The 108,587-nt window shown below is 40.4% G+C and overlaps 3 protein-coding genes across 4 annotated transcripts; 2 read left to right on the top strand and 1 right to left on the bottom strand.

The window, feature by feature from the left end:
• Positions 1 to 13,871: 13,871 nt before the first annotated feature.
• LOC149300276 (plastin-1-like) lies at positions 13,872 to 40,657 on the top strand. Its single transcript, XM_089485347.1, has 15 exons — positions 13,872 to 13,941; positions 18,105 to 18,268; positions 19,360 to 19,489; positions 19,635 to 19,767; positions 21,776 to 21,857; positions 23,622 to 23,787; positions 23,947 to 24,089; positions 24,645 to 24,737; positions 24,866 to 25,061; positions 28,317 to 28,395; positions 28,708 to 28,822; positions 36,194 to 36,327; positions 38,178 to 38,301; positions 39,585 to 39,709; positions 40,522 to 40,657. The coding sequence occupies exons 1-15, from the start codon at positions 13,872 to 13,874 to the stop codon at positions 40,655 to 40,657; spliced, it is 1,890 nt and encodes a 629-aa protein (XP_089341473.1).
• Positions 40,658 to 46,482: 5,825 nt separating this feature from the next.
• Positions 46,483 to 69,778, top strand: LOC149300275 (short transient receptor potential channel 1-like). Of its 2 annotated transcripts, none has more exons than XM_089485237.1 (13): positions 46,483 to 46,609; positions 50,220 to 50,377; positions 50,890 to 50,991; positions 51,197 to 51,399; positions 51,771 to 51,902; positions 52,248 to 52,443; positions 54,979 to 55,315; positions 59,861 to 60,000; positions 60,592 to 60,735; positions 64,607 to 64,782; positions 66,641 to 66,842; positions 67,821 to 68,015; positions 69,551 to 69,778. In XM_089485237.1, the coding sequence occupies exons 1-13, from the start codon at positions 46,483 to 46,485 to the stop codon at positions 69,776 to 69,778; spliced, it is 2,340 nt and encodes a 779-aa protein (XP_089341363.1). The 2 variants fall into 2 exon arrangements, with proteins under 2 accessions (XP_089341363.1, XP_089341361.1); XM_089485235.1 differs by having other exon boundaries at positions 51,197 to 51,417.
• Positions 69,779 to 75,370: 5,592 nt separating this feature from the next.
• On the bottom strand, positions 75,371 to 97,241 carry LOC149300274 (procollagen C-endopeptidase enhancer 2-like). The gene is made up of 9 exons (XM_089485272.1): positions 97,165 to 97,241; positions 92,757 to 92,865; positions 86,571 to 86,826; positions 85,876 to 86,000; positions 84,711 to 84,847; positions 83,145 to 83,299; positions 78,487 to 78,570; positions 76,614 to 76,781; positions 75,371 to 75,501 (listed from the first exon to the last, which is right to left on the bottom strand). The coding sequence occupies exons 1-9, from the start codon at positions 97,239 to 97,241 to the stop codon at positions 75,371 to 75,373; spliced, it is 1,242 nt and encodes a 413-aa protein (XP_089341398.1).
• Positions 97,242 to 108,587: the final 11,346 nt, after the last annotated feature.

The following is a 108,587-nucleotide window of genomic DNA, read 5'->3' as shown; positions in this document are numbered from 1 at the left end:
TGCCTACGATTGGGTGGCAGAGATGCCTCTCGGGTGGCAGGTAGCCTTCGGAGTGCAGATGCACAACAGTCTTGGGACCTGCAAATGTGACAGATATCAACATAACACTGGACTCCATGCAGAATCTGGAACACTGGGAGGTATGCTTACTAAACTTCCATAAAGACATAACGGAAAGTTCTAATAGACTAATGTATATGATTGTCAGCATCATCTGTGTTACACGTACCCTGTAATATGGGTGTATCATTCTATGAGCCGTATAACATGCTGGTTAGAACAGCGTCACACAACCAGTAGAAGAGGAAGTAGTTCTTGGCACCAAATGGCTATAAATGCTCACGAGAGCTTGCCTTCGAATCTGATTATTGGTGAAGTTGGTAAAACAGGTGCAAATACTCCGAGATTAGGAATTACAGCCAGTGTTAACGCTGGCATAGAAAATGTTTTGGTATATAGAAGAATAATTTATATAGACTAGATGCTGTGCTCTGCCACTCAGGAGACCCCTATACCCAAACATTAAGGAATTATTGGGGTTATGTATAAAAATGAATTCTGCATCAAACTTCAAAGCAGTCACTATGGAAACCAGAGGACCATTCTTGCTAATTACATCACAAATAGCATTTCATCCTCTGATTGTCCTTCATACATAAACCCACATGTTCCTTTTCATTTGCAGTGTTGGTACAATGTTACACCGAGTTATTTCTTGTACTTGGGGGGGGGGTGATCCTTAGCGCTAGTATTTTTGAATGGTCAGCTTGAATACCTATACTTGTGCTTTGACATTTCTTATTTACTGTATATGTCATATTTTGCTGACTGCTTTCCACTGGACATGACTGGCCGTTCATCCGTAGCTAGCATCCACATTTTTTAAGTAATATTCAATGAGGTTCGGTGCGTTCATGCTGTGGAGATGTGATTATTTTCTTCTTGGCTGCTAAACCCAACAGGTAATAGTATACGGCCAGTGCATACTAACAGCTTCCAGAGTTTCTGATCTCAAGGGAATCTTGCAGACAATTTCAGTGAAGCAGATTGTATCCCTGTCCCCAGAGAAGGCAGCCAGGGAAGGCAGTGGGGGCTCAAGACAGGTAACCTGTGCCCAGTATTACTAACGGAGAATGTATATTAAACTAAAAATAAAACACCTAGGGTAGATGCGGCAGCTGCCCTCCTTCTCCATCATGGTCCGATGATTTTTGCCTCAATAAAATCAATGAGATTGTTTCCTGCGCAAGCACACAGGGGTCACTTACACGAGCCAGCACTGGAGCTGACTGGCGGTAAATACATGGCATGCAAGAGATGGCGAACCCATCTGCTTCATGAAAAGTAGTTGGAGGGGGGGCAGATTTATATGGGATTAAAGTGCATATAATGGCTGGAGTGTCCCTTTAAATCTACCCAGCACAAACTATTAAGCCTGGCCTAAGCACTTTGGCAATTGGTAGCAAAAAAAAAAGGTTTGATCATCCTTATTTGTCACCATTGATACTATGCTACAAGGCCAGATTAAGGCGCTTTGGGCGCTAAATCAATTATACCGGAAAAGCCTCTTCTCTGGATTTCCTGCCTTTAGCAAACCGGTCTCTGCTTTCTGTCTCTTGCGCTCTTTTTTCCTTCTATTCTATCGTTTCTTTTGCGCTCTCTCTTTTTTCCACCTCACTCCACTGACATCTTTTCCTTACTTTTTTTCAACATTCTTTCCCTTTTTTTTTCTTGTATCTTGCTTGTCTTGACTTTCTTGACTTGACTTTCACGTTTTTCATCCTCTTTCTAAATGCTATTCTGCACCCCCACACACACACATATATCTCATACATGCATCATGCATGCACACACACTCATATCTCATACACGCACACACATATCTCATACATGCACGCATGCACACACACTCATATCTCATACACGCACACACATATCTCATACATGCACGCATGCACACACACTCATATCTCATGGCACTTTATGGCAAAGAACTCTCTGAGGATCTGAAAAAAGTATTGTTTCTCTACATAAAGATGGCCTAGGCTATAAGAAGATTTCCAAGACCCTGAAACTGATCTGCAGCATGGTGGGCAAGACCATACAGCGGTTTCACAGGACAGGTTCCACTCAGAACAGGCCTCGCCATGGTCGACCAAAGAATTTGAATGCACATGCTCAGCGGCATATCCAGAGGTTGTCTTTGAGAAATAGACGTATGAGTGCTGCCAGCATTGCTGCAGAGGTTGAAGGGGTGGGAGTCAGCCTGTCGGTGCTCAGACCATAAGCCGCATACAGCATCAAATTGGTCCCAGAAGAAAGCGTCTTCTAAAGATGATGCACAAGAAAGCCCGCAGTTTGCTGAAGAGAAGCAGACTAAGGACATGGATTACTGGAACCATGTCCTGTGGTCTGATGAGACCAAGATAAACTTATTTGGTTCAGATGGTGTCAAGCGTGTGTGGCGGCAACCAGGTGAGGAGTACAAAGACAAGTGTGTCTTGCCTACAGTCAAGCATGGTGGTGGGAGTGTCATGGTCTGGGCCTGCATGAGCGCTGCCGGCACTGGGAAGCTACGGTTCATTGAGGGAACCACGAATGCCAACATGTACTGTGACATACTGAACCAGCTCCATAATGTCGTCATGGAGGAGTGGAAGAGAACTCCAGCGGCAACCTGTGAAGCTCTGGTGAACTCCATGCCCAAGAGGGTTAAGGCAGTGCTGGAAAATAATGGTGGCCACACAAAATATTGACACTTTGGGCCCAATTTGGACATTTTCCACTTAGGGGTGTACTCACTTTTGTTGCCAAGGTTTAGACATTAATGGCTGTGTGTTGAGTTATGTTGAGGGGACAGTAAATTGACACTGTTATACAGGCTGTACACTCACTACTTTACCTTGTAGCAGAGTGACATTTCTTCAGTGTTGTCACATGAAAAGATATAATAAAATATTTACAAAAATGTGAGATGTGTACTCACTTTTGTGAGATACTGTATATATATATATATATATATATATATATATATACAGTACTTACTGCATCCTCCACTTTTCTCCTGTATGTTGCTTGTGGCCCGCAGCAATCAGATCGGGTCTGTCAACGTCCATCAATCATCCTCCTTCAATGACGCTGCCTGCTGACAAATGATGTCCTTTCCCAGGGACGAGTGTGAGTGAGGGAGGACCTGATCGGATGCCCACTTCATGGGACAGGTGAGGGGTATGGACCTGTCAGAACCCGGGGCCCTGGAACAATTGATGTGGGGCCCCTCAGTATGCCGGGCCCTGGAGCAATTGCTCTGTGTGCTCCGCCATTAATCCAGCCCCATATTGCTACCACTTGCAGTGCAGTCAAAGTGCTTTGGCAATACAAATGTAGGTTGCTGTCGTAAAATGTGGCTCTACCTCTTTTTCTATGTTTTGCCCTCAATTAAGCACTCTACCACCAATAATCAAGAAAGGGATTCTCAAGGCATTTCTTTCCGTGACAAATACCCCACTCCTATTTACCACATTTTATTAGCAGCATGTAACACACTCCTTTGCCACCAACGCATTTTGGGTGGATCAGCGCTGAATATTAAATTCAACATTAGACACATCATTTCTTGGTCAATGCCTAAACCCATTCCAGAAAATACTAATTCCTTATTTTTGCCAGGGCTACGTAATTGTCATGTGACCTAAAGGCAGGTGCTCATAGGTTGCTGCCATAGAAACACAAAAATGTCCTCAACATTTTGTGCTGTTTTATGTGATTAAACCTTTAGAAAAAAGAATACAAGGTCAGATATGCTCAGACATATTTGCTAAACATACTAGCAAGTAACAATGAATGATTTATGGAAGAGGCACAGCACCTTTAGTCATAGAGTCATAGGCAGTACCTAGAAACGAATACACTTACTGCTTAATTACACACAAAGCTTCACTGGCCTGCACTGAGGTGAAGAGAACCCGCAAAAGAGAAGGTATTAGGTATTATTATTATTTATCATTTTATATAGCGCCAGCATGTGTATTTGGATTCATTTTGCTGCTCATTTAGCTAATTGACCCTAATTGTTCAATTACTTTGATCTCAATTTGATGCCCTGTGCTTACCTTTGTTATGTAACCTTTGTTTTGCAAGCAGTTATGTACGCTAAACTTGTGCGCACGGTTGAGCAGTTTGTGCTTGTTACTTGACTTTTCTCCTCCCTCTCTCTCTCTCTCCTCCCTCTCTCTCTCTCTCTCTCTCTCTCTCTCTCTCCATGTCACTGTGGGAATGGTCATGGACATGGGATGCAGCTATGCTAAGGGTGAGGGCAGACATGGATTAGGACAGATCTCATGATGTTAATGAAGGCGAACGCATGGGGTAGGACACATGTGATTTTAAGGGTGGGAGCAGGGTGACAGCTATTTTGGTGGTCACAATGACAGATACTAAATGTCTGTCATTGTCTCCATGCTCTCTGTGAACATACAAGATGCATGAAGGAAATTGTTCCCAGAGCCGCTAATTGTCCCCTCTACTGTAAAGTTGTTTAGTACTTTGTAGATTGCTGTTCCCTGGACTTGAGGTTGGACTTTATTCCATTCCATACAACTGAGACTGTACTGTAGTTAAGAACTGTAACAACCTTTTGCTTATCTGATTGAGGTTATTCAGAAATAACTTTTCCTTAACATTAACCAAACTAGTAATACCGTGGGAGGCTTCGTTGTAGATTTGGGGCAATCGTGAAAACTATGTAGTATACACAAAAAGAAAGGCTGGAATGCAGCACTCAGCAGTAAAATGGTGCACGAGCCAGGGTACCACCAAGTCCCTCAATAAATCCAAAATAAAGAAGCAAAGGCTCAGCACTCAAATGATAAGGTGAGTTTATTTCACACAGGCAACGTTTCGACGCCTAAGGCTTGAGAAAGACCTGTGCGTCGAACCGTTGCCTGTGTGAAATAAACTCACCTTATCATTTGAGTGCTGAGCCTTTGCTTCTTTATTTTGAAAACTATGTAGTGGCATCAAGATAAAAGGTCGCTCTCATATTTTTTTATTTAAAGTTTCCGTAAATATTTCAAAGGAAATGTGCTTCTTTAACGAATGTTCTAGACGTAGAAAAGGTTATATATATATAAAAAGTGATTGTGGTTTATTTATAGTGTCAGCAGATTCCATAGCACTATTACAGGAGAGAATACATAAAAAATAACATGAAAATAGACAATATGCAACATTAACAGTACTATGAAGATATTGTGGTACAGGAGGAGAAGAGGGCCTTTTCCATCTTACAACCTATTATGACAACTGATCATAGATGTTTGTCTAAGCACATATAGTCGCCCGTTCGTTCCTCTAATTTTAGACTGTAGCCACGGAGTCCTGCAGATATCCTTCCCCACTTACACCTATATATGTGACCAGATGTATCCTGTAAATAGATAACTTGGTTATATCATCTTGTGAGCTGGGCCCTCTTTAGCTAATGTGTCGGTTTGTCTGTCTTCTAGTTCTGTCGGTATGGACTGTAAGAAGCGCTGCCTTAATTGTTGGCGCTATATAAAGAAATATCATATACAATAATACTCAGAATTCTCTATTCTGTGTTCAATAATTGTGTCGGCAAATGCATTAGTTGGAGTGAATATGGGCGACATTCTTCACATACACCGCACCCTTTTTTATGGCTGTGAATATACTTTGTTCCTTATGTCATATGGTGAACATTAATGGACATATGAACTAAGGCTGTATATTTACAGGTTAGGCGGCAATGCTATGTATTTTATTCAGCTGAAGTTTGCAACCCAAACCAATTACGTCTGTCTATTTATTTCCCCAGTACACTTTATTTATAATCTTATATTATACTCATAGGCAACAGAAGGACAATGGTTTGTCAGGAAAGGTAAATATTTCTTCTTTGTCAAAGACATGATTTAAAAAAAAAATAAAAGCAGTAATTACATATATAATATTATACAAATATTGACACCCTTGGTACATATGAGCAGAGAAGGCTGTGAAAAATTGTCTTAAAGTGGGCTGTGGTTGGATCTTCCAACAGGACAATGATCCAAAGCATACATAAAAATCAGCACAAAAAAAATGGTTTAATGACCATAAAATCTAGGTCCTACCATGGCCATCCCAATCTCCTGAATTGAACCCCATAGAAAACCTGTGGGGTGAACTGAAGAGGAGCGTTCACCAGCGTCGACCTTGAAATTGGAAGGCTCTAGAGAGATTCTGTATGGAGGGATGGTGCCGATAATTGTGGCACACATATATTTAACTTTTTGTGTATTGCTTGAAGAAAAGATCAAAAGTAATAAAGACATTTTTTTTGCTTGTTTTTACCAAGGGTGCCAATATTTGCAGAGGGCTCCGTATGTCTGCAGTGCTAGAGATGTCACGTAGGCTTGTGTGGCGCAGGGGGTCACCTAAGCCCCCAAGACCCAAGTGAATCTTTAGAAGCTGGTACTAATGACTTTGGCTGCTGCTGATCGCTGCAGTTCTTTATTATCAATCATGTAAAAGGTTATATTATCGCTTTTTGTGCAAAATTAGCACTTTGTATTCATGTACAATAACATGTTCTAAGACGCAGCAACATACATGTAGTGGGGGAATCAGAGGCGGGCTGGCCCGAGGGGATCCCTGGCTGTACAAAATTGTTCACAAAGGTCTGGTCCAAGCCTGGACTGGCTATTTGTGAACAATTTTGGACCATCATATGTTGCTATTATATTTTTGTTCTATTTTTAAGTTCAGCTTTATGTCAACCACAATACAGCAATAGCTCTTCATGCAAAATTTCCTTCATTCCCCACAATATCTGAAGGACTAAATTCCTCTATAACGCCTCTATAACAAAGTAGGAATGATGGCAGCGCCAGAGAAAATATCCAAGGTCCTTTTTTCTAAATGAGTGCTTCAGTAAAAATAAAGAAATCATGATTAATGTATAGCATGGGGATATACTGGATTCAATATTTAATGGACTTTATTCACTAAAGGGAAAGTTAGTAGGAGAGTTTTAACTCCTTCACTTTACTATTCAGTATGAAAGTCCATCCCCAGCAATGGCGATATAATTCAATGATTCAGGAGACCGAAGATATTACATTGACGGGCCAATGCTGGCAGATTTCTCCAGCAAAAAGGGCTGAACTGGCCCTGTATTATGCATAATTTAAAGGGCGAGTTTGAAGGCGACTCACTGATTTTACTATACCTAATAAAGGGCCAGTAAAGCACTTTCTGCAGCTCACTAGAGTTGGGCCTTTTTAATGTATATTAAAGCGAAGGAGGTGAAACCACAACTCTGCTAGCAGCTCTCCCTTTAGTGAATAGACTAGTTAGTTAGCCCCACGTGGATCCAGTCCCACATATACCTGCTGTAGTGTAGGATGTGGCGGAAGTGCTGAAAAGGCTGAATCGGCACATATCTCACATATGACTCCTAGCGGTCTGTCACACATGCCCAATGCTTTGTCTACAGTATATGCTTTAAATCCCAAGTGTTCTGCGACTCAAGTCACACGGCAGAGATAAGATTACGTTGGTTTCGCTGCATATGGAAACTGATTAATGGACTTCTTATGTTTACGGAAAATATTTTCTTGTGCCTTCACGTTTGCAGCAAGAGTTTACATTGTAGGTGTGATATTGAGCCTCGTATTATCTCATTGTACATTATCTCATCATGCCCACCATATCACTGAAATGTATTGTGCTATGTTATGTATGTTATAGTATGTTATGTGTAGGGCACATGGTAGTTACAGTGACTTAAAGTTGTGATCTCAGGCCATCTGAAGTATTCCTCCTCCTAACCTTCGATCACCATTTAGCCCCTTTAACCGGGGACCATGATGATTATACGAGTCCCGTAAGCACCTCAGGAAATCAGGCTGTTCTCTCCTAAATACTTTTTCTCTCCTGAGCTCACTCTTACTCGCCCACAATGTATTATTATAAACCGGCGACTACTCATACAGAAGGTAAATGTTACAAAATGAAAAAAGAGAAAAATACATTTTTTTCATTAAATATTTGACACAATAAAATGTTATTTTCGTTGTACAAATTACATTGAATTGCAAAATTGGTTTGGGATGAATCTTGTGCATGAATCACGGGGTGGTCATTGAGTGAATTCTGAATGTGGCAGAATATGACAGATTGTGCTGCATGTACTATGTTGAATTTCAATGATATTCAAGTTTTCTGTAAGATATTTTGAAGTGGGTTTCATAAATCTGCACCTGGCCGGACCTGGTCCTTTTTTCCCTTACATGTCCGCTCCTAGATAACACAACGTTGTCGGATTTGAAGCAACTCTCCAGATGCCACCCACTAAGTGCCGAGAATGAGCGGTAGGACAAAGTCCTCGTGTAGCATAATTTACGTGCTTCTCTTGGCTGCACCTTTATGTGCCTGTCTGCAGGCAGGGGGGGAGATGTTCATTTGTCTGCCTAATGCATGATTTCCATACACCGCTGCTTTTTTCACCATACTGCCACCGCTTTATACTCAGGTAGGCTAACAGATTCAGCCAGTTACTTCTTTACTCTCCTGTGTGGTGGCCAAACACGGTCTAGAAGTTTTAAAAGGTATGAATGAATGGATGGGATGAATGAACCCTGTATGGCATTCACGGATAGAGATCGCAGAAGCCTGTTTTTCCATTGATTTCGGGTACCTTAGGATCACTTAGCAATTCAGTTATTTTTGGTGTTATAAGTGTGAAAAATGGTATTATTTGCATGGCTCAGAATGTAATCTTTGTATGCGCACAGATGACATACAAGCTCTTAAAATACAATGTGCATAGATTCTAACAATTTACCACTTCTTTGTTCAGTATGTAACACTCTTATATACTTGCTTTCACACACACACACACACACACACACACATATACACACACACCTTGAGTTTAACATTTCATTTTTAATGTTGCATTATGATAGTTGAGCGATGTATTCCCACTTCTCTGCTGGCTTTAATGAACTTAAATCTTTGCTTTTCTGCTTGTAATGCTCATTCTCTTTTGGAAACATTGTCAGGGCGGTCTTTAATAATAATAATAATAATGGGGTCCTGGGTAAGGTGTTGTCCCCTCCTGCCATTTTTGTGTCATCATCGTTGAGTGTGCACTTGGACAGGTCTAGGCCAGCGGCTCCATAGCCCTCTATTGTGCTGAAGGCTGTAGAGATGTTCCAAGGAGGGATAGCTAACGTTTGCCTCTAAGGCAAGTCTGGGCGTGGAGCAGATGCCCCTTTTTGCCCTTTAATAGCGCTATGCTAACGTTAAAATGTTTTATTTTCTGGGAAATGCATAATTTATCACACGCATGATTCTAAACAAATGCTACTAGGCATTGATTGAGTGTTATCAGGCGGGGGTCATTTAATACAAATAAAATACAAACATTTGTCAGGCTTGGTGTTTGTTGGTTTTTTGTTTTGTTCTCTTTTTTTGGGATATGTTGTTAAAAACGTCAAATGAAGAATTTAAATATAAAGGGCTGGGATATTCTCAGGCAATCATAGGAATCATTGGCTCCAGTGTCCCATATTAAAGCTCCTTAGACTTGCCCATCAGAACGTTCACCAACGGATGGAGCTGTCTGGTGGCAAGTATATAACGTGGCAGGAGATGTGCTCACCCGGACACAGATTCTGGATGCCAGATAGCCAGGGGGGCAGGAAAGGGCCAAGTGTACATTGTGGGGTTCGCATAATCTCTCCTGTGCATTTTGAAGGGATGCTACGTAAAGATGTAAAGGGACCACATAAGTGCATAAGATGGCTGTAGTGTCCCTTTATGGAAAGTCTAGTAAAGTGCCCGAGCTAGAGTTTGAGTCTAAGAGGTTAAAAAAGATGGACATTTAAAGACAAACGGAGAGATGCTATCAGTCTGCTATCACTTGCTATCACCAGCATAAAAACATTCATGAGAATCTTAGAGTTGTTCTGTGCAAAGTCTAATCTAACAATGATAGACAAGAATGACTTTTGCCAAAGGCGGCTTTAATCATTGCCGAAGAGAGCCGGATGTGTGTAGCGTGCAATACAAAGTGTTATCGTCTTCTCTTGCAGCTAATGGAGATGCTTTGGAGAATTTTGTAACAAATTGTACTTGATTAAATCGTTGTTTATGGGAATGGTATTAAGATTGTTTCGAATGAGTTAATAAGTTGTAAAACTGTTAAATCCAACAGAATAGGCAGAAGAATACATTTAATTTACACTCTGGGAACCCTTTTATTATTGTGGCATAATTTATACATAGAATATTTAAAATAGAAACAAATTACTGCCGGTGTTAATCATTAATTGTTTAGCTAGCTCTTCTTATTGGATTATATAGCATCTGGACATCAGACCTGTTATCAACAAATTGCTGAGACGCCACATTTTGCATTTTCTGCCTTGTTGTCTCTGTGTTGCATTGTATCCAAGATATTATCTTCGAGAGCAACTCTTCCTGTTTTCCACTTAGAACAAAGTAACATTTTATTATTTCAAAATGTACAGGAACAATCGAGTGCTCAGCGTTGTATTTTTTTTTATGCATATTAGAATCTATTTTGCCAAAAAAATTGGAGCATGCACCCTTTGGTTACTGAGTTAGAAGATGGGACTTACATTATTAGTCCCCTTTCATGGCTCCCTGTACTGAAATCAGGAGACGTTAGCATTTAAACTTCTTGGGCATGCATAGTAGCACTGCCATTGAAACCGAACCCAAGCACTTGTGTTTAGATAGTAGACATGGGCCAAAAACATTTTGGATGTATTTTTCGGTTAGTTTTTGGCCCATTCCTTTTCGGGCAACGATTTTCTTTCCCTGCCTAACCGGTTTGACTGAAAATTTGGGGGAATTTTTAATTCAGGTATGAAATTTGTTGCCTGGTGCCCACATTCACTCTCATTCATTCTCTCACACTCTCACTCACTCTCTCACACTCTCATTTTCGTTCACTCTCTCTCTCACACTCTCTAAATGTTTACTTACCTTCTCTGACGACTGCTTACGCTTCTTCTCCTGCATCTTCTTCTTCAATCTTCAATCCTTAATCTTCTTTCTTCATCCGCATCTCCGTGGACATAGCCTGACAACTTCCGCCAAACTGGCGGTACTGGGGTGAATTCCTCTGTAATCCTCTGATCAAGGGAGAGGACGTCACCGCAGGCATCGTCATTTTGCCCTCACAAGAACTGAGGGCAAGGTGGTGGTGCTTGTAGTGATGTCCTCTGCCCCAATTGTATGATCAGGATCCTCTTCTCGGTTTGAACGATCACTGCAGCACCGCCATATAGATAAAAATAGGGCTGGAGAACTCCTTTAACCTACAATAATGCCTCATTTTAACCAGGGGAACTATTGACACAGTAGCTTGCTAGACAAGTTGGGGTTCTGGTGAATGGGAATAGGCAAAAAGCACAGTGCTTGATATAGAATCACTTTGCTATAGAATGGCAGTGCTTCAATATAATATAATAAAGTAAAATATCCCTTTATATACCCATAATGTTTTGCCCTGCTTGCAGGATATTTTATGGCTGTATATTTTATGTCAAAACTGTTAAATCTGACTTTCCTCTCATTTCAATGGTAACTATAGATCAAAATAAATTGTTGGCCATAATAAACTTAATCTATTAAGTACCATGAATAAAACAATGGAGCATAATTGAGCGTTGAGGGCATTATGAACTTTAACACTCTGTGAATAATAAAAGATCAGTAGCATGTGGGCCTCCTGGACTAGAGCAGGGAGTCAGCACATCTTAAGAGTTCAACATAAATAAAAGTCAGTATCAGCTGCGTTTGCATGCAAAAGTAAAATTCAACGGCCGCCAGTCAGTAGGATTTCCTAAATGAACACGAGTAGACTATATCCATATATTAAAAGATAACTAAATACAACATTTGAATAGAATTTGCAGACAAGCAATATATGCTTGTAGTATATGGCATCGTAGGAAAAGCACTGAGCACTGTATGACAAATAACAGAGATCAATGCATGACATAGTAACCTGGATGGCTCACATCCAGAGTAATTAGTACTCCTTTATTAACTTTGTGAAACAAAAAAACATTTATTTACTTAGTATGTGTTTTATTTAAACACAATATAGGTGAGATAATAAAGGTTTTATCAAAAAGATAAGTGAAGGTCTTTAAACAAATCCGATTGCCTCTTGGAGTCAAGAAGGAATTTTTTTCCCTTGATTGCACAATTTGAAGTAGCGTGATTAGGAGGTTTTTTGCCTTCTTTTGGATCAAGGATAGGAAGGTTAGGTAGAAGGGTTGAACTTGATGGACTTAGGTCTTTTTTCAACCTTCTGAACTATGTAACTATGTAACGTGATCTTTAAATGTACACATATTTATATATTTTAGCTAACACGCAGATTGTGAAGTTAAAGGGACAGTTTACTGTTCTGACAGTCCTTCTAAAGAAGAATGCGTATTAAAGCCATAGGGTAATAGTACGTCCTCCGCTTCTTTCAATGAGAATTTGTCTTGATCGGGTGGGGATAGCTGCTGCCGTCTGCCATGAAGTCCTGTAACAGCGTCCCCCCTTAAAACACATGAGAATTCATCCGCTATGTTAAACAATTCTTTCCTCTGCTCCATCAAAAATACTTTCCGCCTTCATTCTGCAGAGAATTCCCAATGCCCCCATCCGATCGCAGCAGACAATCTAAGCCTTTTTTCCTTCCTGTGTTTATTAAGCTATTAAACTATTTGTTTTTTACTCCCCTGAGAAGATACATTACACTGTGACTCCCTGTAGTCCTTGTCGACGGTAATGGGAAAACCAATTTCTTACCCATGGTACCCAGCTGTAGTATTAGAAACAGTATCACAAGGCTAGTCACAAGGGGTTTCATTCATTTTTCATATTTAATGATAGGTTACGTCATGCACTTTTAAGCCATCTTAGAAGGTATAATTATCATTCTTCAAAGCAATAAAGGGAAATTATGATCAGCGAAATCAGAGAGTTGCCTTTTGAGTTCAATGTTTTGCACACTGCTAATAACAACCAGATTCCTTGGTCGCTATCCTTGTTATTTGTCACACCTTAAACGCGTCCGTCTTTTCTTATTGCATTCACACAAATACAGCTAGAAACCTGCTGCTTGCGACATGGGGATGAGTATCCCTGTGTGCCTAGAAAATCCATCAGAGCGGCATAAAACCTACTATAGAATGAGTGACTATAGAAGGGGATTCCGCAAGTAATGCAGCGTATATACGATAGTTTCATATAGTCGGATGTTGGGACCCCCTCAGTTTTCCAACTGACTTCTTTAGAAGCTCGTTATCTGGAGACCTTCATTAGTCAAAAGGCCATCTTAAGTGGCGTAACCAGTATCGAGTAAGATAATGAGAGTTTAGTGTTATCTAGCAGTTAGATGAGAACGTTATACATTTAAAGGGAACCCCCTGCCACCAATGCAGCCCATGCTGCGATGCCCAATCGTTATACCGCCAGTCAGTTCAAAGGAAGTACTTTACTGATTGGCTGCTTCAAGTAGCCAATCAGTGAGTTGAAAACAGAACCATTGAGGGACATTGCACTGCAAGTCTGGAGCTGCAGCTTCGCTTAAAGGAAGTCATTGATTCTATTTTTAAACAGTACATACTTACAGAGGGTGTGTTTTCCAAGGCTGTTCTTTGACTGCTTAGTCATTGTTTCAAAAGAGGGCAGAGTGGTATACTATACTAGTATTACGTGTACATGCGTGTAGCCATGTATCTGGAGTTTTCTTTTAATGCCCAGTATTATCCATATTTAGGGCCGCAGTATAACCCCATGAAATCCCTACCTACGAGCTCTTGGAAATGGCTAACAATATAATCATCGTATCGAAAGATGAACTAGCAGACCTGAAGGAGGCTTTCGACAAAGTCGGTAAGTGTTTTATTGTTATTATTTTGTAAAATAACGTATTAATAAGGAAGATGTATGCCGCTATAAGAATAATTTGCTGCAAATAAGATTTGGGTAGCAGTTCAGCAAGTCATCACTTCCGGTCACCGGATCTTATATCAGTGTCTTAAAACATATTATGTTTGGTAGATAAAAGGTATTAAAATACATAAAAATGTATCTATTTATTCTGCAAATGTTCCAATTAACACAGTTTCAGAGGGTTGTCCTTGTGGGCCCAATGCCTATTTAAAACAATAAATAATAATGAGTAATACACTAAATCTGCCCAACCTGCCGTACATGGTTGTATCAGATATCTAAGAAACCAATAAGTCACACAATAATAAAAATGCTGTGTGTATTTGCGTGGTGATTAAATGGATTCCTGGATCCTAAATGTTCAATAAACACGTAGTCATAATTTAACCATCTTCCCCTTTATCTACCGCATTCTTTTCGTGTTAACCAAATAAGCACTGTCTGCAAAGTTTCACAAGTGGTATTATCACTATAGTACGCAGTGAAATGATGCTGATGATTGGACCCAGAATGCTATGGTGGTAGGACCAATTTTCACGCATTGTACCTGAACTATTTTGGGCACCGTGGCATGGATTAGTCTTCCAGCAGAAGCGGTAAAAGTTAATACAGTGGATGAGTTTACGCAAGCATGGGATAGGCAGAAGGCTAAGATAGATATAGAATAATGCCAGGGACTAAGGAAAGTATTCAGAGGTTGGGCAGACTGGATTTATATCTGCTGTCTATGTTTCTATGTTATTTATTAACCGTACAGAAAATGATTACGATGGCGTATCATACGTGATACATTCTTCTTAACATAGTGAGAAGTGCAGCTCTTTGCTGTGGTTGTGAATGTAATACGGGAAACAGATTGTGTGTTGGTGTTGATCTGTGGCATGCTAAAAGACTCTTGTTTGGCACCATATGCCGTCTCATCGATAACAATCATGCCCTCACTTGGTATATTTCCTATTACACTTCACCCGCTGCCTGTCTCTGGGTGCTGTTGGGGGAAGCAATCGGGCAATTACCGGAAGCCTTTACTGTTCACCTTGCAGTTCCACATATAGCCCCCACAATGTCTATACTAACAAGGGCTTTACATTGCATTTGCATCTTGACTGCATCCTTTCTGTGCTTCCTTTCAGTGCTGTCCACTTTGGCAAATGCGTTGTGTTACGGGACAGGATTGCACCCATTCAGCATGGTTGCATTGTTATTTTTAGACAAAACATTTCAGACATTGTGTTATGGAGCCCCTACCTGGGGTTTGCCCCATGGGCTGAATCGTAACAGTCTTGCCCCAGAGCTATTCCTTTGCCAAGTAGTAAAAGTGGAGTATTCATCTGGCACAAAGGGTGGTCTGCTGACTCCACCTCATATAACCCGGCTAGATCTCTGCTTCCTACCACACATCCCCTCTACTGCCCTAGTAGCCCTTCTCTATATGACATAGCCATCATGTTAATCCCTGAATCCTCTTTATTACTGAGCCCACATCATCACAATACACACAGTTTGTTCAGCCGATGAGATGTCTCCCGTAGACCCTATCAATGTACGCCGTTGATCAGATTCGCCAATATCCGAGGAGAGTCTACCAGTTGGCTGCATGATGGCGATGCTTTGGTTCCTCCCAACTGCTGACATTACATCAATGTTACGGATCACCTCCTAGTAGGACTGTTCCCAAGTCAAGGCAAAGGTCATCTCCATGGTCGACATGAACAACACATAATAAACATTAATTCTGAAACACACACCCATTGCACTTTATTCCGAGCGGGATGAACTTCCGCTGAGAGTTAAGGACAGCGATCCGAATTAGACGAAGTCAATGACCAGCTGTCATTAAGATAAGCCTTTGTCATTGTGAGGATTGTAGAAACATCAGCCGGTGAGATAGCCCAGTTGGTAAATTCCCAGTTTAATGAATGCACATTACAGTACAGCAGGCTCTAATAAAACATCTTAAGACACAAACAAGTGGTTGCAATTGTGCAGATAAACACTTTTTTTAGTCTGACCTCTTCTAGACTATGGAGTGTTGGGTATGGGTACCAAGAAATTATTAAAAAAGAATGTATGTAAATGTGTTTGTCTGGCGAATCCCTACTTCATCGTGCATTTAAACCAGATGAGCCAGGTTCTTATCTCTTATCGGATTAAATGTGTTTATTGTGGAAAATATTAACAGTCAGGTTTGTTCACTACATGGTTCGGTTGCGGTAAGGGTGCTGATTGACTTTCCAATGCATAATGAAGGGCCGGTCCATGAGTTCCGACTGCAAATAGTTAATTTGCTGAAATGACGGTTAAGAAATATAAGCAATTTAACTCTTCATTATACAGGGCTAACCTGTTCATTCTCAGACAAGAATCTCCATAGGGTTAGATTGTTAGGGGGTTAAAATGTTACTCATCTGCAAGTTCACTGTTAAGTTAACCTGTCCCCAAATCATTACAACAATTGACATTGTTTAACACAATTGATAGAACACATCAAGATCTTACACTGACCAGGATGAAACCACTGAATATTCGACAACGGCAGAGAAAAGAATTGTGACGCTGGAGGCAGGGAAGTTTATAACGCGTTACCGTGTTGACACGCAAAGTAGATAACATATGAAAAGGGTATTTGTTAAAGGTGGAATACACGTTTCATGCCGTTACTATGGTTCTGCTGCTGTATTGCTGGTAATGTCGTTGATGTTGAGTTTTTGCTTGATGTTGTATGTTAATAAATTGGAAAATTTTTATATCATTTAACGTTAAAAAGCAAAAGCAAGGAAAGGGAAGCCGGTAAGGTGTGTATAACACCGAGATATTGCTAATAAGTCACAATGCCAGTCGCAGGACTCTTTAATAATGCAGCGGACGTGTCGTAGCCGGTATTGTTAGGGATCTGCAGAGTTTTGTGAGGGTTTGTGGTGGTTCCGTCTGGCTGCACATAATCTAGCCTTTATTCATTCATATTTTATAGACACTTACTTTGCTGCAATGATTCAAAAGAAAACTAATTTAATTTTCTAGGAATAAAACTACTTAATCCATTTGTTTTAATTGAAGAATTGATGTAAACGGTGTTGTATTTTGGTTAGGCGCTGCTCCCCGCCACTCACCTCCATGGCTGATGTCCTCTATGCTTACAGCAGGGATAGGACGTTATATCCAGGCACGCTGCGTATATAAGACTCGAGATGCAGAGCTCTCTATGGGGCCTGTGATGGCTGGGCACAGTGCTCAATGGGGTATATGGAGCTGTTACAAGAGAGATCTCCCCAACTCGCCAATGGAACTGTGGTGCACCTGGGAGCCAGATTTCCCAATAGAGTCATCTTCCCTGGTTATGTGGTTAAGGGGCTGCCACCTCGTTGGGACTTCTGCAAAACCTACGCTAGTATATGCCGCTGGGTGTAAATTATAGGTTGGAGATTAAAGAAGATCCATCACTTTCCCTAATCTTGGATTTTATAGTTCTGTACGCAAAATAACTCAAATCTAATGGTCTTTACAAACAAGAGGAGCAAAGATATTACTCCACGGACTGAACACTGCTGATCCATCCATGACTAACCATACCTGGAAACTGTCAGGGTTTGACCCTCAGTGTTTTTGCTCCAATCTCAGGGTGACGGGGCAAAATCTCAGGGCTGACTCATTCATACTCTACATTGATCTAAAAAGAGATCTAAGACTTATAATTAGTGTTTTTGGTACCAGTATGTTATGTTTGATAGCCATGCTTGAATGCAGGTGACTCAATTTAATGTATCTTTAAATAAGTCAAGGTTTCCATGAGAAAACTTGGTGTTACAGCAGTTAGGTTAAGTAAGACGGTGAGTCACTACATAGAATCTTCATAAAGGGTTAATATTCAAAGAATCTTATTTAGAACGTTCCCAGGTATGCCAATGACACTTTGTCAGGGCTAAGAGGCAGCATTTGGAAGGGTAGCTGTGTCCCCTTTTGCTGTAGATCTCAGCTTTATTGCTTGGAATTTATAAAATAAGTATCTCCAAAACAATTACACCGACTAGCCCAAAAAACACAAACCTATAGGTAAAATATAGCTGGCCTGTGTTATAAACACAAATAATATTTTCCTCCTGCAGACCTTGACAATAGCGGATATGTGAATGATTATGAGCTCCAGGAGTTGTTTAAGGAAGCCAACCTCCCGCAGCCTGGATACCGTGTTCGAGAAATAATTGAGAAAATATTCTCAGCTGCCGACCGCAACAAGGATGGAAAGATAGACTTTGGAGAATTTGTGTCGGTGAGTTGTGAAGGAGTGGGGTAAATGTATACTCATCTATTATTGCCCTTAGAATAGTATGGTGGCCTCATGAATGGCTGGCAATGATGGTCTTCTCTGGACAATGCTTCCTTTTAAATGCATATCACAGTTTTCAGGTACATCTCCACACCCATTAGCATCTCAGTGGTTCTGATGGGCACTTTGAGGACTCACCTTAGCACTGACATTCAGTTCCTGGAAGACGTCGAAGCATACCAAATAGTTTTGGGCTATGCCATTGAAACAACTCAATTGTCCGTGGCAATATGAGCTCCATAAGGAGGATGGAGTATAGTCGCAGAGATGTTTTAAAACTGCTGGATTGTGTTATGCGCCGTTCCCTAATGAAAATGGGGTGCTGGCGCGAGATTAATTCCAGGCGCTGGTTGGATAACATTCCAAAATAGATCACTTTAATGCACAGCAATTTAAATACCTACAGCTTAACATTGATAAGGATTGTAATCTAACCTTTAATGGTTTATGAGCTGCCAGTAGTGGCAAATATTTAACATACATTGAGTAGTCATTCTTTTGTCTAGCTATTAGAGACTCTATAATCCAAAACTTTATGACCTGAGCTATACTTTACTGTATATACTGTACTGCTATACTGTATAAACAGCATGTAGTCGTATGTATCATGTGCTGTGTTGTTTTATGGATCACAGAAAAGTCACTGTCCTCCTTATTCAATTCCAATGCCAAACAACAATGATTTTCAACATTTTCATCACCTGATCATAACAACTGAAACGCTGATAAATGTGCCAATATAAATAAATGTGTGTAAAATCAGGGGGTTCCTTTGAATGGGAAAAGTGTATATTGTAGGTCTGCGTTTAAATAATCATTGTACGAAATATAGTTACATACTAAAAACATAAGACTTCTTGGAACGTTTGTATATCTACTCAGTATTCTTTCACTCATATAAAATGATTGTATATTAAGGCATTATTAACCCTTTTGGATTTTGGGGGGATCGGATTTGTACGTGTGCAGTAAAGGTGTAGACATTCGTCCAGTGTTCAGCTTCTAAAGTCTGTATCATTGTTCTCCAACGACAGCTGGTTCAAGAGCTGAAAAGCAAAGATGTGAGCAGAACATTCCGAAGATCAATCAACAGGAGGCTAGGCATAACAGCAATAGGTGGGACATCTCCCATTTCCAGCCAAGGCACACAGCATTCTTATTCAGGTAAGAGATACTACTCATCTCGGCATAGCTCCATTCGTGAAAAGGTAGTCTAGTCTTTATCCAGCTATGGAAGGTTTGCCCTTTCATGTCTTACAGTAGTCGCTGATCTCTCATAAATTAACCATATAGTTGTTGTCTATTTCAGACGAAGAGAGGGTTGCTTTTGTGAACTGGATAAATGGCGCATTAAAAGATGACCCGGACTGTAAACATCTCCTGCCCATGAACCCATCCAATAACAGTCTCTTCGCATCGCTCGGGGATGGCATTTTGCTTTGGTAAACTCATACAGATTATATGTTACATGTTTGATGTAAATAATACTTCTCCTTTCTTATTACTCATACCAACCAAATCCCAAAATTCCATCATAACAGAGAGCAGAACCACCCAAAAGAGCTGAGACATGAAGATGAGACCAGAGCCTCACAGTCTAAAAGGCCTAAATGTATTGATTTGTCCCAGGGGGGCCAGATATCTTTTCCTGTTAGAAAAAACTTTCAGAGCGATTGATTTGAGTTCTTTCCAGGATGGAATTTGTTTTCCAGAATCTTGCCAAACAAATCTTAGCTGCTAATAAAATGTTAATGGATAAAACACTTTTGGCTTGATTCTGGAAGGGCAAGTCTAAATAAAAAAGAAATCTGACGAGGGAATTAAGAAATGAAGATGAAAAATACCTTGGAACTCTTAGGAGATCTTATTTTAAAGTGGGTTTAGCGGATCACAGGACCAGCACACATGGAGTTGTTAGGACAGAATCTGCTGTATTAACTGAGGTCAAAACGGCGACACTTGCGGCAACGTCACTGCAGCGCTGCCATTTTGGTGGAAGTTGCTGGGTTATGTCCCCAGAGATGGGAATGTTTTGCCAACAACTTTAAGTTGAGGAAATGTAATCTCACTACAAGCTCATGGGCTTGGTAAATAAATCGCACAGTATCCATACAGACCTCCCTTCCTTGTTAATATTATAGTCTTTATAAAGTGTGAACATATTCCATGGCGCTATTACTAGACATTCACTTAATGCATATACATACACAGCGGTACATGATAATGTAGCACAAGCAAGTAGATGATAGCTGCTGACATGCTTTCTGTATTGTCTGATAGATCATAGATGTAGACGTATGTTATACATTGGCATCTGCAGTATGTTTCCCACTCTGTTGTATCCTTGAGTGTCTTTTAGCCACTATATGAGACCAAAGCTGAAATCAAAAGGGTCACAATTGCAGACAGAGACTTTGTTCATTATTTTGCCCTTTAGGGGAACAATAACAGCCCACTATCTTAGCATGTGTCTTGCTTGGCCATTTGCTCGTTGTGCTCTGATACGGCACAGAATATGGATGTGGTCCCTCTTATTGATCCCTATCCATGGCTGTGTTTCTCCATGGGGGAGAACTGTGGCTTCAGCCAGGAGCAGGAAAAACTTAAAAGAATCTGTGCTACACACTGAAAATTGTTTGATGTGCAGGAACTATCTATGTATTGTATGTTTGATAATATTATTTTCATGACACAGAGAAGGTATCCGCCATTCCTCGTACTAGAACCGATGTGAAAAGGAAATCCCGCAATCCATAGCCAACGGACATCAGCCCCCCCTTAATAAAAAGAGATATGGGACGTGTAGGATGCACATGATTTACGCCAGATAACGTCAATGCCTCTGAACAATGACATTTATACACAGCGTGTATCACACCGCATAGACACGTGCAAATATTTCTCAGACACGCAATGGTTTTCTGGCTTTGGTCTATACTTTTTACAACTGGAGTCATCAATGCAAACTTGTCCCAGCTATAAATACCATGGAATCTAGATACTGGAATATGAAAGTTATCGGCAGGCTTAATCATTTACAGGTCGTCTAAAAGTTAGAAACTTAACTCCTTTTAGCAAACGCCCCTGTGGTTCTCAGAAATGAAATTATTAAAAAATAGATATATTCATGTCACTTTTTTAACGTCCCTGACACCCTCACTATACATATTAAAGTGTTAAAGTGGTGTGAGCTGATGCAGTCGCCAAAAATCACTATTATTGAAATTAATGGGAACTTTTTTCTGCACATACGGATAGTAGGGGTCTTTAGCGTATCCGGGAACTCTCCGGGTTTCCCCCACCGACGTCAACGGGTGACTAGCATTATTTTACCATATACAGTATAACTTGAAATAGGGTGACTCTCACACTTGCTGGACAGTAATCCATTATGATCTAATACAATTTATCATATATACAATGTTCACTGCCTTTCTTCTTTTAATACAGCAAAATGATCAACTTGTCCCAACCAGACACTATTGATGAAAGGGCCATTAATAAAACCAAGCTGACGCCATTCACCATCTCAGTAAGTAGGTTGTATGGAATAAATAGTAAGGATAGGAAAGAATCACGCTGCTTGTATTTACCATCTTTGAGTGACACTGGAAAGAAAGATGTTCCCTGTAATACCAGATACTGATCCGGCTCCACCGATGGCATTCCTCCCAACTGTCCCATATTGTGCAGGACATTCCTGACTTTGCCACTGCATCCCTTTGTCCCACCATCATGCTTTTCAGCAATCCCGCTGTCCCAATTCCATTTTCCGATGTCTGAGACACTAGTGATGTCCGGATCATGAACGAATCGTTCATTTGATCCGGTTCTTTTTAGTGATCCGGATGAATCGGTTCAGTAGACCGACATAAGGCAGTTATGCTTAATGGGGTCTTTAGTGTTAATTTAGGGGCAGTTATGCTTAATGAGGTGTTTAGGGTTAATTTGGGGGCAGTTATGCTTAATGGGGTGTTTAGGGTTAATTTGGGGGAAGTTATGCTTAATGGGGTGTTAAGGGTTAATTTTAGGGGCAGTCATGGTTGATGGGGTGTTAAGGGTTAATTTTAGGGGCAGACATGGTTGATGGGGTGTTTAGGGTTAATTTAATGGTGAGGGTTAATTTCATTAATTTAATAAAGTTAGCTTAAGGTGCAGTTGCAGGTAAAGGGGAATGTAAATCCTGGGGGCAGTGATTATTAATGTATTATTTATAACAGTATGGTGATATTATCTGACTGATTAGAATCCCAATGAAGGCAGAGAGTCGTTCAAAGATCCGGATCTTACAATGATCCGGATCTTACAGTGATCCGGATCACTGTAAGATTCGGATCCCTGTAAGATCCGAATCTTTGAACGACTCTCTTCCTTCATTGACATCACTGGAGGCAGGGGGGAGGATTCATAATGAAAGGGGCGGGGCCAATCGTTAGTGTGCCTGCACGGAGTTACTGGAAAACAGTAACTCCTGTGAGTCACACTGAGTGATCCGAAGATTCGGATCATGAATCGGATCATTTCAATGAACGAATCGAAATGATCCGATTCACTTTAATGATCCGAACTTCCCATCACTATGAGACACCAGAGAATGCATACTGGGCATGCGCAGTAGCGCTGCCACTTTAAGTGACACTCCCATCCTCCACCTTCTAGTGTGCTGATCCGCTGGGGTAAAAGTTGGGCGGTATGCTATAATACTGTTATTAAAATCCCCCCCATTGCTACTTGCTATAAATCCAAAGACATGTCAGCTAAAGGAAGATTTTAGCTGGCCCTGGATAATGCATTGTTAAATGTGAGCTCTAGAAAGGCACCTCTCCTGCAGGAAAAACTTGTGGAACTTACCTGAATGTAAGGGGATCTGAGGCTGGAGCCCATACCAATCACTCTCAACACTTGCATCCTATAACCCTTTAAAATTTATCACACACCACTTACACTCCCCAAACACTCATGTCATATCCCTCAAGCACACGTAAGAACATCCCTCTCGTCTTGGTGTATCCATTTTACCCTAAACCCGCAGCCTCGTTAAATTAACCCAGGAGATCCTCTGCATCATAGCACTCTCTAGATTAAAAAACATAAAAAAACGGTCAACGTTCTAAATAAATGAATTAAAGTTTACTTGTATGAAGCAAACATATTATGGTGAAAACTCTTTATAAGAAAAAAAATCCATAATGAATCAAAATGCAGGTATAATAAATGAAATAGAGTATATGAATGAATAGAATCTACAGCATTCATGTTGTAATATTTGGCATGTATGACCTGTTTTTTTCTCCAGGAAAACATAAACCTAGCCCTGAATTCAGCCTCGGCCATTGGGTGTACGGTAGTCAATATCGGAGCTCAGGATTTACAAGAAGGAAAGCCGCATCTAGTGCTTGGGTTGCTGTGGCAGATTATCAAAGCTGGACTGTTTGCAGACATTGAAATATCCAAGAATGAAGGTGATGAGAAAATACTAATACTATAATAAAATGTACTATTATATACTTTTAATATAATAATAGACTAATAGATAATATAGATAATGTATAATAATGTTCATTAGCACATAAAATGATAAGCATGGAGCTAACAGTGTGATATTTTTTGTTATCTCTCAGCGCTTATTGCCCTACTTAAGGATGGGGAGACATTGGAAGCATTAATGAAACTTTCTCCTGAAGAACTCTTGCTTCGCTGGGTGAACTTCCATCTGACAAATGCAAAATGGCCAAACATACAAAACTTTAGTAGTGACATTAAGGTTTGTATAGGGGTTGAAGCAAATGGTGTTTACAGCGCTTTACACGCTATACAAACGATAGCAATGCTTAAAGAAGAAGTCCCGCGGGAAAAATCAAATCAAGAGCTGTGTATGGTAATGTCAGAGAGCATTGAAAAAACCATTGTTGTCATTCAAGTAATGTTTTGGGTGACCACTGACCACACTGAGCCGATTCTTTACTGCAATGCTAATGAAGTCTGCTCCTCCATAGACTTTCTTTCGTCACTCCGTCTGGCTGGGTGATTAAAATAGAGCCATTCTGTTTACGATGGGCAGCATGATAAGGAGTTATGGAGTTTGTCTAGTACTTAAGGCCCAGATAACAGAGCTAGAACACATACAGATGGCTAATATGCAGCCGTCTGAAAACATTGTATTATGCATGCAGACTTTTGGTCTGATAATATCAATTAAAAAATCCGTAGGAATTTCCCTATAAACATCAACATTTTTTACGGCAATTCTGTTTACAGCGAATACCAGGACATCGAGTTATTAGCATAAAGATTATTTTCATCATCCTTTTTTTAACAGGATTCCAGAGCTTACTACCAGTTGCTGAGACAAATTGCCCCAAAGGAAGGTGTCGGGGGTGTCGAGATTTTCATTGACTTTTCTGGATTTAACGTAAGATGACACAGTTTGATCCACTAATTTGTTTATTAGTTGGTACACGAAAAGCGTCTGAAAACAAGGCAGTGGTCCTTTGTAATGATCTTCACATAAATGTGTAATTGTCTTCACTTTTTTCGTAGGAAGCGAATGATTTGAAGAGGGCTCATTACATGCTCCAACAGGCTGACAAGCTGGGTTGCAAGCAATTTGTGACTCCAAATGATGTGGTTTCGGGCAACCCCAAACTGAACATGGCCTTCGTTGCAAATTTGTTTAACATGCACCCAGCTCTCAACAAAGCCAACGGGTGTGATTTTGATACAAATCTAATTGAAGGTAAGCCCTTCTAGAAGGCAACCATGGTAATAGTGCTTTAGAACAACCAGGGCATCTGCTTCACAGCTTTCCCATGATCACTTACATCTAAAGGGGTAGCTTCATGAGCACAACCTCACAAGTGTAATTGACAGGACAAGTAATTGTCCTTTTCATTTTATTTTATTAACTTGACGAATATGGTTAAAATTTTCACTGCAATTGTATGTTAAGGGACAGAAAAGAGTTTAGGAATACAGAGACTAAATGAGTTTAGGAAATAGACTAAGCTACCTAGAATTAATAAGCGCAGAATATGTTTTTTATAAAAAAAATATTTCCACCTCATACTTAATAGTTATCCACCTGGATACCCTGACCAGCCATTGCAGCTGAAAGGGGGCCTAAAAATGTTACCAGAACACAAAACACGTTTTGCTCAATGTGTGAAATATCTGTACAAGTTTGGGCCACATGGGCACCCTGAATATCTAAAACAAAGATCAAGTTAACCATTTGTCAGGAAAGAGGTGATGAGAGTTTCCTCTGCTATAGGAATTTAGGCGTTTTAAACACCCTCAACTTAATGTTAATCACCAAATGTCATTCCCTTTAACCGTTCCCCAAGGAAGCACCAAACATGACGTCTCTACATGTAAACCAACATGGCAGCCACACAGCTCATGCATGGCTTTGGTGACCCATTCTTCCATGTTACCATAACGACCAAAGAAGGACAACCAGAAATTAAAGCTTGAATGCAGGGTTGGGGAAAGGGGAGATGCTGCACTGTATTGTTCCCAGCTACACCTTGGTACAAAACTAATCCTCGGCAATGGGACCTTTTTACACCTGTCAAGATTTATGGATCCCATTAAGAGTTTAAAAAAAAAACAAATTGATTAAACATTTAACACTTATATTAATCCCACCTTCAACTAGTACATTTATACAGTGGATTCGTTCTGGTTTTAATGCAGGAGACTAATTCCATTTAAAGCCTGCACAATTTGTACGTACAATGTCATTCGTGATATACAATTTGTAAAAAATTTGACTTTTTCCTCTTTCCTATGTGAATGCCAGATTTAACCCCTGCGTATATAGGTACCGTACAGTATATGGTTACTGTGTGAATGTTTTTTCAGTTTGAGTGGGTCTGCTATTGGGTTTGATTTTGTGCTTTGTGCATGTAAGTTTAGTAGGGTGTCCTATTATTTTGTAAATAACATTATTTATATATATATATATATATATATATATATATATACACACACAAACATATGGGAGTTTTTTTGGTTTGTTTGCGTGTTTCCTTTCAGTATACATATATATATTTAGTAAATAATTCAATGCACAGGGGCAGCAACTTTGCATTTCTAGGAAGCAGATAGAAAGTTCCAGAAACATAGGCATCATTAATGTCACTTACATCATATTTATGTTACTTATTATTAATGAACATAAATCTAATTTCCAGCTTGTGATGATAGTTTCCAAGGTTCCTCAATAATTGTCTTCTATAAACCCCTGATATCAATCCTGATATTTTATTTAAAATTAGCTTTTCCGGATATAAATGGCCCAATTAATACCACTTCACTTACATCAGAAAAAACCAGGAGCCTAGATTTGCCAGATTGTTCAGGCCCGGAAATATTTGGACACTGACGCAAGTTTTTTATCTTGTCTGTTTACCAAAATAAATTCAAGTTACAGTTAAATAATGAATATGGACTTAAAGTGCAGTCTCTCAGCTTTAATTTTAGGGTATTCACAAATAAATTGGTTTAGGAATTACAGCTTTTTATATATGTAGCCCCCTCTTTTTTCAAGGGGCCAAAAATAATTGGACAGTTGACTCAAAAGCTGTTTCATGGAGAGATGTGGGCAATTCCTTCGCTATTTCTTCATTAATATAGCAGGTAAAAGGTCTGGAGTGGATAAGAAGTGTGGCATTCACATTTGGAAGCTGTTGCTGTGAACCCACAACATGCGGTCAAAGGAGCTCTCAATGCAAGTGAAACAGGCCATTCTTAGGCTGCAAAAGAAGAAAAACCATCAGAGAGATAGCAGGAACATTAGGAGCCATATCAACAGTTATAGAACCCACTGGTGAGCCCTGCAACACAAAAAGGCCTGGACGTCCACAGAAGACAACAATGGTGGATGATCATAGGATCCTTTCCATGGTAAGGAAAAGACCCCTTCACAACATCCAGCCAAGTGAAGAACCCTCTCCAGGAGGTAAGCATATCATTATCCAAGTCTACCAAAGACTTCACAAGCGCAAATAAAGAGGGTTCACCACAAGGTGCAAACCTTGAAACTAAGATCAACCTGTACCAGAATTATGGGAAGAAAAAAGCATGGAAGGCATGGAAGGGCTCATGATCCGAAGCATACCACATCATCTGTAAAATATGGTAGAGGCAGTGTGAGTCACTAGTGTTTATTGATGACAGAAGAAGCCGATCAAGCATGTATTTCACTTGCTGAAGACAAAACTTAAGGCAGAAAGACCCACAAACAAACAACTGAAGACAGCTGCAGTAAAGGCCTGGCAACGCATCACAAAGGAGGAAACCCAGTGTTTGGTGATGTTCATGCGTTCCAGACTTCAAGCAGTCATTGTATGCAAAGGATTCTCGACAAAGTATTAAAAATGAACATATTATTTATGGTTGTTTCATATGATATTTTTGTTCAACCCCTTGAATTAAAGCTGAAAGTCTAGACTTAGCATTTCAGGTGTTCCTTTTCAAATCCATTGTGGTGGCTTACCGAGCCAAAATATGAAAATTCTCTTAGTGTCCAAATATTACCGGGCCTAACTGTATTTATACATACTATACATAATTAGGAGAGCTTTTCACCTCGGCTTTGCATGTCTTCTTCTTGGAGATTATGTGCATGCTTACTTTAAGTGAAACAACATTGAAAATAAAGTGAAGAAAAGACATTACGCATCTGGGAAGCAGAAGATTCAATAGGGGGGCTCCATAAAATGCTCAACTGGCAATAAAACAGTTACAACATAGTTTCTCCTTAAAATAATGAGGTTTATGTATAAAGAGCAGTTCTGATGCTAAAACTGTGCAATCTCCATAGCAACCATTGGGATTTTCCTGCTCATTGCCATGGAGTAAGGCAGATTTGTCGAGAACCTTTTCTTGTATTTAATAATGTTCAAGTCATCACTGCAGAACCTTTTTTATTTAGGGCGTAAACATCGCACACTTTGTCTTTTCTAATGCGTTTCTTCCATTCACCCAGGAGAAACAAATGAGGAGAGAACGTTCCGAAACTGGATGAATTCTCTAGGAGTAAGCCCATACGTCAACCACATATATAGGTAAATCAGATAGATTGTGGATGCCCCTGTGCTATAAAAACCATAGGAGACTAGAAATGTGCTTTATGGTTAGCATCATGACAGCAATCTGAGTAATTCAGCTACAAATAATGAATACCTCTAATATCCTCAACTTGTGCCAAAAACGTATTTTAGCACAAATGTTTTAAACCAATCATGGTTGACGTTTTTTTCCCCCGCTTATAATAATCCCGTTCAATCAGTTATGTTCTAGTCCAGTTGGATGCTAATATATAAATGAATATATGTATTGTATACCCACACTCACTCTTTGCTATACCCCCTTCTCAGCGACATGACTGACGCGCTAGTGATCTTCCAGTTGTATGAAAGGATCAGACAGCCAGTGGACTGGGGCCGTGTCAACAAGCCTCCATTTTCAAACCTTGGCGGACACATGAAAAAGGTCTGTACTGAAAATACTTCGCTATCGTGCCTGTAGTTGGCAATAAAATTATCCAAATGGGCAGATTTGATCATACAGGACTTTGATTTTATTTGCAACACAAAAACTGCAACCCTTCACTGCCATATAGAATGCAGAACAAGTTGGCTACAATACGTGAAAGATGTCTCATGCGTTGCTTTGCACTCAGCATAATGACAATTGTAGTTCAGCAAATTTTGCCTGATACTTGATACTTTACTTGTCAGTCTAGATAAACTAGAGATATAGTAATGGTATTGAAAGAATACACACAGTAATGGGCATTTTACCAAATGGGAAGAATATCACGTTAAAAAGGAAAGAGTGAAGTTCTGGGTGCTTTTCATGTGAGACAGAAATAAACCGAATAGAAGGATCCAAATCACTGATCACTTCCTAAATACCCTTTTCAGGGAAATTCAACAACTAAGCACCGTCTTTTATTATTGTTTTCTGGAAATACCCCCCCTCCACCGTTATTTTAATACACATATTTGTCATCTTGTTACAAAATGTCCAAACAACCAAAAACAAAGCCGCACGGGTAACATGGTTATTTCTTGGCAGACAGTCCGCATAGTGCGATTGCTGCGGCTGGATTGGGATTTGGAGTAGTTCATCAAAATCAATAGAATCTCAATTAAAGTGTTTATCTCGAAAAAAAGAAATTTGCACTCGGGGTACTTTGGCTTTCGTGTGCAATAAGAATTAAACTGGAATTGTTGTCCAGAGACGAGTATTACATTATCCTCCAGCTACAAACAAGATTTCTTAATGCATTTCTCTGCAAGTGATGTCAGGGCGTAATAACTGGGCGACCACTGACCGTTTCAAGCACACATTTCACATTTTTTCCCAGAATATTTACAAAAGTAAGTAAATAGTGGATTCTAAACATTGAATTTCATAGCAGATGACCACTCGGCCCATCTGTTCTGCCCGCTTTTCCTGATGTAAGGACTCAGACCTTTAATCAGTCCCTGGTCTTGTCTCAGGATAACCATGCTTCTGCTGGGAGGCTGTTCCACTTATCTACCACCCTCAAAGTAAAGCTTTAGCTGTTGTTGAAATCCAAGTGCAATGATCTGTAGCAAAGCAAAGGCTGGCTGAGAGACATCTCCCGGCTACCCCTATTCCAGAGAGACTAATTATTCATGACAGACCCCAGAGAATTGCCTGACCATACTGCTATCAGAATCTATTAGTCAGGATGCCTCTTGGAACAGACAAAAATAGAATTTTCACTCACAACAACATATTGTTTTATCTTATTAGAACAAAACCAGCGAACTTCGGCACATGGGAGATTGACGCTGTGCTTGATATATTGTTGGGGAACAGAGTATTTTATCTTTTCTCTATACTGTACATTATAAATGAGATTTTTGCCTTTTTCACATAATCACATAAATATGTAAATAAGCAGAGAATGATATAATCAACTGTGAAATACAGAATGTGAGGGCAGATAAGCACTATTCTGCCCCGTTGTCCGTTAACAATTGTCAGGCCCGGCCGGGAGCACCTACCTCGCTGCGGGGGCCGCCGCCTCGGAGCGCGATCCCCACCGGCAGACCTCCTCGCGACGTGGCCGCACGGTCCCCGGACCGTGCGCCACGCAGAGTATCGGGTCCGGCGTCGCGGGAGACGTCGGGCAGGAGGTCTAATCCTGCCCGCGGACCTCCCGATCACGGCGCGGCACTGCCTCGTGGCAGGCCGCGCTCCCGGACTCCCGGTCTGCGGGCACGAAGTGCCGAGCACGAGCCGCGCACCCGGAGAGGAGGGGGGCGGGGCTTAACCCCGTTTATGCAACCTCCCTCTCCCACAGCCACCAGAGGGAGGGAGAGGAGATAGACCCAGCTCTGTCTCCCTACACTCAGGTGTAGCAAGGGGGAGGGAGACAGGCACTTTGGGAGGTAGGAGTACAGGTGATAGGGGGTGGGAGCCTAATTACCTGCCCCTATATAAACTCCCCAAACCTCTACACCAGTGCTTCTTTGTTAAGCTTCAAGTGCTTGCTTATCCCGACCTCTAGTACTCGTGTCCTTGGTATCCTGACCTTTTTGGCTTTCGTATTCCGTTTATGCTGTCTGCTGCCTGCCTTGACCTTTGGACCGTGACCTCGACTATTCTCCTGGATTTGCCCCTCTTTGTGCTACGCTCCTGGACTCTGTATAGTGGTGCCTGCGCCACGCTCCGCACCCCTCACCTGACAAAACAAAGAAGCCATTATGGAGCCTGCAGGCGCTGCTGATGCGCTCCACACCTTGACCCAACAGATGGCAGCTATGGCCCAAAACATGATGGACCTACAGGAGAATCAGCTCCTGCTCCGCCAACAGTTCCAAGTCGTCCAAGGGGCCATACCCCAACCACCCCCTGAAGGGGTTCTCCCTGGACCCGTGGGGGAACCATTAGCGGAAGGGGCAGGAGTCTTCCCTGAACCCCCTGTTCGGTTGCCTGCTGTCTTCGACGGAGACCGCACCAAGTATCAGGCGTTCGTGTCCTCGTGTGAACTGTTGTTTGCCTTAAAGCCTCGCACTTATGCTACGGACTATGTCAAGGTGCGTTCGGCTATCTCCCTCCTGTCCAATGGCCCCATGATCTGGGCCCATCACCTATTGCTCACGCAACACCCTGCATTGGAGACCTGGGTACTGTTCCGCCAGGCCATGGACGGTTTATATGCAGACCCCCACAGAAGGGGGACTGCTGAGAACCTCCTCCACAACCTCCGGCAAGGTCGCAAGCCGGTGGAGGACTACGTTTCGGAGTTCCGGAGCCTGGCCACAGAGACCCGGTGGAACGAACCTGCTCTGCTCCACCAGTTCCGCCTCGGGTTGGCGGAGTCCCTCAAGGATGAATTAGCCCGGGTGGATCCCCCGGCCACCCTGGATGCCCTGATTCACGCAGTCACCCTATTGGACCGCCGTCTCCGGGAACGTCGCATAGAGCGGGGTCCTCCTCCTCTCTCTCATCCAGGCTTCCCCAACCGTCCTCCAACTGCGACTCCAAGTCCTTCCTCCAATGATGCTGTGGAACCCATGCAAATCGGGGTGGCAAGAGGACCCCTGTCGACAGCCGAAAGAACCAAACGGAGGAACGAGAACCTCTGCATGTATTGCGGGAAACCGGGGCACTTGGTTCGTGTATGCCCCCTAGCACCGCCTCGAGGTAAGGCCACGTCTTTACGTACCTCTTTATGTCTCAACGGGGCTGCCTCTCACCTCTCCGTTCCTGTGTTATTGCAGTGGGGCGATAAGTCCGTACCCCTACGCGCCATCCTGGATTCCGGGGCCAGCGAAAGCTTTCTGGACACTGACCTAGCCCATCGCCTTCACACCCCCACACGTCTCAGGGACCCACCTCTCGAAGTCCGGCTGGTGGACGGGAGACCGATATCATCAGGGCCGGTGACCTCCGAGACTATCCCTCTCCGCCTTACCGTCGGAACGTCACATCACGAGACGTGGTCCTCAACCTTGTCCACACTCCCACGTACCCCCTCATCCTGGGTCTTCCCTGGCTCTGTAAACACGATCCAGCAATAAAGTGGTCGTCAGGAAAAGTCACGTTTTGTTCGACCTTTTGTGTGCAACATTGTATCGCGAGGGCTGCGCTCTCCCTTATCGAGCCTTCGTCGACTCCTTCAGCTGGGGCTTCTATGCTACCCGCCCCATACCGTGGTTTTGCCTCCGTTTTTGACCCTAAGGAAGCTGAACGTCTTCCTCCACACAGACCGTACGACTGTCCTATCGATCTCCTCCCGGGGGCTCCCATACCGTTCGGTCGTATCTTTCCCCTCTCGGAACCCGAACTCAAGATCCTCAAGGAGCACATCGAGGACAACCTGAGGAGAGGCTTCATCCGACCTTCCACTTCCCCGGCCGGCGCCGGGATCTTCTTCATAGGGAAAAAAGATGGAGGACTCCGACCTTGTGTCGATTACAGGGAATTGAACCACATCACCATCAAAAACAAGTATCCCCTGCCTCTGATTCCCGAACTCATGGACCGCCTACGGGAGGCGTAAGTGTACTCCAAGCTTGATCTACTGGGCGCCTATAACCTGGTTCGCATCCGGAAGGGGGACGAATGGAAGACAGCTTTTCGTACCAGATACGGACATTACGAGTACCGGGTCATGCCGTTTGGTCTCTGTAATTCACCAGCCACCTTTCAGCGGTTCCTCAACGACTTGTTCAGGGACGTGCTGGACTCATGTGTTGTGGTCTATTTGGACGACATCCTCGTCTACTCATCCTCACTAGCAGAACACCGAAAGCACATGGCACTGGTGCTGACTCGGCTCCACCAGAACCACCTCTATGCCAAGCTCTCCAAGTGCACCTTCGAAACCACCAGGGTGGAGTTCCTGGGGTTCATAATCACCCCGGGGAAGATAGAGATGGACCCCAGGAAGGTGATGGCGATCCAGCAATGGCCTGTCCCGAACTCGGTCAAGGCCGTCCAAAGATTCATCGGTTTCGCCAACTTCTACAGGCGGTTTATCAAGGGGTTCTCTCGCCTGGTCCTCCCCATCACCAGTCTCACCAAGAAACATACCAAGTTTCGGTGGACACTACCCGCGCAAAAGGCGTTTGACATGCTGAAACAGCAGTTCACCACAGCCCCCATCCTCGTGCTCCCAAATCCTCTGAAGACCTACTGGTTGGAAGTGGATGCCTCGGAGTCCGCTGTGGGGGCCGTTCTCTCACAGCGCCACGGAGCCCAAGACCTTCTCCATCCGGTCTCATATTTCTCCAAACGACTCTCCCCGGCTGAGAGCAACTACAACGTGGGGGACCGGGAACTCCTCGCCATCAAGATGGCCTTGGAGGAGTGGCGGCACCTGTTGGAGGGAGCACAATACCCCATCACCGTGTTCACCGACCATCGCAACTTGGAATATCTTCGTACAGCCAAGAGACTCTGCCCTCGGCAAGCCCGATGGGCGCTGTTTTTCACTCGCTTTCAACTCCATATCACCTACAGACCCGGGACAAAGAACATCAAGGCCGACGCCCTATCCAGACTGTACGACCCGGTGGAGGAACCAGTCTCGTCACAAGACGGGATCCTACAGTCAGCCCACTTCTTGGGCATACAGACGTCCCTCATGGATGACCTCCGTAGACACAGCCGAACCCTCCACTCCGAACCAGAGACAGTGTCTTGCAAGGCCTCTCAGGGCCTGTTCCTGAAAGACGGGTTGGTGTATGTACCCCTCCTCGCGAGACACGCAGTTCTTCGCGCAGTCCATGACCTTCCCTCCTCCGGTCATAGAGGACACCGTCAGACCCGAGACCTCGCCCGACGATACTTTTGGTGGCCGACTATGTCAAAAGACATCGAGCAGTACGTCCACTCATGTTCAGTGTGCGCCCGATCCAAGAAACCCACCACCAAAACAGCAGGCCTCCTGCAACCCCTCACCATCCCCGAGCGACCATGGACAGACATCACCGTGGATTTCATCGTGGACCTACCACCCTCACAAGGCCACAACACAGTCATGGTGGTGGTCGATCGTCTCACAAAGATGGCACATTTCATCCCCACCACTGCATTACCCACGGCGGCCAAGACGGCCGACCTGTTTTTGCAGGCCATATACAGACTACATGGGACTCCCCACACAGTATTGTCAGACCGGGGGACCCAGTTCACGTCCCGATTCTGGACAGCGTTCTGTAAGGGTTTGGGAGTCCATCGCTGTTTGTCCTCCGCATATCACCCCCGTACCAATGGCCAAACGGAACGGGTGAACCAAATACTGGAACAATACTTGCGCTGCTACGTCTCGCACCTTCAAGACGATTGGCTCGCCTTGCTACCATTGGCGGAGTTCTCATACAACAACCACCTACAACGGTCTATAGGGATGTCTCCCTTTCAAGCGGTTTACGGGTACAACCCGTCCTTCCTCTTCGACCTTCCATCCACCGAGGGGGTCCCTCCGGCCCGGGACCGTATCCAGCTACTACAACAAACCGTCCCAGTCCTCAGAGCTGCACTGCAGAAAGCCCAAGAACACCACAAGAAACAATTCGACAAACACCATCGGCCGCATGCCCCTCTTCAAGTGGGCGACAAGGTGTGGCTCTCCTCCAAATACATACCCACTCGGACACCCTCCAAGAAGTTGGGTCCCACCTATCTAGGACCCTTTCTCGTCACCGATTTGATCGGTCCGGCTGCCGTCAAGCTCAAGCTCCCTGACTCCTGGGGTATTCACCCAACGTTCCACGTCTCCTTGGTGAAGAGATGGGTCCCTCCTCTGGACGCTGGGGGAAGCAGCATTCCTCCTCCTCCGGTTCTGGTGGACGACGACCAAGAATACGAGGTGGAGAGCATCCTTGACTCCCGCATCCGCAGGGGTCGTTTTGAGTACCTGGTTCTGTGGAAGGGATACGGCCCGGAGGAACGGTCATGGGAAACCCTGGCCAACGTTCACGCCCCTGCTAAGATCCGATCCTTCCATCGCTCCCATCCTGGTCGTCCTGTTCCCCGTCGCGCCCGGGGGTCGCGTGTACGAGGGGGGGTATGTCAGGCCCGGCCGGGAGCACCTACCTCGCTGCGGGGGCCACCGCCTCGGAGCGCGATCCCCACCGGCAGACCTCCTCGCGACGTGGCCGCACGGTCCCCGGACCGTGCGCCACGCCAAGTATCGGGTCCGGCGTTGCGGGAGACGTCGGGCAGGAGGTCTAATCCTGCCCGCGGACCTCCCGATCACGGCGCGGCACTGCCTCGTGGCAGGCCGCGCTCCCGGACTCCCGGTCTGCGTGCACGAAGTGCCGAGCACGAGCCGCGCACCCGGAGAGGAGGGGGGCGGGGCTTAACCCCGTTTATGCAACCTCCCTCTCCCACAGCCACCAGAGGGAGGGAGAGGAGATAGACCCAGCTCTGTCTCCCTACACTCAGGTGTAGCAAGGGGGAGGGAGACAGGCACTTTGGGAGGTAGGAGTACAGGTGATAAGGGGTGGGAGCCTAATTACCTGCCCCTATATAAACTCCCCAAACCTCTACACCAGTGCTTCTTTGTTAAGCTTCAAGTGCTTGCTTATCCCGACCTCTAGTACTCGTGTCCTTGGTATCCTGACCTTTTTGGCTTTCGTATTCCGTTTATGCTGTCTGCTGCCTGCCTTGACCTTTGGACCGTGACCTCGACTATTCTCCTGGATTTGCCCCTCTTTGTGCTACGCTCCTGGACTCTGTATAGTGGTGCCTGCGCCACGCTCCGCACCCCTCACCTGACAACAATGTTGGAAAATCGGTGCATTGCTGATGGTTTCATTTTCTTTGGGTTTTTTATATGTTTTATCTTTTATTTGTGTATTCTTTTTGTAGATAGAGAACTGTAATTACGCTGTGGACATTGGAAGGAACAGAGCCAGGTTTTCTTTAGTGGGTATCTGTGGGCATGATCTGCATGAAGGTAACCGCACCCTGACACTGGCATTGTTGTGGCAGCTAATGAGAAGGTAAGCAAGCCCATAGTCATCCCACCGACCAAGTAGCCCGAATTCCATTTCCACTGGAAATAAGGCGATGACATTGAAAGAGAAACAAAAGCTATTATGGCTCACTGTATGCAACCACGACTAGTAGGTGCAAGTGCTCTGGGGATGACGTTATATTCCAGGCAACTTTAATTTATACAGAGGCAAAAGCCTTTAATGGTAGGACCAGAGCCGGCCTTAGGCGCTGTGGCGCCCTGTGCGGACTACTCCTCTGGCGCCCCCCCTCACTACCCCCCCCTTCTGCCCCTTCAAACTACCCCCCCTCTCTGCCCCTTCAAACTACCCCCCCCTCAAACTGATTTGAATGATGAAAGACGCCCTTTGAGAAAACGGTTTATTAAATCTGAGGGTGCTTTATGTTAAACTGTTTTGCATGGAATATAAGTCATATTGGCAGGAGTTAAAGCTAACACTTTTGTTTTATTATAGCCCTCTACTTCCTGCTCACACACCATATGTCTTAAGTATACAATCAGGGCCGGCCTTAGGGGTGTGCGGCCGACAGGGGGCACCATGGCAGCAGGGGCGCCTGTCCGGGACTTAAATTAAAACATCAGGGTTTTGGTTTGTTTTTTTTAAAACTTTATTTAACATCCTTCATGTTAAATAAAGTTTAAAAAAAACAACAAAACAATGCTTTAATTAAAGTCCTGGGCAGGGGCGCCAAGCGGTTGCTAGTGAAGATTTCAGCAACCACTCGGCGCCCCTCACTCTCCGTGACTCCGTCGCGGTGCCGGCATTTCATGTTGAGCGACGGAATATGACATGGTGCTCAATGTGAAATGCCGGCACTGCGGAAGAGCAGGAAGACGGACACCTCCCGCTCCCACCGCAGGACTCCAGCAACAAGGTGAGTAAAGATAATGAGAAGCAGGGAGAGGGAGTAGATAGTTAGAAGGGGCGGGGGGGATAGTGAGAAGGGGCAGAGGGGGGTGTAGTGAGAAGGGGCAGGGGGAGTAGCGGGAAGGGGGCGCCAGAAGAGTAGTCCGCACAGGGCGCCAGAACACTTAAGGCCGGCTCTGTATACAATTCATTGCTGCTGACTCCAGTATTGCTTTTTTGAATTTTAAGGCAAGACAGGAGGCTTCCTATTTTGCATATCTTCCTTTACTCTCACCGACAGCAGCAAAGAAAGAGTTAACATAACACTGGTAACCACCAATACAAAACATGGTACAGCACCATATAAACCCTAAAACATCCCTAATCTTCCTCTTTCTTTGCTGCTCACCGTAGCTGCAGGTCAGATCATTTGTTTATGATTCTTTCTGCTTGGTGCTTTGTATTTATTGTCTATTTATATACATACACACATATATTTATATAGATTTGCTTTTTATACATACGAAAGCCACCAGGAGGCGCTGTAGACTTGTAGACGGTTTTTAATCAGATATTTGGAAGTCAGGAGTGATTCTTCCCAAATTAACTCTATTTCAGTTAATCTGTGACACCTGTCATTCCAATATGAAGATGCCTGAATCCAGATACTGCTTGTCACCCTCAGTTCCAAAATAATATGCAAGTTTTAGGAACGTTACCCTAGAATTCCTAAGTGAATTTATAAATGTATGCATGTGGGGACGCCTAAACAAAATGTCCTGTTCTGAATCCTACATTTGCAAGGTCTTTAAAGCAATTTACGGATTCACAGCACGTGACATGCAAACAAGAAGACATGCTATGTAACTATAAAAAGGCACTGAAATATATATATACTGTGTATATGTATATATTATATATATGTGTATGTATATATAAAGTGTTGTTGTAATAAAGACGTAATTCAGTTCATTTTTGTTCTCCTTTAGATACACGTTATGTGTTTTATCCGACCTAGGAGAGGGTGCAAAAATTGATGACCGAACAATCTTAAAGTGGGTTAATGAAACACTTGCTAATGCAAAGAAGACCACCTTTATCACCAGTTTCAGGGTAATGAAAACTCTATTCCATGCAAATGAATACAGATGATGTTGCTTAATAGTGCAATGTTAAAAGTTATATCAGAAATATCAGAAATAATATTCCCATGCTTTCCAAAACGTATACTCTATGTAGCCAATAGGAAATGGAATCTCAGCTCTGCTTAATACCCATTGGCCACATAGCGTTGCAAATCATTTTGCTGAGAGGTATGTATCACTGCGCAGTGTCATGGAAGTGTAATGTAAAGCAGTGTGTAGGTATTTACTAAAGGCAGACAATTAGAAAGTTATTACAACACAAGCAGAGGTTTTATTTCACAAAACGTAAATCATTTTGTTGCGTAATACTTTTTTTGGTGGAAAACATCAAAAGTATTCCATCGCCTTGTTTGGGCTGGAATTGCTTACATTTGTCTGGAATTTAAGCACAAAATGTAAACAATTGTAATAAATACATAAATACATTTTAGTAATAGTAAACACGGTAGGTGCGTCAACAAGTAGATGCCGTACCACATGATAAATGGACAGTGCTTTTAGGTGAAGTTTAGGCCCTATACTTGAAGGTTAATTAGTTTTGCACCCTAGTGATATATTTTGCAGCTTTGTCGAATGGGAATGGGGAGGAAAGAGAAGGAATATTCACCAGAGAATGCCCAAATATTTTAAGTATGGGACCTTGTAAATCTAAATGTTTAAGGGGTATGCACAATGCAGCTGCAGGTACCCAGGTAACAAATGAGTGCTGCTCCTATCTGTTGTATTAAATGTGTATCAGGCCTAAGAAGTAGTAGCATCATATACACTACCATTCAAAAGTTTGGGGTCACTTAGAAATTTCCTTAATTTTGAAAGAAACACAAATTCTGTCTATTAAAATAACATGAAATGGATCACAAATACAGTGTAGACGTTGTTAATGTTGTAAATGATTTTGTATGGAATATCTTCACAGTCATATAGGGGCTCTGTATCACTCCCATCACTCTTGTGTTGCAATGGCACATTGTGTTGGCCAAACCAAGTTTAAGTTTAAAAGGCTAACTGATCAGTAGAAAACCATTTTGCAATTATGTTACAGCTAGAAATGTTCTTATTTTCCATGAAAACAGCTAAGTGACCCCAAACTTTTGAATGGTACCGTATGAAAAACCTATTGACACATCTGAAATTTACCTTCAGTAAATATTTCTTAGAACTTCCTACAAAAACTTTTATATATTATATAGTGCTTTCCATTTCCATCGGGCCGTGAGACGTATTAATGCGGTTGTGTTTGTGTCTCCTTAGGATCATTCCATTAGTACAAGTTTACCTGTGTTAGATTTAATTGATGCTATTGCACCGAAAGCACTTAATCCAGACATGGTGAAAAGGGAGAAGCTTTCTGATGAGGACAAGATGAACAATGCAAAGTGAGTTTTTGTCATTGTAAAAATATGTCTGTTTATGATATTTATATTATATTTATAGGTGCTGTTTCTCTGAATACAGCTCTTTAATTAAATATATTAAAAACATGGTTCCTAGTACTATTAATTGGGCATTCTCTCCCAAGAAATAAAAAAAAAAAATTATATATCTATATAATTAAAATAAAAATATATCATTTAATACAATAAGAAATCTCAACAAAATATCTACCAAATACATCTCATTTTATGCATCATATAAAAAAACAAAATTGACTGAAACATTCATAGAATGACATGATAACAGTTTTCACTATAATGTGATATTTGTGCCCCTTACTGGATTCTGGAATTAATTGCCAAATTTCCGAAATATCACAGATGCCGAAATATCACATTATAATGAAAACTGTTATCATGTCATTCTATGAATGTTTCAGTCAATTTTATTTTAGATGATGCATAAAATGATACGTATTTTGTATGTTGAGCTTTTTTATTATATAACATTATATCTTTTTATTTTTGACAATAAGTCTGGTTCCTGCGGTTTTATCTCGCAGAGGCGCTCATACCCATTTATTACTTTATTACTGATTGTGGTATGTGCCTTGAGCAAGTTCCAGGGTGTTATTAGCAGCGATAATAATCTTTTGGGAAGGTACATTATTAGGTGTTTAGCTTTGTACCCAAGCCTCCCTTTTCCTAAACATGAATGCCGTTCACTCTGTGCCAGTAATGAGGAATTTGGCAAATAATTATAACGCGATCACAATAACCTATGTTTACTTATGTTGTTTTGCACTCATTTAAAGGTATGCCATTTCCATTGCTCGGAAGATTGGAGCCCGGATATATGCCCTGCCTGAAGATCTGGTAGATGTTAAACCAAAGATGGTGATGACAGTATTTGCGTGCCTTATGGGAAAAGGATTGAACAAGTTCAAATAATGCAATTCCTCAATACCCGAATTGTTTTACTGCCACGTTTAGTATGCCGAATGCCTTAAGGGTGGGTGTTTTTCAGCCCCAGTGTTTAAGTACCATGGAAAGGACAGATTGTTTAGGATTTTCCTATACGAGCACAGTGAGTTACATGAGTAAACCTGTGCGTGAAGGGATTCTGGCCTGTTTGTGGTCTTGAAGTCTTGGGCTACGAAAAGCTGATAATAAATTGCTCTCTAGAGATAAAAATGATGTGAAATATATGTAATGAAAAATAAAAATGGATAGAATTTTTGTACATATCTGATAAAGAATATATATATATGTGATAAGTATCATTCTTCAATTATACCTTGTCAACAACACACTTCAGATGGGATGTTTTATACGATCATGTTTCTTAGCTGAATTCGTTTAGATTGCAAGCTTTTGAGACTACTCACATCCCTCATCCAGGCATGTTATACAGGCATAAGTAGATTTTGCTCTTGCAAATAGTCACAGCAAGATACAAAGATGGCGAACTCATATCATATTAGCCCAGTGATGTCAGGGGGAAATTTAAAGCTATGATTACTTTAGAGAATGAACTGCAAGCAGTCTTGAAAACAATCTAATGCAATGCAGCTATCCAATGAAGGTACCTTGACCAAATATCTGGGGTAGCAGAAGATCGATGGACTGCAGTAGCACTGAAGTGGTTATGTGTGTCATAATGTGGTCACAGAGAAAAGGGTCATACTAAAACATTTAAAGAGGGTTTTCTTGTTACTGTATGTTTGAAGGGCTTAACATTGTGTATTACTGTGCAATGTACTTAACAGTCTCTTAATATCAAAGAGAAATACTAGGTTTCCTTAATAATTTATGGTCAGCATTATCAAAGAACCAGATGTAGAGTCATATAAGAATTCAGTAGCCCAGAGAGTCTAGTGCATAGTGTAGTGACAGTGTAGTCTGTGTCTCTTACAAACGTATCATCCCTGCCACCATTATTATAACACGCTTGTTGAAAGCTTGGCAGACTAGCCAGTAAACAGTTAAAGGGTCTTTTTTAAGAAAGAGCCTGTTATTAGAACTGCTTTACACATTAACTGTTGCAGGTCTGGACCTTTTAGAACACTTTCAGTGGGGGAGCCGCTGAAGATCATGCATATGAATAGGTTTGTAAGGTGAAGCAGCCTTGAACGCATCAACATATTGAACAATATGGCAGATTTGACATTCGCGGCATAGGAAAGTACTCGGGTGAAGCACACAGGACTTTGTATACCTCAAACGCATGGTCCCTTTGACATACACATATGCATGGTTTATAGTAGCAACTACTTACATACTGTAGAAGTTATAATCGTATCAGACAGTGGTCTACAACATGTCATAAGTCAGATTTCCTACCCTAGTTTATATGTACATTTTCCTTATCACAATACATGCATGAGAAAAACATTGGCTAGAAATAGACATAATGAATTGTTACAGATAAAGAAATCCGTTATTTTAGGTGCTATTGTGTCTCCAACTAGTGCTGGACACACAGTGGGACATTTATTATGAACCCTTTGATCACGCTGTGTGTTGTATCTTGATTTAAGTGTATCATTTGGTCAAATTGTTTCTCCACATCCTGTATGCGATTATATAGAAATGGCACAGACAGCAACAAAAAAGTTTAAAGAAGGTGTATGCAGAGCATGGGTAAAATGGGAATGGGGGGATTACGGGTGACCAAGCCTTCTTCTCTCCTGTAGAGGCTCTTAAAGAGGTTTTTGCTGAACATAGCTGATTTTCCTTGTTTTTACATGATTTTATGGATTTTTCTTGCATTTTCATAAAATTTGTCATCTGAAATCTATTTTTTGAGGGAATTCCCACATATTGTGGAAAGTACTGTTTTTTATAGTAAGCAATATCATGTACTGCATACATTCTATTCTGATTAAAAGTTTTCTGGTAGTAAGTAAATCACGTGCAAAGAGACGTATTCAGCTGAACACATCTCCTGAATGGAAAAATTAGCAGGGTGTTGGGCAAAGGGGCAAATTAATGAAATTATGTATATGCAGTGGCCATTTTTAGACAACGTGACGATGACCTGAAATGGCGTGATTCACCTAGAAGTCCTTGCACCGCTAGTTGACTCATTTGGCTTTTTGTCAGATTAAAGCTTCGACATGTTGATGCACTTTTATAGAATTTTGGTTTTTAGCACAGCTTCGTTTGTCGTAGTGTACAATTCATTCTGATCAGTATAGACCCCTGTGTTGAGTTTGAGAAAAGGGTCTGTTAAAAACACTGTAAATTGACATCATAGTTTCCCTTCATCCTCATGGTGCCATCCCTTGCCAGAAGCAAAGTGATCATTTCCTATAGATTGAGATCCATTTTATGCTTGGATAGTTTCTAAATAAAACCACATGTGAGTCGCTGAGTAATACACCTATGTGATCATACCTGCTCAGTTTCATTTCTTTCCCCATATCTCCTGAATACACCCTTATAGACATTCCTGCCTAAACCAAATGTTTTGAAATTGCACAATGGGGGTTCGCTGGAGTGCACAAACATACGTGGGGGCTGGCAGCATCAATACACAAGGGGGGCAGCTGGGGCCATCACATAAATCAATACCAAAGGGAGGGGCAGGCTGGGGGCATAACTGCAGATAGGGCTGGTTGGTGGCGATACACAAGGGGGCAGGAACACAAAAGACATAGGCAGTGTGGAAAAAAAAATATTGTTAGCTTAGCACATCCGGATGCAGGTGTCGGTGTGGCAGAGCCTGTCCTGGTGTGTGTGTTTGGGTGTCGGTGTGGCAGAGCCTGTCCTGGTGTGTGTGTTTGGGTGTCGGTGTGGCAGAGCCTGTCCTGGTGTGTGTGTTTGGATGTCGGTATGGCAGAGCCTGTCCTGGTGTGTGTGTTTGGGTTTTGGTGTGGCAGAGCATGTCCTGGTGTGTGTTTTTGGGTGTCTGTGTGACAGAAAATTAAAACTAAGTGATAGGTGCGCACAGTGTATAAAATAAAATTAGGTTACTAAATTGTTCAGCTGCAAGTCAACCAAAGAAACAAAACCCCATGATTGTTCCAATAAACATAAAAACATACAATTAACACCAGGTGACTGCGCTTAATTAAATCAAATCAGTGAAAAAAATATTTTTAAATAAATGAATACTACCTAATAGGTGTGTTGAACGATGTGTGAGTCTCACATGAAAATTATAAAACAGAAACAAAAAATAGTGCAATATGTAATTATTCAGAAATAATTATTTAAAAGATCAGTGGACTCTTACATTTGATGGGGCATCCCCATCCCATATAATGCGCCTGTTCCGGAATCAAGGTGCTGCCTTTCATCCGGCCTTTATCTCATCAAAATCAAGAGATAATAATGAAGGTTGGTGATCTTGAACAAGATGTTGTGGTTCAGCTTCTTTGTAAATACAATCCGCAATGTGAGAGTAGGTAGAGAGTAAAAAGGTTCACTTGTTCCTTTCTCCGCGGTCTCAGGTTCAGATTCAAATTTGCGGCGTCCCGCGTCCTGCTGTAGTTGAATCTGTCCTGGACACGGGATCTGTATACGTATCTGAGGAAGCCTTATGGCGAAACGCGTAATATGCGCTGACGTTTACAACAGGAGGAGATTTTCTCTATTGTCCCGTGTGCAGGACAGATTCAACTACAGCAGGACGTGGGACACCACAAATTTGAATCACCCCATGTTATTCTGCAAAGGTTCATCAGGAAACGATGGAAACATTAGAAACCCTATTATATATAGTAGCATAGAATAACTTCTCGGAAGAATGTGTACTAAATGATAATCTTTTTTAGGCTATAAACAAGGATGTTAAATGGCAAAACATCACATGTGCACAGAGAGCCTTATGTTAACTGTATTATACTGCAAATGGGAAAAAACACAACTTGTATTTTTCTATTACACTCATTTGTTGACTAAAGGAAAAATTCACCTGTGTGCCTTTCTAATTATTACATATGATAAATAAACCTTAAGCAGAAACCCAGTGCATCTCCTTGTATTTTATGTATTATTTTTGCAGCTTCAGTAATTCAGAGCCTCTACAAATAGAGGGCATTTTCTCAAAGTGCTAAAAAATAAATAATTTTTTCTCCTTCAAATATTTTGCTGTGTTATGGGATCAGGTCTTACTTTTCTGCAGCAGTTTCGCAGGTATGCTGTATACCAGGTTGCTAGAGGTGTCAGTATATAGAAATCACATACATATCGTATAAGTCTTAATAAAAAAAGGTGAAGTAGACCTTAATATCTTTAAAGCACCTGGATTGGGAAAAAGAAAGTACAACCTATAGGTAGTTTTAACTAATGACTCTATAATACTGTAACGGCAACAGCTCTCCTTTAATGAACAGTGGGGGTGGGAAGAATGGAAAAATGGGGCTGAAAAAGGCTACTTCTAACATGTATTTTCTCAGAATCTGTCCTTAATATACCCCAATAAGCATGTTTTCTGGACACACCAGCGCACTGGATCAGCCCATCGGCTCAGCTGGAGGTAATCAATAATCAGACATCGTCCTTCTTCACGGCTACCGGCAACTGAATCAACCTCGTGTAATCAGTATGGAGTCATCAATAATTAGAGCTTCTCCGGCCATTAGCAGAGGATGGTGTTTGGTGTGTGCGCTAATCTCTGATTTACATTCGGCTTTTGTTAGATACTTTGGAGAAAAATGTGCAAATCTATTTCATTTATTTACATAGTGAATCTATTAATTTGTTTATTTTACAATTTTTTATTTATTTTTTAAGAATCTGCAGATTGCATAGTAATTTATAACATTTGATGCAGAATTTACAAATATTTGGGTTCTCTAGGCTCCAATTAGTAACTATATCTGTCTTTCATTAGATACCTGACACTTAGCACTGATGACTTCCTTTTTGTTATGTCAGCATTCACATTCATCATGTTCGAAGGACTATGTATCTGTATTTATGTGTGCTTGCAGACATCTGGCTCATTGTATAATGTTTAGATACACAGTATACAACCAGATGTATCTTGGAAGGATTGCAGGCAGATGTATGGTTCAGTAATACATTCTGCTGGTAGCTTGTAATCACACACACTCTCTCGCACACACACACACTCTCACACACACACAATCTCTCGCACATGCACATACACTCTCGCACACACACACTCTGTTGTACACGCACACTCTCGCACACACACACAACCGCTTGCACGCGCACACACACTCTCTCGCACACACACACACTCTTTCGCACACACACCCTTTCACACACACACACTTTCTCGCACACACACACTGGATTTATTGAGAGTGATGTAGCTAAAGAGTATTTTCTCTCTCTGCTTAATACTAGTGTGGTGTGCAGCATGTGTACAGAGCAACAAACTGAATAGGTTTGAAGGGGTTAAGCTTGTAACCAGTGACCTAATTAAGCTGGATGGAAGCAATAGGTATTGTCCTGTGACAGCTGATGAAAAGCAAACTCCTAAGGGAAGCAGAACACACTGAACATCATTAAGCATTCGGCAGAGAGGACCAATGAAAACAACAGCAAAAAAATACAAGAGCCAATGAAAACATAATGTGCACCGACTAATGGAAAAAAGCAACCAATTGGCTCCTGGGTTACATCTGAGCATCACAGACCCTTTTACAGCTGTAGATTGTCAGAAGGGAGCAGGAGAAATCATATGTATCTGGGAGAGAAGAACCAAAAGGAGCCGCAACGAGAAATACTCTCGCAGCCAGCAAACCCTAAAGGGAAACACAGAGGGTGACGGGGTGTCCGATGGGATTTCTCTCATCATGGCTGCTCTATATCAGAGCACAGACTCTTCCTCGCCAAATAAATTTTTGGCTCTCAAGGACGTCAGAGAAGTGAAAGAAGAGACCACCTTGGATGAAAAGCTGTTCTTGCTGGCCTGTGAAAAAGGTACGAAGGTGACAAAGCTGTGATATATTTCCATATATTAACCCTTTGAGCGCTACGGTCAATAAGTTCACCGGCCCTTTGGAATTTAAAGGGTTAAAGGAGCAGGTTCAGGCAAATGGCCTTGATCTGTCGCCGTCAGCGCGTGTCCACTTATGTACCGGCTATGAATCTGGGTGCAAGGCTCTCAGTAGAATGTTTGTCAGTGTGTTCTGAATTGCTCAGCTCAGCTCATCACAAGACATTTGAGAATATGTGATCAGCCGCACACGCTGAATACCTGAAATCTTCATGTATTTCCATGCGTACGGGTTTAAGGACCTAATTACCAGGTGTCAGCCTTCCTGATTTGGCACATGTGCCTCCCTCTTCGACAAGCTGGTCTAAAGGCAAGCATTAGGTTAGCGACCAGGTTGAGCCTAAACTATACCAAATAAAATACTGTATTGGCTCGAATATAGGCCGCACTTTTTCCCCCCACTTTAAGTCTTTAAAGTGGGGGTGCGGCCTATATTCGGAGTCTAGCGCCCGACGCCCGGGACATGGAGTCCCGGGCGCCGGGCAGGCAGCGGGGTTAGGATACAGATCCCCCGCAGCGGTGCAGGGGACCTGCATCCTACTCTCCGATACGCTCAGACAGCCTCCCCTGCCAGCACTTTCCACTGGGGGGTGCCAGCACGGGAGGTTGTCTAAGCGCATCGTGCGGACGGTCACCGGCTGAGGTTGTTTACCCGCATCGCCGCAGCCGGTGACCGTCCGCACGATGCGTTTTACCTCTGCCCCCAAGACTTACCAGAGCAGACTCCCGGGTGTCTTGCGGGGCTGGCGGGGGACATCTACGCAATACGCGTATACAACTTCCGGTGCCGGCACATCCGCTGAGCGCTGGCACCGAAAGTTGTATACGCGTATTGTGTAGATGTCCGCAGCCGGCCCCGCAAGACACCCGGGAGTCTGCTCTGGTAAGTCGGGGGGGGGGGCAGAGTGGCAGCATATCTCGGGTTGGGGAGGAGGAGGACAGTGGCAGCATATCTCTGGGGAGGGGGAGGAGGACAGTGGCAGCATATCTCGGGGGGGTTGGAGGAGGAGGACAGTGGCAGCATATCTCGGGGGGGGGAAGGACAGTGGCAGCATATCTCAGGGGGGGGGAGTGGCAGCATATCTCGGGAGGGGGAGACAGAGTGGCAGCATGTTTTTTTGGTGCTTTTTTAAAGAAAAAAACTTTTTCTTTAAAAAAGCACCAAACTTTTAGGGTCCGGCCTATATACGGGGGCGGCCTATATCCGAGCCAATACGGTATATAATAATTTCACACTAATTGGCTATCCCAGACACACGAAGCGGTTGTGAATTAATGCATTATATTTCACAATATACTATAAAGCGATGTTTTACATGTGTAGGCCCTCCAGCCGAGAGGTTTATTCACTGACTCCCCATTAGTAATGGGGATAGTCCTGTTCCCCACAACCACTGTACCTGGTGTAGCGAAAAAGGTAAACTGTCTTGGCACTACCATGTGGATGCTTGTGGAAGAGACACAATTCAGGCTTGTATTTTAAACTCTAGCTCCACTGTGTCTGTTTATTCACATACCGGGGACGTGGCTGGGGTTGACCACAAGACTGCTGATGTAAGGCTGACGGCTGATGGCTGGTTATGATAGGCTGCACATTACGTTTCTATGATCATGTAGCCTGGTCTAAAGCAGATTGTGTAAAGAGCGGGCAGCAGCCCACAGGTCATTTACCCAGTGTGCCACGTGGCCATTCGATGCTTGTTTACCACTTATCAGGAACAATAAAAGCGCCCATGCAGGCTTCCTATCGTGAGGGCCTGTATCCCCCATTATATGCGCAGATATGCCTTTGGGAAGAAATGTTTTCATTATTTATAAACATACAGTTACGTACCATCATACTTACAAATACTAACGTACACACGGACACAGTAACACACATACTAACATACTTACACACACACAGTAACATACTTACACACAAACTGACACACACAGTAACATAATTATATGCACACAGTAACACATGTACTAACACACTACATACTTTCACAGACACACGGTAACATACTAACATACTTACACATACACAATATCATACTTATACATACACTATGACACTTACACACAGTAACATATTTACACACACACATAGTAACAGATTTACACACAAACTGACGCACACAGTAACATACTTATATGCACACTAACACAGTAGCACACGTACTAACACACTACATACTTTCACAGACACACACTAACATACTTACACATACACAGCATCATACTTATACATACACCGTGACACTTACACACACAGTAACATTTACACACAAACTGACACATACAGTAACATACTTTCACCCATGCTAACATAGTTACTTAAAAACACTAACATGCTAACACACACACACAGTAATATACTCACACAGACACACAACATAGTTATACACACCTTTGGTTGTCCACTGGCCGGTGAAAGCTCTCCTGCTCCTTCATGGTCCTCACTTGCTGTCTAGGTCTGAGCTCTGGAAATTACATCATATCCCGTTACTCACACTCAGTGTGCGGGGACTGAGGGAGTGCGGCACGGCCTGGAGTGGGGCGAGGTTTGGCAGGACCACGTAACAGCTGAATGCAATGCTATGCATGTATACAAAGGTGTAATTTACAACAATGCATATTATCAATGCATTCAATGGCTGTGTGTGGTACTGGAGCTACATAGGTTGTGTATGTCTGCTGCTGCTGCTGGTTTAAATATCCCTGATGCACCACCGGTTATGGTTTAGTGAAGGAGTACGGTAGATGATGAAAATCTCAATGTTGAAAGACTCCCTACGGCTGAACTGGAAGTACATTTCTTTCTCGTAGGACAGTTCTCTGAGTCCTTCAATGTCTGACTTTACATTTTGTTCAATGAATATGCCAGTCCAGGCTCAAACTGGCCATCTGACATACCAGGTAAATGCCCAGTGGGCTGGCGACTGAGAAGGCCATACATTTTAGTGCAAAGTTTGAAAATTCTTGTATCCATAACAACCAATGAATTAGTCTGATCAGCAGATCACTCGAATTTTGCACCAGAAACAATGTATCCATAATGCCTATTGAGACTCTTCTGAGATTTACAGCCCTCTATGGACAGCATGAATAAGACGGCTGTGTGAAGTGGCCTATCCCTCTGGGGCAGCAGCAGCCCCTCTGCTTCATAATAGGGAGCCAAAAGCCCTCTCGGGCAATCATTTTCTCTGTAATGATGTTTTCCCTGTAAATGTTGGCAACATAGGCAACATTTAAAGGTCAGAGGCCTGTAAATATGAGGGAACAGGAGTGCTCACTCATTGCACTATGTATTTAGCAAGAGTTCTTCTGTGACTGATGTACCCTCGATATCAGGTCCAGAGTCAAACCCAAGTTACCTACCCAATAACAACATGACACCAAGAGTGGGGTTGAAAAGGCCACAGCCGATGTATTTAATACACATTTAATTGTTTTATATGTAATAACACAAGTAAAATTAAGTCTAAATGACTAATATGTGCAGAGTATCCTTGGAAATAATCACTGACATCCGGCCTCTTCCCAAAGGCGATTATTACATGGTCAAAAAACTTCTGGAAGAAAACAGCTGCACAGATGAACTGAACATTAACTCAGTGGACGTCTTGGGGAGAAATGCAATTACAATATCCATTGAAAACGAGAACTTGGACATACTGCAGCTTCTTCTGGACCACGGCTGTCAGGTATGTCCACTCAAGTGAGTGATACTTAGAGCCTCTTCCTATGTTAGCAATACTTTTTTGTTAATCTTGGAGGAAAGGAGGTGGAAATAGAAATGTTTCAATATTTAAAGGGATTTAACAAAGTACAGGGGAGAACATAGAAAGACCTTTCAGGAGGAGAATATTAGAACAAGAGGTCATAAAGTAGAGGGTTAGAGGTGTAAATTTAATTTAAGGAAGTTTAACTTTACCGATAGGGTGGTAGATAAATGGAACCGACTCCCATCGGAGGTAGTAGAGGCTTATACAGGGAGGGAAGTTAAACATGTATGGGATAGGCATAAAGCTAAATCTCAGACAAGGCCAGGAACTGATTAAGATCTGAGTCTTTACATCTGGAGAAATGGGGAGACTAGACGGGCCAAATAGTTCTTATCTGCCATCAAATTCTATGTTTCTAATACCTGAAGATGATTATTTGGCTACATTGGTATTTGCTAAATCACTAGTGGTTACCGTGATAATTTTTTAAGTCTACAGATGCGCTTCTGGTGGCAATTGACTCTGAAGTGGTGGGAGCCGTGGACATCTTGTTGAACCACCGACCAAAATGGACCACAAGGCCAACTATTGTAGTGAGTAGCTGTCACACTAAAGGGTTTTCCGTTTACTGCAATAAGGCTGCATTGACTAGGTATAGAAAGCATTGATCTTACTATGCACTTTACTCACCAAACATTGGTAGGGTTGTTTTAGCCTAATATTCGCTAATCCTTCCGTTTCTTTTACGTATATCACATACACTTATGGAACTCTTCTTTCAAAAAACACGTGTTTCAGAAACTCATGGAGCGTATACAGAACCCAGAGTACTCTACAACTATGGATGTGGCCCCGGTTATTCTAGCCGCTCATCGGAACAACTATGAAATTCTTACTATGCTCTTGAAGCAGGATGTGTCTCTCCCCAAGCCCCATGCTGTTGGCTGTGAGTGTACTCTATGTACAGCCAAGAACAAAAAGGACAGTTTAAGACACTCAAGGCAAGTATTTATATAACAGCAACAAGTTACCATGCAGGTAAATGTTTCTATGGTATATACAACTTGAATCACAGATGGATACAAAAAGGGCCACACCTGCACGCTCACAGTGACTGGAACCCAACTCACACTATTGTTTAAATCACAGTTTGTTTGCATTGTAGAAAGCTTTACAACAAAGGTGTACAACACAATTGCCAATTATTACACAGGTCATATGGCCTCCCCTGGAGCCTTTGTTTATTGTGTGTAGAGAGAAAGTATATAGGTTTGAGATCCACTGCTCTGTGGTACTTGTCAACCATTTATAATGATGCTGCCCCTTTATTCTCATGCCTAATGTAAAGATCCTTGACATCTTGCCTTTATAGATTTCGACTTGATATTTATCGATGTTTAGCCAGTCCAGCCCTGATCATGCTTACAGAAGAGGATCCAATTTTACGAGCTTTTGAACTGAGCGCAGATTTGAAGGAACTCAGTCTTGTAGAAGTAGAATTCCGGTGAGAAAACTGACCATGTAAAATAAATTACTAAAATCGACATTATTATTATTATTATTATTTAATATAACATTTTATACTGAAATACCTCCACTGGGAAATATTAAAATAATAATAAAACACAAATGATAGATGTATTTCGGGACTAGAAATAGTCAATTATCTCAGATATAAACATGTTTTGTATTCTTTGGTTTCTTTTTAATGAAATCTGACATCAAATTAGAAGTCACTCCCTAACTTTTTTGCTTAGGGCTACTGCTACCCAATATATTGTATTATTGTATATGGCCTGGTAACCAATAGTCTCAAAACATGTCTTTCATTAAACTATGTACTCTACAGGAACGATTATGAAGAACTTGCTCAGAAATGTAAGACCTTTGCCAAAGATTTACTGGCCCAGGCTAGGAACTCCCGGGAACTCGAAGTCATCTTAAACCATCAGTCCAGCGATGAACCTGTGGACAAGCGAGGGCTATTAGAGGAACGCATGAACCTCAGCCGTTTGAAGCTGGCAATAAAGTACAACCAAAAAGAGGTGGGGATACGGTGTTAATTATGTACAAAAATATAAATTTCTTCGTAATACTACTGCAAAATGAAAAATCAAACCCAATCTGATGATGTACTGATGACCATAACATTAAATCCTAATGAGTTAAGCATCTCATCCAACAGATTGGTGGTCAATACATATATTTGCAAAGCATCCAATAATACATTATTTAATTTAAAACAATTAGTGGTGCCTATGTAGCACTTTGAATGGTTTCAAGAATATTATGTCTATAGACTTAGACCATGTTTAAACCGTTAGACGTAATATAAGGATGTTTTACTTCACTGAGTGGATGGTAGATAAGTGGAGCAGGCTTCCTACATGGGATGGGCATTAAGGCTATCTTTAACAAAACACATAACATAAGATTTGGTGTGATTAAGGTAGACTCTGTTGGCAGCATGATTCTTATGTGCCGTCTAATTCTATGTTTCTATAAGTGTTGTCCCTATGAGTTCCCTGAACAGCCCTGTTTAAATAGGAGACAGAACGGCACGGTGAGTGTGCATGTTGGAGAGTTGCTTTGCTAATAGTATTTCAGGATTAAATCTGTTGGCTGGGTCTGTGCCATGTGCCGAACGTTGGCAGCCTTCCCCCCCTGTTGCATCAAAGCACAAAGAAGCCTGATAAAGGAATGGACATATGGCATCAGCCAAAGGTAGCCAAGGGGTGCAGATTAAAGATGCAAGAATTTGAGAACTTTGATGTTGCTTGAAAATCATAAAAGAAGAAGAAAACATTACTTGCATTGGAATTCAGTGCTGGTTGATGTATCCAAGTCAGAGGTTGCCTTGACATTTTCTGAGATGGTTCTTTAGATACAGCGATATGGAATAAAATAGTTTTTGTGCAGAATTCTTCTGTGAGACCAGAGCTCTAAAGTGCAGCTTCTCTGATAACATACACAAAACGCCTGCCAAAAACTGAGCATGGCACAGGGTCTGGGGCCTCTGGAAATGGATGACTTTAATTTCAAAGTATTAGACATTTTGAAATAAAATTGAAATAACACCCTTTCTGATCTGGATCCAGGTGCATGGCAGGGTTTAGTTTATTTGAGGCCCTAAGCAAAACGATTTACTGGGGCCCCATCTTTAAAGCAGTGAAAAGTAGCAGTGTATAACCAAATAAACACAAAGGTACCACAATTATATCCTAAATAAAATGTATTACAATAATTGGCTTGAGAACACCCCTGCTGTGCATGTGGACCCTCGGGTCTTATAGGCACCCCAAAGACCCAATAGAACATAGATTAAAATTGGCTCTACTATCCAGTTAATGACATTTGTAATTTTGTTTATGCTTTTTGATGTTTGTTAACACATTTTGAGCAAAGCTCCATAATATTTAGATTGTGTTAAAAAAGAATGCATGTATAGGGAGGGTGCCGAACTCAGGAGAACTTTTGGAGGGGGGCAGCATTTTGTATAATATCATTGCTTGAGAATAGAGGAATTGGTGTACACTTATGTATGTGCTGGGATTTGGTGGGACAGGTCAGGAAATGTTTTGGCCAATGGCCCGTCCAACTTAAGTCCCCACTGTTGGTACTTGAGGTGTTGCAACTGTTAAATAGTTACAAGTATTTTTTGACATTGGCATCTGCCATTGCATGCATACAGTATTTTTTTTTTTAAATGTCACCATACTTTAAATGTCTTTCTTGTTTATTTGCTTGGCTAACCAATAGTGGTAATGTGTGGAGAGAACTTTGGCTAACTTAAAGGAAATCATTTTGAAAAACAACTGGGATGAGGTAACAGGGTGGAGTCGTTTTAGTTAACAAAGCTTAAAATAATCGATTATTTTCCAAATGTAAGCTCTGTATTGGTTCCAGTAAAATGCTGGGTTCTGGACAGTACTCCCTATCTTCCAAAGGACACCCCCTCATCTGTCCCATAAACTGAACTCTATCCTGTGGTAGGCAAAGTGTTTCCATCTCTGGAACCCTTGAATGTGCGGTCAATAATTAAAAGCAGATGGCCGGCTTGGCCACTCATGGGAAAGGCTGGGTCATGGACAGTCCTTCCAACATTGGGTCATACCTCTCTAATCATATCCTTACTCAGAAGAGATTTTAATATGGAGTACATATTAACTATTTAGAAAAATAAATATTAAAAAACAAACTTTAGCTGGCTAGCTTGTTCTGCTTTCAAAATTGCTTGTGACAGGGGGCCACTTTTATAATGGATGCTAAAATTGAAAAGTGTGATACTATGCGCAGCTTGCACCGTGAGTTTGAACAACTTCAATAGAGCTTCAATTAAATTTGCTTTGACCTACACACACACATAAGAGAAAGCATGGATTGAGGCTCACCCTACGTTGAGCAGGCATAAAGAAGCACTTTTGTACAGAACATGGTTAATGAAAACTGTTTGTTAAACATCTGCCCAGGAGCTCCATGAGAACTTTGGCCAGTAAGAGCATTGTAACATAGAAATACAATGGTATACGTGTTGTGTGTTAACATGGGAAGTCATTGAATTTCACTCTTTGTGTTTTTAGTTTGTGTCACAGTCCAACTGCCAACAGTTCCTCAACACAGTCTGGTTTGGACAAATGGCAGGCTACAGAAGGAAGCACACTTGCAAGAAGATTTTGATTGTTCTCACTGTTGGCATATTTTGGCCTGTCCTCTCCATCTGCTACTTAGTCGCTCCGAAGTCACAAGTGGGACGTATCATTCACACCCCTTTCATGAAGTTTATAATACATGGAGCTTCCTACTTTACATTCCTTTTGCTTCTCAACCTGTATTCTTTGGTTTACAATGAAGACAAGAAGAACACAATGGGACCAGCGCTGGAGAGAATAGACTTCCTTCTCATTATGTGGCTGATAGGTAAGTTTTATAGTATTGCTCAAAGTGTTGGTCCCCATTGTAATGCCATGGTGTCTGATTATCTATTAATGTTTTTTTGTGTGTATTACTTTGTTTCTGTGGGGTAATAACTAATCCTAGAGTTGTAGGTGAATAGAGATGAGTTTATACTTCTAATAGTCCTAACAATGCATTACCATCATTTTAAACTATTCAATTCCCAGGGCATATATTATAGTAACATGAGCAAATGGTTCAACCACACAAACACATTTAGTGCATGTTACGTTGTATCGCTTCAATTTGCATGCTGTTTTCAATTAAAAAGCAGATTGCGGCCAACCTCTCAGCAGCCAATAAAGATCGAAGTAATTGAACAAGGTTTGATGAATCTAAGCTAGCCATGAAGAAGCTAGACTTTTTTTTAACAATGTGTTCATTGACTTTAGTCCTGACTCCATATTTATAGGCTTGATTTTTGATTGTCGGGGAAATCTGATGAAAGATCTTTAGATATAAGGTTTAGATGGTTAATTGAATCGGACTTCGGATGTGATTATGTTTGTTGCTGTTTAACCAGCAGAATACACATTGGTGATCCAAGCTATAAACAGCTGATAAAATCCTAAGAGAATCTGAAAACACTTATTGCAGATCAGGCATCAGAGAGACTTTAAGGAACAACGTGGCAGATGACTACTAGTGAGAAACCCATTGATTTTTGTTATCTGAAGATGTTGGGCCATACCACCCCTGCGCAATGCACATTAATAATTAATAATGAATTAATAATTTATCTTGCTTTGCTTTTCATTGCACCATGGTGGCCCACAAAGGAATAAAAATAAATGCAATGGAATAGTACCATGTTCTGGATTATGGAGCCTGGTCGTGTAAAATGTGTTTTTATATTATCAAACTCCCCTAAGAGTGGTTTTACTGTCTCAGGACACCTTTCCATGACTGCTGTGTCCTAAGGGATTTGGTTTGGTCAGCCACCTACATAGCAGACACCCGCCGCTGCCAAGCACTACCTCACTTTACGCCTTCATACTTACTCCTTCTCAATGATCTCAGCTGTTTGCTAAACTGTGGTTGGCGTAGGAGCTAAACCGGGCTGTTTACAAAAATCTGAGAAACTAGCATGAAAGAAAAGGATCCTTTTACTAAATGCTCCTCTGATCTCTTTATTGAATCTTCTGCTAAAAATGTCAGGTTTTAAGACATAATTAGACCATAACATGCTTTTTCTTCTTATGTAGGGCATTGGATGTTGTCTGTGTACTATATATAATTATAATATATATATATAATAAGTGAAACATTGGGGAGTAAAAAACTTAAAAGTGTCTGAACCCATCCCTAATGTCACTTTGAGTTATGTTGCATATCCAGGCCTAGGGTGGCGGGTTTGCCACGTAGCATGGAGCCAGTTGGCTTTTTGGGCTATCTGTCTCCCTGTAGCACCATTGCTAAATTTGTGATATTCAGATAATTTGTGAAATTTATCTGTGATAAATTTGTGATAAACAGATAATTTGTGAAATTCAGGTCTGCATATTTCATGCAGATGATCACAAGAGGATGAGAGCTTGCTTTCAGTAGCATTACATCACTCCTTACCGTCTAGATTACAAGCTTGTTTTAACAGAGTCCTCCCTACCTTTTGTTTCTGTAAGTCCAAATTGTTATAGTGTGCACTACTTATGTCTAGTTTACCCGTTGTACAATGCTCCGAAATATGATGGTGCTATATAAATCAATAAATAATAATAATAATCTTGCCCCTCAGTTGGCATGGGCGTAGGAACCCCTAAAAATCTGGGGGGACAGCATTTTCCCCCATCAGATCCCCACTTTCTCACACTATCTACCCCCTCTCCCCCCTCTCATACTTTCTTACTATCTACCCCCCTCCCTACCCTCCCTTCTCACACTATCTACCCTCTCCCTACCCCCCCTTCTCACTAGCTACCCTCTCCCTACCCTCCCTTCTCACTAGCTACCCTCTCCCTATCGCCCCAGTCTCACTAGCTACCCTCTCCCTATCGCCCCCTTCACACTAGCTACCCTCTCCCTACCCCCCCTTCTTACAAGTTACCCTCTCCCTACCCCCCCTTCTCACTGTCTACCCCAGGGGTGTCCAAGTTTTTTCTGCAGTGGGCCACTTCATTAGAATTGTATACGTGCGCGGGCCGCACTCATTTTTCACTGTGAGAAAATATGGCCTTTAATAAAATATGCAGATTAAAATAAAGTAAATGACACAAAACCTTTACTTTTCCTCTCACTGATTTCTGGGCCTAGAAAGTTTTGTGACTACAAATTCAGGACTCAGGATAATTAAAAATGAAATAGTTCTATTTATTCTAGGGATGCACCAAAATGAAAATTCTGGACCAAAACATTCACGGTTCACTTAGCCAAAACCGAAAATGACCCCCCCACCTTTAAAAATAATAATAAAAACTCAAATTTTTAATAAAAGTAGGTAACACACCACAATTGGACAAAACAAATTAGCAATATGACTTGGCATGATAGGAGTGTGATTGCTGTTAGCAATCACACTCCTATCATACCCAGGCAGCAAGTACATGCTGGTACAGGGTGGCTGTAAGTGATGTGCAGACCCCATACTGCTGGCAGCATCAATACACAAGGGGGGTAGCTAGCTAGGTTTCAGCATGTACTGGCTGACTTGGCATGATAGGAGTGTGATTGCTAACAGCAATCACAGTCCCATCATGCCTAGGTTCCAGCACTTACACATCCAACCAGTAAATGCTGTAACCTAGGCATGATGGGACTGTGATTGCTGTTAGCAATCACACTCCTATCATGCCAAGTCAGCCAGTACATACTGGTACACGGTGGCTGTAAGTGATGTGCAGACCCCATACTGCTGGCAGCATCAATACACAAGGGGGGCAGCTAGCTATGTTTTAGCATGTACTGGCTGACTTGGCATGATAGGAGTGTGATTGCTAACAGCAATCACAGTCCCATCATGCCTAGGTTACAGCAATCACAGTGCCATCATGCCTAGGTTCCAGCACTTACAGATTCATGCTATCACACACACTCATTCATTCATATACTCATTCATTCACAGATTCATTCCCTCAATCACGCATACTCATTGAAACACCCTCCCCACCCCCTTACCTCCACTGCAGCTCCTCGATGCCGCTCACGGGCTTCAGCAGAGGGCGCGGCCTCCCTCTGCGTTCTCTGGTATAGAGGATGTGATGTAATGTCACGTGAACTCTGCTGGGTTCCGGTTCCTCTGTGCAGTACAGAAGACCCTCCCACAGGTAAGTAGCAGGGCTTGAGGTACGGACCGCGTAAGATCGGTTGCCCTGGCTGCCGATCTTACGCAGGCCGCACCTCGAGGTCTCGCGGGCCGGATTTGCGGCGTTTCTATTGGGGGGGTTCCTACGGCCCTGGGGGGGATTTCTTAATTATCGGTCCCCCCCACATGAGTTACTGGGGGGGATCTGTCCCCCCCGCCCCTCCCGGTTCCTACGCCCATGTCAGTTGGGTATGTAGTAGAATCGAGCTATGGCACTGGACTGGAATATGACTATTTTGTCATTGCCAGAAAGAGAGTTGACACGATGTACACTCCAAAGCACTTATCTAGCTACATAAGGAATTGGCACATAGGTTTACTTGGATTCAAACCGAATGTGATATAAAATGTTATATGTGAACCTTGCATTAGATTAGATAAGATGGACCTTAAGCCTCTGCTGCCCACATATGGTCTTAATAACCTATATAGTGAAACGTAGTACAGGTCCCAGCCGCTGTAGCATCCTCTGCCCCCTTAAAATAGTATAAGCTGGCCTGCCTTCAATCAGTTCCGTGATTTATTCATAATTCTCTGAAACCCTGGTTTGGTTAAGTCCTGGGATTTTGGATTGCTTTATAGATTTGTGGCCTTGAGCAGTCATACTGTTTGTCTTATGCTTTTTTCTCAGTTAGGTTCCTACATGTAGGCTACTTTCATTTATACCAGGGCCTGAGAACAAAACCAAGGTACTCGCTTCGACCTGCCCGTTCTCCTTGTAACCGCTAGCTTTACTGATACAGCTGGTTTTATTTTGGCTTCATATAGAGCCTGAATTTTAGAGAATTACCTTATGTATATGTAGCTGAATCTTCTAAATAAAGAAGCTTTGTGATATTGTCCACTTTTAGTGAACATGCTGGATAGGTTCTGATTCTGATACACATACAAGAATAATAACTTAGCATCAATCAGTACATCATAACTAATTTAATGGGAATTATTTACTAAATAGTGAGCAGTGACCAAAATTATGCATTCTACAGAGAAAACAAAGCTCTCATTAAAGGAGATCCTCACTGGTGCTTATAAAATACAAGTTTAACAGCAGGGTGTAAAATGGAAAATGCTCAAAATATTGTATAACTTCTTTGGCATTGAAAAATGACTCCGGAATCTACATAAGACACCATAAGAAAGGGAATATTGAGTGTTTGATAGAGAACACTATCTCTGCTCTCTGATATGAAACAATGTACGTCTCTTTCCAGGAATGGTTTGGTCTGACGTCAAACGGCTTTGGTATGACGGATTGGAGGACTTTTTAGAGGAATCACGAAACCAGCTAAGTTTTGTAATGAATTCCTTGTACTTGGCAACCTTTGCTCTAAAGGTGGTGGCTCACAGCAAGGTGAATATTTTCCTATTTCTAAATGTTCATCAATGACCGTACTCATCAATGGACGTAATGTTTGTTATTTTAAAGTGCGGCCAGAAAGCATAATACTGAATTTTAAACATATTGCATCAGAGCGCTGCTCATTTCCAAAGCAACTGCTCTCCATTAATTATATATTCTAGAAATTATCTTTATTTATACACTGCCGTTCAAAAGTTTGGGGTCGCTTAGAAATGTATTTATTGTTTACATAAAAGCTAGTTTTGTCTATTAAAATAACATGACATGGATCAGAAATATAGTGTAGACATTGTTAATGTTGTAAATGACTATTGTAGCTGTAAACAAGTATTATTTGACCCAGTTAATGTCCTTGGATGAACATCTGTAAAATTGTATTAATAGAGTTTATAGCTGAAGTTGATCATTTTTATTGGGTCAACATAGACAAACCATGTAAAGTGTTATAACCTGGGACCTCGTGGGTCCATTTCTTAATCAAGAATAATTTCTATGAAACCAATCATTGATTGTATATGTTTAGTCTTTGATTGAGGGGTGGCTTGCTATGAAATTAGATTGATGTGTATCTTCTGTCACTAGTTCCACTCCATTGCAGAGAGGAAGGACTGGGATGCTTTCCATCCTACACTGGTGGCTGAAGGTCTTTTTGCTTTTGGAAATGTGCTTAGTTACCTCCGTCTCTTCTTCATGTACACAACCAGCTCTATCTTGGGTCCTCTCCAGGTAAATAACTGACCATCCCCACCCATAAAATGAGTTTATAATGAATGGAAATATTTTGTGTGAGAAAAAGGTAACATACAATACAAGAAATGCAGTCTCAGCCTCACAACAATAGGCAACTTGCCTCGCAATGTTTAAAGCTTAACCCAAAGCAAATATAGAATCAACTATCATTGGAACATCAGCATTCTTTGAAAAATAAGGGACTAGGCGTTGACAAGGCGTTGATGTTGGTCGAGAGGGCCTGGTCCACAATTAGTGTCCCAGTTCATCCCAAGGGTGTTCGATGGGGTTGAGGTCAGGGCTCTGTGCGGCTGGTCAAGTTCTTCCACACCAAACTCATCCAACCATGTCTTTATGGACCTTGCTTTGTACACTGGGGCACAGTCATGCTGGAGCAGGAGAGGAGAGCAGGAGAGGGCCTTCACTAAGCTGATGCCACACACTTGGAAACATACAAATGTTGCAGCATTAACATTACACTTCACTGAAACTATGGGATGCAAACCCTGAAAGACAGCCCCAGAACATTATCCCTTCTCCACCAAATTTTACAGTAGAGACTATGCGTTCCAGTAGGTAGCCATCACCTGGCATCCGCCAAAGCCAGATTCATCCATCAGACTTTCACTTCTAATATTATGCCTCCATTCATTGTATTCTTGCTACCTACGTTACTACACAACACATACACTAAATTACACAGATAGTGACAGCAATTCTTCACATATTATTATCATGAATCCGAAATATTGACAGATTAATGTCACATTTGGTATACATAAAAACTCCAATAAAGCTGGAACAAGGAGACCAGAGCACTAGCTTGTTAAATTAACCCCATATGCACAGCGCATGCCTTTTTATGTAATATGTGATTTTATACAGAACCTGTTTGTGTAAAATTGTTGGTGTTTCTTATGAATATGGTAAACAGCCCCTCCATTCACACACACAAACACTGCAGGCTATATGCTACCTGGTGTGGTTTTATACATTATAGTTCCTTTCTGTTCGTCAGCACATTTGGCACGGCTGTTTATGCATCTGTGGACACTGAAGTTCGTATTACAATGTACGTGCCCTTTCTTTTACGGGTTACACAATTTAGGAGGAAAAATGTGTTTATAACATTAACATATTCAGCAAACATTGATTTAGAATCTTATAAACAAGTAAAAACATAACAAATAGATCAATTAGATATTATCCAAAATAATAATAATATATTCTTACATCTGAAACTAGCAAATCAATATACAGTTGTGACAGTCAGTGAGTAAGTAAGTCCTAGGAGGACTATAGGCACAGTGCTGCCAGTCTAATTATGTCTCGGAGGTCCCTAATGCTTCTGGATTAGGGGATTTCTGTAATTAGTTTATAGCGTATTCATTACCATTCCTGATCTTTGTGCATTATGAAAAGTACCCAATTTTCTCTGGTGCTAAAGGATTTGTTTTGGACAGCACTGGCTGATGACTTTAAGTGCTCATTATGTATGCTGTGTATTTCATGGGGACTCTAAATCCCCATTCATATCGGGGGACCAATAAATCTGCTATAATGGAGACATTTTCTATCATTAACTCTTACTCCTTTACATTATGGGTGCACAAATGTTAATGTACGGCAAGGGAGAGGCTCAAGATAATATAGAACAAATATAGAAAATAATATGGGTATAGTCAATGACTATTAAAACTCTAGAGCTATTATAGGTTACCACACATTTAGAGAGACTTGGTTTTGTTGTCATTTTGAAGGAATCTTTTCTGCCCCCACAGTAATTATATTTTAGATTTTGGCTTGTTGGCCTAATATCCACAGAATTAGTATGATAAATATGAACTCCTTCAATCCCCTATGGACGTACCGGTACGTCCAAAAAACGCATCCCAAGAATCCCTATGGACGTACCGGTACGTCCAGCCCTTCTTGCAGCGTCAGGGACACATCCCTGTCACTGCACGGGAGATCAGGCTGTCGTTTGACAGCCTGGACTCCCCCCTGACAGCAGAAGCCGACATCGCCGACTTTCTGCTGTCTGATCTGATGTAACAGCTTGGAAAGCAGGAAAGCTGCCCTGCACTGGTGACGTAACCCGGAAGTTCATCGGAGGACAGGATATCCCCTTGCTTTTTAAAGAGAAATAATATTCAACACCAAGACATGGCTTCCAATGCCCACCCCAAGATCAGTTAAAAAGAAGTGGCACTAGGATAGAACGGTGAGGTACGCTCCAATAACTTGCAGAACTCAATCTTAAAGCCAAGTGAAAGAATTATTGCCCAAGTCTCATTTTTCAGTTTGCACAGGAACCTTTCAGGTGGAACTGTATCAAATGCTTCCCTAAAATTGAAATAAGTCATAACCACTGAAAACAATGTGATCACATTTTTTACCAACATCTTCACAGAATGCAATTAAACTACTCTGACACAATCAAACTGTGTTAAATCTTAACGATGATAATGCTGGCCAAACTATGTTACTGAATATTATTGATTAGATGAGCACTCGACTCATTTCTTCACCTTAGATGTCAAGTTCACAGGCCTAGTTTACCAGGCTGGGCCTCTCCTAAACTTTTATAAATTTCGTAAAATAAGGGAATAAATCTGAGATACATTATATATAGATTAGGAGGGTTCAAAAAAACAATGTTGCAAATAGTGTGGGATTGAAAACATGGTACTAGCGTTATATTCCACATTACTACTTTTGTTACTGGTAGAACTATTGTCCAGAATGCTGACAGCTCATTTCTAGACCAGGACTATCTAACCGATTTCAGGCAGGCAGCATAAGATGAATAAGAACAGATTTAATATGAGTTCTAGTAAGGTTCTCTGCCTTTTACAGATTGGAAACATAGTTTTTACCCTCCTTATCTATATAGAATATATCATAGATATATTCCCTTTTTTTTAAGAGATGACTAAAAGTTAAGTATCCAGGGGGAAGCAATGACCTTTAGTTTAGCTTTTAATTATTTTTTTTCTTCAGAATGCCATGACCTCAACATTTGAGGTGCACAAAATGGCTTTGTTGGGGGTTTGGTAGATGTGGGCAGTGTATGGTAAGCAGAGTTGTGACTGGTTAGGGCCATATACTTAACTTACCATCCGGCAACACATTGAAGCAGAAAGCCAAGATTTCATTGTAGTCTGTGCTACAAAAGCACAGATCTCAATTTCATAGCTCTTTGGGCTGGTTGGGGGAAATCCCATTATCTTCCAAACCAGTCCATGATCCTTACATCCTGCAGACACAGGACATTGGGGCAACTTGGGGCAGTGCCTTAAAATCGTGACTGTTCCATTTAAATTGGGATGGTTGAAAAGTCTGGAACTCTTTAGTTATTTAGATTTTTTTCCAGGTGTCTATTGAGATAAAATACAAGAATCATGTTGTCACAGTAATTCCAGCTGCAGTCAATGGTTTTTAGGGTGTCAACGTTAGCTTTTTTCTTTCAGGGTACATACACATTTGCTAACCTGCACGTGTAAAGTACTGCCCTTCATTTTTTGGCATGTAATTGCGTCTGTGAGTTTGTAAGTCATGTATACTACATGTGTCCTATATGTCTGCTGTGGTTATGTTATCCATTCTTTGGTTCCATTCAACCCCCCCCCATTACAATGGGCTTCAGATTTCTTTATTTTTTTTATTTGTTTGTCTTTCTTAAAGGTCTCTTGGAACACCATTTTCATATTAAATACTAATTAGAGTCCATTTTGCATGGGCTCCAGTGCAACTCAAATTGAGACCTCTGTTGGTGACTGTACAGTAGGAAGATTGTGTGTAATGGAATAAAACCTGTTCAGAGAGGCATCAGCCATTGCTCAACAGTATGTATGTGTTCTTGCAGATATCAATGGGCCAAATGTTGCAAGACTTTGGGAAGTTCCTGGGTATGTTTCTCCTTGTGCTCTTCTCGTTCACCATTGGCCTGACCCAGCTGTATGACAAACGTTATCCCACTAGCGAACAGAAAGACTGCGTGGGGATTTTCTGTGAGCAGCAAAGCAATGACACCTTCCACTCGTAAGTTCAATACTAATGCTTTATTTTCCATACAACACTGGCGATTTAACGCTAGAGTGATCTAACGGACATAGTATTATAGGATATGTAGTTTAATGCCACAAGTGACTTATATAATGCAATTTTTTTTGTAGCACACATATATATTTAAATGATTGAAAAATATTTTATATTTTTGCATGTATAAAATCAACTTGTGATGTCAAATACACAGCCTTTTGTGAACAATTTTGGACCGGCATTCGCCAGCCTTCCCCTAACAGCCAAAAATCGGGATGCATGGTCTCAGCAAGGGTTGCCTGATCCACTTCTAGTGACGGGCCCAGTCGCAATTATGACCCAGGGCCGGACTGGGACTGAAAAGCAGCCCTGGAAACATTTGGAGACCAGCCCCATATAGTTTATCTCACGGTCGAGCTCTTGTACCCACACGCACCCCTTGCACACACTATTTCCTGTACAAATAACTATAAAACATTCTTTTTATCACATTATTTGTATTAAAATACCAGAAAGCAAAATTGTTAAAAGGCCCTAATAAATTAAATACATTACACATAATGGAATCAAAACATTTGCTACTGCAAACATTTTTAGATGAAAAAGTGAAAAAGCTGCCCCAGGCTTGCCACTCTGCCCCCTTTTAACCCCCTATATGCCCCTCTGCGTCCAGAAATGCCTTATACCCCTCATATGCCACTCTGCCATATAGGGGGTTAAAAGGCATATCACAGGACAGAGTGGCATATAGGGGCTATAAGGCATTTCTGGAGGCAGAGTGGCATATAGGAGGGTATAAGGCATATCAGGGAGGCAGAGTGGCATATAGGGGGCATAAGGCTTTTACATAAAAAATATTATACAGTTTGTTCAAAAAATAAATCAGTTTACTGACCTTCTACTTCTTCTACTCTGGGGCTTTTTCATCTTGACCTCCGTCCTCTGGTAGCTGCACACTGTTCTCTCTGCTGACAGGATGTCAGTGACCCGACATCCTGTGCTCCAGCAGTCTGAGTGCGAGGGGGCGGAGCTTTCACCCCTCACGCTCCTCCCATCACTATGCGGCCGCTGCGTGCTGATCCTGCCGGCCGGCGCTACTTTCTTTTTTTTATATTTAATATGCCGAATCGGCTTGCCATATTAAGTAAAAAAAATATATATTAAAGTAGCTCCAGCCGGCGGCATCAGCACGCATCGGCCGTTTAGATTAAATTTCCAATAATCTGATGGCCGCATAGCAATTGGAGCAGCGTGAGGGGTGAAAGGTCCGTGCGAGGGGGCGGAGCTTTCACCCCTCACGCTGCTTCCATCACTAGGCGGTCATCGCACACGGCCGCTGAGTGCTGATGCCACCGGCCGGCGCTGCTTTAATACTTTAATAAAAAAAGAATTGAAGTAGTGCCAGCCGGCTGCAGTGGCTGTTTAGATAAGATTTCGGGCGGCCACCCAGCCTACGGATCTGCTGGCCCACCGGAAAATTTCCCGGTATCCCGGTGGGCCAGTCCGGCCCTGTTATGACCCCTGTGACCATGGTAGTTACGCCACTCCTGCCACCCTCTCAGTAAAGTAAAACTTTCTTACACATACCTCTGACCTCCTGGTGTTAGACTATGGCCTTTTGTTAACATGACTTGTTTTAACATACAAGTTATTGTATGAACCATCAAACCTGTAATATTTTTACAAATTATTAAGTTTCTTTCAAAAGTACAGGCCTATAGAGACCCGATGCTCTTTGGTACAACATAGGCTGGAGTGTTACAAACGTTCCTTGGGTAACACATACAGTAGGTTATGGTCCCTTGTGCTGTAGATCACTGAATGAAGCATGTGATCCGTCTCTTCTCTCTTGTTACAGTTTCACTGGGACATGTTATGCTCTGTTCTGGTACATCTTTTCTCTGGCGCATGTCGCCCTCTATGTGACCAGATTTACTTACAGTGAGGAGCTTCAGTCGTTTGTGGGAGCAGTTATTGTTGGCACATACAACGTTGTGGTTGTGATCGTCCTCACCAAGCTTCTAGTGGCCATGTTGCACAAAAGCTTCCAACTCATAGCTGTAAGTTGTTAAATCTGTGTGTGCAATATTATCATTGTGAATATCACTCTTCTGTATGTGATATCGCAGTGTAAATGTCAGTCTCCCAAATGCCATATCACAATGTCAACCTCAGTCTCCTAAGACCCACATTACAGTGTGGGTGTCCGTCTCCTATACGTTGTAATAGGTTCCTTTGCTATCTTGTGCTCGGGTTAAGGCTGTATTTCTGAATTCCCTTCTGATTTATAATAATACTGTTTTTACATTTAATGGTGTGATCAGAAATAGCCATCATTTTATGACATTTTGTTATTCAACAGTAAATATTTGACTGAATTATCAATTGTTAAAATGAATCCTATTGCAGCTTTTACATCCATTTAGCAATTTGCCATAGAACATTTTTAATAGAATTATTAATGTATTAAAGTAGCATTAATTAAGAAGTATATAATCGAGACCGGCTTTTAGTACCTTACAGCCATTTCCTCTGAGCACTCATGTCAGGCCTGTTCACTGCCCAGACTTTCTTTTTCAATTTCCATCGTGTGGTTTGTCAGGTTCAGTACTGGCCAAATTTGACACAAAAAGCAGACTTAGATACAGATGACTTAGCCAGAAATGTAAAAAAAAATGATATCAAAAGCATTTGTGTGACATTTTTGGTACATCTTTGTTGCTCTGGAAATAACCATTACCTCTGCTGCACTAATTATCACACACGTGATAATTGAGTGATACACTTGTAAGAATGGGATTACCACCAGCTTAATAATCATTGAAAAGATGGCCACAAACAATTCATGATATTAACATCACTAAACAGTAAGAACCATGTGCGATTCCTCTGTTCATCATTTAAAGCCTAGAGGAACATTGGATCCCTACAGATACAGCCAAGGTTAAAATGTTCTAACATATGCCCTTGAGTGATCAGCTTCTATGAGCCATGCATTCTTTCAGTGTCTCGTATCTGTTTTATCTTTGATGTCCTAGAATCATGAGGATAAAGAGTGGAAATTTGCAAGGGCTAAGCTTTGGCTAAGCTATTTTGACGACAAATGCACTCTGCCCCCTCCTTTCAACATTGTTCCTTCTCCCAAGACTATCTGCTACTTATTGAACAGTATGAGCAAATGGATCTGTTCCCATACACCTAGAGGAAGGGTAAGGAGGCAGAACAGCTTGAAGGTAAGAAAGGCCATTATGATCCAAGGATACACAATTCATTTGAGAAAATGACTGCTAATTCATGATCATGTATTATGTGCATGGAGCCTTCCGTCCTACGTGTATGTAAATGTTATTACGACATAAGTGATTAATTCATCAACGATGGCCCTACACAGTTGCGTACGTTGGCTTTTGTACATTATTTCTCAAAACATTTTAATGAGAAGGACCACACACAAGGTCATCAGGCACACCAGGCAAATGCCCAGTGGGCTGGTCCTGACAGGGCTTCCACCCAAAGCTGAATATTTCTGCCACATATGTAAAAAGATAGATGCTCTGAAGTCAACTCCATAGGGCTGCTTGGTGCCGCATTTTTAAAACCTGCCTGGGAACCTTCTTTGATGGCTGTATGACCAGTGTTTAAAAGGAGCTTCACCATCCTGGGCTGACATTACCACCTATATGTGAGGGAAACTGATTACTAGCATCATAAACTATTGACATCTTGTGCTTACATTACCCAACTTACATTTACTTGCTTAGGAGGCCACTCTCTATGGAAGTCGCCAGCAGAGGTTGTACGGTTGGAAAGTATTTGTCATGTCTAAAAGTAGAACATCAGAGATTGAAATGCTGTTTTAGAAAGCATTATTTACTTGAGAAAAAAAGACCACTCCTTCTCTATGTTTTAAAAATAATACAGAATAAAAGGCTTTGTAGGGTATTTGGGTCAAATGAGCAAGTCATAAGAGTTAAATGGGTAAGTGGGCAGCACGTGGTCGCACTGGATGGAGCATAAACTGGTTGGGCTTTCCAGTGCACCCCTAAAATGTACCGCTGTAGACTCCAAGAGATCATTTTATTCACCGCATTTCTAGCCCTGACCAAGAGGTAGAGCAGCCTTCCACCAGAAGAGGTTAATACTATGTGAAGCTATGTTGACCATTAGTCAAGGCCAAGCACCAAGTAAGGCTTGTGGTTTTCATTTTGGCAGACTAGATGGAGTTAAGAGTGTTCAGCTCCTGTCAAGTTTGAAGTGTATTTGATTAAAATTTTTAAAGTATGGAAAAATATGTTTTTGAGATGTTACACGATCGTGTTAATTAGCCACTAGTTAGTTTTCCATCAGGCGTAACAGGGTAAAACCTGCTATACACTCTTTACTGTGTCCTCTTTCAATAAGAACTTGAATTTATTAAAATATAATTGGAAAATTTTTCATGGTCACAAAGCAGGACGGATGTGGATGAGTAAGTCTCTATGTTCAGCTGTGTTACACAAACAGCTTTTGTGTGCAGCTTACAGTACATATTATACCAAATATAGACATATTGCACACTTTTTGATATTAAAAGCTTTAGTGTGTGTGGTTTTGATATCTGAGCTGGTTGGTTGCGAATAAAACAATCTTTTGGGAGTCCTAAAGAACTAGACTTACTGCCCCTATATTTGAATGAACATTGAACTTGCAAGTAATATTTTCGTGTGACAAAAATTGTCATAAAACAATAACAGAGAAGATTGTCCATGTGGTGGTTTGTCATTTTTAGGAGTGGAAGAGCCTGAGGCAGAAACGAGATGCGAATTACCAGAAAGTCATGTGCTGTCTGGTGCACCGTTACCTGACATCCATGAGGCAGAAAATGCAAAGCACAGACCAGGCCACGGTGGAGAACTTAAACGAACTCCGGCAAGATCTGTCAAAATTCAGAAACGAGATGAGGGATCTTCTGGGGTTCCGCACCTCAAAATATGCAATGTTCTATCCACGGAACTAGGAGTTGTTTCCTGAACAGTATTTTGTTTATAAGGCCTTTCCTCACACTCAGTTAATGGCACCATTAATTTACCGTATTTGGTTCTTCACATTCATCCTAAATAACATTGCTTGCTCACATTTAATCGGTGGACTTCATGATCATTTTCTTTCTTCCTTAGAAAGGTTTACCTTTTTTTGCAAATTATTTCACTTGAATACAACCAGTGGAACCAAAACATTCCCTCAAAGTGTATCTGACACCAAAAATAACCTTGACTTCAAACACTAGACATTGTTGTGTTCCCATTGTTAACAGAATATATGGCAGTTTCCAAGATATTTGTAATAAAATATTTCAGTCTACTCGCTGTGACGCTCCTTTTTCTGTATGTACGGTGGGTACCCATCTCACTTTGCTATTTATTTATGGACTGCAAGCAGATTCCGTAGCACTGAGGAGAGAAGAACATTTTAAAATACAGATATTTAAAATTGACAATATTCAAATTGAATATGAACACTAAAGGCTCTGATCTTACAAATATATAGGGTAAAGAGTGATTCAAAAAGCTATTAAAGGAACAGCTTATTTGGATCGGAGAGGTCAGTTTCATGCTGTCTCTGCAGATGGGACAGAACATGCATATGGAGATGGCTTGAAAACTGCCAAAAGGTTTGTTCAAATGTTCAAATCTGGGCAGTTTATTTTACCGTACCTATTGGTTGTGTTTTTGTGGATAGAACCACTAAAATAGTCTCTAATTACAACAGTTTATAGCTAGGAGAGCTACATATACTAGGGATGGGATCATGCCCAATGCCTGGTTCAACATGAACCTCTTGACAACTGGAGAGCTTATAAATTATTGCTAATAACTCAAGCATGTAATGCAGATGTAATCTTTCAATTAATTTGCAGGGCAAATTGTTTTTTTTTCCATTCTGTTTTCCACTGAAGGTAAATTTAATTTGAGTACACAAGACAACACTATCATCTACAGTGAAGATATGTAAGAATATTTTGCTTTTATTAAACCATATTCTGTGTATCCAAGTTTATTCTTGAATGATTATTTATTCATTCAACCTGGTTTGGTAGTGTATGCCAATTATAGAGAAGATTAATGACATTTTATGACACAAGATGGAGGTTAAACATTCTTATAGCGCTGTGAGAACAGTCATTTTTTTTAAAAACCTCAAAGAAGCAGTAATGTCTTCTTAATGTGATATGAGCTATAAATTTAGTTTTTACACTATTATCTTTTATTTCTCTATAGCCAACAATTTAGGCAACACTTCTTGTAGTACATACATTCAAAGACTCTGACAAAACTAAAAGTGACAGACTGAGAGAAACCGAGACAATAAAACCAGTTCTATCTCCATTTTTTAAATATCACCCATAGATATAGATAGATAGAGAAAGTACATTGGCTCATCATCAGAGTCTAAGTGGCAGTTGGCAACCCATACTTCAAGGCATACCACCAGGTCATGATATATGGAAGACCCAATTATGTGCTGATCTATAACAAGACCCTAAAACCAAAGTTCCTGTTATGATAATGTATCTACAATTTATAATCCGACAGTACCACTGATTGGGGTCTATCTGTATTGTTGATGCTGCTTACAATTTAGACAGAGACCCGCTAGTAGGGTGACAGGTCAGAAACTAGATACATATGAGGGTTTGCATAGGGGTGTGCACCAGAGATCCAGAACAGGAAACTATGTCATTGTCCATCTACACAAAATATATATTACATCCACATAAAATAGATTATCTTTGGTTACAACAACAATACTTACAGCGTAAATAAAAACATTAGCTTAGCATCCCTTTTGTAGTTGTGGCATGGTATGGAAAAGGTTTTCATGTTTGTATTGTTGGTGCCAAACAACACTACTGACAACCGAATGTTAGTGCATTTCATGTCATGGATGAACGCGTTGGGCAGGATCCAGTAAACGGAGTTTCCTGATCAGTGACCTGAATACAGTATTACAGACTCACAGTTTATGCAATCCAGCCACGTTGTTTCATTCTGTATACTTCTGCACAATAAATCAATCCTTATATTTCAGAGGGTGTCCTTTCCCTGTGTATTCAAAATCATTCTTAATAACTAGTTTGCAGCCACTTCAGGTTTAAAAAAATATTTAAAAACAAATGTGGTTTATGTGGATACATCTAAGTGGGGGCATTTGCCAAATCATAATGCCCCTTTGGGAGTAGCCTGCAGAATTCCCACAATATATGTGTATTTTATACATTACTTTTCCTGCATAGCTGTGCATTATTTTAAATTTGTGCTAAAAGGGGTACTGGGTATTGCCACCACATCATCACAGCCCCACGGATGCACGCATTCGCTCCCAAATGTTGCTCATATAAATATTGCCTAAAGACATTATAAAGGTTCTTGCATTTGACTTGTGTATAGCAAACGGAATATTAATGTGTAAATCATGCAAGTGGGCAGCAAAACAGCAATGTGGAAAAGTGAAAACGGTGGGAGGTAGAGAAAGGAGGAGAAAAGAGGAACAACTTGGAAGCTGGGGGAAAAAATCTATCCTATGAAACGATGCTTTAAAAATTCCAGTCTCAGGAATTCAGATCGGCTGCCTGTATATCTGATCAAGAGAAATATAAAACCAATCTAACGGTTATGTTACGGGAATGGAAAAAATGCCATTCTAATTTTCCATTTTAGTGTGGAGCTTAGGTGGAAACGGTGTGTTCGTATCACCCATAATGTAATTTACAGAAGGACAAATAATATTTTAACTGTTTTGCTGCTAATGGGTTTGGAATATATATATATATATATAGGACGATCGAGGTAAGTAGGGCTGCGTATGTTCTAGAACTAAGTACGTTCCTGTAGCAGCCTCTTGAAGAGGAGTATACAGGTAAGAGTGGGGTTAAACTATGTCCGTTGCACAATAAACTGGGATTCAGACTGCAGTAGAGGCATCATTATTATGGATCCTCCTCCCTCAAATAATTTAAAAAAAGAAATGCTTGGAAATCAATTAAGCAGACAGAAATTCTCGCCAACCTCCCAACGTACCAAATATGTAATATGATGAGGGTGAAGGGAAAAGGGGCAGAGGATCCTGGTTCCCAAAGAGGGTTCCTTTGGAGGTTTTATCCACTAAACAGTGAGTTGCTAAGGTGAGAAGCATTCCATATCATGTTTTATCTGTACATTAAGAACATTTAGACCCAGGCCAGGCTGAATCTGTATACCACACAGCTTAATCCTTAAAGAAATCAGTATTTTTAGGATGCATTATGCAGTACATGTGCGGGGAAATATGGGCTTTGACCTTTCATTCTTCACAGACTGGTAAACAATAACTACCAGTTCTGCAGGATAGGTTTAAAAGAAAAAGATAGGTGAAAAGATTTTATTTTCCTGCTCATTGAACCATATGATTAATCGCTATGATAAGACTATTTCTAGAACGTTGTTAAAAAATCTATTTTTATGCATAGTCCCCATATTGTTCTTTTTTATTATTGCAGATCAATTCTTGCTATTTCCTAGCTTTCCTTTTTTTTTACAGATGAATGAGGGGTTAACTGCAAACCTTGTGGTTTAACACTATTCAAGGAATGTGTAAACTATGGAGTTCGGAGCCTTGAGCTTGCCTTCTTGTCTGCACAGAACAGCTATAATAGGTACAGTCTTTTCAAATCTCCAAACCAACTACCTATTATTTTCCAGACCATACTGGTGTACCACATGGCTAGTTCACATACTTCGAAAATAATACAGCTTGTATATCTATAAAAATACTGGGTCAAACAGAAAAAAACCCACTGTACATATTTTTCTAGTTCTTGAGAAATAACAGACTTAGCAGGGGGTTAGGGGATCTGTTTCTCCAATGGTTCAAACCTCATTGTGGCATAAATCAAAGTATTTTTTACTACTGTCTCAAACCATTTGTTATGCTAACATTGATGCTTCTAGCCATAAAGATTTATTTAAAGATTTTACCACTAGTCCCACGTTCATTTTGATATAAATAAATCCTTTTTTTTTATAAACTAGGATATTAGAATAATTTTTAAAATTGTACAGAATTTCCTAGACCTTCATATTGTGGCACTGATTCAAATTAAAAAAAAAAAAAAAAAAAAGATATTTGTGCCTTGGTAGAGATCTTCTGACTCCAGTAGGGTTATATTAAAAGTAAGTGAGCGATAAGTAGGGTGAGACTATAAACATACCAATTACAGCTATATATCTCCAAAACAGGATGGAGAATGAGGTCAAAGCAGCTTGATCCCACAGAGACAACACAATTATTTAATGTTTACTTAAAATGTTGGTAAAAAAAACAAAACTTGTATATTGAGGTCGGATAAAGGCCTGCCATGGATGTAAATGAAAATGTAGCCTGTTATAATTGCAGCCTGCTCACGGTCACTTATGTTTGTATTGTGCTCCACCGATGATAACCCTCATCTGTCTATGATGTTCCTGTCCAACAGAACTACATGATTCGTGTCATTTTGCTAGATCTGCCACAAACACCACTGTATACGATTCTGGTGTCACTTTGTGGGTGCACGTGGGCCAACGTGCCATCTACTGACTAATAAGTAAAGTTTGCGAGGTACTAGAGTGGTGTTAAACTATGTTAGTTGCACAGAAATTCTTGCAAACCTCCCAACATACCAAATATGTAATATGATGAGGGTCACCAGTGAAGGAAAAAGGGGACAGAGGATGCTGGTTCCCAAAGAGTCCATTTGGAGGTTTTATCCACTAAACAGTGAGTGTCACTGTTTTATCTGCACATTAAGAACATTTAATGGCCAGGCTGAGTCTGTATAACGCACGGCTTAATCTTTAAAGAAATCAGTATTTTAAGGATGCATTATGCAGTATGCATACCTTCCTATGGGTATCAACCTTTCAGTATCCAAAGTTATTGACGTTAGATTATGCTGCGGTAACTTTAGGAAGTAACATTATTAAGGTCGAATTCAGCTCCCAGAAACACCTGGCGCCATTTCTTTCCTAGAACGTTGTTTTCTATGATGCTCAGTTGGCCAAGAGGTTGACTAAATATGGGAACTGGCAGTTCAAGAACAGATTAAAAGCCTAAGGTCTCATCACAACATTGCTAGATTGTACAAAGGCAAAATACATAGTTGAAGTCTACTTCTGTTTTCTCATGTATATATATATTTAGATTTTATTTAAGCATACGTATGGTGCCAAAACCAGCATCAAAATGTCTTCCACTTCATTTTAGCAAACATAAAAAGGACAAAAACATAATATAAATATTGCACTTAAAATTCTGTTACATCACCACATTAGCCATTACTAAAAAAATATTTTTTTTTCCATGATTTTAAGAAACATAAATAAACAGCTTTAAAGTAGTCAGAACCTAAAACAGTTCAGTTTACATTCTCAGTGGGAGAAGCTTATATGTGAACTATTCCTTGCGGATTGTAGGAATCTGTGTTATAACATAGTCCTTCCACAATATTGGATATAAACGTCTGATCCTGGGTCTGCGCCTTCCCAAATATTTACAGTCACTTTTGCTGCTTTAATAGAGGAAGGGTCGTGCATTAGCATCTCTTGGATTTTAAAGTGTTCAGTATCTTCTGATTCTTTGTTTTGAAACTCATCACAAAACTGCTGGGTAGAATCTTGGCGCGGCCATCTTCATCGACTTGTCCCATGATGATGTAATTTAATCCTGTTAAAAGAGACACACACCGGGGAGATTGTAATCAGTTGTGCTTTATTGTTCTGTTCAGGGCCATGATCATGTGGGACTAAAATGTAATTTATACATATATACATATACATAATATAAAAAATGCATCCATACATCACATTACATCATTTTATGAAATACCACAATAGTCGCTAAAATTTGTGGGACCGGATACTGCAAAGTGGAAGAAGAGAGATGTATTTTATGTATATATAAAGAGTTATACCTCTTTTACCTATAAATGTAATGCGTAGGAATGAGTGGGTTTATAACGTTGGCATATCAATATGCTGTTGATTATTTTTACGTGGATTAGAAATACAGAAATATATAGAACTTTGAATTGTATTATTGCGGTGTATGAAACTCAAGGCTCAGCAATAAAGGGTGTATTCAATGGCAGCATTTTTACTATTACTATTTTTACTATTGACCAATTAAAAGACGCGGCTTGTACAAGGAGAAACCATACATTATCCTTCTACATTGTACCTCTTAACCTCTTTCGCTTTGCCATGTTGCAATTTTTGTTGCAATGTGATGCCACACACCTACTACAGACTATAATTTTTGTAATTTTATTATTTTTTTAGAATAACAAAAAATTATGGAAAATGTATGGAAAAAAACTTTAAAAGCTAAAAGAGTTAAACTGTCAGGTATTGCATTTGCAACAACAACATTGGAGCTAAATTGTTAATAATATATTGGATCAGTTTCTGTATGATATGCCTAAATTGGGACTGATACATTGAACTGGTATTATCTATTGGTCATAATCCACACTGAGATGTGGTTTAGAATCAAGTGCTGGTACATTGTCCATACCATTTTAGTGAAATTAATAGCAGATTTAAGGAGCTATAAGGAGGTTCTATTTAATCAGGCAGCTAAAAAAATGTAATAAGTGTCCTCAGAGTATTATTGAAATAAGTAAGGCTCTGATGGAACATTTATTCTTTTTGTACCCTTCTTGAAGATGGTTTTGTCTTGTAAACATGTGCTAAATTGAACTAAATTTAAAATAGACACTTTATATACAAACTCATATTATTCAACAAAACAGAACTGAAAGTTTTGGTGATACTAACCTCTCCGGATGATTGGACACTGCTTGCAAACCACCATGATTTTGGCACTCATCGTCTTCCCAGCCTGTTGAATTGCCAATGTTCCTTCCTTGTAAACATTGATGATGGACACTGTTGCATACACGCTCCCTCCTCTACTAACCGTTGTGATAATTGTACCAGTTATCACTACAGGAACAAAACACGGAATAAACTTCATCATTCTGTACATACACAAAATGCATTCTTTTTTGTTTCATAAAGAAGAAATTACTGAAATGCTATAATTATTTGATGTGGCATTTGGATCAGGTGTGTACTATGATTTCACATGTAACAGCATAATCTATGGCTTGTCCAAATCATTTGCTTAATACCAAAAGACAACTTTTAGTGTACTTGCCCTCGTTTGTCCAGAGCCTTACTTGGTGAAGCCATGATTAGGTCCTTCAAACATGGCCAATTGGCAAGAGGATTTAGCCTCTTAAATTACTCCAAAGAGATCACTTCGGCTTCATTTATAAATCGTTCAAAGATTAACTGGTTCTGTTGGGGGTTTCTGAAGCTGTTGAAGATTTGGGTCATTGTCTCTAGGAAAGACATCTAAAATGTCCGTCTGTTTGTACTGCAGGAAGACTGAACATTTGCTTCACCAGTCCCACTAAACAATCTAGGCGCAGACTACGGTATCTGCAGCCTATCTGGGCCTGATTGGGGACTTGTGGCAATTTTATCCTTTTGCTCCCAGAGCACAATCACCTCTATAACCAGTGCAGTCTGGGAAGGCTTGCATGTCCGAGGTCTGGCTTGCCTTTTCTGGTTGTGACATCCTATTTACTAATGATGTGTCTTAGCGGTTTTTGACAGCATTTTCATGTACATTCAGTGGAATCATCCTTTCTTTTCCTTAGGCTTTCTAACACTTGTTTTGATCTTGACCTACTCTCTACTACCAGCCATGACCTTTGGCCAGTCTGGCATCACTTTTGTCTCGCCCACAAGTAAAAAGTCAGGTCTAGTTAATTGGCCAATTATGGTACCAATGCCTAATTGTTTATTCTATATATAGATCAGGATCAATTGCTGAATCCCCATATAGTACAACCAAAAACAAATATGTTTTCTATATAAAATAACATTCTAAAAACATAATATACCATATCAGATATAAAACGTCTAGGTAGCTCATTTAGGTTCTCCAGGTATATAATGAATAATTGCGTTCAACAAGCTTTAGGTAGAAAGCCTGAATTATTTATGGATTGGAGTAATACCCCTTCAATGGCTGGATATCTTGCTAGTGAAGTGAAGACATGCGCTACAAAATCAGTGAGAACAACAAATAGATATCGAAAACAGAATACAAATAGATTATTACAAAACACAAACATATTTTGTGTAATGGGACTCACTTGTTAATGTGGCACTTTAGGTCAACCTAGAAACGGGCATATTTTTACATGCACTTGCTCCCCAGCCCCCTCTGCATTTAGCAGCCTTTAGCATCCGTGGCCAAACATATTATCAGCGGTCTGAATTATGGTACTATGAGGATTGAATCCCAAAGTGACAGACCTGTGCTTGTAGGCCAAAAATGTACATGGTGTTCCAGCAACACAACACTCCAAGTCTAGGAGTCTGAATAAAGACTTTTATATAGCACACATCACTTTCTGTTTGGCCATTTGTGCTTGGTCTGTCTGCCTCGGACACATGTTTACAGTTTTTTTTTTCTCTGAACAACTCAAGGACGCTTTTGATTAGGCAAGAGGTAGACCACTATCGAACATTGCCCTGTATACAAACTACATTTTCTGTTATTTCTTGCTGTTTAAGTACACAACCTCAAGTCACTGGTTAAGGGGTAAAATGTAGAGTCATTTTATTGCCATACCAAAGTTACTTGAACAGAAATTGTTCTCCAGAGTTCCAGTTCTTTTGCATTTTTGTTGGCAAAGGGCAACTGTTGGTTTTGAACCTAAAAAAAACCAACAACATTTTGATATATTCATACTTTTTGCACATGAAAATTTTATAAGAAAAGCCAAAAATGTTAACAACCCATAAACAGGGGAGGGGGCTCTGACCACACGTGACTCTCAAGAGTCTGCTGTAAAATGACATTGTGGAAGGGAAGACATAAAACACTAATCCCACTAAATAACGAGCTTCCCTTTATCATATCGGTTTAGAGGTAAGGGGTGTTGGATGAGGCATTCTTCCTTGAGAAGAAATCTGTCTAAATCTTTGCCCAAAGACATAGCTCTGTAATGTTACTTTTCAGAACATCATCTTCATACACAATAGCTTAGTTGTTTAAAATCAACACAGCGGAGGAGTTAAAAACATAAGAAATTTATAACGCCAATCATATGCCTACATTTTTTTTTATAAAAAAACCCTTTATATTACTGTTTATTACAACTTTTTAATGTGTGTGTTTGAATGTGTGTGGCTCAGATCATAAACTTTTGTGATTAAAAAAGTGTGAAACACAGAACATATCAAACAAAATCAGCTTTTGCTTTAAATATTGTGAAATTGTGCAGTGAAGACACTTTGTGTATAGCCTCGCACCGTATGCACTACTTCCACTTGTGCTTTAGGGAGAAATGGACTAAACACGATAGCAGCTATTAATTTACTACAATAATACTATACTATAATCCTAAAATATTTGTTTTCATGTGCATTGCGCTAATTGTGCCCAATTGGGTCTGGACATCTACCGTCCTGGTAGCACTTGTGGGCAATAATAGAATGGTAAGCTCTAAATACCCTCATTACCAGTGTATGTATTCTCCAGCAACTTCTTGGTAAGGATACATATATCTGTGCTTAATTAGCAATTCTCCGGTTTCACAAACATATATACTGATGGTCTAATCAGTAGCAGTCAGCAATGCGACAGACAGGGGTCACATTTGCCAGGGCTTATTTCCATCCATTAATAAGGCCTGCCATACTTTTCTGAAATGGATTATTAAGTAAAGCTACAATCCCATAAACAAGTGAAGGGTTGCTGCTTTGACTTATTATTATCATACATGTGTGTAGTAACATTCATGTGTGCTAAATGTTTTCTGCTTGGCAACATGTTACTGTTCTAAAAACCGTATACACACTAGAAAGCTGGGCTAATCAATGGAACCTCCTTGGGTCAGACCATCTGGTAGGTAGATAGAAAGGTAGTTATCATGTTGGGTACGTGTTTGATATGTATCGTAGAAACCTCTGGTTTGCCATACATGTGTGAGGTGGATGTGGCAGGAGAAATGCAGAACTGTTATCATGACTGTCTTTAAGGCGGGGTAAAAAAGGGTAGCTGCCCTTGGCACGGCTTCTATTAGGAGCCCACAGCAGATGTCCCTTGGGCACCCTAAACTACCACCATAGTGAGAAGAACCTGAGTGCAAGGTGGAGATATGTGCAACCACCGGCACACGCTTCTTCTCTAACACTTCCTTGTGGTCTGGACATAATCTGCTGATCCAGAGCAGGGGGGGTTTCACATCATATCCTGGCATCCATCGGGTAGCAACACCCCAACGTAGAAGCAGCATAAAGGTTTATGTCAGCAGTTGCATAAACCTTCACCTCGCACTTTTAGGTACTATTGGATTGGGAGGGGGCACCAGCCTGGTCTTGACTCCATTAGTTATAACTCCCTAACTATGATTTGGTAACTGCACATCTGCCAGGAGAAATCACTTCTATAACATATACAGCGTATATCGAAAGGGGAACTGCACACATAAGCAATGTTTAAACAGTTTTCTTTTACCAAACACATGCCTTTTTGTGCTACGTGGCCAGCCGCTGTGGAATGTGTGAATAATAGGGCACTCCTAGAAGATTACTGCCCTGTAATTCACCCAATCCAGCAAGCAGTATTTTTAGTATTCTTCAGATTTTTCAATGCCACTCTCAGTCCCAAATAAAATACAATTAAAGTAACAGATCTTGCATTTAACAACTGGCAGTAGTTATTTAACCTGTCAGCTGTTGGATCATATACAATATATATATATATATATATATATATATATATATAGATAGATAGATAGATAGATAGATAGATAGATAGATATAGAAATATACAGTGTATATATCTATATATATATCTATATATATATATATATATATATATATATATATATATATACTGATGGCAGATAAAATGAATGTTATCTACTGTAGTTGATAAGAATATCAAGAACAGCATGTTTCAGACCCCAATAAAACCCTCCCCATTCCATGTAACTCTCAACAGGACAAGTAAATATTTACTACAATTCTAAACAGTATCTAATGTTAGACTTTTTAAAAACAACAAAAATAGTAATTCTGCCACCCACCATGCGCCCAGTAATATTGGCTGTAAGAATTTAAACAATATATTCCTTAATATAAAGGATTGGCAGACATACCAGGCCTCAGAGGTGGCCAGATAGAACCCATCATTAGTTTTACAGAGTGGCTTGTTACTGTTTTACAGGGTTACAAGTCGGCAAAACACTCAACTTTAATAACTACTTTAAACAGGCAAACATTTATGTAACAAAACCAGATGCTATATATATATATATTTCTAATATTCTACAGCCACATAAATATATCCAGATGAAAACATGTATAACATTTCTATAATATAGTGTCTTTTGCCCATTTCGCACATTTCTTTGCATGAGAAATACCGTATTTGCTCGATTATAAGACGACCCCCCAAAATCTAAATATTAATTTAGGAAAAAAAACAAAAAGCCTCAATATAAGACTACCCTATAGGAAAAAAAGTTTTACTAGTAAATATTAATTCATGTAAACAATTTTTTCATATGTAATAAAAGCTATGATTGAGAAAAATATATAATTTTTTATTTCCTTTTATTTCCCAACTGCCCCCCCAGTTATGCACATCTGCCCCCAGGGTTGCCAATCTGCCCCCAGAAATGCCTTATACCCCCTATTTGCCACTCTGCCCCATGATGTGCCTTTTAACCCTCTATATGCCACTCTGCCTCCAGAAATGTCTTATACCCTCCTATATGCCACTCTGCCCCATGATATGCCTTTTAACCCCCTCTATGCACCGAGACCGAACAGGGAGACTCGCCGCAGAGGAGAGAGAGAGGGGCGCCGAGCGGGTACTGACAGCTTGGTGAGCTGGTCGGCGCCCCTTTCTCTCTCTTTCGCTTTAGAAGAAAAAGAAAAGGGCTTGGGGCGGCGAAGTGCCGCCCCTTCAAAAGTGCCGCCTGGAGCGGCTGCCCCACTCAGCTCTATTGTCGGGCCGGTCCTGCCCACCCCCTTACCTGAACTGCAGATCTCCCACTCGCAGACTTCTGCAGGGGCCCGGCTGTGCGAGCAACTTCTCTGGCCCCGCCCCCAGAGGAAGGAGGTGGGAGGTAGAGTTATGTGAGGACGCTGCTAGCTTCCTGTTCTCCTGCTGCTAATAGCAGAGACGCTGCTCGCGACCAAAGCACCGGTAAGCAGCCTGGCCCCAGCGGATATTTTTTGAGGTCTGATTAGAAGACGACCTCGATTATAAGACGAGGGGTATTTTTCAGAGCATTTGCTCTGAAAAAAACCTTGTCTTATAATCGAGCAAATACGGTAATAGAGTGAAGTAACACAGACATGTACTCACAGTCCGAGAAACTGCTGCTCTGTCCAAACAGTAGCTTTTTTGGGGGTGTTTTTCGGGGGGTTTTACCAATATTAGACATGGCTCAGCTTCGTCAGGGGTATAGTACAATGACCCCCAACAGAAGAGGACTTTTTCATCCCCTTTTCTAGAACTACAGTAGATGGGTTTACTAACCCTTTAAGTTCTGGTGACGGTCATGACACGTTTACACAAGTTTGCAAAACATATTCCCAAAAATTCCATCTTTCTTCCACAGAAGCTAGTAAACTATACAGTTGGCCCTGTGCAGCTGACTTTTCATCAGTAACACAAGAAGATGTAAGATCTGCATTCAACATGTATTTCCGAAAGCCTTATGATACTTACTCTGCTGCATTGTTTCTTGGACGTTTTGCCTCTAGCCCATTTTAGAAAATGAGTTTGACTAATGGTGCACCTACCTATTATTTGGCAACCATTTAGAAGTCATTTGGTTAAATTTAACAAAACCTAAAAATACAATTTATAGCTGTCCACCCCGTTCCAGTTTCTATCTGGGGCAAATAAATGCTTCACAAACAAAAATTGGCTTTACAGTTTGCATGTAGAGGTTAGTGATCATTTTAGTGGTCCTTTAGTATCACTAAATATTCAGGAGTCTATTCGCTAAAAGGTCATGATGGGTTTAAGGATAACTCAATTTACCAGATTAATTAATATGCAAGTTGTTTGCAAAGGCATGCAAGTTTCAAACTTATGGGTTTCAGGAGAGAGCTTGCTAGGACATGAGAGTCCCCTCCTGCCCACAGGGATGGAGGGGTTACGCTTTAAAAAAACAAAACAAAAACAAAAACATCCTATTTCCTCCCCAAGTACATTTTCCAATGCCACAAAAATACAAAACGTCAAACAGAATTAAGACCTACTTGTGGTTGTGGGGGCAGCTGTTGTGACGGGGGAGGCAGTCGTTGTGGGTAACTTTTTAGGCCTGAACTTATAATGCGCGATAAAACCATCGGCAGTTAAACTTAAATCAGACAAGAACTGAATGACAAGTTCATTTCGCTCAGATACAATAGGCCTTAAGAGAGAACAGAAAAAAAAATCAGTGAAACACCACATAAATGCATATATTTAATAAATAATAATAGCAATACATAATAACACAATGCATATTATCACATGCCACCCGGAAAAAAAAATCTTACCAATGGGCATATAGACTCATGTCACTGATTTAATGCACTTTATAGACCCATCTAGGGATACGTCTCCCAAAGCTTCATTAATGCTTCTCTATAGTGAGAGGCACCAACTTGTGACCCCTGCATTCATGACCAAGAATAATGCCATTGCAGTTATAAGTTCTTGGTTTCTAACAAGTCCATAGCCCTATATATTCCTGGATTACATTGTGAAGCTGCTTTTTAATTTAAAAAAAGTCATGACATCTGAGTTCATTATACTGTTCCACAAACACACAAAACGTTCATCGCACTCTTAAGTATGTGAAGCAAATACGCCTTCTGCCAATCTGTCATTTTATTCCGCCTGCTAAAGGTTTCATAAACATGAGAATGAGACAAAAAAACTTTACAATGTTTTCTCAGATTCTATGGCAGCAACCTAGCAGTGCCAGCTTTTGCGGAAAATGAGAAAAATGTGTCATTATTATAGATTGTTTTATATAGCGCCATCATATTCTATAGCACTGTACAATGGGGTTATTAAGAGAATTATTTCTGAGAAGCTTTTGAAAGTTTTAAAGTCAGTAGAGTAGATGGAACAGTACCTTTAATAAAAATATATATATATATAATTTATAATTTATACTTTTACAAATTCATTTGAAGTTTTAATGATTAGATTACAGCATACTGGCCAAATTGCAATAATTCATTGCGAATATAAGAACACGCACAACTATGTAGGAACAGATATCAGGACAAACTTCATTCGGGTTCCATATTTTCTCATATTCCCATTCCTAATAACTGAAATTCTATAAATGATTTCCTCTGTAAAGACCCAGACCGTAGCCAATCATTCTCCTACATATGTTGAAATTCTTTTGCATTATTAAGATCTACCATTTCTGCTGGGAACAACCACGTCTAGACTAGACGGTCCAGTGCGCGCTTACACAGCATAGGGGAGGAAGTTACACGTACAAAATGAGTACAGAGACTGAGTGGAGGATCACTCTTGCGGTAACCACAAGGACATACTTTTCTCAGCTATTTTATGTAAGTGCTGATATGTTTTTTTAACATTAAAGCAGATTTATTTTTCGCTTCGTGATTCGGGTTGGTTGGTGACGCAGAGGGACCCTTCTACACACTTTTATATGGGAATATCGATGACCTTAATATTTCTTGGCATTTTACCATTACTATTAAGTTGCACTATATACTACACTATATTAGTTTATTATTTCATTTTTGACATGATCATATCTGGATTAATTTATATACATATATATATATACTCACGCAGGTGGGCTGTCACCGCAGAATTTCCCGATTCGTTTGGCATCATTTATTTCTCCTCCATTGAACACGGCCACATAGTCATATCGGCAGTAATTGTCCCTTTCAACATCAAATTTTTCGAACCGTAGCTCTATCAACTTTACAGAAGGGAGAACAGAATTATTATTTTAGAGCAAAAGATTACAGTACATTTAGTTAATGGTAAACTAATTTATGGAGGTTCTCACAGAGTAGGCATGTGATGCCACTGTTGGATTATCTGATGGGCAATACAGAAGACAGAAGGAAACTCTGACCACAAGGTACAAAAAGGGAAAGGTACAAAGTCAGAAACATAGCAGGTGAAACAGATTGAGAAATGAAGAAGCAGTTCCTGGACTGGCCATGCCAGGTAAAATTAAGAAAACTTCCTACAGTAGCAAAGAAAAGGTCAATAACCGAATGCAGGAAAAAACAGCAGAGCACAATAACAGACAAGTATACATGAGAGTCAAGGGTTTGCATTTTTAAAAGTTCCCTAAAAACACTACTTTTCGGGGAAACCTATCACATCACTACCCTTGAACCATTTCATACCTTGAATAACAGACCTTCCATTTCTCAAAGCAGATCCTATAATTTACATATTAAAATAAGCAAAATATAAATATTTAAAAAAAGCATCTTATGTATAATAATGTATAGCATTAGCCATCACAACTTTCTATTCTCATGTATATGTATGATCATTCCTCCTCTTTTCTCCCCTGTTAGGTTTCTGATTCTTGTTGATTTGTGAGGATGGGTGAGGATAAAGGAGAGCACCTCAGGGTAGGAAATCAATTCGAAAATGATCTCAGATCTCAGGTTCACTGCAATAAACCTTTCAATTTAAAGTCTTCAAAACAATTCCATATAAGACAATAAAACAACCAATGGGAATGAGAAGAATCGCCATCCTTTCCGAGTCCTGCCTGTTCCATTGTACACTTCCAGTGCCGCACGTATTGAGTACAGTGACAATGCGGCTAGAACAACTGGAATCGTGCATGTCCTTTCAATATTGTTTGGGTGAGCAAGTATTACATGATGGCTACTAAAGAGACCATATTGTAGAAAAAATATTTTTCATCCTTGAATATATAAAAATATATATAAAATATATATAAAAATACATATATCTCACCTGATGCTTTGGAGCAACAATATGCCATGAGCAAGTGACCCCAGCAGGATAATCTCGATCTGGCCAGTTGGGGGTTTTAAAAGATCCTGAAGGTTTGTCCAGTCGCCCCCCACAGTACTGTTCTCCTGTAATTACAGATCACATAAGAAAGTATGGCCTGACCTGAAAGATGGAAACATATATACCTAGGAGCCGGACATGCAGTCATTCATCAAAAATAATCACATTCGACTAGAGATAGAGTACACATAGTATCCAAATCTGCCTTTTTTCCTTCCTTCAAGCTGTACACATCGTAATTCTTTACTCCTTCCTGATCATTTTTATTCAGGTTCATTCAGAAATATGCACCACAACAGTTGTGTTAGCTATAATATACTATAAATTGTACTTTTAGCTTCTGAGTATTAGAGTAGAACACAATACTATATTTTCCAACAGTCCCAAATTTGCCAGGAGAGTCCCAGTTTTTTATTCCTTTCCTGTCAATGACGAGTCTGTCCTGGCATAAACTCTGAGAAAAATACACAACCTAAACGATGGCAAATGAGCTCCACACACCCAGTACATGGACCGGGTAGCCTGGAGCTCAATGCTCCCGGGTCACGCAGCTCTGTGTAACTCCGCCTAGTTTAGGCCCCACCCCTTTTTTTACCCCTGGACTCCTGAAGCATAAGTTGGCAAGTACACAATACCTCTTTGATTTGGTTCTGCTGCAGAGAACATAGCTATAAAGCCATTTCCAGCTGTGTTGGCATCTGAAATCATTTGGACCAGCATCTTATTACTGTTAGAAACAAGAGCACCGGGTCTAAACGTCCCACAGAAGCGTCCAATTCGCTGGCCATTGAAATGACCATTATACACATCCACAAAGTCGTATCTGCACAAGTTATCACTTTCCAAGTCGATGAAGCGGAAAGACAGAACAACCACCTTACCCTCTGGCACCTAAAAGACAAACAAAAAATATAAAGCGTCCATAGAAACCTTCAACAGAAATGTAAAGATTTTCCCAAAACTTTGACTATGAACGCCTCACACAATATGGCAGCCACGCATATATACTCCACTCAGATCCAATTAACACACAGTTTGTTCCCCTTCTTTAGATATTCTGGATATGTACATGGAAATTTGGGGAAAAAACTCTAATAACAATTACAGCCTTTCAGTGCTAATTGTATAGTTGACAACAAAACATATTTAACTTTCAAGAAGAAGTTCACACAAGCAGTATTTAGTCATTAAAATGCTAAGAGCATAAAAAATATTCATTAAGTTTAAGCCTAAATATAGGACCATGTTATATGTTATTTTACAATGTGCCAGAAAATTACTCTGAGAGAAATAATCAAGTCATGTACAATTTATTTGCAACTGGAATTTGAAGGCTAACATAGGCAGAACATAGATGAGAAGAAACTGACCCAAGGTAACAGGGCTTTACCTGGAGACCCCGGGTCAAGCCTGCAGAGTTCACAAGTATACTTAAAAATATACTCAAATATTCATGATTATATGTAGTAGAGGTGATGAGATCCTGATTCTTTTATTTTCATGGAAAAGGCATGCAACAGGTTAAATAGGACAGATAAACCTGATAAGGATCACATGTCAGTCATCAAGACATTGGTGTTGATTTACTGAGATGCTATTTTGAAACTGATAAACAGATTCCTTAGAATAACCTTCACAAAAAGACTTTTCACTTGGAGGATGGGGTTGCAGTGGCACCTTTGGGGTATTTGATGTTTCTATTTTCTCAAAAAGAAAAGAAATAAAAATAGAGGATGTGTTTTTAAGTGTTACATGTGGCTACCAGATGTTGGAATCATGATTAAAATGAATGTATAGTGCAGAGGTACCCTCGTTCCAATGAAACTTTTTTACTAAAGTGAATTTTTGTTATTTTGTAAAAATCCTCATGAAAAGCTTAACATCATATATATTAATGCACAGACAAAAAACAACTAAACAGAATTTAAAGGAAAGCCATAAATCTACTGACTAGCCACATGTGCTGTCTTGATTCAGCTCCTTTTCATGACATCCAATGGCATCTGTTGCTAATGACTTTTGTATTATTATCATTGTTATTATTATCATGATTATCTTTTATTTATAGCGCCAACAAGTTAAGCAGCACTTCTTACAATACATATATTCAAAGGGTCTAACAAGACTACAATTAACAGACTAAGACAAACCCATAGGTTGCTCTGCCCGCAAACTTACAATCTAGAAGAAATAGGACAAAGAGAGACATAAGGTATAAAGAAAGGGATAGTGCCATAGATGGATGTGGGGTCAGAGAGAAACATGTGGGGGGCCAGGATTAGGAGATATGTCATCAGAAGTGAAAAACAGGAAAATTAAAATACAAAAACCAGTTATAGAGGAATATGGAGATTTCCTGGTCCAGCCTTTATACTTTTTGCAGAGGTGTAGCAGTTTTCTTGGGGTTCAGGTGCTGGGTTGTGGAAAGATGGAGGAACGTGTTGCAGGGACACACAAAGTGTCTGTAATCATATATTTATCCAATGCAGAATAACATTTTGATCTAAAGCACCAACACCTCCAAGGGGTGGCTGGCATATTGTGTATAGGCCAATGAGGCCAATGACTCAATTTGCAGCCTGGTTGGAGCACTTCGCAACCAGACACTGAATCAGCAGCATTAAATAGGATGGGAGTACATAACAATAGAGTAATTGTGTATCGCAATGCCTGAACGACCACTTCAATAGCCTCACAGAGCAAGCAGTGTCCTGTCAAAGCATGGTTTAGGTAAGGAGATAAGATGCATTAGTGATACCTAACAACATGTGCAAGTAGTTCTTGTAACATGCTATTTTTGGGGTAATATATATTGGACATTATTAAATGTGCTGTTCCACCTATGCTGTTGTGGACTTTTGTTACTAAATGTAGCATTAGAAACATAATTCTAGTACTTCTGCATGTTCAAACATTTCTCATAACCAATTCTTTAATCATGCAAACGTTTATCTCATTCATAAAATATACTGGGAACACCTAATTGTCATGTGACACCAAAGCAGGAGCCGTAAAAAATGGAAAAATCTATGTAGTTTTGTGTGATTAAACCTTCAAGGGGATTCCAGATCTGTTATCGTTAACACACTAAAAAGTTCAATTAATGTATTGACTAAGTGGAACAGCACCCTTGGGATGGTAGGTAAACACAAACTCCCATGTATCTGTCCTGCATACAGAAGAGATTTATAGAGAGCTAAACTGATACATAAAACAACCAACTACTGCATTCCAGTACAAACACAAGACAGGAGGATTTATGGTTCAGTGATCCAATAGATGATGTCACAAACACTGAAGGTAAAAAAGATCATGCCATTTTCTCCTATTTTAACTATTTATGTCCATATCTGTTGACGGTAAGATTAGTTCTGTTATGCTGTTAATGTAAACCAGGCTTATAGCTGCCCCCACACCAGTATTACACTTATATTCCATGTTCCTTTTCATAGACCGATTAAATCACTCAGCAATCTTAGGGAACACCCTGGCCTGCAGTCCAAATTTCACACTAATAAATCATTTGGGATGTGAATATGTGAGTTCCACAAAGACATATTTTCATTATTTCTCAGTTAGCGTTACTTTCCAACATTTTTTTTTGTGTGATTGCATGCCATGGCATTTGCTGGCTGTGAAATCTAAATAATGTGTAATATAATATCTACTTTATCGCAGAGTCTACGTGGAGCAATCAGCAGGAGCATTCCTTTGACTGTGATTACTCCAATGTCACCACTCTTTACTAGAACTGCTCTTTAAACGCAATCAAGTAGTATATAAACATTAGGATGGTCACGTCCTCCACTCTTCGAGCACAAGTTTACATTTCATATGTCACTGACCAGCCGATGTACAGCGAAGCCTTGCGGTCTGTGGGATGTTTAAACTAACAGAACGGATTCAGCTACTCAGCTATACACCCCATTTACTGCATGGCACTGGTCAGCCACATCTAAAAAAATAAGTCAGTTGATGTTTCACCCTAACAAACACAGGGGTATTTGCAACTTTGATCAAACCTTGATATAGTTTTGGCTTAGTGGACCATCTTCTGAAGACTTGTTTTTTCCCTGTAGTTTTCCATCTAGACTCTCACTTACCATCACAATTTCTACAACCAACCTTGCGTCCAGGTCATATTAAGCCCTGTCCGTTAATGCAATCCACCTCCACTTCTTGCCGGGTTTACCTAAAAACTGCAGACTCTCAGATACAACAAATTCCTATATTTATACTGCATGATCTCCATGGATAGGCAAAGTGCCCATACAAAGTCTGTGGCAGAGTTTCCATAGAACATCATTCAATTATCCACCACCGACCAATGTCCACCATGAGCAAATGTTGGTGCCTACCCCTGATAATCTCTCATTGTGAATAATTCAACCTTCTGATTATCAAAATTTCCATCATGCTATTGCCTTGCCTCAGTCTATATTCCTAAAATCTTCGTCACAGTACCAGGTTCAACCCTCCAGACATTCCCTATTTGTGAAGGAAAAATGGGCAGACTAGATGGGCCAAATGGTTTGTATCTGCTATCAAAGTTTATGCCCCTATGTAACTCTTGTTGCTTTTGATATCCTGATATCCTAAGCATTTAAATCTGAGGATTTTACCATCTGTATTATAACACATATAATACATTTGTTTTGTGTCTAATTTTTTGTTTTGTTTTGTTTGGTGTGTAACTTTTTGTGCACACTGATCGACATGGCTGTTCTTATGATACTATCCACTGCAATTCACACACACACATATATATAATCAGTATATAATAAATACCCATATATATTTTGTTAATAGCAATACAAGAGAAACAAACAGAGAAATAGTTTGTCAAGATCATTTCCCATGATGTATACTGCTCTGGACATACAATACTCTTGGTGAGAAGTAAAATTGCTTCCTATTAAGCAGTGTGGCCTCTGAAACTGATGTCAAGTGTATCGCCACAGTTAATTTTAGTAATGGTTGTAGGTTTCCCCTAGAGTGGAAGCACGTTTGCCCAATTAGCAGTCCAGCTCAGAACAGGAAGGTTAGTTTAACATTTCTGAAATCAATATGAAATAATAGTAGGGAATTCCACGGAGACCATTGGAGTTCTTTTACTAGCAGTGAGCATTCTTCTATGAAATGTGTTATTCATACTTATAACAAAATCTATATTCCAGATCAGTAGGATCAGTAATTTGGGGGTGTTTGCTATATAAATGGCACTGTTGGAGATTCTTGAGATGAATTCCAGATAGAAGGTTGGATTACAAATGATCTGGAAGCTGGTATGCATGCCGGATGAACCCCTGTCAGCTTAACCTCTTTTTATTAAATGCTGAACAGACGTGCTGCACATTTTAAGCACAGCATAAATGTACTAGGGAATAATTTAGAATGACTAAAGTTCTAGAAACACAGCTGAAGATAATGCCTTTCGCCACTAATGTTATACCCTGTATAAAGAGAATTAAAGGTTAAACAAAAAGTACCTACACCAAGCTATACAAACGGAGACATCATAGCCTGGCTTTTTTATTTTCAATTATCAGCCAAATGGGTTGAGAAAAAAATATAAAAAAGACAATTGTATTGGGAGATAATAATGACCAATAAGGACTCAAAACTAAGGAAGAACTCAGCACCTACCCAGTAAATTCAATCAAAAAACATCGTCTAAAGCATAGAGAGTGGGTATTCTATCAACAGAACAACAAATTGTGAATATATAAGTGCTGCTCAAATTGGCTTTGTTGAGAGTTGTTGAGTAGTTTTGAGTAAATCTTCTATAACACAACTAACACAAATTGGTAAAAAAAAAAGGCCTCCTACATAATATTTGCATGGTGGCATATGGAAATCAACTTGAGGAAGCCCAGGCAAGTTTCTCCTCTGTACGGGGTTAACTTGCCCTTTTAGATATATATATATATATATATATATATATATATATATACAGCAATATTATTTTTCTCACAAATTGAAACAATGTAGGCCATAGACTTTTTTATTTCATCCACATGGATAGTTGGATATAAATACCATCACTATGTGAAGGCGTCCTGTAAGAATAAAAACAGGATGGGGCAGCATGAAACAATGTATCTGTTTCAAGTTAAAGTCACAAAACCTACACATTTGCTAGTAATTTGCTACCACAACACAGATAAAAAGGAAGCCCCAAAAATGTTATTTTTGCTATGACAGGTGCACTTTGAAGAGCATGATGGCCAAAGTCAAAGAATCTTTCAATGATATATTGATGATGTGCACATGCATAATCCATATATATTTATAAGACCGCCCTGCATTAATACTTGGTTGTTCTACGATTACGCATTGCTCCTAACTTTATAGCTGCATCCTCAAAAAATATATTAAACATCAAAAGGCATTTATATTTTGAAATGCAAAAAGGAAAGTCCATTCAAATAGGCTGGTCATGAGTTTCATTAAGTTATTCTAGAGAAGGCAAAATAAAACAGTCCAGATGACCAGAAAGTCAAGAGGATAATAGGTCAGTTATGGTTGTGAATTATAGACAACTTTTTGGGAGTCATTTTTAATCTGAGGTTTTCAAAGACTAATATATAGAGGTCCCTGAGAAGGCCAAGTTGGCCTTTGGCTCTTAGACAGTATTTGTTTTGTAAAATCTGAATATGTTTAGATTGTAAGCTCATTTGAGCAGGGCCCTTTTTACCTTTTCTGCTATTTACCCACTGTACGCCGCTGCAGAATGACGGCACTTTATAAATCAATAAATAATAATGCAGACTTACCTAGTAGTTTGGAATTCAATAAATAAGAAAATAAAATCCACCTACTGTAATTTTCCAAGTGCATTTGCTGTTTGGGGGGTAAACACCAGGAAACCCTTCACTTCCCAGAACTCCTGAATCTCCGGTGAGATTCCCTCCACATGTAAAGGTGTGCCTAAAACAGAAAGCGGAAAATCACCGTCAAGGAGTGGTCAACACGAGTCAACATAGCATAATTATATCACATGTGGACTGGCCAGGGGAGCATCTGCTCCCTGCCCTGCCAGACTTCCCTTGCTTTCCTAAATCAGTTTACTTCAGTATTCTTAATAAGCCTTTGTATATGTATGTAACCTACTGTATGTATTCAACTAAAGAGCACCTAATTCGTACACCAATGGGAGCAGTGATCACCGCTTCCTGGTTTCAGCATTTGCATTATTATCTCTGTACCTTTAGTTTGCCCTTTTGTTGAATATGGTTCTTCCAGGCTAATGAGGAGAGGGGTTGGGCATCAATTTCATCAGTTCCAGTTAATCAGTCTGTAGTTCGTGGAAGCTAAGGAGTTTCTATGTTAGCGGGAACCCCCAGATAAACCTCAATATGGCACAGGGTAGACTGCCCTTTGTGAACAGACCACGATATTTCATCCCTTATCTGTACTCATGTTGAGTAAGACAGAAAAACCCTAAAAAGAAGGGCCAAGAAAGTCAAGGTGTGACTCATGTAAGTAGGAGGTTGGAATAGAGGTAGGGGTTTAGTTGCCATGAAGAGTAGTAGTGCCGTAAGTATGAGCAATACTGCAGCATACGAGCCTATAACATCTGAGTCAAAAATAGAAAGACTGGAAAAATAAATATGACAAGGTATAAGTTCTGATGTTTATGTATAATGAAGATTAACTTAATTAATTAGATAGGGAAAAGGATTGGAAATAAATGGGTTCATTTTCATTGCTATTCATCGACATGAATGACGATTCATTGATGGCAAGTGATAAATACCCTGCTCTTTGTAATATGTTCTCATAATGTTCCCATTTAACTGAGGAACCCCTGAAGTGATTCATGGTTGAGTGTATGTACCAAAGGCCTTCTGAGATATAAATGGAGTTACGTCCATTAACCTTGGAGAATACAACACATCTGGCTGTTTTTGAATTGTTACCCTGTTTGGCAGCTGAACCTACTAGGTGTCACAGGTGTATAGAACCATATAATTCACTGTTGCAAAAACCTAAATTAAGACCAACTGAAGGTGGGACTTGTGTGGGCCGTTTACTAAGAACTGGCTCAAGTAGACTCCCAGTATGAAATCCCCCAAAAAGATGCCCCCTAAATAGCTGACATACCCAAAATGCATATCCACTTGGCCCATCCATATGAATGTACACTGGCACACTCATAAATTTACATGCTGAAATGGATATCAATGTGGAGATACATTGAAAAGGGTGTTTTCATTTTTTTAAAAAATCACGCGATTTAAAAAACAACCTTTGACCTCAGCTATTATTGGGCTACAGTACATCCTCTCACATCAAAGGTGATGGAATTTAAATCCAGCAGCAGATATATGATCTTCAATGCAACATTGGGTGTTATAAACATATAACATGGTTTGAGATCTCATGGTACATGGTATGTAACAGAATCAGTAAATCTGCAGAATGTAAATATTAAAGGATAGTTTTCTAGATATACTAATCTCTCCATCATTAGTGAATATATGGTTTGCAGCAGAGGCACATGCAGCTAACATGACCAAGGGCTGTGGTGTGGAATCTATATGATATTCTGAATACACAGTTCCTAACAGTATCTGTTGTCCATGAATTAGGTGTCTGAGTAGGAGTACAATTTTTTCAGGTGATACAGCTCTATTATTTACCAAGTTGTTCAGGGAAATACCCTACAGATTTTCTGCAGTAAACTCAGTAGCTCCAACTTCTGATGAAGGGCTACTCCATGGTAGCTCTCCAATGGTGTTTAAATTTGACAATGGTACATACTCTGAGTGGGTTACTGTTGCTAGTGGGGTACCACAGGGGTCAGTTTTGGGTCCTATTCTTTTTAATATATTTATTAATGACCTTGTAGAGGGATTGCATAGTAAAGTATCAATCTTTGCAGACGATACTAAGCTCTGTAACGTGGTTAACACAATAGAGGACAGTGCACGATTACAAATGGATCTGCATAGGTTGGAGGCTTGGGCTGGGATGTGGCAGATGAGGTTCAACACAGATAAATGTAAGGTTATGCACATGGGGAAGAAAAATCCAGGCTGGGAATATGTATTAAATGGGAAAACACTGGGGACGACTGACATGGAAAAGGACTTAGGAGTTTTAGTTAACAGTAAATTTACCTGTAGCGACCAATGTCAGGCAGCTGCTGCTAAGGCAAATAAAATCATGGGGTGCATCAAAAGGGGCATAGATGCCCACGACAAGGAAATAATTCTACCACTGTACAAGTCACTAGTCAGACCACACATGGAATACTGTGTACAGTACTGGGCACCAGTGTACAAGAAAGATATAGTGGAGCTGGAGAGGGTTCAAAGACGGGCAACCAGAGTAATAAGGGGAATGGGAGGACTACAGTACCCAGAAAGATTATCAGAATTAGGGTTATTTAGTTTGGAAAAAAGACGGCTTGGGGGGATTTAATAACTATGTATAAATATATAAGGGGACAGTACAGAGATCACTCCCAGGACCTATTTATACCCAGGACTGTATCTATAACAAGGGGACATCCTCTACGGTTGGAGGAAAGAAGGTTTCTACACCAGCATAGATGGGGGTTCTTTACAGTAAGAGCGGTGAGATTATGGAACTCTCTGCCAGAGGAAGTGGTAATGGTAAACTCAATAAAAGAGTTCAAAAGGAGCCTGGACGTGTTTCTTGAAAGCAATAATATTACAAGTTATGGATATTAGATTAATAGGGACAGAACGTTGATCCAGGGATTTATTCTGATTGCCATATTTGGAGTCGGGAAGGAATTTTCCCCCTGGTATGGGGCAATTGGCATCTGCTTCATAAGGGTTTTTTTTGCTTTCCTCTGGATCAACACAGTAGGGACACAATATGTATATAGGTTGAACTTGATGGACTTTGGTCGTTTTTCAACCTTATGAACTATGTTACTATGTTACTATGTTACTATGTTACAAGTTTAAATACACACATATATAACAAATTAATACAAGGGTAGAGAAACTAGCAGTTTGACCTGGGTATGATGTTTAGAAACCCATCGTGTACACAAGGCAGGCAAAATACCTTTCACATGTTTGAGTACCACAGATGGAGAGCTGTCAATCAATGTTCTACTTCAAGAAGTACAGAAGTGACTGACAGCTGGGTGTCAGAGGTCTGGCAGCAGCTGAGTATATAGACATATAGTGTGGGGCAACACACGTTAATGTTCCTTCCCAGATAAAAATAAAGTAAGTAACCCTGGCACTGACCATTTGGCATAACATACGTTCTCAGAGAGCCTACAATGGGACATGATCAAGAAATCCAGTACTTCTGAATTACAGAGCACACAGAGACAGTGAACATCTGCCACCACAGCTACTATGAACTGCAGCTCCCATTAGTCTCAGGCATTGTATCCCAGGGAGCTGTATGCAGCTTAGCTCTATCAAGGCTGAAATTATAAGTTTTAGCTGGATCAGCTCTACATCAGTAGAGCATCTGGGACGTGGTGGGGTACATAGGACCAGTCTAGTCCATTACACCATCCATGAACAGAACAGGGAAATGTCAATAAAAGCAGGAGCAGAGAGAGATCATGTAAATAAAGTATTACTGATCTCGATGTATGGAAGGAGTAAGAATCTAGAGTTTTAGGAAGCACATGACAGGGAGCTGTAAATTATGGACTTCTTATCATCATGTGAACAGATGAGGTACACCTTTACAAGCAGAAAAAACGGGCTATATCGTATTAAATGCATACTTAGGGTGATATGTTCTGTTAAAAAGATGCATGTAATGGTAACCCGAGCACATTTTTTTTGGAATGTAGTCTACTAGACAGAATGAGTCATCTCCATAGGTGACGCAATCAGAGGATAATGTACAAATGTGCAACAGGAAGAAATTACTACATGTCTACACAAAAAACAACATAAAATAAGCTTCTGTTCAACTAGCAGTTAAATGGTTAAGTAAAAGTTTTAAAATCCGTTTACTAGAGCCCTGAATACTTTTAAAACAGTCCATTGACATAGACCTTCTTCTTCTAGAACTTCAGATGTGTGGAACTCCAGCTCCTGTAGTATCCTACCACTCTTGATCCCAGTTGGAATGCTCAGCAGCAGAAATGCTAGCTTTATACCTTTCCTTCAGGGTTTCTCATGGACTGTGTCACTGGAGCACCTTTAAGGTGGGAAGAAGAGGTAGCAGAAGAAGCCCCCATCCCAGTGGCTGAGGATGTCCCCTGTCCCACCTTACCTCTCAGTGAGCTGCTGAGCAGTGGAGCGCACTGCCAGGAGCAGGGAAATCAGCAGCACGTTCACTCCTTTACTCATGTCTCTGACACTGATCAGCAACAAGCACAAGCTATGAGTTGGAGAACTGCAGGAGCTTTATAAAGAGGAGCGATTCTATAGTCTGAGGCTCCACTCATTTCCCTTTGGGAGGAACTTTGGCTCAGGCAGACTCCTGATGAATATCCCATTTGTTCCTGCAGACCAGAGGAGGAGGGGATCCCGTTCTCCCTAAAATCTGATCCTCCCCTCTACTCCTTCTTTCCTTTTCTCTCAAAGGTTCTCGTTAACCCATTCACACCTGAGAGCATCTGCTTTTGGAATCAGAAGTTGCTGCGATACTTTGTAATGGGGACGATGCCACTCATTTAAAGACTGTCCTTATTTTTTGTTACAGATGCATAGCTTTTATTTTTCCCTTATACACTTCTTATCAACATGCCTAATGTCCTAGAGGGGGAGGAGTAGGGGTAAAAAGTGACTCAGATTTTGTTAGCATTGAAAACCACCAAAAAAATATTTCTGGGAACTGATCTGAGACTTATTCTAAGGTATGTTCTTATGTATGATAAGTAGAAGCTTTCTTTTGAGTAAGAGGATTCTATGCAGTCAAAGGTTGTATTGTATGGAACTTAAGCAATATTATAATATGCACATCTTTATCAGAATAAAAATTAACCACTTTAACATTGGAGTTAAAAGAGACAAATTTTAAATATTTAACATTTTAAGAACTGCCTTAGTCTCTCAGTCCTTCACACTTTTGTCTAAGGTCATATGCCTGACCTGTATAAAATCTGTTGTTTCAGCTATTTTGCAAGAACGTAGGTAAGAACGAGGTTAACAAATATACATATTCCTTGCAGAATAGTTTATGAACATAGGGGGGATATCTATATAAAGTTTAAGTAGATGCTTATAGGCCTAGACTGGCAATAGTGCTCCATTGGGTCTAGGACTATTTTCCAATGGCAGAAAGCATATAATCTCTATCTGTGCTTGTCAATTAAAATGTGCATCAATACACAAGAGGGGCAGCTAGCTAGGTTTCAGCATGTACTGGCTAACTTGGCATGATAGGAGTGTGATTGCTAACAGCAATCAAAGTCCCATCATGCCTAGGTTCCAGCACTTACACATCCAGCCAGTAAATGCTGGAACCTAGGCATGATGGGACTGTGATAGCTGTTAGCAATCACACTCCTATCATGCCAAGTCAGCCAGTACATGCTGGTACAGGGTGTCTGTAAGTGATGTGCAGACCCCATACTACTGGCAGCATCAATACACAAGGGGGGCAGCTAGCTAGGTTTCAGCATGTACTGGCTGACTTGGCTTGATAGGAGTGTGATTGCTAACAGCAATCACAGTTCCATCATGCCTAGGTTCCAGCACTTACACATCCATGCTATCACACACACACTCATTTATTCATATACTCATTCATTCACAGATTCATTCCCTCAATCACGCATACTCATTCAAACACCCTCCCCACCCCCTTACCTGCACTGCAGCTCCTCGATGCCGCTCACAGACTTTAGCAGAGGGCGCGGCCTCCCTCTGCGTTCTCTGGTACTGCACAGAGGAAGCAGGACTCGAGCGGAGTCATGTGATGTCACGTGAACTCTGCTAGGTTCCGCTTCCTCTATGCAGTACAGAAAACCCTCCCACAGGTAAGTAGCAGGGCTCGAGGTGCGGCCTGCGTAAGATCAGTTGCCCTGGCTGCCGATCTTACGCGGGCCGCACCCTCTCTCTCCTCTGCATTAAAAAAAAAATAATAATACCCAAAAAAAAGACGGGATTTAAAGTCGCATTGCGACTTTATTCCAAATTCGGCAGGGGGGCAACAGGGGGGGCAAGGATTAACCTAGGGGGGGGCAATTGCCCCCCCTTGCCCCCCTGTAGCGACGCCACTGCATATAAAACAATTACAAATTATAGTATATTCAGGTATAATAATGGGGTTTAGTCAATATAGTTTACCAATGATTTTTAGATTATTTAGTAATAAAAAGCAATCAATATTATATCTTATATAGGTTAAGAAACCTTCGCTCATTATCAAGTTTAATAGTTCCACATCTGGATAAGGCTATCCCATCAGAGTTTGGATCCAGAGAAGGTCCCAAGTCTGCTTGAAGTCTAGGCTTTTGTATGTCAATATTATTATTTCACCCCTAGAAAAACTCACCATTAAAGTGTTTTTTCTCTACACTCAAGTTTGCAATTCCTGCAGGTTATGTTAAGAAATTCCATACTCTTTTTTACAGACTGTGAAAGACTGTGAGACTTAATTACTCCAACCCAGTTTTGTTCTTGTCCTGGCCATATTGTATTCCATTACATGTTTTCCTTCTTGTTGTGAAACTGTGGGTCTGCTTGTCCCAAAAGCAGAGTATCCCTACAGAAAGCACTTTTTATGGGTATGATGGGAGAAATACACCATCTCATTTTGGACATTGCCCACGTATTTATTATATAATCATCATGTGATGATCATAACAAAGGACTGCCTCATGTGCATAGGAGAAGTATGCCAGGGCTACTTATAGGAGCAGGGTGACCTCTCTGGTCTATGGTAGTCTGAAAATGATGTAAGACATAGTACAACATATAGAGTACTTATGCCAAACTTCTGCCTGCACCGAATATCTCTGCTCATATGACTCCAGGCTGCTGGCTGGGGTATCTTGACACAGTAACCCAATGTTAATCTTTGCATGAGGAAGTCTATCAGTACCCATCTGATCTAAAACATTGCCGTAAACCAGCATAGTAATAAATTGTTATAAAGAGAAAGATATTTTGAGAATTTACCAGTGACTGTATTTATGTTACAAGCAGACATTTTTGTGACATTGTAACTTTTTTGTGTAACTAATCTTGTCTCAGTTGTAATAGCTATGTCTTTGTGTTATCATACAATTAACAGTTGCCAGTGTTTTTTGACTGGTACAATGTAGGCTGCCTTCAAAAGGGATTCGGACGCGATGCCTGCAAAGTGATATAAAGTCATATCGCCATAGCAACCAATAGAATTCTTCCTCTGGTTGGACTATGCTACTTGTTTCTACAGCGATAAGCATCCTTTACAAACTTTGCATTAGAACTACTTTATATATATATAAGACTCATTGTACCTAAACTAGCACTTGCCTGCTGTTTTTTTATATATATTATTAAGAGTTGTGTTAATTGTTTTGTACATTTTTCATTATTCCCAGATAACATTTAAATGTATTTTCAAATCACATCTTCAGTGAATCATTCATAAAGCTAGGATGAATCAGCAGTAATTAAGGGCTGACAATGAATCCTTCATATTAACCTGTACACTGATATGATCAACATTATGGTTACACATATAAGTTACAGATTTCTAGCAAATGAAAGAGTACCCTAACAAAATTATGGTATATGTTTGCCAAGAAAAAATAATGTGATGGTTTCAAAATATATATTTTGTATATGTTGTAATTCCTTATTTATTTTTTCTTTGGTACTTTTAGACATAACACAAGCCTTAGTGTCTTTCTTATATATTTTGTAAGAAAAATGTATTTTCTCTTAAAATTTTTTTACATTCTAAACATATGAAATGGTTCACAATCACATTAATTACTTTATAATACTATAACATCAAACTATGGTCCAAAATCATGTGTTATAGATTGACAAATAAATCAAAAAGCTATTTTGTGCTCAAGGGGCATATACTTAACATATATGCTTCTTAAAGAAATTCAAGTTAGGTGTGTATATTAACTAATTTCCTAAATTAAAGTAATTAACACATTTCCTCTCTTCAAACTCCTTCTACAATCTGGTTTCTGAGACTGCACTCACTAAAATTTCTAATGATCTCCTCGCAGCTAAAACAAAAGGCCACTTCTCACTACTCATTCTTTTGGACCTCTCTGCAGCCTTTGACACAGTTGACCACCCCCGTCCTCCTACAAACCCTCCATGCTTTTAGCATCCGTGACACAGCTCTTTCCTGGCTCAAATCTTACCTCTCTGACTGTACTTTTAGTGTCTCACACACTGGAACCTGCTCCTCTCCTCTACCACTATCTCTACTCTTCTTCATCTACACCTCTTCCCTCGGACAACTGGTATCTTCCATTGGCTTCACCTAATACCACTGCAAAACATCTCCCGAATTTGCCTATTCCTTACACAAGAGACAACAAAAATATGAATCCACTCCCTTGTGTATCCCATCTGGATTATTGTAACTCCCTATTAAACTCCCTATTAACTGGTCTCCCCCTCTCACGGCTTTCACCGCTCTAATCCATCCTCAACACTGCAGCTAGAGTAATCTTTCTCTGTCATCATTTCTCATCTGCTGCTCAATTGTGTAAATCACTCCATTGGCTCCCCATACCCTCTAGAATCAAATTCCAACTTCTGACCCTGACCAACTCTGCACCCCCTATATCTCTACCCTCCAATCCAAGTACACCTTTGAGCGCCCTCTTCATTCCTCTAACGACCTGCGTCTATCTTCTACTGTCATTGTCTCTTCCCACTCCCGTATTCAAGATTCTACCCGTGATGTACCCCTTCTCTGGAATTCCTTTCCTGTTCCGTCAGACCTTCTCTGAAAACCCACCTTTTTTGAGAAACGTAAACCTTTCCTCCTTACACTCTCTGACATTATTCTAATCAAACCATCTGAATGATCAACAAACTCTATAGATCATCTGGACCCTGTCAACTCATCTTCATTCAAGCAGTCCAATCCTATTTTTTCAACTCCCCCTAAACCATTGACTAGATTGTAAACTCGCAAAAGCGCAGGGTCCGCTTCCCCTTTTGTACCAGTTTGTTATTGGGTGTGCCTTTAAATGATTTCACTATTTCTAACAGAGCTACGGAATCTGCTGGCGCTATATAAACAAATATAATGTAAATCAGGTTGGTACCTGAGGGAGCCATACAGCTCTGTACTGTCCTCTTGTGGTACAGTCAGTAACTGCAGAATAATGAAACATTTATCATTCCATGTAATTCTTAACAGATCATGCTTATGCCAATCAATTAAATATATAATTAAAATTTTAATGCATCAGTATCTGGAATGAGACTAATAGAAAATATAAGCACAGGAAATATGATTTTGCAAAGTAAACTTGCACCCGCTATCCACAAAAAATTGGATTAAGGAAAATGCATTATATCAACTACTGTGCTATTAGAATATCAAGTGAATTGTATAACAAAAAACTCCCTTTGCCAAGCCAAAACTTCCAATTTGCAAAAGAAAAGTAGTATTACCAATGTATCCAATACTATTTAATTTAATGTTAAAATTTTCTTCTCAAAGGAGGTCTACTAGCTCACATCCATTGGGTGCATAAGAAAATTTGCTTTATTAGATAAGCAGCATTACTATGGCTCCTGGGAAATAATGAACATTAGACTAGGACATAATCCTGAGATAGATATGTTTCCATCTGGCTTTGTAGATATAGAATCCATGGCTTTTCACTCTTTATTCACATCTTCTATTCCTGTAACAAGGCTGGATTCATATATAGTTATATATATATATATATATTACAGGGAGAGAAGATGTGAATAAAGAGTTTGAGAAAAGCCATGGATTCTATATATATATATATATATATATATATATATATATATATATATATATAAATTGTATATATATACCCTTCAACCTTCCCACCATCTCTTCAGCTCGTAGCTAATCCATACATTTCACTCAAACATCACTCAGGATATTATCTTTAATTTAATGTTAACAAGGCAGCTTTCTAGTTATCGTAAGAACTTCAGGGAACTGTATTGTCATTACTGCAAAATGAAAAAAAAAAATTTTTTTTTTTTAAGTTATTGCTTAAAATGAACATATCCCACTGGACAACTGCCAAGGATACACGCTGTTTTATTACATTTAACCTTGTAACTAATTTTTTTGACAGTAAAAAAAGAAATGAATATGTCCATTGCATGTACATATTAACACCTAACAAATCAATAAAATAACCACAGACACAGAATTGTAAATTGGATAAAATTGGCTGTAGCTTTATTTAAAAGGGTATAAGAGGCATCATCAACACAAACCATTTATCGTAATAACCAAATAACTTCTTATATATATAATACACCAAATACAATCCGCCCCTTTCTCAGCCAGATTGTGTAACACCAAGCCTCTATCCACCTCAACACAGAGGCGACCTTTACCCCTTATAAAACTACGACAATATAACATAACACATACATTACATTTAAACACAAAAGGGAGGGGGGGTGGGACGCTTGCTCAGCAACAGCTCCTTGCAGATTTCTCTTGAGGTGAATTTAATCTCCCTGCGCGCAGCTATTTATTTATTTTAGAGTTGCCTCACGCTGTGAACACAGCTGACTGCACCAATCAGCTGCGCTTATTTTTCCCGCCGCACAGAATGCCCACTCAAACCTCGTGCTGCAGCACAGCTTATTAACCAATCAGCTGCGCTAAATAAACTGCCTGCCCAGCAACCTAGAATTAGATATAGCTAACCTAGCCCGCCAATACTTTATGCCTTAACTTTCCTGACCTTTTAGTGACCCCTATTATATAACTAATGTCCAGCAATGGACAATTAGCACGCCACTTAGGCAGCTTGCGCTTTCAATTCCCTGCAGTTTTTGCTGATGAAGTCTTTATCTAAATTGTTCAGACTGAGCCTTGTATAATAAATGCGTAAACTAGTGTTTATAAAGTTAAACACTTCCAGTGGATATAATCTCAAAAAGATTACAATGAATGAGAAACTCCAATATGGACATGAAATCACTTTTAGAGTGTAACATTTTTCCAGGCTGAAATTGGATATCACTTGTACCTTCAACAGTACCACTCAGCAGCACAATGCCATTATTTTCACGAGCGTACTCTTTAGTAAAGAAAAAGGCAAAGAGCTAAAGTATATTAACCAGACGAATTGAAAGCCCCCCAAACAACTCTTGTCGTAGTTTAAAACAGAATGTAATTTATCAATATGCTCATAGTAGAAAGAACTCTGAATTGAGGTTCTGGGAAATATCTGTGCTCTGTTATGTCAATGTCAATTTCAAGTAAAGTGGAAACATATTCCCAACATATGTATCAGCACTATGCTGGCTCTTTTCAAGATGGTGATTGTTGAATCTTTGAAGGACTGCATGGCATCCGATCAGAAGCAGGGTTACCTTGAAGAAGTGGAAAGACATACATCTGTGCTTGGACACACAAGCTGATGTTTGGTTTTAGATTTCTAACCAGCACAATAATAGACCGTTGTTATACGACAGAATGCTGCATGTTCCTCAAAACTGTGCAGAAGGACCAACTCCCCGTGTAAATTTCCGGTTTTGGATTAAAGCCATATCTTGAAACATATTATATGGGTGTGAATTACAGTGATCATGCCCAAACTGGCCAACAGACAAAACAGGCAAATGCCTCCCATGTACTTTTATTGTCACTCGTGTGTGCTGTTGGCTGGACACACAAAGCCGGACGTGGCAAATCTGTAAGAGCGTAGCGTGCATCCTCATGCAGATGGCCACATGTACGTCATTTTATCGGCCAACAGCCTTAAAATGCATGGCCAATAGAATGATAAGATAACAATTGTTTTATCCATACCTGGTAATACATCATTACAGTCAGAAACAGCAGATATTATTAGTCCCGGCTTCAAAGGCCCACTCGTGCTCCAAAAAGACCCCTTAAGATGTAAGAACTGTATTCACATCCTAGGTTATCCCAACATCAGATAATATACTGTAAGTGCAATAAATTTCCCAACTACCTGGAGAATATTAAAGGTGTTTCATAGAAAATAGAGGAACATTGTTAGGACTAGATGGGCTTATATTTAGCTTGGCCCTTTGCTTTTGTGATAACCATTAAATTGGTGCGGTTGACATTTTTCCAATGTACCTCAAGGAAAATCTGTCCATCCTCACAGAAGCTTTTCATTGTACCTCTGCAACTCTGCACCCCCTATATCTCTACTCTATAGGAATCCAAATACACCTCTAAGCGCCCTCTTCATTCACTTCATTGTACCTGAATCTTTCGCCTTAAAGTTAGTTGCGTTATTGTCAAGCTTAGTACGTTTAAAGATTTTCAAATCAATACCATTCCTCAATATTATACTTAATTGCATTGGTTCCTGACTCAGCATTTCAACGTCTCCCGACAGTGGCGGCTTGCAAAATATCCTTCCGAAAATACAACAAAACAAGGAATCAGTGCTTGCTCATCAGTTACAGAACATATTGCAAATGCTATTTAAAACATCCATCTGAATCTCAATCACTATACAGACATAAATTGCCATTATTATTATTATCTTTTATTTATATATTACCAATAATTTATGCAGTGCATATACACAAAGTATATGACAAAACTAGAATTGAAGGACTAAGACAAACAAATACATTAATAGGTAAAGAGGGTCTGCAAACCAGAGTACCCTTATTTTAGCGAGTCCTGTCTAATTTTATTGTATTGCTTTCCATGCTGAGCTAAATCACTGGTATCGCATTACTTTTAAACCCACAGAGACTCTCCTGCAAATTATTACCTTCTTTGGGCTCACCCCTCGGAGTGACTCAATAACCAATATTTATACTTGACATTGTTTTTTAAATACCATGTTCACCAGTTCAGACTAAGGGGCAAGTCCAGCCATGTGGCTCAGTAATAATCAGAAGAATATCTATAACAAGATAGTGTACTCAAAGTCTAATGACCAGTCCCGTCTCGAACACACTTAAGGAGTTTACAAAAGAGAAACAGAGCAAAGAAATGATCCAGTCAGGATTTAAATACTGCCTAAAATCCTCATTATGCTAGTTCCCCTGCTGGCAGTATGTGGAACTGCATGTAAATGTTTCTGGTGGTGGCCAAAGTTGTTTAAATCAGAGCAGGCTTGGAGGCAACGTCCCTCTTGTCCTCTTGCCAGACCGCTCCTGATTTTCTGCTAGGTGTGCACTTCATTCCTTTGCTGTAAGTACATCTTGGTCACCAGAATGATCTGCATGGATATTTTGACACAGACTTGACTCCAGCATTCTTTTGAGGCATGCAACATTGTAGGGTGCACAATAGATAAAGCAGGCAGAGACACAAGGCAGGCCAAGAATAGCAAACATAGTAACATAGTAATTTAGGTTATGAGCCATAAGGCAAAAAACCCCAATTACGACTTGCACCTCATTTAGTTTACCAGGGATGCTTTTCTCACCGCCCAAGAGACATGTATAGTGTAATAATTGTATTTTTATTTTAAAGGACAGCTGTATGCTATAATAACTTTCCTTGTCATAGTCTATAGTGACTACAAATTATATTTGAAATGACAAGAATAAGAAGCCTGTATAATCTAATTTTGACTTCACATTTCCAATTTTGGATAGGTTCCTTACTGCCTGAAGTAGGTGCCCACCCACGCAAACCATACCGATTTAGCAATTATTCTGTTCCAATTCTTTTTTAACTTCTCTATTTAAGAAATATAAGTATAATAAGAGTTTGTTGGTTACAATACATGTTACCCCAGAGCACAGCACAGTCTTTGAAGTTGCCATGGTTACCTACACATTAGAACAAAAATACCCAATCATTTGTAATTCAAAAAGGAGTATTAATGATAAAAGCATAGCAGGACATGCTCATAGAGAAAGACAGCAACACTTTAACACTGAATTCAGATGTGCTCCTGGTATTATCTGGTGTTATACCGCACAGCACATTTACATGACGAAAAATAATATGAATAATTTCACAAAACATTCTGTGACATATAGGCTTTGGGTGCTGCCCTAGACCAGATCCAGCGCCCCCCCCCCCATAGCCGCCACCTTCACTTAAAGACTCAAAGCCTCTTTAAAAACATCCGACAGATATCCTTTGTAATTTGGTCAATTCAGCATCAGGACACTGGAGTCTTACAGGTCTGACCGAAGTCCTTCATTGTATGAGATGAAGGTGAAATGTTCTACAGCTTTTTGTATATTCTAGTTAGACAGTTAAAGTAAATATTAGCTGATGATTAATACCATGTATCAACAAACATAACTTTCTATTCATAACAAATAAGTGAAACAAGCAAACATCAATTATTATTTTCATTAAAAAAAACTTATCTTACAACAAGCACATTTAAAATAGACTAACCTTTAAAAGAACAGATAGTATCTTACAGGAATAAACATACAACCAGTGGCAATGTAATTGAATGAAAGTTTTTAGACATCTCAAGGTCTCAAAGGTCCTGAGAGTTGGTGAAGTCAAGTTTCAATGATGCAAAGAAATGAGTACCAATTTGTATCTCTAAAACAAACTGTGGTGAGCACCTTCTTAAGAAAAATAGAGTTCTAGCGTCATCAAAAATCCATTTTAATCTATTTTTTTTTTTCCTTTTGCGTTTGGGGGTTCACGTGTGCATGTGATCCCATGGAGGAGCCTCCACTGATGTAAAGTGAAAACTACTGAGCTACTCAGTAGAGTCTGTTACTTAGATTTAAAAAGGCTCCCTTAAAGAGGTTTACAGTACCTGACTGGAGCCGGTTGGTGGTTAGTATATCGTGCAAGGAGATGTTTTTGGCCGAACACAGCTCCTGCGTGGAAAATAGTTGGGGGTGGACAAAGGGGCAAATAGGAGGTTTCTGCAGAAACACAACCGAAATGTAAAGGGACCTTTAAAACCCGCTATTATATGCATTAATCTGCATTTGATGGCCCTATAATGGCATATTACATTCTCTTATCTCTTAGTGAAGCCTAGGACAAAAAGACAACTCAGTAGCAACATTACTTTGCTTTATATATATATATATGCACGATGGATTTATTGATATACAACCTAAGCATGTGGAGGTCAAATGTATTTATTCATATATATATATATCAAATGTATTTATTCATATATATATATATATATATATATATATATATATCACAGTGATCAATGCCACACTTCACTGGTTCTCCCTTTATTCTTTTATAGGAGGCCAGTGAATTATTGGGGCCAAACTGGTTGCTTTATCTGCATAAACAATATCCCTGCCTGTGAGATGACATGCTGATATAGTGGTGTTAAACAGCAATTTTATTCAATTTGTGCGCAAAAATGAAATCATTCAAGCATCCGTCAAGCATTTTATAATGTATTGCCTCATCAGTGGCCACTGGAAGGCGCCGTACGTACTGTATGCTTCGTGAATACATTTACATGAGTGAAAATCTTCATTTCCTACTTTGTTTCCAAAGCAACCATACAATTAAACTCACAGCTTTTCCAAATTCCTCACCGGAACACCTGCATTCAAAATGTTCTTAGAAGATTTCCATGGACGCACAGTCGGTTA

Source organism: Sceloporus occidentalis, unplaced genomic scaffold (assembly GCF_023333645.1).
Source record: "Sceloporus occidentalis isolate IW3139 unplaced genomic scaffold, rSceOcc1.0.p SCAF_25, whole genome shotgun sequence".
In the NCBI taxonomy this organism is placed as follows: domain Eukaryota; kingdom Metazoa; phylum Chordata; class Lepidosauria; order Squamata; family Phrynosomatidae; genus Sceloporus; species Sceloporus occidentalis.
This window is presented reverse-complemented; position numbering and strand designations above follow the sequence as displayed.

Bases quoted from the DNA above. Each gene is read 5' to 3' on its own strand.
- LOC149300276 (XM_089485347.1), top strand. From the start codon at position 13,872: ATGGCTAACAATATAATCATCGTATCGAAAGATGAACTAGCAGACCTG. The intron at 28,823-36,193 runs GTCTGTACTGAA...TTCTTTTTGTAG, and splicing joins TTGGCGGACACATGAAAAAG to ATAGAGAACTGTAATTACGC. The intron at 36,328-38,177 runs GTAAGCAAGCCC...GTTCTCCTTTAG, and splicing joins TTGTGGCAGCTAATGAGAAG to ATACACGTTATGTGTTTTAT.
- LOC149300274 (XM_089485272.1), bottom strand. From the start codon at position 97,241: ATGAGTAAAGGAGTGAACGTGCTGCTGATTTCCCTGCTCCTGGCAGTG. The intron at 86,001-86,570 runs GTATTGTGTACT...CTGTAATTACAG, and splicing joins AGCAGAACCAAATCAAAGAG to GAGAACAGTACTGTGGGGGG. The intron at 76,782-78,486 runs GTATGGCAATAA...TTGTTCCTGTAG, and splicing joins TTTCTGTTCAAGTAACTTTG to TGATAACTGGTACAATTATC.
- LOC149300275 (XM_089485237.1), top strand. From the start codon at position 46,483: ATGGCTGCTCTATATCAGAGCACAGACTCTTCCTCGCCAAATAAATTT. The intron at 51,400-51,770 runs GCAAGTATTTAT...TTGCCTTTATAG, and splicing joins GACAGTTTAAGACACTCAAG to ATTTCGACTTGATATTTATC. The intron at 60,001-60,591 runs GTGAATATTTTC...TTCTGTCACTAG, and splicing joins AGGTGGTGGCTCACAGCAAG to TTCCACTCCATTGCAGAGAG.